The 101,626-nt window shown below is 38.8% G+C and overlaps 3 protein-coding genes across 5 annotated transcripts; 1 reads left to right on the top strand and 2 right to left on the bottom strand.

Annotated features, from left to right (window-relative positions):
* Nucleotides 1-1,658: 1,658 nt before the first annotated feature.
* On the bottom strand, nucleotides 1,659-21,989 carry DRC5 (dynein regulatory complex subunit 5). 2 transcript variants are annotated; one of them, XM_087952524.1, is made up of 5 exons: nucleotides 21,886-21,989; nucleotides 8,371-8,586; nucleotides 7,194-7,762; nucleotides 5,680-6,129; nucleotides 1,659-2,522 (listed from the first exon to the last, which is right to left on the bottom strand). In XM_087952524.1, exons 2-5 carry the CDS (start codon nucleotides 8,552-8,554, stop codon nucleotides 2,355-2,357), a joined length of 1,371 nt encoding a protein of 456 aa, XP_087808650.1. In that variant the 5' UTR covers nucleotides 8,555-8,586; nucleotides 21,886-21,989; the 3' UTR covers nucleotides 1,659-2,354. The 2 variants fall into 2 exon arrangements, with proteins under 2 accessions (XP_087808650.1, XP_087808653.1); XM_087952527.1 differs by having other exon boundaries at nucleotides 2,350-2,522; nucleotides 5,676-6,129.
* A 14,339-nt stretch (nucleotides 21,990-36,328) lies between these two features.
* On the top strand, nucleotides 36,329-72,659 carry LOC113420038 (uncharacterized). Its single transcript, XM_087965658.1, has 20 exons — nucleotides 36,329-36,452; nucleotides 42,973-43,049; nucleotides 44,880-45,064; nucleotides 45,668-45,894; nucleotides 48,108-48,260; nucleotides 49,195-49,291; nucleotides 50,926-51,073; nucleotides 51,606-51,766; nucleotides 54,899-54,944; nucleotides 55,593-55,732; nucleotides 56,246-56,389; nucleotides 57,911-58,051; nucleotides 58,256-58,413; nucleotides 59,087-59,255; nucleotides 61,112-61,192; nucleotides 62,013-62,967; nucleotides 65,402-65,591; nucleotides 67,186-67,349; nucleotides 67,889-68,008; nucleotides 71,894-72,659. The coding sequence occupies exons 1-19, from the start codon at nucleotides 36,407-36,409 to the stop codon at nucleotides 67,988-67,990; spliced, it is 3,384 nt and encodes a 1,127-aa protein (XP_087821784.1). The 5' UTR covers nucleotides 36,329-36,406; the 3' UTR covers nucleotides 67,991-68,008; nucleotides 71,894-72,659.
* AARS2 (alanyl-tRNA synthetase 2, mitochondrial) lies at nucleotides 65,477-97,945 on the bottom strand. Of its 2 annotated transcripts, XR_015749555.1 has the most exons (23): nucleotides 97,682-97,945; nucleotides 96,216-96,404; nucleotides 95,157-95,302; nucleotides 93,185-93,379; nucleotides 91,963-92,107; nucleotides 90,110-90,255; nucleotides 89,023-89,131; nucleotides 88,295-88,333; nucleotides 87,223-87,334; nucleotides 86,738-86,865; nucleotides 86,001-86,151; nucleotides 83,928-84,097; nucleotides 83,415-83,528; nucleotides 81,132-81,272; nucleotides 79,941-80,078; nucleotides 77,547-77,656; nucleotides 76,520-76,628; nucleotides 74,608-74,730; nucleotides 73,612-73,722; nucleotides 72,464-72,547; nucleotides 71,933-72,043; nucleotides 69,514-69,925; nucleotides 65,477-65,615 (listed from the first exon to the last, which is right to left on the bottom strand). XR_015749555.1 is itself a non-coding variant. In XM_087965669.1 (22 exons), the coding sequence occupies exons 1-22, from the start codon at nucleotides 97,907-97,909 to the stop codon at nucleotides 69,761-69,763; spliced, it is 2,964 nt and encodes a 987-aa protein (XP_087821795.1). In that variant the 5' UTR covers nucleotides 97,910-97,945; the 3' UTR covers nucleotides 69,426-69,760. The 2 variants fall into 2 exon arrangements, 1 of the variants encoding a protein (XP_087821795.1); XM_087965669.1 differs by lacking the exon at nucleotides 65,477-65,615 and having other exon boundaries at nucleotides 69,426-69,925.
* Nucleotides 97,946-101,626: the final 3,681 nt, after the last annotated feature.

Genomic DNA, 101,626 nt, shown 5'->3' with positions numbered 1-101,626 from the left:
TACCTGGAACTAAGGAGAAATTTTCTGACAGTGAGAGCAATTAACCAATGAAACAGCTTGCCTCCTGCAGGTATGGATGTTCATTGCTGAAGGTTGTCAAGAAAAGATTGGACATTCCACTTGTCCAGGATGATATAAGGAATCCTGCTTTGGATGGCGGGGGGGGGGCACGTTGGACTAGAAGACCTCCAGGGTCCTTCCAGCCCTATGATTCTATATTTTGAACAAACTATCTGCTTCCATTGTTATATTTTAATCATGGGAGTCATTACAGCTGTGTGCAGTTCCAAAGGTGTCTTTAAAATCTGATGTTTTGTCAAAATGCCCAAAGCAATATCACATTGCAACATGAAAGTCCTTTACATTCTTGTGACTTCACAATACATACCAAAGATTCAGAGCTTCTGACACAATAGCACGTTTTCAATATTTGACCCCAACAGATGATGATTTACTATTTCCCCTTTCTCTACTTGAAATATTAAGTGCACCTTGTTAATTTTGCATTTCAAGAAACAAAAGCCACTAACTTTATAAGTCAGTGCTGTAATTTTTGATTGATTGCTTTAATGGACTGCAGTACATATTCTTCCAGTATAGTTTTGTATCTGAGGACCTTATCTTTAGGATTTTCATTTAGAAACTCCAAAAATTTCAATTTAAAGTTCTCCTAATAATTTTTGTCACACTTCAGCCAAACATATTTTACTGATTCTTTTGAAGTATGACCTATTTAATGCTAGCAGTCTATCATTTAAATATGATGATCTCCGACATCAAATGTTCTTGTCAACGTTATTTCTGTGGCTAGTTATTCAGATGAAATACTCTTCTTCACTTTCTGCTCTGCTTCCCTGAACTGGAAGGGTGGACTAAAATATTGTCTGAACCTCAACTTCCAAGATGTTAAATTGCATCAGAATGCAGTTGTAGCTATTCTTTATGTGACATTTCTCTCAGTTGGATTAGCAAGATAATTATTAACCAATTTCATAAGCCTTTATGATTTTTAGTACTTATGCTTGGCATACAGCATCTACTGTAAGCTGATAGGTCCAATTGGGATATATTTCAGTTCCACTTGATAATATATCAGTAATTCCCACAGTTATCTCTTTGCAGCTATATTCTCTCTGCTCTTCAGCCTCCTGTTTCAGTGGCTCTTTTTTCATTCTTTGAAGGCTCAAGATTGGTTTCTTCTTTGCGGACCTGAAAACTCTTTTTGTGATCCAGTAATGTAGAATATCTTCTACTTCTCATACTTCTGGCAGCCACTGTAATCTTTTGGTCTTGCTCTTTTGTCTGATTATCTCCTTTATGTCAGTTTCTGGAGTAGTCCCTGCTTTTTCTGATCCAATACTTCATTGTCTCTCAGCAGCTGAAACTGACTATCTGCTGCTCCAATCCTTATTTAAACTGCTAAAAGGTTATCCTGGCTTCAGATATGTGCTAAAATGTTTTCAGGCAATGATTAAGAAGCATATTATCATGTGTATAATACATTTCTCTGCCCAAGTTTGAGTAAAAATAGAAATTTGATATCACTAGCTAAAGCTGATACATATTTGTATATTATGTAATTACAGAATTATGTAATACTGTAATTCAAGGACACTTGTTGGATTAAATTTTAGGCTGTACCTAGAAGACTGATATAGAATTAAAAAGCCCAGAGGCAAAGATTCAAGGACATAGTTCTTGATAAGACAGCTTTATTACAGATACTAATAAAGCTATTAGTATCAAATAAACCAACTCCATGACTCATACCAATAGTGTCACATCTAGTACAGCCAAGATTCAAATCTTATGCCTCTTCTTCCTACTTGTGTGCCAGAATAATTGACTGAGGGCAATGTACTGTATTTATAATAGCAGAATTTTGATTTAGGCCTTTTGTTTCTGGTCTTGCAATTTCTAATTCTCACATTAAGCATCATTCATTGTGAGCTCAAATTGAAACTTTCCTTGCATTAATGCTGATAGTTATTAAGAATGAAAGCAGACTGAAAACAGAACAGCGCCTGGACTGAGCCTTGTGCTATCAATTCCTTAGAAGGTGAGGTGGTTTAAAATAAAGCCTAGGGGAAGCTGAATCTTTTTACTTTTTTTTTAAAAATCTGTTTTACTACTTATTTTATCATATCCTCATTTAGTAGAAAAAACTTTGAATAAAAAGGGGAGAGGAGAAATACATAAAAGGGAGATAGGAAGTAAATGAAGAATAGGAAAACAGTTAAGTTCTATCAAATTAACATTTTTAAAAAAATAGATGCTTCAACAAATGTAAGTGAACAGGCAACATCAAAACTATACTACACAGGATATTTTTCCTCAGTAGTTTTTGGTCCATGTTATGTGGTGGAATGGTGCAGGTTTCTGAGACGGGCTAATTCCTGATTGGCCTTTATAGTCTGATTAATAAGATATTCACTCTCTTGTCCCACCTCTGCCAGTCTGAGATCAAATTCCACTACCGTCTTGTTATCAGACATGCCTTCCAGCAATTGCTTCCCTCCATCCTGAAACCAATAAAGAGACTTAAGATGAAGACCAAAATAGCCTTTCACAACCTAAACGTTACTTCAAAATCTACAAAAGTAGCCTGAAGAGCTACTTGAGATATTGTAAAATGTGCACATATTTTCCCCCAATCCATAACTCATTTTCACCTAATGCCTCTAAGAAGTTTCTATAACTGAACTCTTTTCCAGGTATGTCATGCTGAAAAAAATGGGTTTGGCTTCATTCTAGCTCAGTTCCAGTGTTCCTCTGAACTTTCAGGGCACTCAAATTCTTTCCCAAAACCAAGACTGAAATTATGTCCTTCCTCTGGGGGTGGTTGGGCTTTCAACTCTGTTGTATGGAGAATCAGAGCAGCCTAGAATATTTCTCAGGAAGACTCAGCTGCACTGAATAGTTTTTAAGATCAAGAACAGAGTAAAAGGTAGTTTGGGTATTTTTTTATTTTGAGTTACTGTGATCCCAAATCTGTGTCCATGACACCACCCTTTTAAATTGCTGCAACTTAAAGATAACTGCTGACATAATGGATTATGGATTATGCTCTCAGTCATAAAGATGCAACGACAGCTAAATATTCCTATTGCTTCATTATGTTGTCAGGAGATAATAAAGGATTTACTTAGAAAATACTAGGTGGTTATGGTAGGCAATTTTTCAAAGCTTTGACATGCAAGAAGAGAGAATAAAAATCCATTAATTCCTTCAATTCTAATGCACCTATGCAGGTCCATAAAAACAATATTGGCATAATGAGAATTATCAAATGACACCAAGACACATGTGCTACTAGATAGGTGACAAAGAAGTCAGGAATATTATTGAAATTGAGGAATGAAATCAAGCCAGTGATCCTTTGACAGGAGCTGATGTGTCTTCATTAATTCCCTATTCTGAATTCTATTACTATTATTAATGCTATGCTTTTAAAATGAAGACATCAATCACAAAATTAGATTAATGGTTATATATACCGGTAATAGTCATCTGGAAACTGAGAATACTTCTCATTTGTATTTTTTACATGAAATCTTTTCGGTTATCAAAAGATGTATTGCCATTTCTTGAAAACTTATTCAACTGCATAGTCACAAAGAAGGTATCTTATTGATATTTTAGTTGTATTCTGAAATTATATTAATGTTATAACGAATGTGTGTATTAAGTATTTGGTGTATAAGCTACTGGAATGCTAATAGTCTAAATCAGTCTAAATAGTCTAAATAGACTAGTACTGGTCCGTGGCATGCTAGCAACTGGGCTGTGCAAGCAACCGAAGCTCCACCTATGGGATGTAGGCAGTATGTGAAACCACACTCTCTCTGATCCACAGAAAAACCTCTCTCCATGGAATCGATCCCCGGGGCCCAAAAAGTTGGAGGCTACTGGTCTACATACTAGTTTGACTGTCAAAATAGGGAAGAGACGTAAACTAAGAATCAAGCAATGTCTGAAATCCAAGGAAAGCAACAAAATGCTTCTGTGAAAAGCCAAGCTTGGCAAATGCATGCAACTTAATGTTACAATGAAAACATTATGGAAGTAAGGAAAATACATATTTTAATCAAAGTAAAATGGTGTTTAATGCTGAATTGCAAAAGTATGTATTTACAGAAGTAAACCAGACTGATTTGTTCACTGATTTGATTCCTGCAACAAAGATTACTTCTGCAGTACTATAAGTTTAGCCTATAAGCCTAGAACTACCAGGTCAGAACATTTTTTTTTATCGTGTCTAGTTCTCAGAGACTCCTTGGAAAAGTCGTGCAGTTTTCTTGGAAAAGTTTTTTAGAAGTGGTTTGCCATTGCCTCTTTCCTAGGACCGAGAGAAAGTGACTGGCCCGAAGTCACCCAATTGGCATCATGCCCAGGTCTGGGAGTAGAACTAGGTCACCTGATTTTCAACCTGATGCCTTCATTATTACACCAAACTTGCTCTCTGGGTCAATATTTAATCTGCCACAGAATGATAAAGAAATTTACTACGTCTGAATAGAATATATTGTATTATAGTATTTTAATCTGCAGATACAATTGCAAGTCGAGTAGACTATTTTCTCAAAACAAAAGCCAACTTTAGATCAAAAGGACTCCTTATTGTGTCACATAGTTCTCAAATAGTTCTCCATTGAGTTCTCAAATGAGATAGTTCTCAAATATAGTTCTCAATTGAGAGCAATAATGCGGAGTCACCTTGCTCCTCACATTTCTGGTTTTCCAGCACAGAGGCATTTTTTGCTTTGCTGCCTATTTTGGGCCTGAGCCACATTTTTAATTTATTTTATCTGGTTTGTCAATTGCTTACAAGATAATAGGTATAAGTAAAAACATAGTTATGAATACATGGATACATATAAGAAAAATAAAAGGAACAATAGGACAGGGACGGTAGGCACGTTGGTACGCTTATGCACGCCCCCTATTTATTTATTTATTTATTTATTTATTTATTTATTTATTTATTTATTTATTATTTACTATTTATTTATTTATTTACCTATTTATTTACCTTAGCAAATAACTAACATAGAAAGGGATCTTTTAGAGCAGCGGCCCCCTATCTTTTGGGCACCAGGGACCAGTTTCATGGAGAGAGGTTTTTCCACAGACCGGAGAGGGCATGGTTTTGAAGGCTGCCTGCATCCCAAGGATGGGGCTTCGCTTGATTGTGCAGCCCTGTTTCTGGCATGCTGCGACCTGGTACTGGTCCACGGACCAGAGGTTGGGGACCCATTTTAGAGGTCCTTGCCAAGAAATGCTCAAGGACTGCGGGAATAAAATAATCTACCTTCCTTTTTTCTTTATCAGCATAACTTTATCGATATTCCTATTTGTCAGGGTCTCCAATTGGCAGATGTTGCATAAAAATCCTGCATTTTTTTTAAGATAGCCAAAGACTGAGGAAAATAAGGTGAAGTTTTATCTACCGGCCTTGTTTTCTACAGGAAGAAAAGTCAACTGCTCTCTGCTAAGAACCTGTCTCTGTAATGCCTTTTATGTCTGGGAATTCTGAATGTCTAAGCCAGACCAATATTATGTCCCAGTTTTATCCTCCAGATCTAATTTCCTGACAAAATTGTAAGACAATACTTAAAAAAAAAAAAATCTAAGCACTGCGTAAGAAGCATATACTCCCATTTCAGAAAGGTTACCTACTAGTCCAATGTGATTGCAGGAGAGGTTGATATGAGACAAAGCAGTGTTCTGAGCCAAGACTTGAGAGAAAAGGGTGGCTGTTGGCTCTGACAATTCATTGCTACCCAAGTGAAGATTCGTCAGTGTGCTGTTAAGCAGCAGGGCATGGCAAATGGCTTGGCCTCCTTCATCCTCAATGCAGTTGAGGCGGAAATTGAGGGACGTCAAAACAGCATTCTTTGACAGCGCATGAGCTATAGCCTGGGCTCCTTGAGCCCGAATCCTGTTATCACAGATGTTAAGTGTTACCATCTTACTGTGGTTAATTAGCTTGCCAATAGCTCGTGCTCCTCTGTCTGAAATCAAATTGTGGGATAAGTTTAATTCTAACAATGAAGGGTGGTTTAATAGGTGCTGGATCAGGATCCTAGCTTTATCGTCATCCACTTTGCTCCGGGTCAGCTTGAACACCTGCAAAAACACAATCAGGTCACATGCATGTAATAAAGATATTAACATATTTCCAGTAAGACACTTTCCCCCCCCACTCTAGATGCCTAAAACAAGGGTGGGCAGGGTACTTGATGGCTAAGGGCAAAACTTATTATTTTTGGAACAGTTGAGGACCAGGTCAAGTACACCTGTGAGAAGGGGTGGATTTGGAGGACGAGGGAATGGATCTCGCCCCTCCCCAGTGATATACTTATTTATAAAGTGGCAAAACTGGTGAGAAACTGTGGAATAAATTTTAAAAAAATTATGGTTCAAGGGCTGGACATTGGGCCAAAAAATGAGGATTTGAATCCCACAGAGTTTTGAGTCTGATGGAGTCTATCTTGTCCTAGAAAATTATTTGTTTCTATTTCATTCCATTACCCATATTTTGTGGGAGGAGGGAAATCACATTATCAGTTATGCAACAGCATCAGAACAGCAGGGTTTATATTGGCATTTAAATAACCAATAAAGAAAATGTGATTGTGCCTTAGATACTCAAAGCAACTGGCATCCACATAATATTACTTGAATGTTACTGGCATGTAGGCAGTTATGTAATTTCCTTTGCCTTTTCACCCTCCCCGAGCCTCCGCGCGGGCCCTGCACTTACTTGGCATCAAAACGGGCCATGTGGGGACTCCTGGAAGGGGTGGGGGTGGGGCAGGCAGGGCCAGCCAGGGGTGAGATTTGCCAGTTTGCCAAACTGGCCATAAAACTAGCTATGGGTTTTCCCGAACCAGTAGCAACCCACCCCTGATCACAGAGAGGTGTTACTTTCCCACCGAAGTGATACCTATTTATGTATTCACATTTGCATGCTTTTGAATTGCTAGGTTGGCAGGAGCTGGGGCGAGGTCTGTAACTCACCCCATCGCGCAATGCTCAGGTCTTAAACCTGGGATTTAGGCTTTCCAGCCGACAAGCCCAGCATCTTACCATGGAAGAACTGGGTCAGACCATGATTCAGGCTAGTTTACAATTTTGAGAAATTCTCATTTTATGTTTAAGATTACATAAGACTGCATTAGAAAAATTACTTTTAGAGTTGGGCATTTCTTAATAGCATTGGCCAGTGAGCAACAATCTCGATAAGTGAATTCAAAAAGATTCCATTCAAAATTCATGCCACAGTCTTTAACACCGTATGAAAGATGCAGTTCCTCAAGATGAGGGAGTACAGGAACAAGCAGGCTCAAGTCAAAATGGTCCATAGAAGGTTCGTCTATTCCAGCATCACTTTCAGTATCAGAGACATCTTCCTCTTCCTTTTTTTGATCTAGCTTCACTGGTGGAAGGAACTGGTCAATCTCTAGTTTTTTTACGTATTCCTTGCAGAGTGGAATGAGGTCGAGAACTTCATTGGGATTAGTAGCATCTGGAATGTAAAACTTCAAAATGTTTTCCACATGGCGTTCAAAAAACATCCGTTTCCAACTGTTTCCATAGGCGGATACATCGCAAACTGTCCATCTTCCAGTACAGCACCGTTTCCAGTAGCCTTCATCGCTGATCAAATTTGCAGTCACCTTAAGGGGTAGGCTTGTAGAAATCTTTTCTAGCACTTTCTTTTGGTGATCAGGAAGTAGCCTTTCCAAGATAGGATTGTCTGGTTGGAAAGAAATTTCAAGGGATTATAGAGAGCTTTTGACCAATTTATCTGTATGTCACTTAGAGTAGGCTTAGAGCAGGGGTGTCCAACCTTGGCAACTTTAAGACTTGTGGACTTCAACTCCCAGAATTCCTCAGCCAGCAAAGCTGGCTGAGGAACTCTGGGAGTTGAAGTCCACAAGTCTTAAAGTTGCCAAGGTTGGACACCCCTGGCTTAGAGTATGATGTTTTAGTATGTCTTCCATCAAAAAAAAAAAATCTTCCCAGTTTGGTGAGTATGATGAGAACATTATTTAGAATATTTAGTTGTCTTCACAAAACTACCATTCTCAGGCAGAGGAATAACTTAAATCATTAGGGTTCATTTACCATGTTACAGCAGAGATGGCAATTATTCAAATTAAGCAAAATTATGAATTAAATGAGTTGACTAAGCAATGTTAGCAGGGATTTGGTTTGTGGTACAACTGTTTAACAGATTTTAAAAAGTCATTCCATCTAATTTCCTTTTTCCTCAATTGACACTCAATAATAGATATTTCCAAGCTGTATTAAATGACACTTCTTCAGCAACTTAAATTTATATCGAAAAGCTATGTGACTTACTTTCAAAATTGTTGATTATGTGCTGGATGCAGAGCTCTGTGAGCTGTGGAACTATGGCTAGATTCCATTCAGGATCTTCAGCAATAAGCCGTCTCATTCGTCGGGGATTAGCTGCAGGATTTTTTATTGTTACATGACTTGGAGGAGGGACGGTACTGACTTCTGTAGGTACGTTTTCCTGCATCCTGCTGGGGTGCTGTAATGTTTCTCTGTCCTCTAATTAAAATGGAAGAAAGTTCTGTGCAAACTGGATAGACAATAACGTTCTACAGCTACTACACCTTGAAGAAATATTTACAAAAAAGAACCAAAAGTCAAAATAGACATGACTATTGTGGTCATAAATCAAGGATAACCTGTAATTGCTGGTTATATTGGGTAACTACTAAAGACCCAAGTTAAAAAATAATATGCAAACAAATAAGTATGTGCTTTATTGATTATAGAAAAGCCTTGATAATGTCATCATGTCAAGTTGTGGAATGACCTTGAAGAACCACTGGGAATCCCAGAACCACTGGGATGCAAAATCCATATATGCAAAATCCATACATGGGACAGAAAGCCACAGCCTGGACAGAATATAGCAAAGCAGAGTAGCCTAAGAGTAAGACAAGGCTGTATACACATTCCTTAGTCCTTGGCTTCTCCTGTTTATTTTACTTATGTGCTGAATACTGTATATATTGAAGGAAGTTGGAGTGGAAGAAGAGAAATGTGGTATCAAAAGTGGAGAAAGAAACATCAATAACCTACATTATGCCGATGATACTTCTCTGATATCTGAAAATGCAAATGATCTGGATGGAAGATCTGCACACAAAACTGGACAGAATGCTTCTATTAATGTAGCTTCAGGTTTTACTGCCATTTTAAGCTGCTGCATCACTCTGCTTGCTGATGTCCAGCTGTTAGTTCACTAGAAGCTCTAAATTCTTTTCTCCCGTGTATTTTTTTCCTAACCTTTTTGAATAATTGGTCATATTAACCAATCCCCTTTGCTTGGCATCATCCAGATTAAAAATGCATCCCTTTCATTTCATTCTTTCAGTTTCTTGTAAAGATAGCAAACAGCAAAAGCCAAATATAGAGTTTTGGGAGACTATACTTTTCTCCAGATCAGTGCAGAACCATTTATTAAAACCCTTTAGGTTCAGTTGTTCAACCATTTGTAAAACTATTAATATGTAGTACTTTTTATGTTATATTTATTTATCATATCCACAATAATATGACAGACTTTGGCAAATATTTCACAGATCAATTTTTACTATATCCTTATCATTTCCTTGATATATTAAACTAGTTACTCTGTCATAAAAAGACCTCTTTTAGACATCCTTATGCTGACCAAGGAAACGTCAGAAATTCTTTTCTAGTCACAAACATTAACCATCTGTTCTAATACTTACTCAGGAGACAGTAAACTAGTCGGTAATTTTCTGGACAGTAAACTAGTCAGTAATTTTGTTCTTCAGGAGACAGTAAACTAGTTGGTAATTTCCCTTTGTTTCATACTATGACTATATTTGCTCCTTTTCAGTCCTCTACACCAGAGGTCTTGAACCTTGGCCACTTTAAGACTTGTGGACTTCAACTCCCAGAATTCTCCAGCCAGCATAGCTGGCTGGAGAATTCTGGGAGTTGAAGTCCACAAATTTTAAAGTGGCCAAGGTTGGAGATCTCTGCTCTACACCCTCTCCAAGATTTTCAAAGACTACAATCAACATTTCTGAAATCAGTTCTCCAGCTTAATGTCTATGGAGATTCTCAGTCATCCAGGTCATGGTTGTCCTAAAGGTGCTTTTTCAAGAGGCAACTGGACTTTCCGGACCAGAAAATCCAGTTGCCTCTTGAAAAAGCACCTTTGGGAGTTCTCCTGCTTGCTCCCTATCTGAAACAAATGAGCTAGAATTTTCCTGAATTCTGATTGCCTGAACACTGCCCTTTCTCTCAGCCCTAGGAAGAGGGCAATTTTCATGTGCTTTTGATTCTATGCCTCTGTTTATACAACCAAGGATTGTATTCACTTTTTTTTTGGCTGCTGCTGCACACTTTTGGCTCATGTTTAAGTGATCGTTCACAAGGACTCTAAGATTCCTGTCACAGTTACTGTTTTTGAGCCAGGTTTTATCTACTCTGTACTTGTGCCTTTGGTTTTTCCTGCCTAGGTAAAATCTTGCCAAGAGCTAGTACAAGCAGTCACTAAAAGCCAAGACTAACTAGAAGGCATCAAAGAAAACAAAAACAAAAATAAATGTGAAGAATGGAAATCTAAAAAAAGCTATCTCCTGCCCCTTGCTAAAAATAACGAAGAAAATATTCTTACTTCACTACTGATAATGGTATTACAAAGACTTCCTTGATCACATTCCTAGCACATAGTAGGTGTTGTAGCAAAGTAATGAAATATGATGGTAATTTTTAACTCGCAGGCATCTGGCGGAGGGGAAGCCTGGAGCCTCCTCCAAGCAGCCTGCCTGCGGGCCTGCCAGGCTTTCCCTCCGCCGTGCGGCTTGGGGCCAGGTGTGAGCGCCCGCGAGGAAAAGGAAGCCGCAAGTTGCTGGGAAGTTGCTTGGGTTTCCGGGGCTTCCAGGCTTAAACTTTGCACAGGCAAAGTTTGCAGGCGGGAGCGTCTTCCCGCCGAGGAGCGGGAAGTGTTCCGCCCAGCAGGCGGGCTGCTTGGAGGAGGTGACCGGCGGCGCTCCAGGTTTCCCCTCCGCACGGCTCGGGGCCAGGCGCGAGCACCCGCGAGAAAAAGGAAGCCGAAAGTTGCTGGGAAGTTGCTCGGTGCTGGGAGCAGGCTTTTAAAGTGCCGCCCGAGCAAAGTTTAAGCAGCCCGCCCGCCCGCCGGGCGGAACCCTTCCTGCTCCTCGGCGGGAAGACGCTCCAGCCTGCAAACTTTGCCTTTGCAAAGTTTAAGCCTGGAAGCCCCGGGAAAAAAAGGGGATCGGCGGGGACTCACCTTCGGAGAGGTCGCACTCGAAGGTGATTTCAAACTCCCAGCCGAGGCCTTTGCAAAGTTCTTTTCTTTCCTACCCCGAGAGCGCTCTGCACTGTTTTGCAGCTTTGGGGGCCACGCGGCACAGGGCAATATGCCACACCCAGCGATTTTTTTTCAGGGGCGGGCCGGATTGGACAGACCAACGGGCCGGATGTGGCCCGCGGGCCGTAGTTTCCCCACCCCTGGTCTAAGGTTAAAGTTTTTGGGGTTTGGGGAAGAAACTACAGAGTCGGGTAGAGTATTCCAGACATTGACCACTCTATTGCTGAAGTCGTATTTCCTGCAATCAAGTTTGGTGCGGTTTACTTTGAGTTTGTATCTATTGTGTACTCTTGTGTTGTTATGGTTGAAGCTGAAGTATTCACTGACAGGTAGGACATTGCAATGTATGATTTTATATACCATGCTTAAGTCAGACCGAAGACGGCGTAATTCAAGGTTTTCTAGTTCTAGAATTTCAAGTCTGGTGGCATAAGGAATTCTACAACGAGTAGAGGAGTGGAGAACTCTTCTTGTGAAATATTTCTGGACTTTCTCAATTGTGCTAATATCAGATACGTAATGTGGATTCCAGACTGATGAACTGTATTCGAGTATTGGTCTAGCAAATGTTTTGTATGCTCTGGTTAGTAGTGTGATATTACCAGAGAAAAAGCTACGTAGGATTAGGTTAACATCTCTTAATGCCTTTTTGGCTATGTAGTTGCAGTGGGCTCTAGCACTTAGATCATTAGAGGTGAGTATTCCAAGGTCCTTTACAGAGCTTGGGTCATCAACAAGTTCTTGATTATTCAGCTTGTATTTTATTTTCTGATTTTTTTGCCAATATGTAAGACAGCATTTATTTGTTGAGATTTGAAGTTGCCATTTGTTTGACCATTCTGATACATAGTCAAGATCTTTTTTGTAGGGTAGCAGTATTGTCTGTGGTATTGAACAGCTTTACGTCATCAGCGAAGAGAACGCAATTGCTCTTAATATGATCACAGAGGTCGTTTATGTAGAGTATGAAGAGAGTTGGTCCTAGAACACTGCCTTGGGGGACACCACTATTGACAGGTACTGGATTTGATAGGACGCTTCCGATTTTGACCATTTGTTGTCTGTTTGACAGGAATGCTTCTATCCAGTTATTCAGTTGTCCAGAGATACCATAGGATTTTATTTTTAGGAGTAGTTTATCGTGTACCACTGAATCAAAGGCTTTACAGAAGTCTATGTAGATTGCGTCTATTGCTTTGCCCTGGTCGAGTTGTGTTGTCCATATGTTTTTGCAGTGTAAGAGTTGTAGATTACAGGATAGTTTTTTTCTGAAACCAAATTGTTTATTGGAGAGTAGGTTATTTGTCTCTAAGTGGAGGATGATGGATTGGTTAATAATTGATTCCATGACTTTACAGGTGACGCAGCATAAGGAGATTGGCCTGTAATTTTCAACTAGGCTTGGGTCTCCCTTTTTGAAGATGGGGATGACTGTGGCTTGTGACCATAGGTTAGGCAAGGAGCTGGTCCTGAAAGATTTTTCAAAGATTATGCTTAGAGGTTTGGCTATTGCAGTGGATAGCTTTCTTAAGAAGTAGGCACATATTCCATCCGGTCCAATAGATAGAGATGGTTTTAGATTGCGTAGTGATTTTTCGACATTGTCTTCTGTGAAATCGATATGTATTAGATCATTATTGTTATCTGTGGTACGGCTAGGAAATACTGGGCATGATCCATTGCTGTTTACAAATACTGAGCCGAAGAATGTGTTAAAGATGTTGGCTTTAATGGTGTCGTGGTTGCAGTCTTTACCATCAGGTCCTAACAAGGGAGGGATGGACCTTGAGTCTTTTAGTTTGTTGTTTACAAAATTGTAAAAAGCACGGGTGGAATTGGTGCTTAGAAGGTTTTCCTCTTGTTTAATGTGATAATTGATGCATTCGGTCTTTATCTGGTGGCATAAATTTTTGTATCGGTTTTTGAAATTGGCAACGTGACCAGTTTTGTTTTTCCTCCAGAGTGATCTCTTTTGGATTGAAGTTTCCTTATTGATATGGGTAATCTGCTTTTTGTTTTGTTTTGGGAGTTGTTGTTGGTACATATAGTTTGATGACTCTTTTGACTTCAAGTAAAAATATGTTGTAATGGTCTTCAACAGTATTGCATCCAGTGAATAGAGATTGCCAATCCAGGGATGAGAGATCGTTGTCTATAAGATCATAGTTGCCTTTTTGAAGTTACAATTGGGGATTACATCATTGTGGTGATTTTTGTGTGGACGTATGTTGAGACAAAAGTCAATCATATTGTGGTCACTACTGGAAAAGGGTTCTTTAGTTTGTATTCCGTAAATTAAATTCAAACTATTGCAGAAGATGAGATCGAGGCAGTTGTTTAGTCTAGTGTTGTTGGTTACTAGTTGTTCCAGTCCCAGATTTGTAATAGCATTGTAGAAGGTTGTGTGTATGATTTCAGTTGTACAATCATTTAGGGTCCAATCAATATGAGGTAGATTGAAATCACCAAGAAAGATAAAAGGGTATGGGCAGGATGCAGCCCATGTTAGTAATGTATTTAGCTTGTTTACATGTTCGATGTCATAATCAGGTGCTCTGTAACATAGTAAGAATCGAATTGTGATATTTAAGGATAGTTCACAGATGATGGTCTCAGGAAGAGCAAGCTCCTGGGTAACTTGGATATTTTTAGATGTAAGGATTTTTATAGAATATAGCAACACCACCTCCTCGACGATTTTCACGATCTGATCGGTAAACATGATAGTCTCTTACTGTGGTAATGGAGTCGGGAGAGATGCATTGAGCCATGTTTCACAGACAAATATAATGTCGAAGTTAGCCATATTTAGGAGGATGAGAAATTCAGGTATTTTATTCACGAGGCTTCTTGCATTGAGTAGTTTGCATTTAAGGCCGGCAGTAGTTGGAATTGAGGTAGTTGGGGGCGTGCGTGCCTAGTCTTGGGTGATGGTGGATCGGTTGAGGTAGGGTTGTGGTTGAGGGTAGAAGCTGAGTATTGGGTTGCGTGGCTTACTTTTGATACAGTCAGCATGGTAGTCAATGTACAGGTCCTTCTCTCCATTGTCTAGACGGTTTTTGAGTTCAATGCGGAGTGCACGGGAGGCGGGCACGTTGCTGTATGGTTAGGTCAGGGCAGCAACGAAGGTTCTTATGGTTGGTGTTGGTTTTGGCGAGTGAGTTTATGGTATAAATGAATTTACGTTTGCTTGATTCATTTTTGCAAATGACCCTGCACAAGCGTGGGGCCACAGAGCCGTCTCTATTTTTGAGCTCTTGGTCGATGCGGGAAATGTCAAGTATTTCATCAGCGGAGATGGTTGATGCTTGATAATCTCTGATGATGTTTCGGACAGTTGTGATGTCATCATTGACATTGATGTCCTCTAGACAAAATAAGATGGCGTTTGGACGTTTCCGTTCACGCTCAACGGCTTCTCTGAATGTAGCTTCAGGTTTTACTGCCATTTTAAGCTGCTGCATCACTCTGCTTGCTGATGTCCAGCTGTTAGTTCACTAGAAGCTCTAAATTCTTTTCTCCCGTGTATTTTTTTCCTAACCTTTTTGAATAATTGGTCATATTAACCAATCCCCTTTGCTTGGCATCATCCAGATTAAAAATGCATCCCTTTCATTTCATTCTTTCAGTTTCTTGTAAAGATAGCAAACAGCAAAAGCCAAATATAGAGTTTTGGGAGACTATACTTTTCTCCAGATCAGTGCAGAACCATTTATTAAAAACCCTTTAGGTTCAGTTGTTCAATCATTTGTAAAACTATTAATATGTAGTACTTTTTATGTTATATTTATTTATCATATCCACAATAATATGATGAGAGACTTTGGCAAATATTTCACAGATCAATTTTTACTATATCCTTATCATTTCCTTGATATATTAAACTAGTTACTCTGTCATAAAAAGACCTCTTTTAGACATCCTTATGCTGACCAAGGAAATGTCAGAAATTCTTTTCTTGTCACAAACATTAACCATCTGTTCTAATACTTACTCAGGAGACAGTAAACTAGTCGGTAATTTTCTGGACAGTAAACTAGTCAGTAATTTTGTTCTTCAGGAGACAGTAAACTACTTGGTAATTTCCCTTTGTTTCATACTATGACTATATTTGCTCCTTTTCAGTCCTCTACACCCTCTCCAAGATTTTCAAAGACTACAATCAACATTTCTGAAATCAGTTCTCCAGCTTAATGTCTATGGAGATTCTCAGTCATCCAGGTCATGGTTGTCCTAAAGATGCTTTTTCAAGAGGCAACTGGACTTTCTGGACCAGAAAATCCAGTTGCCTCTTGAAAAAGCACCTTTGGGAGTTTTCCTGCTTGCTCCCTATCTGAAGCAAATGAGCTAGAATTTTCCTGAATTCTGATTGCCTGAACACTGCCCTTTCTCTCAGCCCTAGGAAGAGGGCAATTTTCATGTGCTTTTGATTCTATGCCTCTGTTTATACAACCAAGGATTGTATTCACTTTTTTTTTGGCGGCTGCTGCACACTTTTGGCTCATGTTTAAGTGATCGTTCACAAGGACTCTAAGATTCCTGTCACAGTTACTGTTTTTGAGCCAGGTTTTATCTACTCTGTACTTGTGCCTTTGGTTTTTCCTGCCTAGGTAAAATCTTGCCAAGAGCTAGTACAAGCAGTCACTAAGAGTCAAGACTAACTAGAAGGCATCAAAGAAAACAAAAACAAAAATAAATGTGAAGAATGGAAATCTAAAAAAATGCTATCTCCTGCCCCCTTGCTAAAAATAACGAAGAAAATATTCTTACTTCACTACTGATAATGGTATTACAAAGACTTCCTTGATCACATTCCTAGCACATAGTAGGTGTTGTAGCAAAGTAATGAAATATGATGGTAATTGAAGGCATCTGAGGGGACATGTCACAAAAATCATAATGATCATGACATCACAATTTAAACTCTGACCCACATGCTTAGAATATCAAGATATATTATACACAAACAGTAGGGGCTTCAATACCATTGCTGCATTGCCACATTAACTTTTTGAAAACTTCTAACCAGGGGTGGGATTCTACCAGTTTGCACCTATTCGCTAGAACTAGTTGTTAACATTCTAAGCAGTTTTGAGAACCGGTTGTTAGAAGAAATTACTGGCCTAATCCTGTAAGGAAGGCAGGAAGGAAACATTCTGGTGTTGCTTACAGAAACTGCCTCTCCGTTAACCCTTATTACATTCTTGGCAGGACTAGACTTCCTGTCTCTGGAACTTCTCTGGAGTTTTTTTCCCTTCCTTTGTTGGTACTTTACTTGTGTGGAGTGACCATTCAAAGTTACAATGGCACACTTACGACTGTTGCAACATCCCCACAGTCATGAGAGGCTAGGTGAAGAGATGCGTGCCTCGATGTGAGTGATGTTGAGTTGCCCATACCCAGCCAATAACATGACCATGTCCACCCAGTGACATGACCACCAAGCCACACCCACCACCTAAGCCATGCCCACAGAAGCGGTTGTTAAAAAAATTGAATCCCACCCCTGCTTCTAACCCCTAAAGTCTAACTCAACTACACATTTTTATTGCTTCCACTTATCTGGCCACTGTGATCAGCATTACACTAGTGACATTTTGTTGCTCTTATCTCATTGGTATGGATGGCCAGATAAGTTGAGTACAGCTAGTACTTATATAAAGATTTGAGAAGCAAAATCCATGTAAGTTACTAGATAAAAGAGAAAAAAAAACCCTCTATCTGCTAGCAGTTTTATGAAAGGCAAGAATGTAGAAATTATTTAAATTAAAATTAAATAATTAAATTATGTATAAATTAAAACGTGAACAATACAACAATGTAGGTTTATGATGGAAAGGTATAGTATACAGAATTATTTCACAAGAAATAATTTGTCATATTTCACATGATTTTAATTCTATGCTTCTGTTTATACTACCAAATATTGTATTAGCATTTTTGGCTGCTGCTGCACACTGCTGGTTCATGTTTAAGTGATCATCCACTAGGATTCCAGGGTCCCTTTCACAGTTACTGTTTTTGAACCAGGTTTCATTTAATCTGTACTTGTACCTTTGTTTTTTCCTGCTTAGATGTTTTGCACATTAAATTTCATGTTGTTGGTCCATTGTTAAAGTCTGTCAAGGTCCTTTTGGATCCTGAGCTTGCCTTCTGAGGTGTTAGCTATTCCTGCCAACTTAGTATCATCTGCAAATTTGATGAGTTCCTCTTCTATTCCCTCATTAAGTCATTTATGAAGATATTGAAGAATACTGGGCCTAAGACAGAACCTTATGGTACCTCACTGCTTACTTTCCTCCATATGGATGTAGTACCATTAAGGAGTACTTGTTAAGTAAGGTTTGTCAGTCAATTACAAATCCATCCAGTGGTGATGCGCTGTCTATCACACATTTTTCTAGTTTACCAAGAAGTAAATTGTACTCTACTTTGTTGAATGCCTTGCTGAAGTCTATACGATGTCGACAGCATTTCGCTGGTCTACAAATTTTGTAAAAGAATGAAATAAGATTGGTTTGGCGGGGTCTGTTTCTAACAAACCCGTGCTGGCTACTAGTTATAACTTTGTTTCTATATGTTCACAGATCTGTTTTTTGATTATTTTTCCAGTATCTCCCCAGGTATTGATATTAGGCTGATTGGTCTGCAGATTCCTGAGTCTGTTTCCCTCCTTTTTTTGTTTTTAAATGGGAACCACATCAGGTCCTTTCCAATCCTCTGGTAGTTCCTTGGTGCTCTAGGATTTTAAAAAAGATTTGGTACAATGGTTCTGAAATACCATTTGCCAGCTCCTTCAGAACCCTGGGATGCAATCCATCATACTAATTAATGTGTAAGTTTAAATTTCTGATTCAATGATTTCCTCTGAATTTTAAATCTCCAGTCATTGCAGTGGGAGCTACTTTTATATATACAGTACACACACACACACACACACACACAATTATATATCTCACTGTACACAATTTGCAGCATATGCTGTAATTATAAATTCTATTCATTCTGCAATTTTATAAACTCTTTCTCCTCCCCAATTCATATTGACAGCCTTTGCAAATAAAGGTAATTCTTGCAACATTCCAGCAGAACCTTATCAGTGGAAAACAAATGTCTCTAGTATTTCACCTCATAACTTGCTGTTATCGTGGACTGCTTACAAATGAATTTAAATAGAGCTACAATTGTGGAGTCCTTTGTGTTCTCTGAGCTTGGTTGTGTGCTTGCAGACATGTGGATACCAGACTAGGTAACATCACTGTTGTAATACAACACTTTTTCAACAACATACACCAAGCTCAGATGCTGCACATACACTTATCCAATATTATCAAAGACCTTCTACACACAATATTATTTGGTTCCAAGTTCCAGAGGATGGGGGACAGAGGACTGTGAGAACTGGGAACCAATAATAATAATAAAAAAATCAATATGCAATCCAAATAGTACAATATCCAGCTATTTGAGCCAGTCTGGTGTAGTGGTTAAAGGTGCTGGATTAGGAGCAGGGACATCAGGGTTTTATTCCCCCATGACACAAAGGCCATTGGATGACTTGGAATTTGGAAACAATCTTGTTCTCTTATCCCTAAGAAGGTATTGGTGAACCATTCTGAAAATGTTGCCAAAAAAACCACATGGACCTATCTATGTAAAATCCAGGAGTCAAGATAACTAAAGGGACTATAACAATAACTACAACAATATAGTATTGCATTGGAATGCTTCTTTGCTTGGAATCAGTTAAAAAACAAATAAATATGGATAAATGGATTTTAAAATTAGATTAAAACCCTACACACCTTGCCTCCAGAAGTTGTAAATGCTGTAACACTGGAAGTGTTGAAGAATATATTAGATAACTATTTGTCTGAAGTGGTGTAGGGTTTCCTGCCTAAGCAGAGGGTTGGACTAGAAGACCTCCATGGTCCCTTCCAACTCTGTTATTCTATTCTATTCTAACATAAAATGGGTACTGTAAATTCCCTTGCTTCAATGATCTGAAACAATTTGGTCTGTAGATACCTGAATGTTCATTGATGATCCTGCTAAATAATTAGTCAAAAGAGAGTAAGGCATGTATATTTCATGAAACAAACACACGTTTTCCTGTTTTCTGTTTGTGATACCCTCCAATTTGGCAATCTGAGTCAGGCACTGAAGAATTTTCTTTCATTAAATGTACCTTCCACTCTTAGGATTATTATTATTTTTTGCTCCACAACATAGATTTGAATAGCCAAGAAGAAAATCAGTTGTCATAAAAATATAACAGTGTTGAGCAAGAGAGCATCTGTCCTTGTCAGGAAGATGTCATGGTAAAGGCAAGTAGGGGCTTTTTCCTACATTACTGCCATATTGAGTTTATGTCAGAGTTTGAAAGACAGGAAAGCAGGAGATTTGAATTGCTATTGTGTGGATCATACACAAGGGACATACAGTTCTGACAAAAAGCAGAATTTGTAAAAGAGCTTACTAGAATATTCTGTTAAACAAATATTGTGCATTCATTTGAGGATCAACATTAAAAATATCATTTCATAATTTGTGGGCCTGCTGTGGCTACATTAAAATTTAAAACTAAAAGAAAATATAGCTGTGTCAAAAACTCATTAAAAATTTCAGAGAACCAATGATTTGAGTAGACAGTAAAATCATAGAGCTATTGAAATTTAGGATTACAGAGTTCTAAAATGTATTTTTGTTTTTAGAAATCACATATGTCTCATTCTATCCTGAGAAAATATTCAGTGTGATCATAAATATAACAGAACAAAGTTACTGTTGCTTGAATCAATTCTATGATCAAATGTTGAGGGAACTGAAATTGTGGTGAATCATTTATGATGCTGAACTAATTCACAGAATTTCAGAATGTGGCAATTATATATTATCACCTGAGTTCTATTTCTTTGTTTCCATATTATTTAAATAGGGAAGTAAATACTTTTGCACTTTTCTTTGGTTCAAATTCATCTACATTCATAAATAGAAAAGTATGTACTGATTCCATGCTGCGCATAGACTATGGTCCTGCCAAAGTGTGGAAAAAGTGATAACAGAATAACCCTGTTATTCCAGTCTTTAGTTTCAGGTATGGAAATGCAGAAAAATATTCTTATATCTTTCAAAGGTTAATAGAGTTGAACAGCAATCAGCTACAACCCCTCCACATTATATTTCTATTTAATAAATAGCCTAGCATAAGTACAGTCAGGGTCTCAAAATGATTGTGCTGTGATAGACAGTAAACAAACACATATATTGTTGATTTCATAATTAACAAAAAAATTAAACTTCTACATGTCAGGACAATTTTCCTGAAGAATTTCATCCAGTAGCTTTAGAGACAACTTCAGAAAAGAAGCCAGAAATCCATTAGAATTAATCCACAACATAGTTTGGAGAATTTCATCTATCTTATGAAACAGCATCAAAATAATAGTTTTCAGAAGTGTAATGAGAGACAATAAATTTTGTTTCTAAGTAATAGATCCCTGCGCTAGACAGGATGTTGGACTAGATCAGTGTTTTTAAAACTTGGCCACTTTAAGATGTGTGGATTTCAACTTCCAAAATTCTGCTAGCTGGGGAATTTTGGAAATTGAAGTCCACAGATCTTAACAGTAGCCAAAAACAGTGGACTAGATGAATTCCAAGGCCCCTTAACAGTCAGTAACTGCATGGTTTTACTTGAACTTATTCATGGTACACATCACGACACTATGTAGTGGCTGTCCCACAAAGCAAATACAAGTCGTGTTTGACATATAAGGGGTAAGTTTATGTTTTGTGACAGCTGATGGGTCAGCATCATTCAATCAGGCTAAGGAAGAGTAGACTCAGAGGGGAAGTTTAAGGATCTAGTTAGGGGCTTTCTGATGATTCAGCCACAATTCCAGCACTAAATGCACATTGCAAAAAAGCACCACACTAAAAGTAATTCTGAAGTAGGATATTATCTGACACTTTTCAGTTAAGCTATTTATACATATAAGCATCCCTCCATATTAAGAAACCAAATGAACTCCTGGGCTTCAAATGAATGCTTGCTTCTAAGAAGGTGCCTCAACCTGTAATAATTGTGAGTACAAACCATTTCAGAAGTTGGTGATTGTCATCCAAACTTCTGGTGATAATGTTGCTATGAGTCACAACCACAAAATAGCCAGCCATACTTTAGCTTAACATGTGGTTTGAGATGTATGAGTTTATGGAGGGAGTAATAATTCCTAACATGGTGTTAATTCAGTAAATTCAGGGGTGGGTACATAGCTACTGGCTGCAAAGTTTTGATCTTGTGTCTGTGCTAAAAGAATCGTCTTATGATCTAAAAAGAAGAACCAAAATTCTTAATAGTAATAAAAACGTTTCCAATGTCTTCCGGCTACCTATTGCATCCTATTCAGTTATAAACCTCTATTTCCCTTTCATGGGTGGTGACCTAAATTTCAAAGATTTCTTACAACCGAACACTCGTCAAGGGCCCCAAATCGCAAAGCTCCTTCTCTCCGAGCAGGCCGATCCTGATGCCTCCGGCTGCACCAACCAACGGGGTTGCAGGGTTGCCGAGCCGGTTGCTATGATAACAAGAAGCGTTGCTACGGGATCGAAGGAACACTCCGGAGGGCAGGATTTGATCCTGGTTTCTTCTCAGCTGATAGGAGCCTCCTTTTCCCGGTAGAAAAGGGGCGGGGCTTACGCAGTCGCTGGGATCTCTTGTCTTATCTCGGGCTCCTTTGATTCTTCCTCAAAATAGAGAGTTAGCGATCTCTTCCACTGAAATTGTCAGAATTACGTACCCAGCTTTTTCTTTTAAACCCCGTATGCTTCAAGCTAACATTTACATTCATTTTACAATGCATTTTATAGCCAGTGTCATGGTACTTCCCCGTTCAATAATCCACGTTATAAACAAGAAACACTACACATTAATCCGTTTCCCCCCCTATCGGAGTGCAAAGTGCAAGATAGATCCAAGATTGGTATGACTGTTCTTTTTTTGGGGGGATATGCTTAAAAGTTGTGTCTCACAAGTGACCGACTCATTGGTAAGTTGTCACATTCTAGATTTTACCATGCTTACATATGAATTCAGGACACTTAACTGACATATTTAGGTTGTTATATCCCCCCCCCCCCCAATTTGGTCCCTCGTATTGGCTGATGGGAACTATGGGTCAGTGCATCTAGAAAACGGTTGAAGAAACCAGGCCTGTATGATGCAGTCTAGTGAAAGGATCCAAAATGCACATTTAACTCTGGCTCACTGAGACATAATTTATATCAATAAAATGATTTGGCTAGTTAAATTCAGCAAGAACGTTACAGTTGCATGTCTGAATTCCATCACATACAAACACACTTTTTATTCCCAGTTTCTTAAGTGCTGCTTCTTTCTCTTTTGTCACTTTTAGTGTCGAGAGAGAAGTGAAGAGAGCAGTTTCAATTAATAAGATATGCAATGCAATTTTAAAAAAATTATGAAAGAGGGGAAAAAAGGAAATTGGGGGGTGGGGGGTGGGGGAGAAGTCTTAAAAAGACAGAGTGCTTGGAAAATATAAAACACGTAATTTTTGGCCAGGTTGCTTTGATAAGTTCTCCTTTAAGAACATATTTTTTATGTATTGAAATGTATAGGCAACTTTAACTATTCCTTCTGAAAATAATGTTATGACATCAATAGCTGTTTCTGAATCCCTATGGGAATTTATATTGGTCTTTTTTTAAAAAAAACCATGAAGCTGCATAGTTAAGAAAACAAGTATAAAAAAAGCTTAATACCAAATTGGATCTTGGGAAGAGAAAAATATGGATTAGACTGATGAAGCTTGTCCCAGCACTGTTTAAAAGCCATCACAGGCACCAATCTGTCTTGGCATTTATGCAGTCAAACCTTTTACACGCTGCTTAGATGCCAGCGGGGTATGTATGTCACCTGATGACTATTAATGAAGAAGAAACTAGAATCTCTTAACAGTTCCTGAGGATGAATAGTCATTACCTTTAATTAGGTTGGACTTGGTTCCACCTCTCTCTGTCTGTTTAGCAAACCAGTGAGATGACAGCAGAAAAACAAACCATTTCCTCTGCTTCCAATAATGAGTCTACATATAATGAGGTTTTCTAGCTCAGGAAGGGGTTTAATCTCACTGGGACCGCTTGCTGGCACTTCTAATTACACCAGAGGAGGTGTCAAGGTGCCCTTTAAATGTTCAACAGCAATAGGAGGTGAAATGCAGAGAAACCAGCAAGAATGAGCTTTGGAAGTAGAGGTCACACAATGGCAATTCACACACCTCTCAGAATCCAGAAAGGTTTACTGCCAAAATAGTGCTAACCGTTAATTGAGTAGAGTTCTGTTTCAGAGGTGTGAGTAGTAATAAATCAGTTTAATTGGAACTTCACATGTGGTCTTTGTCTTTTGCATCTGACAGCTAGAGTCTTGTGGGTGATACTCACTTCCTCAGATACGGGGAGAGATGTGGCCAGTTTGACTGGAAATTGGAGAGGGAAAGAAAAGAAGAGAAGGGGGAAAGTTTGTGCACAGAGTGAACAGAATAGCTAGAGAAGTGTGTGTGGTTGTTGTCAGTTCCAGTTGTAAGTTCCTGGTCAGAAAGGGAGAAGATCCAGGGGTGGCTTCCTTGGAGAAGCAGACCTGCACCAAATGCAACTCATACAGCAGAGGTGTTACATGTTCCATTCTTTGGGAAGCCAAGATTGCCTGCATATTTTGTATCAACTGAAGCTTCCAGATACTTTTCAAGGGTAGTCTCATGTAGAGCACATTGCAATAGTTCAAACAGGCAATGACCAGGGCATGAATGACTAAATAAAGAGCCTCTCCTTCCAGGAAAGGATCTAATTGTTGCACAACACAAAGTTAAGCAAAGGCTCTCCTAGCCATGACTATCAGTTGCTCTTCAAGCAAGAATGTTGTTTATGAGAATCCCCAGATTATGTACTGGGTCTGCCTGGGGTAGTGCAACCCCATCCAAGACTAAAGATGATAAACTTCCAAATGCAAAGGGGCCCCTTACCCACAGTCACTCCAGGGTTCATTTGAAGTTTGTTGTCCTCCATCATCCACAGCCTCCATGTCAACAGCATCACTCACTTCACCCAGAATAGAGATGTATAAATGGGTATTATCGGCATTCTGGTGCTACTTCATCCTATACCTCATCCCATGGTGATGGACCATCTCACTCAGCAGTTTTATGTAGATGTTAAAAAGGAGCAGATCAACACTGTAGATCACTCCCTATCAACACTGAATGGGATCAACTTCAGGTGAAGGAAGTGAACCAGCACAGAACTCTGACACCCAGCTCCAGCTCCCTAAAGGTTGGCCAAAAGTATACCATGATCATGGTATCAAAAACCACTGAGAGATCAAGAAGAGCAATGATATATGGATTGCTACCCTTGTAAAACAAGTCATCTCCAGTTTAAAAAGAAACACATAAAAATATTCATCACTGTAGCAAGTGGAATCCTCAATCTCCCCCAAAATACCGGCTGATGAATCCCGTTGAAGGATTTATTTATATATCAGTATGGTTAAAGTACATGGTCTGAACAAACATAGCCACATCTTTCTTGTAGCCTAAATTACATGTATATTATATAGGAGTTCCTTTCAAGGCTAAGTGTAAGAAATACAAGTGTAGAGAGTTAGGAACATACAATATATTTTCCAGAACTGCTTTGGTTATTTCAGACATTTAGAGATAAACTCCTCATTACCAGGCTTGAAAAAAAATACTGTTTGATCAAAACACTGGTTTTTAAAATGAAGATTTAAACACATGCTTATTTCATATTGCTGAAAACCTGAGAAGATGGAGAAATGACTATAAGCTAACTTGAATATTAGGCACAGAACAAAGAAAGTCTGGGATGGGAAGTGTTTAGAAGATATACTTAATAGAAACTGTCTGAAAAGAAATCATTAGGGGTAAGTAGCAGAGCTAAAATGAAAGAATTTTCAAGGAGAAAAACACAACATGGGTTACAGTGTAATTAATATAGCTGCAATAACAATTACCTCCATTTCTCTTCCATCCAGTTCTATTCTAAAGAGTGGTGTTCAATATCTCTACAAGTAAATATGCAGAGGAAGATGGTACCATGATTTTGTCATTAAGATTTTGGCATTGCATATAGTGGTTAGAAAGAACACTAAAAAGTCCAGATTCATGCTGGTAGCTATGATACCTACTAGCTGATCTTACATTCATCCCATTCCTGTCCTGCCTTGTAGTGACCTAGAATAATGCTCTTAGTGAATTATTATAAATTTATTGCTACCAATATTGATCTAAATCCACCACACTCCTGCACAGTGGAAAGGCCCTTCCGTTCCAACGTCCATCAATTTTGTTAACTGGGTTTATAATAAAAGGAGGATTATAAATTTGGGGGTGTTTTCATTCAGCCCTATCAAAATCTATCCTGTACCTATTCCCAAACAGAATGTTTGTCGGGTGAAATATCCAGTTTTCTGCTTGGGATTGAATATTTATTCCAACAATAATGTAAAGGAAAATTGATTTTCCTATTTACATTTTGACTATTATATTATTTCAAGGCAAAATATGTGAAAGGATATCAATGCCTTATTTTGCTTCAGTTCCAGACAATTCTGGTGTTTCAAGCTGATAGAGAAGTTAATATAATCTATCAGATGTCTCATTACCACGGAGTCTTCTTGACTTAGATTGGTGAATGGTTAGAGTATATCTTGAATGTACTCTCTGTGTAGAATTGCAATATATCCTTGAGGTTATTTCTCCATTGACTAACAGTAGCCTAGCTCAATACAACATGAACTATTTATTTCTCAGATAAAGAAATGTCAAGTCTCAAATCCATTAGACATCATCTTTGGAAAAAGAAGACTTATCCAGTGATAAATATATATGCACATCATTTGGAGAAATATAGTTTCAGGGACATTAAAAATAGTTATCACCTCTTGTATATCTGTAAGAACAAGTTATAGTTTCAGAAGTAACTGATTTTTAGATATCTACTTTCTGCAGAAAGAGAAGGCAGTTTAGTGGATTTTCCTCTGCATGCTGCTAACTATATTTGCTTCAGTCCATGACCTTCCCAATCAGCTGACTTAATTATGAAATAGATAAGAAACAACAGCTTGTAAATTTATACAAAGAGGATTGCTAGGTTGACCTGTCCTTTGGTGTCCTTTCACCCATAATAGTCAGCAATAGTAAAGAATGATGATCCCTACAACCTCTAACTATTATCATGACAAAGTGACTCATTCTGATGGATACATTTTCTGCAGCAGTTTTAACCTGATCTCTGCTTCTGCCCTTTGCAGAGCCAATGGTTAGGCAATAACGCTAGCAATGGTGTAGGTCTAGGAGGCTTGAATACAGCAGAAGCCCTCATTAGAGGATATACTCTAGAACATAAGGAGAGTAAAAATAGTTATAATTGTCCTAGATGCAGTACATGAGTTTAGCTCAGCTATCAGTTAATTCTGAAGCAAAATGCATGTATTTTATTTATTTATTTCTACTCTGCCTTTATTAATTTTATAAATAACTCAAGTTGGTGAACATATCCAACAAACTTTCCTTTTCCTATTTTCTCCACAACAACAACCCTGTGAGGTGAGTTTGGCTGAGAGTGACTAGCCCAAGATCACTCAATTGGCTTTCATGGCTAATGTGAGACTACAACCCACATTTTTCTTGCTTTTTAGCCTGGTGGAAGGCTGAGTCATCTTGTGCCAGTGAGAATCAAACTGCTGGCAATCAGCAGAATTAGCCTGCAATAGTACTGCATTCTAACCACCGCACCACCATGGCTCATATAGGATAGATGTAAAGACCTTCTCCCTTTTCTGTCTCACTAGACATTTGATCCAAGGTCAAAACAGTTTATATGGGCAGAGAAATAGTGCAATCTCCAACAAAGGAAATAAGCCCTGAAAAAAACTCATCTTTTTGAGGATAGGCAAAATGAAAGAAAAAAATAAAATCAGGACGGTGGTATTACAAATTATTCACCTTTTGATAAGTATTGGATAGTAAATTCAACTGTACATGTGAATGGAGTTTAGCTTGGGCATGTCAGGTGCAAAAAGCATAGGATTGAAATCCTATCTCTAAATACAGCTGACTTGGCAAGACAGCCTTCTTTCCATCTCTCCCTGAGGCGACATGATAGCAGTGTTCCAATATCTAAGGGGCTGCCACAAAGAAGAGGGAGTCAACCTATTTTCCAAAGCACCTGAAGGCAAGACAAGAAGCAGTAGATAGAAACTGTTCTATATTAGCATTCTCCAAACCTCACAATCCGATTGGTCCACACGGGCCGCAATTCGATTGGTCAACTGAGCGGCCATGATTGGTGCGCTAAGAACCTCCCGCGATTGGCCGAGCCAATCGCGGGAGATTCAAAGCCCTGTCATTGGCCGCCGAGCCGCCGGCCGGCTCTATAAGAAAAGCCGCGCTGAGCGTAGGTTTTGTACCTAACTGTATATTCAATAAAGAGCTGAATGTGCACTTTGAGTCTCGCGTCTCAATGCGACCCGATCTACCTGGGACCGATCTACCCGGGGCCGATCTCCCAGACATAACAGAAACTAATCAAGGAGGAATCAACCTAGAATTAAGGAGAAATTTCCCGACAATTAGAACAATTAATCATTGGAATGATTTGCCTCCAGAATGTTTAGCTACTCCAACACTGAGGGTTTTTAAGAAGAAATTGGACAACCATTGAAATGGTATCGGGTTTCCTGCTTGAGTAGGCAGGTTGGACTAGAAGACCCCCAATGTCCCTTCCAATTCTGTTATTTCATCTAATGCCCTCAAATGGGATGTTCTTTAACTCATATCATTCTGACCTGACTTGATTATGGAAGCTGAATTTTAATATGTCTACATTCTGCATATTTGCTTTACATTAACATTCCTACTCCGCCCCCCTTTTTTTTTCTTGGCAGGCAACTTGGAATGTTTTGTTAAGGATTCAAAATCTTTAGAAAGTCTGCCCAGATATTGAGGGCAGCCCAAGATGCAAATCAGTATTATTCACCCATCCGTCGCCCCTTAATCTTACATCCTTAGGCAAACAAGAGGCAGTAAGTGTCGTGGTCATCTTCAAGCCTTCCTTTTCCAAGGCTTTGCAAAGCTGTTTTGATAATTCATGTAATGTTCAGTGAACTGGTTTCCATTCCCTTGAGCACGTTCTTATTATGATATCATCACCGGGCTTGTTATTTGCTTCAGCCTCTCTAGAGCCTTGTTGCTGCTGCTTGTGGCTCTCATGAAAGATGGTCAGAAGATCAGAAGCAATGTCTCTGCTTCCGAAGAGGTTGATGAGATAATTCTTTCTTTTACACCCATAAATTTCCTTGACTGCTTTGGCAGAAAAGTGATATTGAGTAGACCAAGAGATAGACAGATTTGTTACAAGTGTTTTCTGAAAATGTCCTATGAAAATTATTATGACCCATCAGTGTGCAAGAATACTGAATGGCTCCTAAGGAGTGAATTCAGGGGCATTTCCTGCAGTGAACGATTTCAAAGCTTTGCCTGTTATTCCATAAAATGGATTTCATGTAAAGTATATGTCGGTATTAGATTCAATTTATAGAATCAGAATGAGCAGCACTTGGTATTAAATGTATTTCACAGAATTGGAAATACCCAGCTAAGTCAGAGAGGAATACAGTGTATAGCAATATATTTTTCTGCAGCAGGGCTCCAGAAAGAATGCTGAACTTTTAACCTGTTTGTTCAATGTTCTGAAGAAGGTGGGTCAGTGAGCCACAGAGAATAAGTTGCACTCCAGTACGATTATGGATGACTTCTTGATTTATTCCAGGCTGTTGATTCTAATGTTCCTTACAAGTCAAAGGGAGAAAATTAAATGCTTTGCTAACCCAAATAAGCATCTTAAGATGGGGAAATGTCAGGGACCACATCAAGAGATATGCATGCAGGCAGTCTCTCAATTATTGATGAAGTTTATAAATAAATGCAGGGACAGAGAAAAGGGTTACAGAGTAGGGTGAGGGAGAAAGCCAAGGAAGGGAATCTGAGTGCTTGCCTGTTCTAAAGTTCAAGGAGCTCCCCAGTCTCCCTTCCTTTTTTTTTTTTTTTTTTGTAAGATTCAATGATATTTGAGTTGATGAGTTAGCTGTTGGGATCCCAAGTGAATGGTCTGAGAGAAGAGAAGGGGGAGAAAAGGCCATTTGAAATGTGAGGAAATTGGCAATTGAAGCAACATATTTAGTGGAAAGCATTTGTAAGCCTGGTGGAAATAATGCATATATATGAGATCTGTGTAACCTTAAATATAACCACCAGCCCTGGGTCTCAGATATATTTTGATGCTAAAAGGCTTGAAATGGCACATGAGCTGAAAGAATCCCAAAGAATCTTCTAGGCTTTATCCTTACTTACAAATAACAATTATTACCCAGTTGTTTATTCTCCTAAAGTTAGTTTCTCATCACCTTACCTAACTTACTTTTTAACCAATCAGGTGGAGCTGCATGAAATCATTGCTAAAATTGCTATTAAGAGGTTTTGAAGATCTGTCCAAAAGACATTTTATCTTTGCAAACAAGAGGGAAAATAGCTTGGCAAGTTCTGATCTTAGATGGTTCCCAGCCTTCGTTTTTCATAAAGAATTTGTAGATCTCCTAATGCCATATTCTATATTCTTATCATCTGGAGTCATGTGAGCTAGGCAATATATAAGTATTGTAAAACTTATGTGAAACCAGTGGGGGCACAGTGGTTAGAACACTGTATTGTAGGCAAACTGCCCACTCCCAAGACTTCGATCCTGACTGGCTCAAGGTTGACTCAGCCTTTCCATCCTTCCGAGGTCAGTGAAATGAATACGAAATTGTTGGTTTACAATATGCTAATATTGTAAACCACTCAGAGAGTACTATAAAGCACTATGGAATGGTATATAAGTGCTATTGCTATTGCTATTGTAAAACAAATGTCAGACCTTGTTGAAGCAGAGAACTTAAGACATGTAGTACCCTTCATAATGCAGTTACTATGTATGATACACTGATGGAACTTGCATCGTACACCGTGGGTTGTTAATCATAGTTTATTGAAAACCCCCAATTTGCTAGAATGACAAAATATACTAAAGCGTAAAGCATAACTGAGCATAAAGTGCAAATTATCAGATTGTTAGAAGAGATGAAGAATTTTGGGATATGCAAATTAATGGTATCTAATTATGTAAGTTACAATGTTGGTATACATAGTGCATAATCTGGTGAAAAATAGGGAACTATGTTTGTTTTGCTAATTACCCTTCTTGAGTAAAATACAACCTTAATTTCTAACACCAAATACATGTGTCTTTTGTTCTTCTTACTATATTGTTAAATCCATTTTCCTGTCTGAAATTCTTAAGAAATTTTTTATCCTAGGAATATGACATTCACATATTTAATTTATTGTGGAAGCATCAAAATACGTGGGATACAATTTATGTCATTACTTTTTCTGTTTGAGCTTTCTTGTATTTCAGGTAAAGATTGTCCAAAGATACTTTTTCAAGAGGTGACTGGACTTTCTGGATTTTCTTTGAAGATATGTCACTTCTCATCCAAGAAGCTTCAGAGCTGAAGAAGCTTCTTGAATGAGAAGCAAAACATCTTCAAAGAAAATCCAGAAAGTCCAGTCGCCTTTTGAAAAAGCATCTTTGGGACAACCATGGCCTGGTCTCCATAGACATTTAAGTAAAGATTATTTTGAATCAATTTTGATTTCAGTATAATTTGGCAGAAATGTGATAAGAAATGTATCAATTTTGTTATTTAACTGGATTTGTTTTTAGTTGAAACAACTGGTTTCTCTATGGAAAACTGAAACATGGAATATAAAGGAAGTAAATTAGAAATAGCATGAATTAACCAATGAAATAAAAAAAATAATTATGTTGTGGGAAGGCGGAGCCTCCTCGCTGACGGATGGTAGATCGCAACTCTCTGCGGCTATCGTCCGTGCTCTTTCGGAGAGCCCCAATTATTATGATTAGGGGCTGAAACTGCCTTGGAGGGGCAGCGGAGTAAGGGGAAGCAGCAAGCCAGATTGTGGGGAGCCGCATCTCCCCCCTTGGGCTTGTTTTTTTTTTCCCCCCGAAGACGACTGCAGCGGTGGTCTAAAATGGCCACCCCGAAGAGGACGACTCAACTGGATTAAGCTTTGTGCAGGAGGGAAGAAAGAGGTGGATAACATCTGAACCGGGACAACTGGGCAATACAACTAAACCCCTGTGATTAAGGTAACATAGAATTTTTAAGAAAAGAAAAGTGAGCAGCGAAATTACAAAGGGACAGAGAGAAAAAAAAGAAAATATTTTTGACAGCTAAGCAGGGCTTTGAACCGGGAAAGGAAGAAGCTGGAATTAAAGATTTAACGAAATTGGACTAAAATATTTTGGGAATAAACAGGCATAAAATAAAGCTGGACTTAAGATTGTTAAAGAATAATAATAACAAAGTTTACAAATTGGAGACTGGACTGTGCTGGAATATTAAGGTTCGAAAAACCTTAAATAAAAAAATAGGGGAAAAAGGTGAAGACTTTGTATAATGGAAAGTGTCACCTCTTGACAAAAATTTGGCTCAAATAAAAGGGAAAGCATCCTATTTTTGAATGAACTTGTGTGGATATAACATTACAGAAATATTGAAACAAAGTAAGAATTCTAGAAAGTGAAAGCAGAACCAGAAAAAAGCAAAAAGCAAGGAAAGACTGTTTGTGGGACTGCCTGGTGTTTTTGGTATAAACTCTGGACTGGAATAACTGAGAACCTTAGAAAACTGAAAGAAAAAGAAGGAAAGTAAAAGTGGTTTTTTGTGTGTGTGGACTTTAACAATTATAAAATACAGGAGCGTGTAATGATGATATCTCTTCTGGAATTAAAAATGGAACTTAAAAATATGAGAGAATTACTACAGGAAAGAGGCGAATCACTTTGCTCTATCCTAGAAAAAATGGAAATGGCGATTGAAGAACAAGAAGAAAGAGCTTCAGAGGAGGAGGAGTCGATTCAAGAAGACGACATTTTAAATAGACAATTAAAACCAAGAACGCTACAAAGAAGTGGGGAAAGAAGGAAGGTTAAAAAGTTGAGATTTAAGAAGGCAATTAAAAGAGGGAATACTTGTGAAGTCAGGAGAGGCAGAAAGACCCAGCAGAAAAGGGGAAAGGAAGATATTAAGAAAGAGAGGGATATAAATTGTTTTTTCAGAGATAATGGTTGATGAATTAAAAAGAGGATTCTGCAGGGTGACAAGGGGTAATAAGAATATTTCTGCAACTAAAAATATTTAGAAAATAGGGTAATATAGATACTGATAACTCTTATTAAAAATAAAGGGGGGAAAATATGCTGCGGAATCCAATTGAAAAGATGTAATGATTAATGGTTCACTGGGAATTAAGATGAGGGAATAAAGGTATATTCTAATCATTAAGGTGTTACACTCAAAATAGTAAAAAGGGGGGAACCTATACTTGTTGTGTGTGTGTGTGTGTGTGTGTGTGTGTTATTAATTTAGAATCTATAAAAAAATGTGTAATGGAAAGGGAATATGACAGACTAAAGAACCAGCTAAATTAATAAGTTAATATAGACTATTAAAAACAAAGAGAGACATTGGTAACTTTATTATTACTATTATTAGGCAAATACATATTGTTTATTTTTATTTTTAAAATAAATATTAAGGGATTGTATTTGAAATAATTGAAATGAAACAAAAAGATGCTTCGATTGAGATTAATGAAAGGGGTTAGAATTAATGTGTTTATTTCTCTCCTTATTGAAAATTTGGAATGGAAAAGGTAATAATAGAATTAAGTATCCATATATGAATGTACAATTGCTGTCATATTTGTATGTAAAGGTGAAGACCCGGAAATACATTGTCCACTAAAAGGAGATTTTTGTTCTTAAACTGAAAAACTGAATAAAATTTTTTAAAAGGGGAAAGGAAGATATTAAGAAAGAGAGGGATATAAACTGGAATGAGAAAAGATATAGGGAAAAGAGGGGGAGGAGAAGTAGTAAGAAACAGGCATATGAAAGAAAGAAATACAGAAATAGTAAAATGTTGAAAAGAAATTGTTTTTTCAGAGATAATGGTTGATGAATTAAAAAGAGGATCCTGCAGGGTGACAAGGGGTAATAAGAATATTTTTGTAATTAAAAATATTTAGAAAATAGGGTAATATAGATACTGATAACTCTTATTAAAAATTAAGGGGGAAAATATGCTGCGGAATTCAATTGAAAAGATGTAATGATTAATGGTCTATTGGGAATTAAGATGAGGGAATAAAGGTACATTCTAATAATTAAGGTGCCACATTCAAAATAGTAAAAGGGGGGAAACCTATATTTGTTTTTTTTTCTTTTTGTGTCTGTGTGTGAGTGTTATTAATTTAGAATCCATAAAAAAAAGTGTAATGGAAAGGGAATATGACAGACTAAAGAACCAGCTAAATTAATAAGTTAATATAGACTATTAAAAGCAAGGAGAGACATTGGTAACTTTATTATTACTATTATTAGGCAAATACATATTGTTTATTTTTATTTTTAAAATAAATATTAAAGAATTATATTTGAAATAATTGAAATGAAACAAAAAGATGTTTTGATTGAGATTAATGAAAGAGGCTAGAATTAATGTGTTTGTTTCTCTCCTTACTGAAAATTTGGAATGGAAAAGGTAATAATAGAATTAAGTATGAATATATGAATGTATAATTGCTGTCATATTTGTATGTAAAGGTGATGACCCGGAAATATGTTGTCCACTAAAAAGAGATTTTTGTTTTCAAACTGAAAAACTGAATAAAATTTGTTTAAAAAATAATAAAAATAATAATTTTGTTGGGTGTATGTAAAATTAAGCTTAAAAAAGAATGTAAAAACAAAGGTGATCATTTTGGGGAGTTGATGAATACATTCAGAAATTGAAGGAGTAATTATGAACATGAAGGCTAAAATATATGTTACATCTTATTTAGACAGTTGTGGATGCGTATGAAAATAGGAAATTCAGTTTGGTGATGGTTGCATGCTATGATGTAGTCATTGGTCCAAGTGATAGCCATTTCACAATTCAAGAATGGATGAGAAAGATGATATGCTTAGAAAAAACATGTATGTTTTGATTAAACATGGTTTATGCATATGACAATAAATCCAAAATATTATTGGTTTAGGATAAAATATTCAGAGAATTGATGGATACAAGGATAATGAGAAATTCCTAATATAATCTTGAGGAAAAAATGGACCTGGAAAAAAGAATGTAACTGACACATCACACATTAGTTTTTGTAGATTGACATCAAAAGCCATTTTTAAAACCGAATAATCAACTAAAATGAGCATCTTTAGACTATTCCTTGCATTTGAGTCACATTGAAATACAGCTTTCAGTGACAGGGACAGTGAGGCATTGTGGACTGTGCCCAAAGCTTCAGGAAACTGCCTGTTTGAAAATCAATATTACCTATCAAATTGTAATATTCAGGATAAAAAGGCACTTTTAAAGCGAGTTTGTAAATTAATAAATGACGTGATAAGAGAAAACCTTACACTGAGAATTCAAGAATGCCACCTACTGGTGATGTTTCAATATGTGTTTCCCCAAAGCAGAATAAGGAGATGTTTCTTATAATAAATAGATAGATAATTTAACTCTGGAGTAAAATCCTTCTTTTATAAGGATAGGATAACAAAACTGTTTCTTTAAGCTAGTAAAAATAACACAATAGCATTATTATGCTTCTTCTATAGCTAATGTAAAAATTAAATTTAGTAGTTATTTTACTGGAGTCTGCAGTAGGTGAAATTTCCTGGAAGAACAGCCATTTATGGACAAAATTTACTACATGCAAACAGCGGTACCTTTGATAAACAGAATGTCTGGTGTTTCTTTGTCTTGCCCTTTTCTTTCTTACTAGTCCAAAGAAGATTATCTAGTGAGGTTAGCTGCCTTTTGAAAGTTCCTACAACAATATTATGTTTGTAATATTACACAATATGGCTTGACTGGTTTTTAAAAAAATAAAATTGTTATTTTATTTCCAAACTTAAACTACAAAATCCAAAAGAAAAAAAGAAGAAAAAAAGAGGGTTGGCTGGTTTTGAGTTAGTATATGCAGCATATTCAGCTGTGAAACAATCAAATAGTATCAGATGAGAATAAAGTTATCTGGCAGTGGGAACTGGTTCCAAGGATGCATTTCAAAAGTTTAATGCCTCATGCCCTGAGAAGACAAAGACATTTCCTAAATTATAATCCTATATTCATATAGGGATGCTCCCCAAAATAACTTAATAGTTGTTCCACAAGGAAGTCATAATTCTGAAAAGCTGCTTTGATATGGCTGATAAAAAATGTCCTTACAAATGTTTGCCAAGACACTCTATTAACTGGCTCTAAAGATAAAAACTGTCAAGAACACAGCATTCAATACAGTTGTTATTGTGGAAACAACTGCACCACATCCAACAAGCTTACATAAAGGTATTCTAGGCAACAAACTTAGAAACTCTAGTTACCATGAGCAATATTGATGACCTCTGTTTGAAATGCAAGCAGATTACCTTTCTGTGTAGATCTGGCTAGAATCACTGTACTCTTAAAGAGTATTTTGTAGACTTGTTAAACAATACCCAGAAGCAAAAAGTAAGTGGAGCTCTGCAATCCATTAAGCTGTCACTTAGTTTACAATTGCTGTTTGATAGGAGGTGGAACTTATTCTCTACCTGGGGACAAATAAGTGCCAGGTGAGATTGAGAAACTTCGTTTGCCCCACCCAGTGACTCAGTTGTGGCCAACTGTATATACTTAGTAAACTAAGCTTCTGTTAGGAGTACAGAAGGAAACAGGAGAAGAAACACGGTTAAGAAATTGCGGATACCATCCTTCTGGAAATGCACGAAACAGAAGGAAGTTCCAGAGCAAAGTCTCCAGGGACAGGTTAGCATAATTTTGTCTCAATAATGTACTTACAGATCTTCAAAATGCAAGACAGAAGAGCTGTAGCCCAAAGGAATCTGTTGCACTTTCTCTTTTTAGTTCTGTTTGGTATAACAGTAAAGAGCTTAACTCCTATATCTACATCGACATATCCATGTTCTTTCCTTGGCAGCAATATGGAATTGCTGCCTGCCTTTTGTGACTTTCCTTTTGCCTTTCCAATTTAGCTAACAGCTTTGAGTTGTCCTGGTGGTCCAAGTATTAGTTGACTCTGCTTAGCCTCACAGAGATCAGCCAAGATTGGCTGGTTGTTGCTAGAAGTGTAGACATCTTCCAATATACTCTAATTTTGGAAACCCAACAGGGATGCCCTTTGGGGAAAAAGTCAATCCTAGGGAGTAGCAGTGGATAGCTGTTGAGCAATTGTCCATGTTATTTCCCTTTTAAAAGCGTAGGGAAAGCAACTGACTTGGCAGCTACATCTTCTGATATATTGTACAGTATGCTTCATCTCTCTCCCCATCTTTTTTTTTTTTGCAAACTTCTGACTGCTACAAAATGGGAGAGGAGGTGAAATATTGAAAACTATTGGCAGTTTCCTGCCATTATGAGATGAAATCAGAGGAAAATCATAACTAATGAGAAGCCTGACCACAGTTTAATAACAAAGAACATAAGTTTCCACCTAATTTTTTTTATAAAAGGAAAATACCACAGGGTCCACAGGTATAATGGGGGCCTTATCTACTTGGCCTGCATCTTCAGATATTTTTGCCTCAAAAATGATGTGCTGCTCCAGGGCACCAAAAGGTTGCCTGCTTCTAGATGAAAATAAATAAGGGTGCACTTGAATAAAGAGTAACAAAAAATATTACAAAATTCTGTATTCTATTTTGTGTCATTGAATATTAGTTACATAATGGTCAAAGTATTATAATTACTTCATTGTTGTCATTCAACTCAGTGGATTCATTCATGCAATTTTCTTGGCAACAATAAAGGTAGTCCTTGAATTACAATTGTAATGAAGCCAGAAATTTCCATCATTAAGTCATGATGGTCAAGGCACTTTCTCACATAGAAATAAATTCTGTTCACATTCTAAACTTCTATATATGGTACTTTCTCTGTTCAATAAGATCAATCATATTTTTTCAGTTATGGCACACAAATCCTTGCCATAATTTGAGCTCTTACATGATTTTTCTCCTGTGTGAGTTCCCTTATAAGCAACATGTTCCATCTAAAGCTATATCTACACTGCAAGCATCCAGTGTGGCTTCCCTAAATAAAACTGCAGATGAATTCTGAGCTCTGCCACAATCTGTTTCCCATTCTGAGCACTCATATGGTCTCTCACTCTGACTTCCTTGATGCCTAGCAAGTATTGTGCTCTGACTGAAATTGTCTCTTCCATGCATTTAAGTGGTCTCTTATGTCTCAGTTCTGTGATGCATGATCCTTCCATATTCCAGGTGCTTGTATGAATTTTCTTTTCTGAGTTTTTTTGTTTAAGGTTCCCCATTATTTCAGTCTGAATGCGTATGAATTCTTTGATGTTTTGCAACAAGATTATTTCTGACTGAAAATCTTTCCAGATTCTAAGCATTTCTACATTCTACAACTCTATCACATTTGTCTATGGTGTGAGATTTCCAACATGCATTATTTTACTTTCCATGTAAAATGTTCTCCATAGAACTGTGTACCTGATCTTGGTCTTGGTTTTATTTGTTTTTTTCTTGGATTCAGATTTTATGGAAGCCATTGTCTTGAAAAGAAACTGATTTCTACTTATTAGTTTTGTTTTTATCAGCTCTTCTTCTCTATTCCCTCTTTACATTTGGATTTTTCCAGCAACATTGTACAAATTTTTATTTTCCCCACATATTTAGAAAATTAGAGGATTTCTAATTTCTGAGGAATTAGAAAAGAAGCAAAAATGAAACTTGAAAATAAAGGAACATACTGGTAACAGCTAGGTATTCTGCTGAATGACTGTCATGCTTATTGTGGCAGCCATTTTATGAACGTACTCAATGGATGGTCTCAACATTCAAAAAATGATTACTGATTTGAAAAGAATTAGCAATTCCTGTGTTAGATTAGCTGACTTAATTTAAAGTCATTGCATAGAGCAAGGGTCTTCAAACTTAGCAAGTTTAAGACTTGTGGACTTCAACTCCCAGAATTCCTGAGCTAACATGACTGGAGGAGGAATTCTGGGAATTGAAGTCCACAAGTCTTAAAGCTGTCAAGTTTGAAGACCCTGGCATAGAGGGTTGAACACTGACTTCAACAACACAACTGTACAAAATAGGTGCTTATGTCAGTCAAGGCCACAAAGGGATCCCATTCCAGAAAGAGTTCATGTTGTACCAAGATTCTCTAATGGAAAGCTATTTGGTGAGACTCTAAAAGAATGAATTCCTGTTCAGTGAAATACACAACCACCTCCTCAAATGACAGCAAAAGGTGAAAAAACAACAACCCACTTCCTCTTCTAGATCATGGAATGTTTCTTCAGCTTTCAGCACAATCCAAAAGTGTATGTAGGTATCATCCTGCAGGATTTGTACTGTCGCAAATAGTGTTCATAACTTACCTGTACAACATTTTGCCAAATGGCTTAAAAATGTTTGTCTGATTTGCCATAGTATGCAAACTTCTGCTTCAGATACCAACTACAAAATGATATCTGTTCCATATTCCCCAACCTAGTTAACGTTTAATGGCAAATTAGCTGAGTACTTGCTTCCGTAACACCAGCAGAATTTGATGTTTATATATTGCTCCTGGCAGCAAAGGCGATGAAATCAACTGCAAACCTCCTGGGAACTCTCTGCTCCTGATAGCCAAATAACTAAAATACTGGCACTAAATATCTGAGCTGACAATGTCCTCTGCAGCCAGAATAATATGAATTGCTTCTTTGTTACATCTGCTATCATTCACAGCCTCAGGTCTTTTTCCTATTTCAGGGTCAGTTGAATCTTGCTTTCCTTTTCTTTAGCCCAGGGAAGATTTTCTTGCTCTACTTCCAATTTTAATGACTGCTGAAGTCGGGGTACTAAGTCAGTCAATGAACTATCACATTCTTGAACTGCAAAACTCTAAGGCAGTGAATCTACAAAAAATGGCTATTTTTCCAGGCAACAACTGATCTTTTCCTCTTAAAAAGAGCAAGCAATTGTTCTGAAGCTTTCACCTGAATTAAAAACAAAGCCCATAGTCCAATAACAAAACAACCACTAATATTTCACTTTTTGTTTCTTAATGTCACAAACCAGGGATAGGCAATGTGCTGTCCAGCCAGTGATTCAGGATACAGAACAGGCAACCTTATTAAAGTTGCAGCTGCTGTTTATGAGTGGACTACCGAGAGCTGTAAGAGGTGTACTGGTGTGGTAAAATCATGAGTTGACATGATTCCCTGTTTTCTATTGAAGCAAGGGATTATTTCTATACTTGGAAAAAAATATGATAAGCTGTGGAAAAATTGGACTGCTTTAATATATGGTAAGGGCAATGTGCAAAGTCCAAAGCACCTTTTTCAATTATTTTTGGAGTGTGCCTGAACTTAATCCCTGCTTCACTGATCTGTCACTCTTTTTTCTCACATATACATATTACATTGAAACATTTATTTGCAACTATCAGTTTTAGCAAAATTCATATAAAATTAAAGCAATCCATATCGGTTCAAGACATCCTGTGTAATATTAACAGCAGTCACTGGGTGGATTTAAGAATGCTGTGGAATGTCATCCCTACCATAAATTCTGGTTTACATATTAGATCCAGGATTGTTTATATTAAGGTTAAACCAAACAAACCACATTCTGCTTTTACTATGTGTGAAATTTGTCTACGGTTGAGCACTCCTGTCAAAGCTTCTCTGTTTTTACTATCTCTGTTTTTACTACAGCATCACTCTCTCTTTTATCTATCATGCTCTTTCATACTCTTCTTGAAATCACTCCCACAGTTCTTACCATAGAGAAAAACACAGGAATGGATCCTTAATGAACTCCATAAGTATGCACTTTCAGCCTGATTTGTGTGATCTGATACGAACATTTCTTGAACTTCAACCATTCACTCATACATGCTTGCCTATCATCTTTTTGGGGGCTCATCCACGTGTCCTGCTTGCTCTGGTGCAAGGACAGCCCACTAACTATTTCTCAAGACCAGAGTATATGATGTTGTCTTCAACTTGCCTCAGTCTATCCTGAACAGAGTCTCCATCTGAATGGTGTAAAGCTGCTATATTTGATTGTTGTTTACAAGTTCATCAATGAACCCTGACACTTGGATCTTTCTTTTTAACCAGGCGAACTTGAAAAAACCTGCCTGTTTCCCTTTGTAGTTCAAGTTAAAGGAAGAAAATAAAACTGTTCCTTATTTCTAAGACCAAAAACTAACGCATAACAATGCACATGCCACTGATCAGGTTTCAGGGCATTACAGCTGAAATCTCTCTGAATTGTTTTGTTTTCACATTGGCTGTATTTGTGCATCCTGCTTGGCCACTGAATTATAAACTAAATACAGGAGAATGGTTCACACAATACATCAAACAAAGTTGTCCCATCTCTCTTGAACTTCCCTTATTTATTCTTTAACTCTAAATGCAAACTTGCGGAGATTGGCATGCTCCAGGTCCTTGTCCCACCTGTTCTTTCTGCCTAACAAAAAGATTCAGGTCTTCTTTTTTGACCTGTCTGAGTTGGAACTCCCTCTGACTTTACATTTATTCCCTGGATGGGCAGGGGATCGGGTATATTTACAGAGAATCAGAGTTGGAAGGGTCCTTGTAGGTCATCTAGTCCACCCCCACCATACACCATTTCTGTCAAATGGCAGTCCAATCTCTTCTTGAAAGTCTCAAGTGCACAAGAAATTCCTTGTGAAAGGGACTCTGGTTTGTAAATGTATAAGCACTCGAATTGGGTTCTGGCGGGTGTGGGGGGAAGGGGGTTGACTTTGAAGAAAACTAGGGAAATCCAAAAGGAAAAGCGCTCTCTTCTAAATCCCTGGAAATAGTTCTGTGGCGAATTCCTCGATTCGCTGGGGGGGCAGGAGACCCCAGATTGCTATTACTCCTCCCCCTCCATTCCTTTGCATTGCAAGGCAACAGCCAAACCCTTTCCCTCCGCTACGTTCTTAGAGGCTCCGCGGCGTCTTCATCCGGGGTCTTTGCGCCCTCCCCTCACCTGCGGGCCCTTGACTACCAAAGCGCGTCGGCGGGGTTCGCCCTCGACCGGCGTCTTCGCCTGGCGGTCTGGAAAGGCGACCTTCGCTCCAGGCGGGAGACGGAGAGCGGGGACGATTCTCGAGTTGCGCGGGAAAAGAACGGAGAGAAGACCCAAGTCGGAAAAAAAAAATCTCCCCAACTTTTTCGACCGTAGCTAGATTCTCTCTCTCGGTTTATTTAAACCCTGCGGACCAAAGGTGGAATCCAGGCAAATGGGAGGAATTGCCCCGTCTTCAAGTGTGCGTTAAAGTGAACCAGCGCGGTCAGCTGGTTAGATGCGGGAAAAGTTTTCTTTTTGAATCTTGGCCCAGGCATGAAATTCAGTGAATAACTTTGGACGAGGGAAGGCACGAAACAAACGCCCGGCCGAATCCTCCTCCCTGCTATTTGAAAGCGAATAAATTCTGTTGCTATAGAGAAGAATCGGCTCGCTTTCCCCGTGCATTGCTGCAAGTGCTTGTTACTATTTACTGGATTTTCTTTTGCTTAGTGAGACGGATGGGTTGCTCTATTCTCACTTTCCTCCTGGGAGTATTCAAAATGTTTAGCTCAATTTTTTTTTTCAAAAAGATTTCTCTCGCTTTTTTTGAAGTTACTCTATTAAAACCTCTTAATGAATAATAGAACCTCTTGAAATATTGGAAAGACGTGTAATGTGCCTAAAATGTAATTTTAACCACACACAGTCGCCAACTTTATGCGCTTGGTGGTGGTGCTTGAACAAAATCCTCATGTCCAGATTCTTCCGTTCCTGCAGGAAGGTCATTCTAGTTGGCCCCAGAAGGCAGCAAAGAGGTTATTTATTCTATGTAATGCCTGCAAACTTCTTGATTTTCAAAACAGATCACACATACTTCTGTCTACATTTTAAACTACTGTAGTAGTCAGTTCATGTGGTTAATTTATGCCTCAGTGTTGTGTGAACCAAAATAATTGGGTTAACTTAACTGTAAGTTAGGGTTGAGTTGATTCTGGATAGATGGATCCTACAAACAGCCATCAATCCTTCCAAGTAGTTTTTGTCATTTAAAACTGATAAATACTTAATTTGTTTCTGCAATTTTATATTAGAGAAAGCTTTATGTTTAGGTTTAAAGTTCCCTGAACGTTGGCTAGAGCCAACTTGGATTAAATTATCTCTATAACCTTTGAGGTGGGATATTTCTTATGGATGTCAATAATACTTGCAAAGTAGAGGAAATATTTGCGGACTGTCAACTTAAATTTTCTGTTCATATGACTTTGATTTGTTTGTTTTAGGATATGAGCTTCTAGAAGAACTGTTGACTTATGATGACATCTTTTTGGATTTTTTTAATGCTTTCCTGGCTCTGCCTGTGAGTAGAATTCACTACTTTGCCTGATGCTCTCTGGGCTTAGAATATTGTTTTTGGTCAAAAAAAACACCTGAGCTAGGTAGGAAATATCTTTATTAGAATTAATCAAAATATCCTCTAACAGTGAACAAATCTCTGTGGTTGGGCTCTGTGTTACATAATAGAAATAGACAAGAAAAAGGGAAATATATCTATTGATTCTTTTATTTTTAAAATAATGACATCCCCCCTGAAAAAACAATAACAATACATACACTGACAAAGAAAGAAAAGACACATAATGCTTTTTAAAAAGTGAAAAAATACAACAAAAGAGAAAAAAGTATTAAATCATTGTAATAGGAGTTGTATCTATACCTGATTGTCTAATACGATTATTAGCAATAAGTTTTCAATCTGTTGGGTAAATGGGGCCAGACATCTACTTTTCCAATGTTGCAGTATTGTTTGTTTGCTTGCTTTGGCCATAATGGCACAGAGGGTCCATTTATGTTGTCCAGATGTCAAATTCGAAATGCTAGGAATATAGTTCAAAAAAGATTATCATCTGACTATTTTATTTTTTGTTGTACAATTATATTTATTGCACTTTGTCGCAAAACCTAGTAAGTGTAAGAATTGTAAAAATATGTTTTAAGGAAGCGTTATCCTCATTACATCTCTAACAAAATGCTGTTTTTTACAGTCCATTTCTATACAAGTGTAACAGTGTTGAATAAACTATAAATATTTTTTTTGTATAAGCCATAATTTAAAATCCATCGATATTGTTTCTATAGAAGTTAGAATACTTTCCCATTGCCTCTAGGCATTATGGGAACTTCTAATTCTTCCACTCATTTTGTTTGTTTTTTTATAAAATTAATTGGCTGTCCATCTTACCTCAGGGTATTTCTTAGTATCTGCATATTCAATTGATTTATTGATAACATTGATTAAAAAATGAATAGTAGATTGTTTTAGTTTTAAAGAATTTTTCAAGTTTTTCTAATATCTCAGGTGTCTCAGAAGTTGAAAATGCTGTTTGTCCAAGCAAAGTTGTTAACAAATTTTGTGACTGTAAATATTGCCATTAGGTTATATCTAATAGAAGATATTATCTTTTAACACAGAGCATTGTTTACAATTCATCTTTTTCATCTCCCTTATTAATTGCATATTTGTGAAGACATTCTCGGAAACAAAGAACAGAAATTTTCTAAACAAAGAAATTATTTTCTGAAAACATTTTCCAGCTATATAAACTGGAATTCCTCTCAAACTATAAATTAATCTAGGAATAATACTCATTTTGAGACCTGTTCACCTTTCAAGGAAAAACCTTATTTAATGATGTAGGCACGATGTTAGAACAGTTGTGGCAACATTGACATCTTTTTTCTCGCCCTCTTCTCCTCTACCCATTTTGTGATAAATGATTGGGCTTAATAAGGGCACTGAATGCTGTGAATTGTTGGAATAGATATGTAATTTTTAAAACATTCATTTTATTATTAATTTGCCACCCATCAGAGATGACTCTGAGAGTAATATTGGCTAGACTAGAAATGATGTTATCATTAATGTTCTCTTGATTAGGAATTATCCAGAGTTCGGTATAAGATGGGCGGCTATATAAATGTTTTAAATAAATAAATAATATAGCACTACTGTGAAAGCCAGATTTATTCTTCCATTGAATGACCCATGGTATTGCTTTAAAAACAGCTGTGACTATATTCTCATTTGTCCTTGTCTTAGAACAGATAGCAGAATACTTTTTTTTCTACCGATCTTTGTTATCTGAAATTTGCCTTTCAGACTAATTTTTTAAAACTGTGTTTTACATAGGCTTTTCCTCTTAGACTGCAGTATGACCGACTTACAGGAAGGCTGCAGGAGCTAGATGGCTTCCTCTTGGAATCTCCCAGTCATTTGGCAGACGAAGCAAGTTCATCATGTTATGGAGCAACTGATGCAGAGAGAGAAAGGGCCCTAAGCTGGTTAGCTCAGGAGCGCTTTCTCCCGTTTCAAAGGTTGAGTACTAAACCTTTACACATGTCTTAGACTTCTGGGTCAGAGTCTCTGTTACTGACTTTCCATTGAGTTCTTAAGTCTCAGAGTGTTTGTGGATTAGTTGAAGTACCCTTTGTGTATGAGGACAAGTCTTTGCATACAACAAAAATGGAGTGAATAAGAAACCTTGAGATTGTTAAATATTATCGGGTAGGTAATCTACTTATTTTACTGATCAGTTGCTTCTCAGGAAAACAACAATGGCAGCTATTTATTTAGCCATAGCTTATTCAGAGCTTGAACAATAAAAATGACTGTAGTGTTGAAACTGAACACTCACTTAATGGGCAGCATTATTGGTTTCAGAAAAGTATTAAGACATTGCAACTCAAATCTTCGTTATAATTATTTATGCTATCTGAACATGACTAATCACAAGTTTCTCTGAAGCATCTGGGATGGAAAGGGAGGGAGCACAGTTGAATTTGAATAGAAATTCTCAGGACTACCTAAAATGCAGTCTGAATTTTGTAAAAGAGGACTTAGAAGGATGCCTCAGGACCCAGACTTTGCTTTGAATTGCTCTCTGTTTGAAACTTTCTTCACTGCCCATTTCTTGTTAGGACTGTCTATTATTTGGAATACAAATTAGCAAAGTTGCTAGTATGTCCTCTGGATGAGAACTACCCAGTGAATCGCTATGCCATTCGTGGTTACAGTCGTCAGTCTGATAGTACCGCCATTTCCAGCATCCCCAGCTTTCCATCAACAAATCAGGCATCACCTGGTATACGGAGGGATGACTTGCTCAGATGTCCTAGTCAAACACGTAGCACCCCAGCCTATCTAGGTAAGTCAACCTGTAAATTAACCCTATATCATCTATAGGGGATCTCGCCAACTTATCTAAATTACTTCCTAGGTTCTTTGCATGCATAGCACTATGGATAGCTTTGGACTAAAGATGCCTGATTGTCACACTCAGTGTTGTAGTCTGCCGGCTTGTGGAGCTGGCAGCAGAGTTGGACAGTGGGGAGGAACATGGGCCAGTTCTGGAGTCTGGGGAGGGCTCAGATGAGGGATCTGCATCCAACACAGAGATGGCTCCAGAGCCATCTGAGAGTTATGTGCTGACTCTGGAGCCACCAGAATCTGACATCAGTGAGGCAGAGGAACAGAGGGAGCCTGTTCCCAGTGCGCATTTGCGCAGAGCTGCTAGAAGGCAAGAACAGTTAAGACAAAAGGGGTGACTCGGGAGTAAGGCTTGGAGATGATTGGCTCTTCCCATAAGACATAAAGGAGGAGGAAAGGGAAATGAGCCTTTGCAGGAAGCAACTTTGTTTGTTCTGGTCAATTTAAAATCTGAAGCTCTGTGTTGACTTTGTGCTCCGTTTGGCCTTGTATAGCTAATTGGCAATTTAGTCATTGGCAGCATTTCAAGGGAGATAAAGGTGGGTGCTTATCAGCCTTATCCTGAAAGACTGTGGCAGACTTCTGTTGGACTATTCATAAACTGTTTGGGACTCATTACGGGTTGTGAATGCATATAATTCATAGCTGTTGAAATAAAAACAAAGGGTTTTTGGGAACAGCGTATGATTGTTACTGTCTCAGGAAGCCTTGGGCAGAACATTCAGCACTTAGGGTGTTTTTTTTTGTCCAAGCTTTCAGGCATATAAAATCAAACTTTAACCTTTTATTTATTTTCTCACTTTCTAAAAGCCACTTCTCTCATACTTACATACTCATACATATTTTCCTAACTGAAAGTGTAGATGGCCATGCTGTGTTTGAATTCCAAAAGAAAGGTGGGGAAAAGTCCACATGGAATGCTTTATTCCACATGAAGGGGGCCAGTTCCTAGCCACATTTATACTCTCCAAAAAGGTATAGCCAACACCCAAACTTCACTGGTCCTACCTTGGTCCTTTCTCTGCTGGTCAGACCTTGGTACTTTTTAGTACTTCAGTGTCATTGCTTCATTCACTTCATATGGGAAGATCAATTCTTTGGGAAACTACAGCCTTTGACTTTGAAATCTTTATAGTGATACTTTTCCACATGCTGCATACACAGAAGTCTTCCTGAGCAAGCATCTTTGACCTGAGCTGAGAGAATTCAACTCTCTCTTACTCCATCTTTCATACATGTCCATTCACAGACACAGTTATGATTATGGCATTATGTACTAATTAAAAATATACATGTGTGTGTGTGTTTGTTTGCATGCATGCATGCATGCCAAGGCACACAGAATGGTGTTGCTTTCCCACTGAAGTGGTACCTATTTATCTACCAGTACTTGCATTTGCATGCATTCGAACTGCCAGGTAGGCAGAAGCTGGGGCAAGTTACAGGAGCTCACCCCATCATATGATTCTTAGGACTTGAACATCCAACCTTCTGGTTGACAAGTCTGGCATCTTAACCGCTAGGTCATTGTACCCCCAATTAAAATGTATTGTTCTTATTGTACTGATACCTGGTTAATTAATAAATGTTAACATTCTAATATGAATACCACTTTTTCGGAGTAGGAATGATTGTATCATGTGTCAGAACACCAAGTTAACTGAAGCCAATGGGGTGATAATGTGCTTTCAACCTTATTGTTTGTAGTAGCTCAAATCCTGAAGAAACTGGAAAATGGAGAAAATGATGCAGTAGAGGCTGGGGGCTATTTAGTTTATTGTTGATAGTTCATAACTAGTTAAAGAGTTGGACAATGAGTTGCGAAATGGCTTATTCTAATTAAAAACTAAAAGTTATACTTCAGCTAGTTCAAGATATTTTGCTAAAATGTAATGGGAATCTATTAAGTAAGCAAAGTTTCCTTAATACAAGAAGAATGCAGATTTCTTCACTATTACTTTCAATGCAAAATATGATTTAAGTAATTGTAAGACATTCCAAAACATATTTTGGGAGAACATGGAAAGCTGCAAGTTTCAACTTTTCTACCATCTCATTCATTTATTACATTCCTTTCTAATTTATACAAGTTATCCAATAATTTACTGTTAAAGGAATTTGGAGACTCTGATCCTTTATCCTTTCCTGCAGGCCGTTTTACAAAATCATCTGGCGAAATGTCCCTTGATGTTTTCTTGGAGCTCTCTGATATTTTGAGCTTTGGCCAATCCCAATTTGAAGAACATCCAAGCAGATTCCAGCACTCAAGACTCAGACCAGACACCGGTATAGAAAAGAGAAATGGTGAGAATTCTATAGCAAGTTTGAAAGTATTGGGGGCTCTTCTTAAAACAGAGACCATGTTGCCATGGAAAATGGGCAGCCAGATGCTATTGTGTTCACAGCCAGATTATGGGCTTCCCATTTAGAGGAAAAGAATACAGATCTAGATAACTCTCAAGTCTGATTCAGTAAGTTTATTCTCATTTTATTAAGGTCCAGAATTGAGTGCTCCCAGAATGCAGTAATAATATGTTCTAAAGAAAGCAGTTATCGTGATAGGATTTGTATTTTGAGGTATTGCTGATACCTCAATGTGTTTTCCTGAGAGACACTGAGGAATCAGCAGTCTTTCAAACAATTGTACATTACAATAGTAAGTTATTCCTATGAAAGAAATATATTAAGAATGTTTGGTCAAATAGAATGAATTAGGATCAAATACCAAAATAAATCCATGAAGGAAGTTAATGACTGTAAAGAAAGTCATGGTTGGATGAAGTTGTTGATGAAATCCTCCAAAACAGAGAGGTGAGAAGTTTAAAGAACAAAAGACAATGTATGATTTGGACTTAATAGAATAAAGGATGGACTGGAAGTATAGGAGGAGAGAGATTTAGTGAATTGTGTTGGGGTAAATTAGTTTTAGTTTTGTTTTTCTAATCCCATGCCTTTAATTTGTTTGTCTTACTGTTTCTTATTGCTGTGGTGTTCATTGCAGTCTTATCCTTAGAACATAAAGGGCATTATATGTATATATGCTTCCAAATACATAAGCATAACGTTGTGGGAGGGCCAATGTATTGCTTGACATCATAACTCCCAAAGTCTGCAAAGTCATTTTCAATTGTATAAAAATCAGGCTGATCTTCTACCTCTTTGTAAAGAACGGGGGTTTCTTTTTCCTTTTTGTAGCTCAAATATTTGATCTTGGTTTTAATATGTGTCTGTATTGTAGGAAGTAGTTGGACAAATGCTGGTGAACAAGTGATATCTTCAGTTCATCTGTGCAAAACTGAACCTAATCAAGAGGCCATTGAGGTTCATAACACTTGGTGAGTCTGATTGCTAAGGATGCCATGATAACATACTTACATTTTCTTATCTCATGATTGCTACTTAAAATTTAATAAATGTGAATGTGGTCATGATAAATAGTTCTACGACTCATCTTTTTTAAGACTGCTAAATGATTTTAAAAGTATTGATTTTGCTATGTAACTAGAAATAACAGACTGCTACCTTTTGGTTTATGTTTATATTTGGTTTATATTTATCTAACTTTACTAATATGCTCTCAAAATCGATGTAATTGGTGACTTTGATGGGAGACAATGTTCAGCCTTTTTCAGCATCAGTATCATGGGTCTAGAATAATATTCTGTTGAGAATATTATTTTCTCAGGCTAAGCATCAATTTTCTGTTTTGTAGGAAATTATCTCTGCCTATCTATCATCTGTCTGCCTGCCTGCCTGCCTGCCTATCTCTCTCTGATCTATCTATATCTATCTATCTATCTATCTATCTATCTATCTATCTATCTATCTATCTATCATCTATCTATCTATCTATCTATCTATCTATCTATCTATCTATCTATCTATCTATCTATCTATCTATCTATCTCTATCTCCAGATCTATCTATCTATCTGTCTGTCTGTCTGTCTGTCTATCTGTCTATCTATCTCATTTATTAATTGCCCATGTTGGAAAACATAGCTACCCATCTTTGAGACAAGATTGGATGGCTCCCAATAAAATCATTTTAAAAACCATAAAACATAATTAAAACATAAAACATTATAAAACAATAAAAACAAACACCTGGCACCAATCCATGCAAACGTATCATTGTCTAATGTACCAACTCTTGGGGGAAGTCCGTAAGGCTTTACCAAAGGATAAAAAAGTGGAGGAGTGATGAACTTCAGGGGGCAGGATGTTCCATTGGGCAGAGGCTGTCACGGAAAAGGCACACTTCCTAGCCCTCATTAGATGAAAATATTTGGAAGAGGGAACTAGGAGTGTGCCCATCCTATCTTCCCTGGTAGGACAGGTAGATGTCCTTAGGGAAAGGTTGCCCCACAAGTGGCCTGACTCTGAGCCATATAGAGCTTTTTAAAATCATGACCAGTACTTTGGACTACACCCAGAAATTAACTGGAAGCCCATGCAGCTCCGGCAACAGCAGCGTTACATGAGGTGTTGCCATTACTATGTGTGCACTCACTCCCACATTCTGGAACCGTTGAAATTTCCAGATGGTCTTCGAAGGCAGCCCCAGATAGAGCATGTTGCAGTCATCCAAGGGAGATGACCAAGGCCTGAGTGACTGTGAGCATGCCCTCCCAATCCATCAAAGGGTACAACTGGTGCACCAGATGAATCTGAGCAAAGGACCCCCTAAGCTATGGCTGTTACCTGCTCCTAGAGCAGAAGCTATGAATCCAGGAGCATGCTCAAATTGTTCAGGGAAGTGCCACCAAAGAGAAAAAAACAATAATAATTTGGTCCTGAGTGGGGGAGGGGGGCAAAGAACCTTAGCCACTCCATTGCGCCAGAGTTGAATCATGACGTCGTGCTGCTGGTCCATAGAAACAGTGATAGGTCATAATTATAATCTGCAAAAAAAAGGTTATCCCTGTCAGTTATGTATTTTTGCCTTCCTGATTCATATTTTCCTCTAGTAATTATAAGAAGCCACCCTCAGGACGCCGGCAGGTTTTGCAATTTGACCTGACAGAAACAAGTATTTCAAAAGAAGAGCAACAGTGTTTTCCTTCTGGTTCTGGAAGTGCTGCTTTGCAGCAACTTAAAGAAGACGTCCTAGGAACTGTGGGTAATATTGTTTTCTGCTGAAACACTTAACTGAATAGACTTTTACTTTAAATGTTTTCTGTGCTTTTGAGAGTTCTTTACTTTCCAGGGAGTGGACATAACACCTTGTAGCAGATAACTGTATACAATGCTTTATTGTGGCACACATCTTTCCTAACAACAGGCAATTGCTCTGGATTAACTCCAACCTCCTAGGCCTTGAAAGTTGATGTATCCATATGAATACGTCTTTAATACTCAGTTTTTAAAGCATTCTTGGTCCAATCCACCTCATGAAGTTGTTGTTCTGTGGAAAATAGGAGGAGGAAACAGTATTACATATTTTTGCCACCTTGAGTTATTTATAAAAACTAATAAAAGGTAGGATAAAAATAAATAAATAACAGCACCAAAAGAGGTTTTTAAAAGCATGTTTAAGCTATTCTGCCTATCTTCAGTTACGTACTGTAGCAGTTGAGATTTCCTTTCTTCAGGTACTTCCATTCACATTGGGGTTTTTTTATCCCTTCCTCTATTTTTTACAATGCAGAGAGCTGGCATGGAGGACTTTATGGAATTCCTCCATAACACATTAGGAAGCCACCTGTTAAACTTCTGGATTGATTGTGAAGATATCATGGATTGCACCAGGCACTTGGAGGCCACAGTTTCACTACAGGAAACACAGCTGTTCTTCTCCAGTGCCTTTCGGTGAGAATGCCATTCTAGTATATTTCTCAAACTAATAGTGATGGCTAATGTTAATCACGGACGTAAGGAAAGATCTATTAGTGGCAGCAGAAATATCAGTTATGTCAACGATCAATAATCACTTAAGGCCATCCACACGTGGTTGGAAAAAATGATAAAAAAGCATATAGACTTGAAACCAGAGATATTTTTATTGGGAATTTTACCTGAAATATATAGTAAAGAATTGAAATATATAGTAAAGAATTGAAATACCTGATTGTAAATGTATTAACAGCGGCTAGGATTGTATTTGCCAAAAACTGGAAAAATGAGAAAAAATGAGAAAATACCATTACAGGAGGAAATTATTAAGAAAATATTGGAATGTGCTGAAATAAGTAGATTGACATTTGAAATCAGAGAACAAGATGATAAACAATTTTATAAAATTTGGGATCTATTCTATCAATGGTTAGACAATAAAACGTAATGAAATATGTAGATTCTTAGAAAATATAAAGATGTATTCTTTTATTATTATATCTACAAAATGATTGTAGGATAGATTTGAGATGATAATATGAACTGTCATAAAACAAATTAAGTAAAATATGGATTATTTTGTAAAACATGAATGAATAAAAGTATAGTCAAATGATTGATTAGCAATGATATTAATGTATTTAATATTTGATTGAAAATATGAGAATATATACAATGTAATTGTAATTGAAGACTACGAAATGGAAGCACAAAACAATTTGTAAATCAACCAACACACTGTATGTATATATATGGAAGATGGCTTGATGTTTTTATGTTTTGTTTGTCTATGTTTGTCTATGCTTATTGGTTTGTCTTAAAAACCAATAAAAATTATATATATATATATATATATATATATATATATATATATATATATATATATATATATATATATATATATATATATATATATATATATAGTATTCGGCTTGGTTCGGTATTTTCCCACGCATTGTAGTTCTTTTAAAGTTGTAGCAACGTTTCAGCAGAATCTCATCTGCCATCATCAGGCTATATATATATATATATATATATATATATATATATATATATATATATATATGTATGTATGTATATGTATATGTATATGTATATGTATATGTATATGTATGTATGTATGTATATGTATATGTATATGTATATATATATGTATATGTATATTATATTATATGTATATGTACACACACACACACTAAATAAAGAAAAAAAAATCACTTAAGGCCATGAAATGTGAGTGAAGATTCCTTTGAAATGTGAGAAGGGTGATGAAAAGCAGCAATAGCCTTAAACTGCCATGGATAAAAAAGAGAATTGTACCCTATATTGACAGAAGGAAACCTGTGGCTTAACAATTCCATTCTAACTGCAGTAAAGGTTCTTATTTAGCTGCAGTATCTCTCATGCTTGGGAGACTTTAGCTAAATCTGAGCCTAGCTTCCTAATTAAGCTATGCAAAGTAATGGGCTGAGATTTATTACTGGCTCCTAGTTTGGAGTGGTGGTGTTATGTGATAGCTCTTTTGATTTGAAATAAAGCGAAATAAGATCCCCATTAACTTTAGACACGTTTTATCTGATCAGAAATAGTAGATTAATGAGGGGAGTATTTAAATCATTTGAATTACTTCCAAAGATGCTAATGGAATGTTGGGGAGAGCGAGAGAGTGAAGGCATCATGGATCACACCTGTAGTTTTTCCGCAGAGCTAATTAAAGCTCATGGAGTTATAGTAATCACATAGATATGTATTTCTTGTAGTTTGCATATAATATATATTAATAGCATTTTTAAAAATGTCATTGTAATTGTAGTATTTTAAAGCATAATGAAATGGAATAAATAACTTAATTGAAAGCAATCTGTTTAATTTCCAACACTGGAATACTGCAACCAATTTTGATCACCATACTTCAAAAAAGATGCTGAGACTTTGGAAAAAGTTCAAAGAAGAGCAACTAAGATGATCAAAGGCCTGGAGACTAAAAATATGAAGAACTGCTGCAGGATCTGGATTTGGCTAGTCTAAGAAAAGAAGCATTAGGGGTGACGTGATAACAATATTCCAGTATTTGAGGGGCTGCCACAAAGAAAAAGGAGTCAAATTATTCTACAAAGTACCAGCGGGCAGGACAAGAAACAATGCTTGGAAATTAATCAAAGAGAGAAGCAACGTAGAATTAAGGAAAAGCTTCCTAAAAGTGAGAACAATTAACCAATGGAACAGCCTGCCTTCAGCTTGTGGGTGCTCCATCCATCACTGGAGGTTTTTAAGAAGAGACTAGACAGTCACTTATCTGAAATAGTATAGGTTCTCCTGCTTGAGCAGGGGGCTGGACTAGAAGACCTCCAAGGTCCCTTCCAACTCTATTCTACTCTAAGACATCTTTCTCAGTTCTCCTCAGGGATTACTTTTATCATGATAAAACTAATTAATTGACTAAAAACAAGAACCATGGGTTTTTATAAGCACTTGTTCTAGTTTCTACACAGAGGCCAGCACTATGAGTATCAATTAATTAATGCCTCCACCATTACTCTATTACTCCATTCTGGCCTTGCTGCAGCTCCTGGTTGTTGTGAAATAGCGAGAAGGCACAACGAGAAGAAATATTATTCCTTATCTCGGGTTCTATTGGTTTGAGCTTCTAAGAAGAGGATAGCCACAATCTGCATAATCTGGAGCTTACCTTTATATATATAATACAAAACATACAGCTTGTTTCTTTTATTCCTTGGGATATTTGAGAAGCCTGAAATATAGGGACAAATAATTTGGAGGAAATGGTGGAGGGTGAGGTGCTCTAACTGATCTTCATGACAACTACAGGACTTGTGGGATGTGAGGTTGTGGCAGATTCTTACCTTCTTTTAAGAGTAGAGGGAATAATCTTACAGGCTGTGCTATATATCAGAATGTAATGTGCAGTGCTAGTATCATGTATTAAATACTACCCATCCTCTTTATATATATATATATATATATATATATATATATATATATTTATATTTATATTTATATTTATATTTATATTTATATTTATACAGTAGCAAGCAGGGAAATATTCCAGTGCAAGTGGAGTTTATACTGCCCCTCTTCTTTTGGCAGGGATATTCAAGCCAAGTATAGGCTGGCCGTCCCTCCTGCTTTTCAAGTGAGTAATACAGCTGGAATGCAAGTCCCTTTGTCCAGGTTTTAGCTTAGGTAATCAGAAATCTAGCTAAGCCAGCTAAGAAAACAGAGCTCAGGGGTTTGTTCTTTACCTTCCTGCAGCCTTCCTGTGCAGAAATGTCTTGCATAATTGAATTGTAGGTTCCGTCCTGGGAGATTTTCTCCATGAATCGGAATAATCATGAAATCCTTCTATTGCCTAAGTTTCTTGGGAACGTCTTCCATCCTAGTACTTTGCTATATGGATATCAAAGGACTTGCTTTTCACTTTATAGGGACTCCTGACAATTATTAAAGGATTACAGTGGGAATCAATTTAATAGAGTGTTTAGAAGATAGTTAACAAGGTGTAGCTACTGTTTTCATTTTCTTTTTAATCTGGCATATTTAAGAAGATAAATATTAATCCCATGTTGTACTGTAATAGTAGATTAGGCTTACTTTTTAAATAGGTGAGGGTCCATCCAGGTTGTTCTGGATTCTTCTTTTTACAAAGTCGTATGTGCAGGATATTTTACTGCAGTAATTTCAAAAGTGGCAGCAATCACAACTCTGTGTGTGTGTCTGTGTGTAAAAAAATGGAACTTAGATTCTATTGTATGCATACTATATGTTTTCTCTTTGTCTCCAGGAACAGCTTGAGGAAAGTGTAGGGGAAGAGGAGACAGCTTTTGCTTCCTTGAGCAGGAAACAATATGATGCCTTAAGACGATTGCGTTCTTACTGGGTTCCCCGATTCCTAATTCACTATCAGAGAATCAGGCAGTTAAGGTTTGTGCTTGGATGGATCACTGTGCTTTTGGAGTTGGGCGATAGGCATAGATAAATAATATTGTTATGTCCTAAGTATAACATTTTAAAATGGCCTTAAATCATTGACTGTATAATACAGTGATCCCCAACCTTTTTTATGCCGCGGCCCGGTACCAGCATCAGCTGGGCGCCGCGGCCCGGTACCGGCGTCAGCTGGGCACCGCCATCTTTTTTTGATGAAAAAGTGCTTCCGGTGAGCTTTCTACCCGGAAAAGCTCACCGGAAGCACTTTTTCATCAAAAAAAGATGGCGGCGCCCAGCAAACCAGCGGCCCGGTAGGACTTGTTCCACGGACCGGTGGTTGGGGACCCCTGGTATAATACACAGTTGGTCCCATGTTTTGTTCTTGCTTACTCTGTGGTGGAATTTAGTAAAGATCCACCACCTCACTTGATTTTCTTCATTCAACCAAAATTATAAATATCGATTTTATCTAAAATACCTTGTCAGTTCAATTGAGTACTTTTACAGGTTTGAACCCTGTTCAGAGGTGCCTATTGAAGAGGAGCTTTCCTGGAGTGGCGGTTTCCCATTTTCTTTGCCTGTGCTTCCTGCTGTGGGTGACCAAAAGGACACGGTGAACTACATGAAAAGAAACAAAGACTGGAAAATGAGGTGAGCACCCGTCCATAAAGCAGAATTGCTATTTTGTTTTATTTTTGATACTGATGGTTATTTTATTGTAATCATGCATCCTAATGGCTTTCTTCCTCTTGAAGCTTAATCAATTAATTTATTATATTATTGTATATTAAATTTAAATTAGAGCCAGGGTGGCACAGTGGTTAGAACGCAGTACTGCAGGCTACTTCTGCTGACTGCCAGCTAATAGCAGATTGGCAGTTCGAATATCACCAGCTCTAAGTTGACTCAGACTTCCATCCTTCTGAGGTTGGTAAAATGAGGACCCAGATTGTTGGGGGAAATATGCTGACTCTGTAAACCACTTAGAAAGGGCTGTAAAGCACTGTGAAGTGGTATATAAATGCTATTGTAAACTGCCCTGAGAAGGCTGTAAAGCACCATGGGGCAGTATATAAGTCTAAATGCTATTGCTAAAAGAAAGAATCAACTAATTGCCCTTAACTGCTCAGAATCTGTAGTTAGTGTCTATATTTGTGTGTTTATTAAAATGATTTGGCGGTGGGGGTGTGCACATTACAAAGCTTTTGTTGTAAAATGATGCAGTTTATCCTTAAACATACTTCCCTGACGAAGTTCACTTGCTAATTTTGCACTGATCATTATTTCTTAGTGAAGCCTGCCTCACAAGGCTGATGCTGTGCAAAAAAACCCCAAAACACAGAGGGAGAAGTGCTATCTATGCTGCTTTGGGCAAATTTGGAATGTAAATATAATGAATACATAATAATGCTCAGTGCAAATGAAAATAATATCACAATGGCCAAATTCTTGGCAGAAAAACTTAACAGTATTCGGTAACTGACAAATGAAGAGCCTGCTCTGTCCTCTCCAATTGTTAGTAGAAATGCAGAGAGGAGGCTTTATAAACACTGTTTAAATTTATTTTACAATGCTGTGGCAGCTGTCAAGAAAATTTATGTTTCCCTAAACTTTGACAGTGGCATGATAGTTTCACTTGTAGCTGTTTCTTGTCAACCATTTCTCCCGGAGGAAAGTCAGTGTAGAAATAAACCAAGAAAGAAAGACTCTAGAGCAGGGGTATCTATCCTTGGCAACTTTAATTCTTGCAGAATTCAAGTCCTGTGCTGGCTGGGGAATTCTGGGAGTTGAAGTCCACAAATCTTTAAAGTTGTCAAGATTGGACATACCTGCTCAAGCAAGAGTGTCAAATTCGCGTTGTCATGGTGCTGTCACGTGACACATCATGACTTCCCCTTCCCTTTGCTAAACTAGGGGTGGGCATAGATGGTGTGTGATACATCCGGGCCCGTGGGCCACAAGTTTGACAGCCCTGCACTAGAGGATCAAGGTTGCTTCTATTGGGGAATGATAGCAAACTTTTTGGTTTTGACGAACCAGACTGGTAATTCTGCTTTACTCTAAAAAAAAAACAGGTTTTAGAATAGTTTAGGAAAATCTGGATGCTGTTCTGATCTCGTGTCCTCTATAGCAGAAACATCCTGGAAATTCAGTTTTGGTTTCATCATTTAGGAAAAGCAGAAAAGGAACTGGGTCAAACCGAACGTTGAGGTCCCTTAATGACTCCTTTGAAACCCTGACAACCATCCAGTTTCTTGAGGCATTGATGTGCGACCTGGGAGATGGGGATGGTTTCCTTCACTACTTGACTCGGTGAGTTTCCCAGCTGCTTTCAGTGTCCCACATTTCATTATGTTTTATTTACAACCCATAGGTGGATATTTTATTGTGAAAATCTTCTGAGAAAAGCATGATGCTTATGCTGATCAGCTGGCTTTTACACACCTTTTTTGTTTAGGCAGAAGTCCTACAGTTCACCTTATGCTGAAGTAGATATCCTTTATGTTACCTACCCAGGTTTGAAGATCCACAGAAGATTAATCATTTGTTGCTGTGGAAGAAGCTAAAATGTTATGAAAATGCCCAGGAGAACCAAGCAAGCCAATCTGAAGTACAAAATATAGCCTGGCAGATTTTTCATATGTTTCTCGCCACTTATACAGAATGCAATTCAGGTGAGCTATATTTAAAGTGCAAGTATGAAAGAATCCGATTTAATCAAATCAGCCCCTCATTGCAAAAAAGCCAACCAACCTGGAAAGAATCACTACCCAGAATGTAGGTGCTTGAATATGGGGGCAGATGTCTTTAGAATGTGAAATCTATGTTCTTAATGCCATGTCATCTAGTATTTTTGAAGTTGAGACAGAAAGAGAAACAGATAGATAGGCAACGTTGACTTAAACATGTGGTTCCTACAGTAGATTACAATAAAAAAATGAGTTTCAGTGATAGTGTGAGTGTTTTATGATTGGAGAAAGTAAGAGATATAATTCATTGTTGGAAGGATCTTTCTGTAGGTTAGTTACAGGATATCTTGGCAGTAGGGACTGATATTAGTTCTACAGTAATCGACTGTTATTCTTGGTAACCTTAATTCTGTCCCACTGATTAAATAGATTGTTAAGTGTTTGGAAACACCATTAAAGCCTACTGGGTAAACTGCTATAGTGTGAACCATACTATAGACATTGGTATCCTATTTAATAACAAACATTTTGCTCCCTTTTTTATTTTCAGCCTTTAATCAGATTTATTCATTTACTAAATATTTGTGGGCATTTGGCCTATGAACAAATTCTTTTGAAGGTGGAATCATCCTGTGCTCTGATTCTCCTTTGTCTACAGAGCTTAGTTCTAGTATGCTAGACTACATCCAGCATCTTGAGAGAATACTTTCCACTGGCAGTGGAGACTTGACATTTTCTGCTTTTCAACCCATGATTCAATATGTGCTGCCTATTCTGGGTGAGGCATGGCTCCATTACGTTCGCCATGAAGTCACAACTTTCCTTGAGTGAGTGCCAAGATGTCCTATTCTGAATTTTCTGAAAATTGTATGTATTTTGTGATGGTAGAAATTTCAAAGATTATGCACCTGCAACATTATACATTGAGTCTTTATGTAACATTGTGCAGACAATGGCCAAGTCCAAATGTTGTTTTTGCTATGTTAATGGAGATTTTAAGAGTTCTTTAATCGAACAAATTACATGAGACATGAAAAGAAAACTCATTACAAATAATTTGTGAACACTCCAATAACAACTTAAATACACTGTTCAAAAAAATAAAGGGAACACAAAAATAAGACATCCTAGATCTGAATGAATGAAATATTCTTATTAAATACTTTGTTCATTACATAGTTGAATGTGCTGACAACAAAATCACACAAAAATTATCAATGGAAATCAAATTTAGCAACCCATGGAGGTCTGGATTTGGAGTTACACTCAAAATTAAAGTGGAAAAAAACATTATAGGCTGATCCAACTTTGATGTAATGTCCTTAAAACAAGTCAAAATGAGGCTCAGTAGTGTGTGTGGCCTCCACGTGCCTGTATGACCTCCCTACAATGCCTGGGCATGCTCCTGATGAGATGGCAGATGGTCTCCTGAGGGATCTCCTCCCACACCTGGACTAAAGCTTCCCCAACTCCTGGACAGTCTGTGGTGCAACGTGGCATTGGTGAATGGAGCAAGACATGATGTCCCAGATGTGCTCAATTGGATTCAGGTCTGGGAAATGGGCGGGCCAGTCCATAGCATCAATGCCTTCGTCTTGCAGGAACTGCTGACACACTCCAGCCACATGAGGTCTAGCATGTGTCGTGTATTAGGAGGAACCCAGGGCCAACCGCACCAGCATATGGTCTCACAAGGGGTCTGAGGAGCTCATCTTGGTACCTAATGGCAGTCAGGCTACCTCTGGCGAGCACATGGAGGGCTGTGTGGCCCCCTAAAGAAATGCCACCCCACACCATTACTGACTCACTGCCAAACCGGTCATGCTGGAGGATGTTGCAGGCAGCAGAACATTCTCCACGGCGTCTCCAGACCCTGTCATGTCTGTCACATGTGCTCAGTGTGAACCTGCTTTCATCTGTGAAGAGCACAGGGCGCCAGTGGCGAATTTGCCAATCTTGGTGTTCTCTGGCAAATGCCAAATGTCCTGCACAGTGTTGGGCTGTAAGCACAACCCCCACCTGTGGACGTCGGGCCCTCATACCACCCTCATGGAGACTGTTTCTGACCGTTTGAGCAGCCACATGCACATTTGTGGCCCACTGGAAGTTATTTTGCAGGGCTCTGGCAGTGCTCCTCCTGTCCCTCCTTGCACAAAGGCCGAGGTAGAGGTCCTGATGCTGGGTTGTTGCCCTCCTACGGCCTCCTCCACGTCTCCTGATGTACTGGCCTGTCTCGTGGTAGCACCTCCATGCTCTGGACACTACGCTGACAGACACATCAGCTCGCATTGATGTGCTATCCTGGATGAGCTGCACTACCTGAGCCACTTGTGTGGGTTGTAGACTCCGTCTCAGGCTACCACTGGAGTGAAAGCACCTCCAGCATTCAAGTGACCAAACCATCAGCCAGAAAGCATAGGAACTGAGAAGTGGTCTGTGGTTACCACCTGCAGGACCACTCCTTTATTGGGGATGTCTTGCTAACTGCCTATGCTTTCCACCTGTTGCCTATTCCATTTGCACAACAGCTTGTGAAATTGATTGTCAATCAGTGTTGCTACCTAAGTGGACAGTTTGATTTCACAGAAGTGTGATTGACTTGGAGTTACATTGTGTTGTTTAAGTGTTCCCTTTATTTTTTTGAGCAGTGTATATTCTTAGCTATTTTTTTTCTTTCTTACAGATACTGTGTACCAATATCTCATTTGGATGTCCAAAATCCTGAAAGCAAAGACCATAGAAGCAATCAGGAAAGAACTGGGAGGTATTCAAAACCTTTGTGGAAATGAAAGGTTACTTTGGTAGCCGGGAGCCCATATGGTGGCATATCTTCAAATTATACTAAAGTTTTTAAATAGATTTTATATATTCTGGTTTATTGTATAGACTTACTTGAACATGTAATTTAACTCAGGAGGATTTCTATGGAGATGACCATAAGATTGTACTGTTACCTCAAAAGTACATCAGTTGTTGGAATTAATTTCTAAAGTATGAATAAGATGTTGAAGGAAGTGGACAGTTAGCAGTTAGATCCAAGTTTTGGAAGTTCAGGGGTTTGTTCTTTGCAATAACTCAATTATTACTACCTACAAAGTAGAAACTAAAGTACAAGAAACTATTATCATAATCCAGAATTTAATTTAATCCAGTTTTGACATGAGTTTTAATTTCTAACCCTCATGATTGTGGAGGAAAGGAATCTGCTAATGAAATTGGTTTTGACCTTGACTTCCAGAGTTGAAAGAATAGGGGTTACATACACCCCAGCTTCTGCCTCTGTGCCCAGACTGATTTCTCAGCCATGTTCTTTTTCGTCCTTTGCCTTCTGCTGCTCTTTTACCCTTTGCCAAATAATAAGTGACATTTAAAAGTTTTGAAGCCAGAATTCATTTTGCAGATTAAGTCATTGCATTTAGGACATTTGTATTATTTATTCTTAAACATGAATGTTTTCTTTGTACATCAATAATATTGTTTCATTCAGTGGCAATATTTTAACTGAATATTTGTATCTTTCTGTAAGAGGAAATTCTGTGAGAAGTGGTGTACTAGCCTGCCTTTATATCCCATTCTGCCTGCAGGATAAAGAAGCAGAAACCAAACACCTATGTTCATGGCTCAAAAGAAAGAGGGTTACACAGGAAAAGGGGTAAAAAGAAGGTGGTTTCCAAATCTCCCACAGGGGTGATTTCCAAATCTCCCAGCGTAAGCAGTACAGACCAGGGAAGTGGAGAAAAATCACTAGATCTTCAGGACTCACCCACCCCTCATAATGTGCCAGATTTTCTTAGCAACCCAGTTATCTTAAACGTGTACAAAAAGGCAGCTTGTAAAATGCAGAATATAGAGCTTCAGATGGTTTTAGGACTGCTACAGGAAGCGGAGGCCTGCTGGGAACTCCCAGAACATGAAAAACACCTGAATTGTGCAGTCAAATTTCTAGATATGTGGAACAAGCTGGGGGTTTTGAGATCCAGTATCCCCTTCCCCAAAGAACTGAAGAAAAAAATAAAGGAAGAAGTGGCCCAGGGAGAAATTACTGACGTCACCTGGAATGAAATCCAGATCTTATTACGTTCCCTGGTTGTTCCTACTTTTGAGCAGTTTTGGGATGAGATGAGTGAAGGGTTGAAGAAATATGGACTGGTGCCTTCTCAGATTCCAGAAGAACGCTGGTGCAAGCTAGAACCATTCCTAAATGTGATAGCTGGAAAAGTAGCTCTTAGACATATGAGGAACAGGGAAGCACAAGATGCATCAGCAGCCACAGCAAAACCTACAAGGGAAGACAAAGACTCTTTTTGGCAGTCTCTAGAAGAGGCTGCAGAAGGCTGGCCCACTGTGGAGATGCTCCATTTCATTAAACACCTCCAGGTATATGGCACACCTGTGCTGGAGAGTGGTTTGCATTTTCTACTGGAAGTGCAGAAATTTAAAAATGCTCATCACGACTGGCCTGACATGACTCTTCTGAAGAAAAAGGTTCTTGTCATACGTGACTGTTTCCTTGCTTCTCAGGTTGAGCCTCGGCTACAGGTAAGAGCTCACAACATCAGTGGTATTTTTATTCCCCAGGTGGTCTATTTAACAGGTTAGTTGGTCAGAATTGATTAGTAAAAATACAGGGAAACAAATTTAAAATAGTTTCTTTGTATTTTTGCTAATCATTTCTTATCACCAACCTGATATATGTATATAATTATCTCACTTCCATGTAAAAGTGTTCATACTATCTATGGCACGGGTGTCAAACTCATGGCGTCACGTTGCGATCACATGATGTTTAGTGATGTTTTCCCCATTTGCAGAGCTGGGAAGGGCCAGTTTAGTCCGCTGGCCGCCAGTTTGACACCCCTGATCTATGGTAAAGGACAAATTGTCTTGATTGCTACACTGTCAGTGTTAAAGAGAAATAACCATGGATGAACATTACGATCTTTAAAACATTCCACCAAGTTTGTTGGCAGAGAATATTTTCTTCAAAGGGTTCCAAAAGAAAATAAAGTTCTCCCAACAATTTCTTAAGAGCAGAGAATATTGTACGCCGATATAGAAAATACTTCATTGGAAAACAGATTTTATCATATCTTCCTTGGTATTTAATTGAAACAGGGGAAGCTATCCTAGAATTTAGGGTTGGCCTTAAAACAGATGTATTTACTAGACCTGTTAATGTTTGATATATTATACTTAACTGTTGGCTTGCAGGCTGCTCTGAGCAGTTAAAGCAGGGGTGGGCAAACTTTTTGGCTCGGGGCCGCATGGACTTTTAAAATTTGACAGACGGGCCGGGTCAGCACAAGATTTTTGGGAATCGCCCCCACCCTTTCTCCCCCTCTTCTCCTCCTTCCCCTCCCCTCGGAGGCCCCTGAGTCAGGAGTTGCTACAGCCGGCGCGGCTCCGCACGGCTCCAGTCCCGCATTGCCTTGGGAAGGGAAAGGCAAAAAGGAAGAGCCGCGGCGGTGCTTTGCAACAGCAGCAGCGGCACCGGAGGCTCAGGCTCAGCGGCTCTAGTTTTGCCTTTTCCTTCCCAAGGCAACGGGACTGGAGCCGCGCGAGGCTGCGCCGGCGCTAGCAACTCCTGACAGCCCCAGCTGGACACCTGAGCAGAGCCCGGGCGGAACTGCCTGTTGCTGCTGCCGGAGCACCACCGGGTCGCCTCCTCCAAGCAGCCCGCCCACTGGCTGGGCTTCCCCTCCGCCGTGCGGCTCAGGGCCAGGCGCGAGCACCCGCGAGTTAAAAGGAAGCCAAAAGTTGCTGGGAAGTTGCTCGGGTTTCCGGGGCTTCCAGGCTTAAACTTTGCACAGGCAAAGATTGCAGTCGGGAGCGTCTTCCCGCCGAGGAGCGGGAAGGGTTCCAGCGGGCGGCGGGCTGCTTGGAGGAGCGACCCGGCGGTGCTCGGGTTTCCCCTCCGCCCGCGCGGCTCGGGGCCAGGCGCGGCGCCCGAGAAAAAGGAAGCCGCAAGTTGCTGGGAAGTTGCTCGGGTGCTGGGAGCAGGCTTTTAAAGTTCCGCCCGAGCAGGACCGCCGAGCCGGAAACGGGGCACCAAGGCAGGGCAAGGCTCCACCAGCAGCGGCCTAGCTTTAGGTGGCTCCAAGCAGCCCGCTCCAAGCAGCCCGCCCGCCCGCCAGGCGGAACCCTCCCACTCCTCGGCCGGAAGACGCTCCCGCCTGCAAACTTTGCCTTTGCAAAGTTTAAGCCTGGAAGCCCCGGAAAAAAGGGGGGATCGGCGGGGACTCACCTTTGGAGAGGTCGCACTCGAAGGTGATTTCGAACTCCCAGCCGAGGCCTTTGCAAAGTTCTTCTTTTCTTTCCTACCCGAGAGCGCTCCGCACTGTTTTGCAGCTTTGGGGGCCACATGGTGCAGGGAAATACGCCACGGCCAGCGATTTTTTTTCAGGGGCGGGCGGATTGGACAGACCAACGGGCGGATGTGGCCCGCGGGCGTGTTTGCCCACCCCTGAGTTAAAGGAATGGAGGTAATATACTTTTTACAAATAACTGATAATCACATAAGTATCTGTGAAAGAAATTAGTATCACCGATATTGCCCAGGAGTCTGTAACAAAGCCAAAAGGGACAAGGAGTCAAAACAATAGCACCAAAAATTTCAGAGAAAATATACCAAGATGCACTGAGAAGCCTAACAATCTTACAATCAGTATTCCTGGAATTACCAAAGAAGCAATTCCAGAAATGCCACCATCTACCTCCCATCAGCTAAATTTAATTCAGCTTTTTATTTAGAGAATGTCCTGGCTGATCATTTACTGCTGCTTTTGTAATTCTAGCAGTGAAACCAGATTCCATCCCAACAGAGGGCAAAATTGCAGGAAAATAATAGACCATACAGTTGACCTCCAAATAATTATGTCTGTGTCTTACTGTGCGACTGGAGAGGGAAAGGAGCTATAGTTCCAGGAATAATCTTGTCATGAAGAATGCTAAATGTCTGTGGCTTGCCCTGCAGGTGGCTGTGGATAATAAGAGGCTGGGCAGAGCTATCCGGGCAGCTGAGCACGCCCTCCAGAAGGAGATTCCACCTCCAAGTTTATTTGACAGCCTGAAGGATTCAGTCTCCAGCATGCTAATGCCATATTGGGCTGCCTTTCAAAAACACTGGCTCAAGAGATCTGTGGCCAGTGCACAAAGAGTTCCAGGTAGGTCTGTTGTCATGTGGAAATCTAAGAAAAAAACATAAACACATAGGATTGTGCTGTCCCCTTTCTGAATAAACCATATTACAGTATGTTTAATTTAGTATTTGTCTCCCCATTTTCCTGCCAAAACTAAAGCATCACATTAACTTTAAAAACCATTATCGCGTATAACACGCACAGGCGTATAACACGCATCTTCATTTTAAGAGGAAATTTCAGGAAAAAAATTAAATTTCTAAATAAAAACTTTGAAGCAAAATAAGGGTAGCTCAGAACTTTTTTTTTATTAATATTATTACCACTTATAAGGTAAATCAGTGGTCCCCAACCTTTTTGTACCAGGGACCGGTTTCAAGCAGAAAATTTTTGCAAGGAGGGGGGGGGGGGAAGAGAAGAGAAGGAGGCTTCGCTCTCTCGGCTGCTCCACCATCCAAGGAAGAAACTGCTTCATAAGCGGGGGGGGGCTTTTCCTGTCGCCATAAGCTGCTCTGTCCTGTTGCCGTTTCACCCCACTCCCAGCTACATAAACGCTGCAGTGTCATTAGCTAATTCAGGCCAATTCAATTTTCCTCATTGTTTGGGAACAGGCATGATAATAACTAGTCGCTCTGAAAAAAGCAATCTGTTCCGATTCAACCAGAGACCCCGGCAGGCGCAGCAGAGCGGGCACTGCCTTTCCCTCGAGTGAGGGCCGGGCGGGGGTGGGGGAGAAACGGGCGCTTCAGGGAAGCTGCGGTGACGGAGGCTGGCTCTTTGGCAGGCCCAGCTCCCTTCCTGCAATTGGAGGAGCGAGAAGGCGACTGAGAGCTCACCACCAGAAGAGGGCTCAGACTTGGTATGCGGCCTGCCTGCCTTCTTTCATTTGTGTCCTTGATCCCCGATCCCAGCAGCAGCATTCACGAAGGCTTCTTAGCGTTATATCGGGTATAACAGGCAGTACCATGATTTGCCCCTATTTTCAGGGGAAAAAGTGCGTGTATCATACGCAGCTCGGCTAACTTTAAAAATCATTGTCCTTCTTGAATTGTAGAAGCTAACATTCAGTGCAAATCAGTGTGATACTTAACTTTACCTGCAAGTAAGAATACACATATATTTACATCCCCAACCAACATATCTATCTTCGCCACAAGTATTCCTTACATATCCATAAATATACTGAACAATGAAGGAGGCAATGCTGAACAATTCATTAGGAGTGGCATTTATTCTCACATACGCTTTATTTCCTTCATAAGCTGCTCTGTCCTGTTGTAGCACCCCAGCTACATAAACGTGCAAAGTATTGCATAATTCAATTTTCCTCATACTTTCTCTAAATCAAGAAATACCCATTAATTTGCTTATATTTACATTTCTCAATTACCTGCCAAAGAGCAAAAATCTAGTTTCCACATCCCTTGTATGGGATAAAGCTATATTGCACTTTCCAACTTTTATCCGTGATCACTTCCTTTTAGCATTTCCATCAGCATTCTGATGGTATATTTCAGGTCCCTTCCATGAATCTTGGCGCAACATGGGTACAATGCTTTCCACGTAGGTTTAAAAAACAAACAAACATCTTTGTAACCGATATTTTTATTATCTCTAGTGCTGAGAAATCAGTTGCTGCTGCAGAAGAGACAGGCCAGGCTCAATGAATCGCCCTGCTCCCTTCGGCTGCCACCACTCCAGCAGCCCAAAGACGGCAATGGAAGCAAGTTGCAGGATGGTTTTATATACTCTTTCTCCGTCAGTGAAGGACTTATAGTACAGGTGTGTATGTGGCATTGTACGCTTTGCTCCTACGTGGAATTAAATAATTTAGAATCGGCGGTGGAGCTTTAAAACAGATTTGTTTATTTATTTAAAATATTTATATAGCTGCCCATCTTATATAAATTTCTGGCTGACATTAGGTTATGGAATGTTGTTATTATTAGATTTCATAAAAGCCTTTAAAAAGTGTGAAATAATATACTTTTAAAAATGATGTAAAGGATTTCTAATACTAATAGTAATTTCTTGAAATTCTGGGTCGTGATTTAATTGAGAAATCAGCAAAACACTGACATGCTGTTTAACTGGAACATAGAGAATGTGATTAAGCTAGTATTTTGGCTTATAAATGTGCATCTAAAGTGGTGCACATGAGCCATTTAATTACAGGATGGGCAGCAAATGCATTCAATAAATAGGGATATAATACGGTAGACATGACAGATACAGCTTTTATATGAAAATTGTTTTTTTTTAGTAGTATCATATTGATGACACTGATGTGGAAGATTACACTAATTTTTTCTTCTTCTCAGAATCCAAACAAAGAAGTCCTGAACATTAGCTCTGCTGTTTTCAGAAGCATGGGAAAACCCAATGGGTTTGAGTTTCCTTCACTTCCAATGTACCAGTGCTGATTGAAGCAAGGAAGAAAGGTGCTTTCATAGAGTTCCCAAGACTCTACATTGTAAAACATTCTGTATGTTTGCTAGTTAACCATGTATTGGGACAGTGCTTGATTGTAATTAAGAACACACACACACATACACACAAAATGTATTTTCGTTCTCTGTTGTTGATAGTGGTGTATTTAACAGGAATATACCATTTAGTTAAGAACACTCAAAATCCTCTTGATTGCCAAAATATTATCTGGAACATTTTTAGGAAGATTGGAATCTGAAAATAAGAGGCTGTGCTTTTTCCAGGAAAGATTCATTAATTCCTATTATGAATTTCCAGCAATAGTCTTTTCTTACAAAAAAACATTTCATGGCTAGACCCTGAGTTTATGGGAAAGTTTCAGCCGATATTTTCCATCAAATGGCAAGAGAGTAGTTCTGCAATTAAGGCTTAAAAGGGTCTCATGCAGGGGTGGGATTCAAATTTTTTAACAACTGGTTCTGTGGGCTTGTCTTAGGTGGTGGGCGTGGCTTGGTGGTCATGTGACTGGGTAGACATGGGTTAGTGGTCATGTTATTGGCTGGGTGTGGCCAACTCCATATCACTCACATCAAGGCATGCATCTCCTCGCCTGGCCTCTCATGACTGGGGATGCTGCAACAGTCGTAAGTGTGAAAAACGGTCATAAGTCACTTTTTTCAGTGCCATTGTAACTTGGAATGGTCACTCCACACAAGCAAAGAACCAGCAAAGGAGGGGGAAAAAACTCCAGAGACGTTCCTGAGACAGGAAGTCTCGTCCTGCCAAGAATGTAATAAGGGTTAACAGAGAGGCAGTTTCTGTAAGCAACACCAGAATGTTTCCTTGCTGCCTTCCTTACAGGATTAGGCCAGTAATTTCTTCTAACAACCGGTTCTCCGAACTGCTTAGAATGTTAACAACCGGTTCTGGTGAATAGGTGCAAACTGGTAGAATTTCACCCCTGGTCTCATGCTATGAGACTTCATGAAGCAGGAGCTCAAATTTGCTATTTTTGTTCATCAATTGATCTGCTACAAGTGTTTTTCTGAAAACCACAAGTTCTCCATCCTCTGCTCCTCAAAAAGTTATTGTAAGGTTAGCAAATCATCATGATTTTGGAGCAATATAAAAAGGATAAGGATGGGATAAAAAAATTGAGTTGAAAAAATGGTAAATGTGACCCATTTAAAATTATTCCATGATTAGCAAACCCTGGAGAGTGGTTTGCACCAGAATCATTGTTTGTGTGAAGCACTGTCAACAGCAAAAGCTCCCTTCAAGTAATACCCATCTGCAAAATTTGTACAGCCAGCCAGAGAAAGACTAGATAGCATACTTTCCTGGAAATAATTTGTTCCATTGCAGAAAAAATGGTTCTAATGAGACAGCATACTAACTTTTTGTTCCACTGAATAAAAAACATGATCCTGCAGCCAACAAACTTACATCTTTTATTGTCAAAGAAACATAGTTATTTCTTTCTTTGAGGCTATTCTGAAAGGCTGATTATATTTACCTGTATGGTTGACTTGCCTTGTCCTTATGTGACTGGTCAAAGGATGATCTCTGTTGTTCTTTCTTGACATCATGTGCAAATTGTATTTCATGAAAGAAGTTATTTATATACATTGGCTAGCCAAAGCAGCACATTCTACCAGTCCAATAATCCAGAAGAATCCAAAGGGTTGCAGCACCATAATGTACAAATCTTGTTAGGATTCACAGTCATTCAAGTGAACATCCAGATTCCTTACAACCAAGCATCAAAATACATTCTTTGCATATTCCCGTGCTGCCGCCAGTACCATCTGTACATCATCGGTCTTCGCCATGCCTTTCGCTACAACTCCAGAACCTTCTGCTTTGCCTCCCATTTGAGTACAGACAGCGAGAGCCCAGTCAGCTGCAGAAGCCTTTGATAATGAACTCTGGGAAGGGGAACAAATGAACAGAACACAGATGAACTGCCAAGAATGAAGACCGGAGTTTTGGCTCTGCAGCAGGTAATTGAGAAATGTATTCATGTGAAGAAAAAAAAAGAACGGCATTGTGCATTAACTGGTTTAGAGAAAGTGTATGATAATGTGAATAGTCCTGAACTATGGACTGCATGTACTTTGGTATATAGATGGTATTTTGTTGTTAGTTGAGAGCCTACATGATTTCTCATGTACATTAGGTTGTATGAAGCAACAAGGAATAAAGGTCTGAAAATTAAAGTAATAGAAACCAAAATAGAGTTGTTAGTCAGAAATATGGAAAAATGGAGTGAATAATTGCAAATTATATCTACATGGTAAAAAAGTAGAGGAAGTAGATGTGTGACTGGAAATCTGAATATTTGGGCCAGTTACTCTCTCTCAGCCTTAGGCAGGATATAGATATATTAGGCAGAATATATATATATTAGGCAAGATAGATAGGCTATCTATCTATCTATCATCTATCTATCTATCTATCTATCTATCTATCTATCTATCTATCTATCTATCTATCTATATCTATCTATCTATCTATCTATCTATCTATATCTATCTATCTATCTATCTATCTATCTATCTATCTATCTATCTATCTATCTATCTATCTATCTATCTATCTATCTATCTATCATTCAGCCATCCCGCCTAATATATAAATTAAAGGTAGTCCTCAGCTTACATCCACATTTGGGAATGGAATTTCTGTTGCTAAGTGAGGAGGTCACTGAGTCACATTGATTTTATTTTTTTTGCCATGGTTATTAATCGTGGGGTCATTAAGCAAATTCGGCTTTCCCCATTGACTATGTTGGAAGCCCCCTAGGAAGACCAAAAATGATGATCATGTGACCCTGGGATGCTGCAATCTTTGTAAATACATGCTAATTGCAAATGCATGAATTTGATCATGTGACCACAAGGATGCTATGATTGTCATAACTTGCTTCTTTCAGCACTGTTGTACCTTCAAACAGTTGCTAAACAAATGGAGTAAGTCAAGGACTTTTGGTAAATTAAGGCAATTTAATTAATCCCTAAGGGAAAACACTGATATAAATCATCCAGCACTCATATTTTTTCACATATTAGTGTGCCAAAGATCAGATTTCACATATTTCTGAAAGCAGTACAAATTGATAACTAAAATATTGTAAATAAGGTTGTTTAAAACAGCAAAGGACATTCTTTGGATAATATATTTTAGATGAGCAAAAGACAAGCTACTTAAGAAATAATTCATTACCTATAGTTGCAGTGACGGCATTCTGAGAGTGGCCACCATTCCTTTATTATCAGTCATTTCTTCTGATCTTTTCTTATGTTAGCCCTATGTTAAATTAGCATCTCTGACTTGTTTGGCTGAATTCCATCACCATGTAAGTGCAAAACAATCATCTCCAACGTGTGATTTTCTACATGTAACTAAAAATGAAAGTCTGAAATGCAATGAAAAGCTGAAATGTTTGTCTACCATATAACCTTGTATATGAATGTTGCAGACCCACTAATTCATTGTTATAAAATTGCTTAGGCATGATAGTGATGAAATTCTACTGTAAGGATGTTATTTTGTTCAAGAGAGAGAAAAATGTCCTATTTTTACTGTGTTTATGTACCTTCGAGTCAGGTCATTCACCTGTCTTTGTGCTTAGGGCAAGACTAGAACACAGTCTAATGGTTTCTAGCCTGATGTGTTAACCTCCACACCAAACAAGCATTCTAGTACTTTACTGGGGCCATTTTAAAAATGAAAATCAAAATTTTCTCTTAATGTCATGATTTTGACTGACTCTAATTATTAGTAAAAACAATTATATTAAGGGAAAATTAAAACAAAAAATTCTAATGAAAAAACACATTTCAAAATTTTGTTCTCATTCAAAGAATGTGACGATTTTGCTTCTATCTTTTCAGAATAATGGAAACTGAAGAATCACAGGGAATCCCACCTACCTTGGACACCTGACAAGCGCAAAACACTTGGCCTGCTGCTTGTGAGCTAAGCAACATCACAGAAGCCCCTGGTACTTTGTTACACAGTTGCTTGACTGCTTTCATCAAGATCTAGGACAGAATCGAGAGAGAAAAATAAAACTCCAGCTTCAAAATATTATTCGTTTCAATCAAGGAATTTAAGAAGCAGAAGAAATCTTCAACATTTTAAACTGTATCATGTTATAAAGCAGTGCAATATATTCTGGACTGAGAAGGAGAAATGAACAACAGTTAGGTGGACAGTTGGTGCAAAAGGAAGATTTTCAGTTTATATAACACAAGAATTGTAAAAGTAGGAGGAAACTCTAATCGTTAAAAGGTTCAGAACGAACTAGGCTCCTCACACTATTTGAGCAGTTCAGATGTGAGCCTTCCCCTGCTCTAAGCTGCTTAACATTTGAGGAAGACAATTTAATCTGCTGATTGTCAAAATAATTTTAGCATGGTAGGCTGCTTTCTAAGAGAAATCCATTGTTGGTTAAAACTCACATAGGGTGTCTCAGCAGGAATAGTATCAATGATGACTGGCTCATTGGAATACTTTGTCAGCAAGCCTTGCACCTTCTCTGCTGCCTAGGGAAAGAATGTACAAAATGTAATAACAGTGGTTGGGTAAAAGACATAAAATGTATACCAGGTGATACCATCAATGAAACATCACAGTGGCATCTGTATTAATTACTTTAAAAGTAGCAAATATAAAGCAAACAGGAAACCCCATTGCAAGAGCATAAGCCCCTGGACTACGATGGTTGCTATAAAACACCCATGTTTTCTGGTTTTTATATACATATACGCGTTGTGTATACAGATATGTGTGTGTGTATATGTATGTGTGTGTGTACGTATGTATGTATAAAATTAACAGTAGGAAGTTCATATTACACCAGACTAGTAGTGCAGCAGTGATCTATTTCCTCACTTAATATTTTTCAAGTCAGATAATCATGGAAAGCTTGTAGCTTTTTGCTTTGCAAACTAATCATGAAATGAAGTATGAAAAAAAGGAATCTTCATCTCTAAAGTTAAGGATGCTTTATTAAAAAAACTATTAATCTGTTTTTGAGTTTTGTTTCTCACAAAACTATCACAAGCTGAACATCCTGATAACCAGGCTCAGAATTTGTTTTATTAGATTACTCACCTTTCCCCACACAACATTTCTCATCAACATTGTTTCCTTCTGTTTCTATATAGCAGCCGAAGCTACCTATTGATTAACTGAAAGTCTCAGAAATTCCAGCCAACATGACCAATGGTGGAGAATGCTTTGAATTCTGCATTGGAATTTCTCTTGGATCAGTCCCCTTAGTTATTCAAAGTATAACAGTTTATATATCATGGAAGGAAGTGATTCATTTGGGAATGGTACCACTTACTACATATATTTATATATTCATTTATTAAAAATGTATTTCTATACATATATGTAATTAATTACAATATTTGTCATTCTGAAGTCAACATAATAAATCTCCAGCTCAGCATTCATCGCAATCAGGTTTAACAGTCATTCAGTTTTTATTCAGCATATCAGGTCCCATAGTTGATTATGGCTCCTTTGCTTATTTAAATTTTTGTAGCTTGTTATGAAATTCTGTCATGCCTGCCAAAATGAAGAATTGCTAAATCCTTACCAGTCTGACCTCCATTTTCCTATGGGCACTGTTGGCTGCTTGCTGTAGTGTTTTGAGAGTAGCCTGCAATTTCCTTTTCTGCCACTGTGGCATCTTGGTAGTATCCACTCTCTGCAAAACAAATCAATTCCATGATGCCTTTCCACTTTGCAGATTCTTTTTCAGATGGGAGAAGGAAAGAATTTTCCAGCAGTGCAACTGAAGGCAGAATATTTTTTTTAAAAAATTATGTAGTTAAAAGGACAGAACTTGTTTCAGTGAGTGAACCTTAATTTTACTCTTAAACAAAGATATTTCAGCATGAAGCATTGATATAAAAAACAAATGTCAGTCTTTAGTGGGTCCTATAAAGCGGTCAGTTTTTCATGCCAGATATCTCCCATGTTGGTCTATGCATATGTTACTGGCCAGTCATTTTACTGAAATCAAAGGAAGGGAAATAGGATGATGGTCAGTTAAGAGAGAAAAATGAAGCCATTGAGGCAAGTTAGCAATAACATTTACACTTTATTCCGCCTCGTAGCACTTTACAGCGCTCTTTTGGGCGATTTACAATGTAAGTGTTATTTGATTACCACCAACAATGTAGGTCTTCATTTTACTGACCTTGGAAGGATGGAAAGCTGAGTCAACCTTGAGCCCTGTCAGGATTGAACTTCAGGCTGTGGGTAGAATTTGGTTGCAGTGCTGCACTGTCACCACTGTACCACCAGGGCTCCTCCAGGTGAATGATATCTATGCTGAATATACTGACTCATATAGGGGTGGAGGTGGGGGAAGGGCAATTTTCAATAAACATTTAAATTATCAAAGAATCCAGACATAAAATCAGATATCCTACTCATATAACAAACTAATATTTCCATTCATTCAATGTATCAGATAGTATAAGCTTATTTGATGACTATGAGCTTAATGTGAGAATGAGGTCATGTGACAGGATTAAAAAAACCCAAAAACCTCCCATAAATTCTTTTGAAGGCAGGCACTACTTACATCAGTCAGATGACCAGCTTCCTTGGAGATTCGCCATGCTTCATTAACTGAGGCTCCTCCCAATTTCACTTGGGTAGCAAGTGAATCCACTTCTTTAGCCAAGAACTGGCCAATATTCTGAGCCTATAAAAACAGAGGTATCAACGGTGCCTTATTTGTTCACTGGACCCCTGGAAAAAGGGCTGCTGTTCATGAGAGCATAAAGTTGGATGCTGGTGATGACAAAAAAGCCAGAAATCTCATTAATAGTTAAGATGCATTCTAAGGAAAGAGGAGGTGAAATGAATGAGATGAGGAAAGAAGATTGCTCTTACGAGGAAGGTATGTGGGTGGGACAGTTATAGTGAAACTAAGCACTTGCATAGACTAAAAGCCTCCGGAGTTGTGGATAAAGCTGAATGGGAGAGATGACAACTGAAGAAAAGAGTCTTTATTATTAAAAGCCACTGTCTTGCCTAATTTCTACCTTCTCTTATATAAAAATCTATGACGCGGACAAAATGGGCAGGAGATGTTCCTTGTACAGCTTCATTCACTTTCATGTGTATTTTGTTCTTCCCCTGCTTGGAGAAAGTCAAAATGTAGAGGAACTGATCCTAACAATTATGCTATCTGCACAGAACGGCTATGATGACATCAGTATCGTATTGAGAAATCTTATCCCATCCTGAATTTGAAACAAATCTAATTAGATTTTTCCAACACCAATTGCAGGTTACCCAGTAGATTACAAGAGAGCAGCAGAGGACAAATCAAATCAGGTCATGGGTGTGGAGTTTAATTAGTTCAACTGCAACATTGCTAGCTGGAATTGGGTTGCATGTGCATTATAAACATCATGTTGGAGATTCGCAAACTGTTTTGACTCTCAGTCCATCTTGTACCCCTACGCCATTTGTCCTGCTTGGGTGGGCGGGTTGGACTAGATGACCTATAAGATCCCTTCCAACTCTGATTATCTGTTATCTGTTAAAATACCGGTTTATAATGTGGAACCTTTGCTAACTTGGAAAGAGACGCCCATAAGGATTATCTGCCTACACACAGTATGTCCCTACTTTAGCCTTTACATCTTCCTTTGATCTTATGTGGATGAAGTGTTGAGGGAAAGTTTACAACAAGCTATGGAAAGTTAGAGACTTCTCCTGGTAGTTTCCTTGATATTAGCTTTGATTTAATTGGGTGCTGTCAAGTCAGTGCTGACTATTAGCAATCACACAAATGGACCTTCTCAGGGGATGATTTATCCCAAGCCTGCTCTTCCAGTCAATTCACCTTGCAATTCCACCTTTCTGCATTTGAAGAAAGGGAATGGAATTGTTGAGGATTTGCAGAGAGGTCTCGTCGGTCAAATGCAGAAGCCTCAGGAATAATTCTGGCTAAGGGACTGCTCACCCTCGGGTTAAATTGAAGGACTCAGGCTAAGCCATTGTTAGAATGAGATATTTTCAATCAAACATATAAAAAGCAGCAGAAAGAAAGCAATTGAAAAATTGTTACACACCGACAACTTCTATTATCTATATGGAGTCTATACGGAAATCCCAATGATTAGGCAGCAGGTTTTTCCCTTGCTTCCATCTTCCCTATTTCCGAACAGAGTGATATCTCGTTTTTTTCAGAATCATAGACTTTGACAGAACAAAGAACTATGTGACAGGGATCAATTGCTTTAGTGATTCTGAATTGCAAAATCTGAACAGAGGTGGAAAGGGAAGAGCATAGCATTTGCTTCTAGTCTAAGACTGAAAGCAACAGGTGAGTAGATACTATCGAAAGGGCCTCTCTACAGACAATACAAATGTTTCAGGTCAAAGGGAGACAGGAGGACAGCAGATCCTGGGGCCTGTTTAAACAGCATTATCATCTCTATCTTTGTAAAAATCCAGCACCTATTTCACTGAGCTCTTACTTGTCTGGCTTGCTCTCCTGTCACTGCAACAATATGGCTGATTCCTTTAACCGCCTGCCTCTCTGAGATGATGGTGAAATCTTGTACATCTCCTGCTTGCAGAAGGTGTCTGGAGAGGAGAGAAAGAGCAGCAAACATACATTTTTTGGGAAGGAGTCATACATGACACTATTGATACACATACTTCCAATCTTATGCAGGAGAAAACCCGAATAACCAAAGATCCATATATATATATATATATATATATATATATAAAATATAATACATAATATAATATAATATAATATAATATAATATAATATAATATAATATAATATAATATAATATAATATAATATAATATAATTATATATATAATTATATATATATATATATATATATATATATATATATATATATATATATATATATATAATTATATTATATATTATATTATATTATATTATATTATATTATATTATATTTATTATATTATATTATATTTATTATATTATATATTATATATATATATTATATATATATATATATCCTTGGTATAAGCCTATTAAAGAAACAGTAAATGGCAGAGACAAGACAGCCTCATGCGAGGCATGGCTAAAAGAAGGGTATCTCCCAACTTCTAAAGCCAAACCACCCAATCAGATTTGGTCAATAAATAGTTCATCTGAGCTGAACTTCAAGTGCTTGCAATAAATAAATAACCAAGAAGCAAAACTAAAACTAAAACCTGTATTTTGACAGTATTTTTAAACTACCTGTCTCTTTGGCAGTAAGTTACAATGTATCAATTTATATTGCTAATGAAGGTTCCCCCAGGTAAGAGTCTCAAGGGAGCTGCCAACTAAAGACCCCTGGCAGTTTATAGTGAAACAGACAGCGCTGTGGCAGACTGCAGAAATGATTGAAACCTTGGTTTTCCCGCTGAAACTGGGAAGCGGACTGGAATTTTCGAGGAAACCCACTTTGCACTGTCAAGGCATGTACAAAACATCCTGATTTAAAAGAAACAGGACAAAAATACTCACACTCCACAGCACAGTTCCACCGAGGTATTCATTGCATGCTTAGAATCCTCAGCCAAGACCTTTTCAACTGGGATACCTACGGACACTACACGAACCAGATCGGGATACACCTGAAAGGTTTCAGAGAAGACTACATGACATGGCAAGTATTGGCTGTGCACCTGGTGAGCTGCAACTATTACATGGACATAATTATGTGGAAGATCGCAGCGCCCTTGAGAATGTGCCAAAGACCAATCTGTGAGGTCTGCACGCACTATCTCCACTCATTTGCCCATATTTCTTAAAGGTGGCAGTACAGCAGCACAATCCAAGCCTTGCTACCTTTCTTTATGTCAGCATCACATGCATATATAAAAGGACAGGGTTTAGATCACGTGCTATGGCCATTAACACTCCTGAACAATTGCTGCTGGATGGGAAAGATATTACCGTATTTGCCGGTGTATAAGACGACTGGGCGTATAAGACGACCCCCCCAACATTTCCACTCAAAATATAGAGTTTGTTATATACTCGCCGTATAAGACTACCCCTCTTCCGCACACTTTCCACTTTTGCACTTTTTTTTTTTGAGGCACTTTGTGCACCGTGGAACGAATCCCATGAAGCCGAAAGAAGCAGCCAGCCTTCAGGCCGATGTGGCGGGCCTCCTTCTCCCAGCTCCCAAGGAAGCAGAGTTCAGCGGCCTCGCTCGCACCGCCCGGGCTCCGCCGCACGCCGGAGCTCCGCTCAGGTAGGCTCCGGCTGGGGCTGTCAGGAGTTGTTACCGCTGGCACGGCTCGCGTCGCGGCTCCAGTCCCGCGTTGCCTCGGGAAGGGAAAGGCAAAAAGGAAGAGCTTTGCAACGGCAGCAGCGGCTCCTGGTTTTGCCTTTCCCTTCCCGAGGCAACGCGGGACTGGAGCTGCGCGGAGCCGCGCCAGCGGTAATAACTCCTGACAGCCCCAGCCAGATACCTGAGCGGAGGCCGGGCGGTGCAGCGGAGGCCGGGCAGTGCGGGCGGAGGCCGGGCGGTGCGAGCGGAGGCCGGGCGGAGGCCGGGCGGTGCGAGCGGAGGCCAGGCGGTGCGAGCGGAGGCCGGGCGGTGCGGCGGAGGCCAGGCGGTGGCGGAGGCCGGGCGGTGCGAGCGGAGGCCGCTGAGTGCCTCATTTCCTTGGGAGCTGGGAGGAGGCCTGCCTACATCGGCCTGAAGGCTGGCTGCTCCTTCGGCTTCACGGGATTCGTTCCCACGGTGCGCAAAGTGCCTCGCTCGGGCAGCCGCAGTGCTTCCCAATTACTATTTGCCGGCGATAAGACGACCCGGCGTATAAGATGACCCCCCACTTGGAGACATGTTTTTCAGGGCAAAAAAGTCGTCTTATACGCCGGCAAATACGGTATTAACAAGTGGAAAATGATTAAACCCAATATATTTTCAATAACAGTCAGCCAAATGCTTGGCTACCAGTTTCTGAGATTCTCAAATTCTATGAATTTCAAAGGTTTCATTTTTCAGAATGCTCAATATTTTGTGGCTGGGAACTAAACCAACGAGGGAAAGAACAAGTATTAGATGGAAATGGGATCCAGAAGCAGGAACCAGGTGGCATAACTAACTATACAGAAAGCATAAATACACAATATTGGCTATTTCAGGTGTTTTTAGTTCCAATATTTTTTGAAATTTAAACAATTATACATTATTTTGCAGGCCCATTTGGGAGTTATAGACTAACAGGCATAGAGGGGTCACATATGCTTCTCCCAACTTTGCATAAGAAGACAATGAATGTGTTTAGCTGAAAACAGATACAGGCAAGGCATAAATGGGAATTCTGCACAACTGCAAGTCTTGATCATGCAGGAAATATAACTTCAGATGAATATGATTATATTCTTTGTACAAACTTAGTTCAATCATTAAAGAGCATGATATAATGCTCTAAAATGTATTCCATGTTTTCCTATGTTTTTTATTAACATTTTCTTTCAAATGTACAAAAAATTAATCACAAACATTCACAGACACATCCTTTGATCGATCTATCCTGAGGTTAAAAAAAGCCTCATTAAATTAGAGATAAAAACCATCTAACAATTCTTTTTAGGTCAGAATTTTAATTTCAAAGGACCATCCACAGTAGAATTCAGTAAAACATTCTTGGAAAAATTATATGCATCAAAATGCAAAGCAAATGGGGTATCATTTTGTAATTTTGGACTCACTTTTAAAATGCATAATATTTATAATTGCTGGACATTTTGATTAAAAATACATTCAAGAACATGAATATTTACCCAGAAATGACTCCAAATGTCTCCAGAACAAAATACCTACACTGGCTGAAGTCACTTTGGTTCTGCTTTTAGCTATTTAAGACTTTTTCCTTTAGCCATTGCCATCCCCCAAATTACCGTATCCAGTTTCCGGAGTCCTAGAACATCACTGGTCTGATTGAGGGGAGCATTTCCTGTATAGACAGTTTCATTCCTTTTGATCATCTCTTGCACCACACTTTCTACCTCTTGCAGGTTCTCTGTTTTTATGGGGACCTGGTGAAGAAAAATATACTTCATCATAAAGATGCAATATTACATGAAGATTAGTGTATTGTAGAATCCAAAAGAGTGGATGATTAGTTTCCCAGATTCAGTTTCAGGTGTTAACACTTACTAGATTTTTAAGCCTCAGAGTGCTCAACCCAAAACTGGAATCAATAGTTCTTGAACCAAACTATGTATAAGGTTTGTTTGCCCATGTAACACAAATTCTGTGTAAGAGAATGCTAACAAAACTTACATTATTAGGTTTTTAGTGTGAAAACACCAAGTATTCACCATAGCAATTAGGATTAAATGGCAACTGATGAGTTGTTTTGTGCATGTTACACATAAGACATTACAGTTAAATGCTCCAAAACTAAATTGCCTCCATCACTCATCCTCCATTCCCTCCAACTGTTATTTTAGGGCCTTTCCTCAATGCTGGGTACTATCCATCTGTGAACTGGCAAAAATCTGTATTACAAGACATTCATTCTTCCCACTGCTGATCCTATCTCTCCTTTATGTCTATATATCAAATTACTAATTAACCAAATTTTCCTCCAAGGTAAAGAATGACAAAATCCAACAGAATTTATATGCCCTGTGGCAGTCCTTAGTTTTGTTAGAGGAATAAGGAGAATACTTGTGTTGAGATGACCAGCAAACAAATATAACAAATAAAAATAAAAAATATTGTTTCAATACCAGGACTGCTAACATTGACGGAAGTCCAAAGGCTGTCTCACTCATATGTTAGGACAGCGATTCCCAACCTTTTCAGCTTGGTGGACTGGTGGTGAGAGAGAGAGAGGGGATTGTTCCGTGTGAGTGTGCACATATGTGCACCCGCTGCTCATACAAATGGAGCTTTGTGTGCGCGCTTTCGCCACTTGTACGGCCCAGTTCTGAATGGGCTGCAGCCCGGGGGGTTGGGGACCGCTGTGTTAGGGGACAAGATAGCAGATGTTGAATGAACTTTTGCAGCTCATCTCTAGATGTGTTCCAAGTTTTCTTATCCTCCCTGCTCTAAATGTGGTGTACTTTGGGGATACCAGGCACCTTGGTGTTGACAAAAAATCGCAGATGTTCAGCAGTCACACTGGATCCCTGTTGCTCTGTGCAGTCTCCCAAGACTTGGCGGAGTGCAAAGTTTAACAAGTGGGTAGCTGTGTGGTTCCTCATGGAGGCTAGCCTCTGGGCCTGAAAGCAAAGGCAAAGCACTGGATAAGGGGGGTGCTGGTATTATTGCAAAACATTATAATGAAGATGAAAATACCAGCAATAAAAATGAGAGTTCTGAATGCATAATGAAATCTTTCTGAACACATACAAAGCTATGCCGAATTTATCTATCAAAGCACCACCAGTCTAAGAATATTCTCAGCAGAGGTTTTTTTTCCCCTCCAGCTTTGTTATCCAAGATCTGTTGCCCCTGGAGATACCACAGATTAAAACAAATTAAGTGTGTCTTTATAATTTCCATGTTTATAAGTTCTACAGCCCTTCCTTCTCTAATATTCTTGAATTAATTCATCAAGAACTTCTGGCCCTACAGCTGCTGCTGAGCTACAAGCCCTACCAGCTCCAATTAAAAGGGCAATGAAGAATGCTGAGACCAGTAGTTCAAGCAATACCTGAAGATTCCAGGTTACCTTTAATAATGTCCAAAGAAACATACTGTATATACTCGAGTATAAGCCTAGTTTTTCAGCCCAATTTTTGTGCTGAAAAATCCCCCGCTTATACTCGAGTCAGATCCCTCTGAAAAAAAAAATGGTGTGGAGTCACGGCCTCTGGCGGCAGCGACTCCCAACAGCCCAGCCGGGAAGGGAAGGCAAAAGCGCTTTGCCTTTCCCTTCCCGAGCGGCGGGACTGGGGCCGCCGGCGGTAGTGACTCCTGACTCAGGGGGCCTCCGAGGAGGGGAAGAGAGAGTGACTCCTGCCTCCCGCTGTCATCATCATCTTCTTTTTTGGGTTAGTGAATCAATTAAACCTTTCATGATAGTGAGATCGTTTCCCAAATTAATTATTTTATTTTTGAAATTTACCAGTAGCTGCTGCATTTCCCACCTCGGCTTATACTCGAGTCAATAAGTTTTCCCAGTTTTTGTGTGTAAAATTAGGTGCCTCGGCTTATATTCGGAGTCGACTTATATACCGAGTATACGGTATTTGTTTGTCAGTTCTTTGAGATAGATCAGATCAATAAACAGACACTGCAAGGATTCCAGGAATGCTACTCTATTATAGGGCATATTGACAGAATCTTGAATGCCTATTAGTTTTGGTCTGTCTGTTTTTCCTATACCAAACAGAATCAAGGCATGGTTATTTTTAGTTTCTTTCTTATGCCCTTCACCTTCTTAGGAATGAATTGCCATTTTTTCTCCCTTAACGGCTCATCCATTCCTTCTTCAATATAATCTCTACATTCCTTTACATTTGTTACTAGAATACCAACTTCTTAGCTCTCTCTTCTCATCCAAGAGATCGTACATTTATTCTTGTATAAATTTTCCTGTATCTGAAAGTCACCATACTTGTTTTTCTAAGATATTCACTGCAGGATAGCGATTAAACTTCTTGATACTCCAAATACTGCTTCTAATAATTAAACAACTATTCAATAATTAAATTAAAAGAGAAGTGGAAATCTTGTCTTAAATCATTCTATGTGATGAATGTACTGATGTGGCAGTTTTTCCCCCCTGTGATTGATTTACTAGCACATGCAATTTGCAACACCATAAAGTTCCTCTTAATGGCTTAATTAGAACTATGCATCTCATTAAAAACTGAGCATCTCTCACACTGGCTCACCAGCCCATTTTGAAGCATGAGCTGCTTATGAGTAGAATGCTTGAGTAATAATTCAAAACTACAGCAACTTTGCTTGAAATAAATTTTGTTGAGGCCTCTCAAAGAACTGCCTAAGCAGCCAAAATGATGGAATTTGCCTTACTATAACAAAGTTAGTCCGCTAAAAAAACCTCTATTTGCATATCTTAGCTTCGCTTATTTCAATGGTCATGTAGTTGAGAATTGTTAGGAAATCTGCAGGGTTTTCTTTTCTCTGTATCTTGAATGTAAGATGCTGTCTTGGCGCTAAGCTGCATCATCTGTGTTTGTTAATCTTTGTGAGTTGGTTGAAAGGAAAACAGTTAGGGCACAATCAAGAAAGGTAAAGACTAACATAGAATATCCTATACCTTACTCCTTTGAAATGTTTGTCATGGCCAGAGTGCAATATGTTTTCCTAACTGCTCACCCAATAAAAACTGTTAGTATGGCATGTTCATAAACACACTGTTGACCCAGGAATTGCCCAGCACAGATTGTTACCTCATCCACAAAGAGGTGTACTTGGTCCCCAACCTTCAGGGTTTCTGAAATGAAGACTTCATGGATTACATAGCCACCAAATACTTGTACTGATTCAACAGGGAAAAGTACATCCTCAAAAGTAGGAAAAAGACAAAATTGTTAACACAGACACTTTGCAATTTTTGTGGAGCAGGTTCTTCTATTCTTCTACAGGACATTCAAGTATCTTAATCATTAACAAATGCTATTTATCAATCAACTAAGCTCCTGAATTAACATTGGGAGAAGTATAGATTAAGATCGGTAGAGGTAAACCTTCTGTATTTAGTGCAAATGCTACAGTGGTCAGTTTTTCCCTTCCCGTTTCCTTATATTTGCTATAGTGAAAGACTAAAAGAGAAGCAAGAAGATGTGGATAAGGAATAAACTGATGCCATAGCTTGGAGACTGCAACCAACCAATGCATTTCAAGGAAGCTCATGCCCAGGGACATCAGGGAATAATTTCATTTCTGACTGGGAAAAAGCTTACCTGCTGCCTGCCACACATCATATAGCCTTGATCAGATGCCTGACCACCCTGCTCAGCGTAGAAGCAAGTCCTGTCTAGCAGGACCCCACAGTGCTGTTTTCCTGAAACTTCCTCTTGAAGAGTCTGATCTCTATATAATGCTAAGACAGTGGCTTGGCATGGCTTGAACACTGCAAAGAGCAAGAAAAAGGTCATAGACTCCATTTCTACAAAGTGGTCTGTTCAGTGGAGCCACCTGGACAACAGGACAATTAGCCAATCATGTAGCACTGATCTGACCAATGCTCACCTACATTATTTCAAAGCCAAGTATTTTGGATAGTCACAGAGCACCAGTACTCTCAGTATCCAAGAACACAAATATATTAAAATTATATTGCTATATATGGGAGTAGTTCCTTCTCTTTGGGAAAACTCTAGGAGACAATGGAGGACAGATGGCTCTGGCATGTTGTGATCCATGGGGTCCTGAAGAGTCAAACACGACTTAGCAACTGAACAACAACAGTGCCTTCTCATGAAAGACCTTGCCAGTTTATGTAGTGTACTGCTGGAGCCTTAACAAAAATTTGCAGCTTCCACCAAATAGTTGAAGCTGGGTATGTGAAAAATCTAAGAAATACAAAGATTAATGGCTGTGGAGATATCACTCACAGTTCCCCACCTAGGTAATGACAAGGATATATTACTGGCTTTAACTGCATTAAATGGATTTAAATAGGCATCCATTCAATGCATGTGCTATGATAGATTTTCTTCCTTCAAGTTCAATTCCCCAGCTCCAAATTCAGGAAAGCTAAAGTCTCATTGCTCTACAAAAGAGGACAGCATATAAGAAACTACCTTACACTAATATGGGAATTACTGGATTATTTAGCCTAATTAGTCTATTATTTATATTATTTTGTCTATTCTGGTTGGCAATACTTCTTCAAGGTTTCTAGTTATGAATGATTTAGTGACATCATGGAACTTGCTAGATGTTGCTAAAAATAGGCTTCTTTCCTCTTGATACACTGGACTCCAATTGCCTCGTCCCTCCACCAGCCAACTCCCATGGTGATTGGTGAATATAACCTGATTAAAGATATTTTACTGTTTAAGTAAAAGGCTTCTCCTCTCTTCCCTCACAGAATCCTACAGGCAAAAAAACAACATGGAGGAAGGGGGCTAATATTCCCCATGCTTTCCAAAGGTAACAAGTGGGATTTGGATATATAGAGCTCACCTGGTTAGAGAGGAGGTGCTTCCTAATATGAGGAGTGGACAAATCAGAGCCTTCTACTGTCTTGACATCAACTGCTGGAAGCCAGTACCAAAATATAGAGTAGACTATGTGATTCTCTTGTACATGGATTACATAACCTATATCCATTTGGAGGCAGCCATTTGGAAGCAGGCAGGACCTTCTGAAGGCTTCTGAAGATGCTGCCTGCTTCCAAATGGTTTCCAATTTTTTGTCAGAGGGAGAGGTGACTTGGGCTCTTTTTTTCACTGTGAGACAGATTTCAGATGGAACACAGCTAGGAAGTCTTAGGGATGCAAATCATCCCCTTTTCCATCTTTAATACCTCACAAAACCAGAAAAGAATACTGAAATTAGCCTGAAAAACAATGACTCCCATGATTTGAGGTAGGTTTTAAGGGTGGAAATAGAATGATTTGTTTCCTTAAAGTCTGCTGCTGCCATTCTCCTACTTATATCACATCAATTGAGGAAAAAATAAATATTAAAAAATGTCTGTCTTGTTGTTTTGATGAAGTCACCATGACAACTGATGATCTACTGACCTCTGAAGTTCAGCAAGAGGAGATTCAGCCACCTGACCCCTCAAGGAGAATTTCCCCCTCCTCATTATCCAAGATCACTATACTTAGCTGAAGCTTGCAAGCATGCAGCATATAGATGCAGTAATAAAATAAGAAATGGCTGCCTGAGTGTGTTTTTGTAAAACTATGCTGCTATGGACTTTTCAAACCAGGTAATGAGTCCAATTATCCTACTCTAACAAAAACATTTATCTCCCTACTGGAAAATAAGTCTGGTCTTCACAAAGGATGGTTGATCCTTACCATATTTCCCATCTTGTCCACGTTTATAGTCATACTTGGGGGAATCATCAGTAATAGGCACATTACGCTGCTGCAAGTGAGCCAATGAAAGCACATCCAGCTGCTTCCTAGAACTCTGGGGTTGCTGTTGCTGTTGCATCTTAGCATTGTGCTGCAGAGATATGGAGATGGAAGGAAAGACGCAGAGAGAGAAAACACAAGAAAGAGAAGCATCAATTTAATACAACCTGTACACAGAATTCTGAAGACTGTAGCATTTTCATAAGACTATCCCAATTTAGGATCTTTGTTCCCTTTTAAATCAACTGTTGGGGAGGTGGAATTCAATGATTACTATGAAATTTAACTGCAATTTAGTTTGCCCCTGCACATCTTTTAGAGGAAAAAAAAATAAGACAACTATTAGCAAAAAACCCAGATCAAAATTAAAACAGATGTCAACAGCATACTTATCTATTTTTATGCATTATGGTTTCAAGCTAACAGAGGGGCTTCTTCAGTAAATGTCAAACTACTGGAGTGAACTCCTTGTAGTCTTCCCGATGTTGCTAAATCCCCAATATTCTTCACTGTTTACCACAGGGGCTGCTGGGAGCTCCTTTTAGCTATGGCTAGAAAGCCATGGGTTGCCTATTTTTGCCTTAGACTTCCCTAAAAGTAGCATTTTAAGGCATTGGTCAGAGGGGGAAAAAAAGCTCAATTAGGATGACTCATAAAAAGACATATGTCAGCCTTACTTCAGCATGTTCCTGAGCCAGACGATCAAAAGTAGCAATGTCTAGCTGTGCTCCTTTTTCTTCAAGCATCAACTTAATGAGATCCAGGGGGAATCCCAAATTTCTATAGAGAGACCAAGCTACCTCGCCTGCAGGCAAGAATACGAGCAACTTCAGCAACTTTCCTATGGTTAAGCATGTCATCCTAAAATGCAACATCTGCCATTTTTGATGCTTCCTAACTAAAATTTGAAATTGTAAAAAACAACAACAACTCAACCATAGGATAAACATTGACTGTGATTACAGAGATAAGACATAGGAAAGTTGCACATTAATTCCCATTAACCAGCCAGAATATCACTGTTTCATGCAAACATGGTAAAAGGAAGGGACAAGTCAAAGCTAGGCAGGTGGGCTGTACAAACAAGGCATCTATCTCATTACGCTACATGTTGTACTTTGGCATCTGGCAGTGGTTGGTTGTGGGGAAAGGAGGCCCTTGCCTGGGAAGACTTTGGAATGATTCAATTTCTGGAGAGTTCGGTTTATAACTCGGCGTCCTTGCAAGAGAGAAGAGAAAAATGCTGCCTCGTTTTCATTGATGATATTCATAATCTGCAGGGAGATAAAAAGGCAAATTGAAGAGGCACAGAAAATAAATAAACCTGTCGCTTAGAAAGCAATTTATTACAAGCGTTGAATAAAAGATGAAGAGGCAAATTAAAAATTTGAATAGCCAAGCTCTTCAAGATATCTCGCTCACTCAGATGTAATACAAGCATGATGCATGCTCCTCACTTTTGTAGAATTCTACTCTCCCTGCAATCCTATGATCCAGATGGAGAAAAGGGAAGAGTAAGAAATATGTAGAAGGAAAAAAAAGGCATCTGCTCTAGAAAATAAAATCCAGATTGCACACCCAGTTGCAAAAACCAGACATTGGTCTAGGTCAGGGGTAGGGAAACTTGGCTCTTTTATCACTTATGGACTTCAACTCCCAGAATTCCTGAGTGAGCCATAAAAGGTTCCCCATCCCTGGCCTACTGGTTTTTCAGTTGTGAGGGGAATCAATTTTTGACTTGAATGGGACTGTTTAATATACAATTGTAGGACATATGTAGCAGATTGGGCACACAAGGAATTTGTCTTGGTGCAAATGCTCTCTGTGTACATAAAAGATACATTCGTCAAGAGTCAAGAATCATCAGGTATAACACTTAATAATAGTCACAGGGTACAATAAAGCAATCAAATCATACTAGGAAACATTCCATATAAATCATAAGGATACAAGCGACAAAGTTACAGTCACACAGTCACAAGTGGGAGGGGATGGGTGATAAGGAGTGATGAGAAGATTAATAGTAATAGTAGCGCAGACTTTGTAAATAGTTGGACAGTGTTGAGGGAATTATTTGTTTAGCAGAATGATGGCGTTTGGGAAAAAACTGTTCTTGTGTCTAGCTGTATGCTCATTAAGAGGGAATGGCTAAGGAAATAATTCCACTATTTCAGGCAATGTGTAATAATTAGAGATCAATACAAATTTTGAGTGCAGCAGCGGTAGCTGCTTACCTTCTCTGGATCCTTCTTTAGTTCTGGATAAGCATCTCCCTGCAAAAGAAACATCAACTCATTACAAGTCATTACTAGTGCCACTCCCACTTTTCCCCATCCTTACTTTATATTATATGGAATTCTTTGCTTCAGAAATTAGGATTTTGTTTTGTTTTGTTAGTCTCATGTCAAGAATGATATAATATAGCAGATTATCCTCCCTCCACCCCCAATTCTATACAAAAATAAAATCTCTGTATAGGATTAACACGAGTGACAAACAGCATTAGATGTGTTGACTTAATACAAACATCACAAAAGATCTTTCAGGCCCTTCATACTATTGGACAGAAACACTTCCATAAGCGCTGACTTTCAGTCAAGAAACATGGAATTCTGCAAACGTAGCTCTTTCCCGATTCCAAGTCCTTTAATAATTCTGTTACTTCTGTACATTTTCTAGTTAGCAGAAGTGATGGGATATATGTCATTGGAATAGTACAACTGCTGCATTACGTACTATTTCTTCTAACAGTGAGACCACGTGTAGGACAATTAGGTAGTTTTAACACCTGCATTAAAAAACCCTGCTCTTTGACTTTGTTATATCTCCCACACTTCTAGCAACTAAGGGATTCCTTAACTGATATCACAAGGGAAACTATCTGATAAGGCAACAAATACAGCGTTAGAAAATAAAGCTAGCTCTGAGAAGTGTCTTGCCTAAGAAATCAATTCTAACTTACCAGAATTTCTCCTACAACAGGAACCAAACTCGCCAAGAACCCAGGTGGAGCATGGAGAACCTCTGAAGAAAATCGTACAGCCCTGCGTAAGATCTGACGCAGAACAAGCCTGCAGGGAAGAAATGTTTCAAAAAGAAATTAGCATTCTGAGTGAGTAGGGAATTTTACTTTTTCAGAAAACAGTCTTGAACACTTGCTAAAATTCCCACCAAGATTCTCTTAGTGTTTCTCTTGTTAGTTTTACAACTATATCCTTGGTATACTCCATGTGTTGTATACTTTATGCATGCATTTCATGTCTGCTGCAGTCACTCTCTCCTCCACTAATCTTTTGGAATTATTCAAAATTGTAGTTTCCATTTGTCCCACTCTGCTTCCTCTCTCTGTGTAACTTTCTCTCTCACAACATCAACACAACATCAATATTCTCTAATCACTCACGCCCTCTGATGACCCAGAGTGTACCACAAACGTAACAAAATCCAAAATGTAAATGTCCTTTAATGCCTCCAACTTGGCCCCACTGTTCAATAATACTCAGTTGGAGATAAAACGTACTCAAAAATAGTCTTCAAAAGAAAGCAATACAGTCTGAATTTAATGAGCAGATAGAGGTGAAATAAAAAACCAAACAAACTACAATGACAAAATTTCCACAAAGGAACAGAAGTATTTACCAAATTCAAGGAGATAACAAGGCACAGTCTGTTGCAAGGATGCCAACCAAGATAACTTCAGACCAAAATAAAACACGCTTTGTTTCCAGCGTTTGCCAGTACGCAGGTCCAAACTCTTATGCAGTTCTCACACCTGCAGCCCATGAAGAGGATCAAGGCCCTCTCCTCCTGAGTAGACCATGTCTCTCCCTTATCCTCTCCTTCCTGCGTGCCCTAGGATGGATAGGGGATGGGCCTGGGTCCCATCTGACTGCTCAGCCAGCCTCTGCCCTTCCCCAGCCTCCTCCACAACCTCCGGAGGGACACTTCCACTCCCAGTCGGCTGTTCCTCCTCTCCCTCAGAGTCGGTCTCCACCAGGGGCATGACACTCCCAACCTTTCTCCCCCTCATTATTGGACTTTTTCCTTACTCGGCACCAGCCATGCCTGGGAAAATCCCATCCGCAATGCACACAGACAAGGCACGCACATGATCTGCCACCACTCTGTATGCCATGTTCACTCCCCCCGGGTCAGTCTCGCCAACCAAGCCTTGGTAACCAGGTCCACCGCAGCCCTGAAAGATAATAGAAGACACTGAAAAAAGGCACACAAGAATACTGTATGTTCTATTACTCCAAGTTGCACCGCTTTTCGTTCTTTCTTCTCTTTCTTTACCCTTTTCTCCTTAAATGTTTAAATGGAATGTTGTTTAAATGTTTATAAGATTTTTTTTTTAAAGAAAGGGAAGACCAAAAATATTTCACCAAACTAAAATGGGCCCATTCCCCCATCTCCACACAACACCCAAAACATATTTGTGAAGTCTAATGCATTTGTAAGTTCATTCAACTGCTTCTGTGTCTTTTAACATTCTACCATCTATCTTCTGAAAAGATCCAAATAAAAGATTTTCCTGTTTTAATAGTTTACAGAGGGGGTGTTATGTTTGAACTTCTTTTAAATCAACTCTGAAACACTGCACACCAATAATGGCTAAGTTTCCTGAGGTTTAATGTTGCAGTTTTATGCCTTACCAAATTCAGTGGCACTTACTTCTGTGTAGACATGTAAATTACTACTGCAGAAAAGTAGAACTGATAGCTAAGGAAGGAAAGCTAACCCCAAATATAATAAGACCCATATCACAACTTGTTTTATACTTCTTGGAAGCTGCACTTTTTCACTCAGAAAAGAAGCATTCTAATGCTATCAGAGTTGGTCTCTCAGTTTGAACAGTCAACAAAAACTTAAGTCATTCAAGTGGCTCTTTTAAGGCTACTGCCAGAAAAGAAGATGCAGCAACTTTTGATCTCTTGACAAATAAGCATTCTAGCATATCCACAATATTCAGACTGATGAACCCTGGTGAGCCTCAAGATTTTGTTGAAATCTAAATCTCATAAATACCATCCAGTGATCACAGACATTACAATATAAAATCAAGTGGACCAGAGATTCCCGTTCTTACTCCAAGAAGATAGTGCTGTACCACTGTGATTCTGTCACATTAGTCTTTCTCTGACTTGAGGCGTACGATGGCAATTGGGACCAGAATGGCCATTGCTAAACAATATCATTGTAAAGGCCAATTGCATTGCTTTGTGATGGCAGTCCCAGTTGCTTTGTTTTGTCCCAGGACTGTTAGGTGAGGAAGCTTTCTGCTGGCTTCTCACAATCAAAGTCAGTGGGTAAACTGGCAGGAAGTTTTAAGTCCATGTTGATTGGCAGGTAATTGGTTGCTGTCAGGTGGGGTAGGCAACAAGAAAGTGTGTGAGACTGCAGAGGAGGATTGAGGATGAGATGTTGAGGTGTGGGACTGCATGGAAGAGTTGAGGATGAGATGTGAGGGGGTGCACAAGAGATGTAGTAGGGGTGTGCAAGAAGCACAGTGTGGGTCAGATGCGCAAGGAACACAACATGGCTCAGGAAGTGTGTACAGGCAGCATGGCACAGGTCAGGGAGGGTGCACAAGGGTGTGTGAGGGACATAGTGCAGATCAGGAAGAGTGGGCAGGTGCATTAGGTAGTTCTGGGCAGGTGCATTAGGTTGTGCAAGAGGCATAGAACAGATCTGGACAGGAGCACAACGGTGTTTGAGAGGCATGATCTGGGTTGGGAAAAGACTTGTGAAGTGGAGTAGCAAGGTCCATGAAGATGGTCTTTAGATACATTTCAAATCAATGTAAGTCAATGCAATCATAGTTCTTAACTGGAGACTACTAGGTAGACTGTATATACAAAACTTCAAAGTCTCGGTAGAACCACACCAGGCTCATCATCACCTTATGGATGGCATCCAGGATTGGGGTGAAGAGGTCAGTGTCATAATTGGAGCGTTTGTTCTGAAGAACTGTCATCAACCTTTCTAAGCCCATTCCGGTGTCCACATGATGCTGAGGCAGATGGCGTAAACTCCCGTTGGCCTCTCTAGAAATGTATCCGTTAACCAACCAAGGAAAAATGGTAAACATTAATTAGAGGCCAAGACTTGTTTTGCTGAAGGAAAAGGAATGGCAATGCTACAAACGATTAAACTGAAATTGGAGAAAGGCACCAGGAAAACTGATGAGGACAGACTAGATGACCAAGATTAGTGGGAGATTATTCAAAGGTTCTTATCAATCATAGATTAGGACAACCTTTTACTATCACTCTATAGAAATAATCTGTTAGGTAAGCAAAGGCAAAACCAGTAGCATGAGTAAATGAGTAAGGACATAATTTCCTATATGTAGTTTTTCCAATGCTTTATGCTACCCTTTTCTCTCTTAATTTCTTTTTTTTTTTGGTTTCTGACACTCTCTTCTCTCTCATCCAAGAAACAGGCTGCAGGAAAGGGACAGATTACTCTTGCTAGAGATATGGGCTGATCTACCATTGAAGGCTTTTGAAATCAGGACACAAGCTGTGATGGGGGCTTTGGGCTGAAGGTTGCAAGCTCTGACAGCATCAAAATATTAATGCAGAAAGTACACTCACCAGGGGCAGTACACAGAGTGGTAGGGTAAAACAAAGAAAAAGGCGTTTTAAATTATTTTGTAGATGATGGGGACATAATGGGCAAAATGGGTACTTGAAGACTGCAAAGATCTTGCCAATCCACATGAAATTAGTGCAGCCCTCCAGCTGATAAATGACAATATAATTGGGATAACAGGGAGGAGGGGAAATATATATTTAATATAAATAATTGGACTGATAAAACAATACAGATTAGTGTAAAACTTATGAATATTTATTTGTTTAAAAATTGTATAGCTGCCCAACTTAACAAACTGCATATTCTATGGCAGGGATCTTCAAACTTGACAGCTTTAAGACTTGTGGACTTCAACTCCTAGAATTCCTCCTCCAGTCATGTTAGCTCAGGAATTCTGGGAGTTGAAGTCCACAAGTCTTAAACTTGCCAAGTTTGAAGAGCCTTGTTCTATGGTATGCAAAATTGTGTTAGGAAGTCAAGTTATGGCATTTATATAAAACTCTAGCAGTAACATCATAACACACCTATTGTACTGTATGAAAACGAGGTTCCAGATCTCCACTACATCAGGACTTCCCTGATTCACGAGTACTGCTGCATTTCTTCCACCACCTATATGATCATAATGGATTTCTGTGCAGGGTCCACAGGGACCAGTGTCACCCATCTCCCAGAAGTTATCTTTCAGGTGAAAAGGAAGAACGTGGCTAGGGGGTACACTGAAAAACAAACGAAGAACAATAATAAGAAAGGAACAAGCAAACAAGCAGAGCAGTTGGTGAGTGGAAAGAGTAAACCCATATTTTCCTTCTTTTCTCCCAGTGCCTGGATCTATGAACTTCATGGGCTGGAACTCAGACATTTCAAAATGGGAAATCGGTTTCCAGGCTGCCACTTTGCTGGGGTGGGTGAACTCTAAGTGGTAACTTAGACATGGTTCATTCATTCTGCTAAATCACACGTCATCTCTACAAATCAGAGGCTGGTTTCCCAACACATGCTAAGTCAAATAAACCATTGTATGGCACAATATGATACATACAACCCATTCCTCCTCCACTTTACAATGATGGCCTGTACTGATGAATGCTACCGAACAAGATGAATAATATTATGGTATTCAGTTCATGCTTGCTGCATGCAGTGGTTTTGGTCTTCTTGGCATGTCTAAGGATCAGGATTATGCAATCCTTGAGCAAATTGGGGTAAAAATCAGATAAAACCATGTGAGACATAAAACAAGGCTATAAACTATTTCAGGCAATGCATTGACCAGTGCCTCTTTCCTAGCCCATTGTCCAGCTACCATATTATAAATGCTGCTGCCATTATTTCCATGCTGCAGTAGGTTTACAAATATGCCTCCAAGTCTTTTCACTCTATTATTCCAAAGAATTCCTGAGAATTAATTATTCAAAAATGAATACTTTAAGAGTCCTTCCAGATGGAACATTAAAGGAAGATTCACAGAGTAGGTTAAAACGTTGAAATATTGGGTGTCTGCTTTCAATCTTCTACCTACGGAACTAACAAAATATGAGAACTGAATACAAATTTCATAGTACATTTTTTCAATAATTATATGTGTACTCTGAAATGCTCATTACGTTGTCCCAGCAGTGATAAAATCTTTTAAGGCCAAAGTTTTGAGCCAGTTATTATATGGTACCCCGTTGCATTTACACAAATATATATTTAACCTAGGCTAAGAAAACAAAATTGTTGAAATCCTTATTCCTCATGAAGATATACCATAATTTCCCAATATTTGTATAGTGTGCATGCCTCACGTAAAAGACTCTTCACAATGATGCAAATTGATATTATCCATTAAGATGATAATGAGTATATATTCCTCCACCACCCGACCCCCATATGAATGCCATACAAGCTTATGTTTGAACTCAGAAACTGATTCTTATTTGTGTTACTTCACTGTCAATTGCATACTCACTGCTGTATACAATTAATAGCATTCATCAGGTCACTCTTTAGCTGCTTGCACTATTAATGATCCACCTGTTAATACTTCTAAAACATTGGCAAAATATCTGTCACAGAAACAGCTTTTAAAAGTCATCTAATTCCCACTTAAATGTAAATTATTGTTTATTTTATTTATATGACTTATATCATTTGAACATATATATCAGAGTTGGTGAACCTTTTTTGGCACTGAGTGCCAAAATGGGAGTGTGTGCATGCACGGGGGAGCACCAGAAACCAGAATAGCAGCTCCCCAGGTGGTCTTCCCATTTCTGGCGCACATGCTCACGCGAAGACCAGCTGGCCGGTGCACATGCGCGCGCCAGGACCCAGAAGAGCAAAGGGCGATGGCTACTGTGCCGAGAGAGCTGGATCTACGTGCCACTTCTGGCACGCATACCATAGGTTCACCATCACGGGTATATATTGTTGTTTGCTTTTGGACCATGATAAAATACCTTCAAAGTTTCTAAAATTTATTTACTTTCATTTTTTATAAAAAATACTTACCCAAACATAAGCCATATATCCCTACACTCTTCATCAGCATTTAGACCAAGTGAGGCATCACCTCCAAAATAAGTGACATAAAGCTGATCCTTTGGAATTTCATAGACTTGTGTCAGGAGCTCCCATGCCATCTTACATGCTTCCTCCTAAAATAAAGAAGTATGGAAGCAATGAAAAATAATAGTTAAATGTTTGGGTAAGAAAACAATTGCAGATGCTCCAGAGGGAACAGACTATAAAGAGTGATATTAGCTGCTTGTAGCACAAATCAAGGACAACCTGGTGAGCAAATAAAATGAAATACGGAATTAAAGTGATCTGGTGAGAGCTTTTCCCAGTCTCTTGCAACTGGATAGATAACCTCGGATAGATTACTCTCTTCTCTAAGCTATTGTGCAGGATACTCTAAATTATTTGAAGATACAATATAGACAGATAAACAATTAGTGTCATTAACAGCAGACTAGAATTCTATAAGGTCTTTTTGGCTGTTTATTTGTATACAGTTGTTTATATAATGTTTTCCCAGACCAGTGTCTTCTGGATGTGGTAGAGTACAACCCTCAGCATGTCTAATCAGCAAACCTATGGTATCTAAAAAAGATGGATGTTACACTCCAACACATTGCAATCCACAGGCTGAAGACAACTGGTTTAAAGTATTTAGATCAGAAGTGGGAGCACAGAAGTCTCATCAAGTCAATATGAGTGCAAACAGCAAAACCTATTCACTTTGCAATTAGACAGTTTCCTTGACTTGACTTATTCTTCATGTTTGCGTAAAGTGTCATGTTTGCATAAAGTGCACAAATCAGAATAGCCTGATCAACTAAGTTCTTTCTCAAAAAATATTATTTCCACATGCAGAAAATCCTTTGCACTGAGAAGCCATAGCAACTACAACGATTGTTTTACTGTTCCAATTTATGGTGCAGTTTAGAAACAAATATGTCACAAAGAAAAAAAGGTAACTCTGGATCATGTTTAGGTCACATTTAGTTACAAATTAAATTAACTACAAATGGACCATTTTTTAAAGCAAGTGTAACAATGCCTTACTTTGAAATAATCACCAAAGGACCAGTTCCCGAGCATTTCAAAGAAAGTATGATGATAAACATCTCGACCCACATCCTCCAAATCATTGTGCTTTCCACCTGCCCGCACACACTTTTGGGTGTTCACAATTCGGCGGTAACGTTTAAGCTCACTTTGAGGATCTGCTGTGCCCAGGAAGATTGGTTTGAACTGGAAATTCAAAAACAATTAGAAAGGAAATTTCACAAATGAGATATTTGGCTCACATAAAGAGAAGGATTGCTATAGTGGGAAGGCACATTCTCTTATCACTCAATAAACCAAACTTAGTACTAACCATGATTAAGGGAAACTAGCAAACATTTCTCAGTCAGTACAGCAAACCCAGCCAGCCACATTCTAACAGTTCTACTATTCCAGATACTTTTCCTTTTGTGGTATCTCTGATTTCCTGGAATCATGTTGTTACAATTTAAACAATGTTTGCAATGATCACATAAGAAACAGTCATCATGCATAGCATGTAAGAAGCTCACTCTTTTCCCAATCCCTTTCTTTCAAAATATTATTGTTATTCCAAACCCATGGATGCAGAAAATCAAATTGAAAGAGGCTGCTCTGTGTTTATTCTTCCACCCTACCACCCTACTTTTTTTAGAGCAGCAATGGCTCCTTATTTATAAATCCATCAATAGTTCAGATTTGGATATACACTGGGCCATTTGGTAAAGTTCTCAACCGTATTTCAGCCTATAGTATATGTTTGAATGACACTGCAAGCCAAAGTACAACATAACTTAATATGTCATGCAAGAATGTATTGTCAGTCTCACATATGCACACAGTGTGCTCAGAATATCTGAGAACAGGGCATTATTTTAATTTAACACTGATCTAATAAAATGGTGACTTGAAGCAGCAACTCTCTGGATCCAGTCCATTAACTTAGCTACCCATTATGCTGGTTCCAGTGATGCTCTTGAAAAGCAAATTTATATTAAATAATGTTAGATAAATGTGAATCACAACATAATGCATAATGGCATATGAAGCTTACTTTATTTTTATCTAAAACATTTTAAATCCAGTTCTCAAGAGAAAAGGTGCTAGAGAAAAGAACATAAGACATTCTTTCTGAAATATCCCAACTGCAGTTCTCAGTTGCATTATGACGCTTCTTATTCCGACTGCATATTTTCCTTCTGCTGAACATTTTTTCTCCTATTTACATTTCCAGAAAAAATATTCTAGAAGTCTAAAAAGTTGTAAAATGCAATGCAGCTTTATGAGCAAATACACATATTTTTTTTTTTAGCAGCGAGAAAGATGTAAAACGACGGCACCGTAGCAACAGCATTTACACCAGGAAAGAAAAGAAATTCCGAAAAAAAGGGAACGAGATATAGCATCCGATCAGAGCCGTCAAGGGCAACGGCGGAACCCTTCTGCGAAGCCTGTTCATTCCGCGCCCTGTTTTGGGAACGTACCTGGTTCATTCCCGCGTTCACGAATAGCAGCCCGGGATCGTTTCGAGGCCTCACAGAAGCCGAGGGAACGACTTGATGTCCGTGCCGCTCCTGGAAGTACTGGAGGAACATCTGGCGCACGTGTGCGGAGGACAAGGAGGCGGCCGAGCGAGCTTGGAAAGAGCTGCAATGCCAGTTGCGGGGCATCCGGAGAAAGCGTCTCACGCAGCCCTGCACTCCCGCCGCCATCTTAGCTGTGGGCGGAATTGTGGGAATCGGAGAAGGGGGCGAAGCTTGCGAAGTGACACCGTCGCTCTGTGTATGAATGCATGAGAGCTCCAGCTCCGTGTCGAGTGGAAGATGTGGAATTGCTGTCCCAATTTCTGAAATTACAGTGATCTCTTGGTAAAGCAGGGTTTCTGCATTGCCGCCCTTGGGGAGGTCAGACAGAGTCCACATTCAACCTTTTAGTTACATTGTTGCAATGAATCCACCTCTCCCAAAGTTTCCTTTGCATTGTGTTCATTTGTGTTCAAGTTGGTGTATATGGATTTTTAGGACAGGTACGTACGTTGAGGTTACACTGAGGGAAGGGCGATGGCAAGAAAGTTAAGAATCCCCGTTTTAAAGGGATTATAAACATATTCAATCAGATCCCTCCAATGCAAGGTTGTGGCTCATTTTGTTACCTGTCAATAGGTATGAGAAAATGGGCTTCTCTGGGGGAGTCCGGTTCTCAGGGCATGCACTGCCATAACCATGATGTGGCTCCTGAGTTCAAACAAGATGACATTGTTTAATAAAAGGGGATCAGCGCACGCCCTCTTCGTTAGATTTTGGCAGTGGGAGGAGGAGGGAGGTGGTCAGCAAAAACAGTGGAAGAGCAGCTGTTTGGGATCCTCAAATACACTCTGTGGGTGCACTATGGTAGTGATCAGCAAACATGCACAAATAAAAGCTTTCTGCAGAGTTGCATCAGTTCCCATCCTCGAAGTTTAGGAAAGTTATATGGAACCCCTCTCCTGTTCTGCTTTTTTTTTTTTTAAGTCCTTTGCTTTGGCTAAAAAGTTAAAGCACTCTTGATTCTTTGTCTTGGTTAGAACATACTCATTTTAGTCTTGAAATCCGATAGATAGAAACACTGTAGAAATGCAAAGAAACCACTAGGTTGCGCTGCTTCAAAGGTCTGTGTTGATTCTAAAGATAGAGGAACTGATTGAACAAAGCTTGTTCTGAGTGTGTGCTTCAGCCCATTTTCATTCTGATTTTAAAGCGGTCTCAGATTTTTTGAAGGTATATTAAAATGTAATTTCCTCAAATTGAGCAGATTCAAAAGCCAGACAGCGCCCGCGGGACTTGAACTGCTAGGAACTAGAGTTGAACACGAATTAACAAATTGTGAAGGAACCGCTAGACTAAGCTGGCTCGAGTCATGCTTTCTGTTCAGAAGATATATGAGATGACTCAGCAAAGTTTATGCAGAGATGATAGGTTAAAGAAGATTCATAAATGATTTAAAAGCTGGACCAGAAAATGTATTTTAGTGTATGCTCCAGCCCTTTTCCATTCTGATTTTTATTCTTTTTAGTTTTAGAAGGAATTTTCAAAAATGTGTTATAATCAAAAAGCCAGGCAGCGCCCGCGGGACTTGAACTGCTAAGGAGTAGCAGCTGAATTACAATTACTCAGATTGCGAAGAAACCGCTAGGCTAAGCTGGCTCAAGTGCTAGTTCCTGTTCAGAAAATATAAGAGACGACTCACCAAGATTGTAAACGTAACAGAGTAAAGAAGTAGAGATTCGCAAATGATGTAAAAGGAGGACTGGAAATTTTATTTTCAAAGCATGTGTTCCAGTCCTTTTCCATTCTGATTTTTAAATTCTTTCTTGTTTTAGGAAGCATTTCAAAAATGTGTTAGAATCAAAAAGCCAGACAGCGCCCGCAGGACTCGAACTACTAGGAACTAGCAGTTGAATGACAATTACTCAGATTGCGAAGAAACCGCTAGGCTAAGCTGGCTCAAGTGCTAGTTCCTGTTCAGAAAATATAAGAGACGACTCAACAAGGATTGTAAGCTAATAAAGATGTAGAGATTGATGTAAAAGCTGCCCTTTCCATTCTGATATTTATTCTTTTTCTGGTTTTAGGATATATTTTCAAAAATGTATTGCAATAAAAAGCCAGACAGCACCTGCAGGATTTGAACTGCTAAGAATTATCAATTCATAAAAAATTACCCATATTGCAAAGGAACCTGTAGGTTAAATTGACTCAGGCAATATTTAAAAGATATGACTTAGCAAGACTTAGATGACTTACAGACTATGGGATAAATATTCTCAGATGATGTAAGATCTTGATTGAAATATTTTTTAAAGTATATTTTTCTTGGTTTTAGGTTTCAGGAAATATTTTCAAAAATATTTTTTGATTAAGCCGAGCCTGTGGGACTCGAACTACTAAATTGTGAAAGCAATGGAATAAAGATTCTCAGATGATGTAAGAGACCGATTGGAAATTTTGATGTAAAGACATTTTTTTTTAAAATGTATATTCCAGTCTTTTTCTATGTTTTTACCCCTCCATGTTCAGTTTCAGGAGATATTTTCAAAAATATTTTCTAATCAAATTGAGCTGATGAGAAATATATGTTGAATGTTTCTTTCCACATATAAATAACAAGAAAAAAGGCAACAAAACAGTTGGTCCACTAAAGAGAGAAGATGGCAAGGATGTAACAGGCACTAGAGAGAAAGCAGAGCTACTTAACTGATTCTTTGCATCAGTCTCCACGCAACCCCCCTCCCTATAACCCAACCTATCAAACATAACTAAAACACAGACTAGAAATAAAAATTAAAATAAGCAAGAGAATGGTAAGAGAATATATATCTGATCTTGATTAATATAAATCACTGGGACCTGATGGATTACTTCCCAGAGTTCTGAAGGAGCTGGCAGATGTTATCTCAGAACCATTATACCAGAGGTGGTATTCAGCCAGTTCTGACAGGTTCTGGAGAACCGGTAGCGGAAATTTTGAGTTGTTTGGAGAACCAGCAAATACCACTTCTGATTGGCCCTGCCCCCATCTAGTCTCAGCCTCTCGGGTCTCAGCTGATCGGCTGGGTCTTCTTTTGTTGCCCTGCACAGGAGAACGGAGCTGGAAAGCAGGTTAGTGGGGTGGGGAGGGAATGAGGATTTTACAGTATCCTTCCCCTACCATGCTCACCAAGCTACGCCCAACAAGCCATGCCACACCCACCAAGCCACACCACTCCTACCAAGCCACACCCACAGAACCGGTAGTAAAAAAAAAAAAGAATACCACCACTGCATTATACCATATCTTTAAAAAATCCTGGAGCACCAGGGAATTATCAGAGGATTGGAAAAGAGCTGGTATGGTTTCCATCTTTTTTTTTTTTAAACAGACCTAGGAAACTACAGACCAATCAGCCTAACATCAATACCTGGGAAAATACTGGAAAAAATAATAATAAAAAAAACAGATATGTGAACATCTAGAATAGAAACAAATTTATAACTAGTAGCCAGCACAGGTTTGTTGAAAACAGATCATGTCAAACCAATCTGGTTTCATTCTTTGATAGCCACTAAATCATTGTGCATGCCAAAACAACTAGAGAGTTTTTTCCCTCGTGCTACCACTTTGTTGAATATTTCATTTCAAATTCCCAGAGGTTGGTGGGAGGAGCTGCTGGCTGTTTGTGAGGAGGCAGAGAGTGAGTACAAAGGAGAAAGGCAGTTTGAATTGCTTCCATTGCATTTCAGATTCCCAGAGGTTGGTGGGAGGAGCTGCTGGCTGCTTGTGAGGAGGCAGTGAGTGAGTACAAAGGAGAAAGGCAGTTTGAATTGCTTCCATTGCATTTCAAATTCCCAGAGGTTGTGGGAGGAGTTGCTGGCTGCTTGTGAAGGAAGCCAAGGGTGAGTAGAAAGGAGAAA

The sequence above is a fragment of the Notechis scutatus genome, chromosome 1 (genome assembly GCF_049901735.1).
Source record: "Notechis scutatus isolate UNSWTSFEM ecotype Mainland chromosome 1, rNotScu1.2, whole genome shotgun sequence".
NCBI classification, from domain to species: Eukaryota; Metazoa; Chordata; class Lepidosauria; order Squamata; family Elapidae; genus Notechis; species Notechis scutatus.
Note: the sequence above shows the minus strand (reverse complement) of the source record. Positions and strands in the feature narration are given on the sequence as shown.

What these genes read in the sequence shown, in the direction of transcription:
- DRC5 (XM_087952524.1), bottom strand. Translation starts at nt 8,554, where the DNA reads ATGCAGGAAAACGTACCTACAGAAGTCAGTACCGTCCCTCCTCCAAGT. An exon ending in CATAATCAACAATTTTGAAA is followed by an intron (nt 7,763 to 8,370) that starts GTAAGTCACATA and finishes CTTTCCAACCAG; the next exon opens with ACAATCCTATCTTGGAAAGG. An exon ending in AGAAATGCCCAACTCTAAAA is followed by an intron (nt 6,130 to 7,193) that starts GTAATTTTTCTA and finishes GTGTTTTTGCAG; the next exon opens with GTGTTCAAGCTGACCCGGAG.
- AARS2 (XM_087965669.1), bottom strand. Translation starts at nt 97,909, where the DNA reads ATGGCGGCGGGAGTGCAGGGCTGCGTGAGACGCTTTCTCCGGATGCCC. An exon ending in CCAGGCATGGCTGGTGCCGA is followed by an intron (nt 89,132 to 90,109) that starts GTAAGGAAAAAG and finishes TCTTCCCTGCAG; the next exon opens with GCTTGTTCTGCGTCAGATCT. An exon ending in AAGCTGGTCATCTGACTGAT is followed by an intron (nt 73,723 to 74,607) that starts GTAAGTAGTGCC and finishes TTTGTTTTGCAG; the next exon opens with AGAGTGGATACTACCAAGAT.
- LOC113420038 (XM_087965658.1), top strand. Translation starts at nt 36,407, where the DNA reads ATGCACGAAACAGAAGGAAGTTCCAGAGCAAAGTCTCCAGGGACAG. An exon ending in TTCTTCTCCAGTGCCTTTCG is followed by an intron (nt 51,767 to 54,898) that starts GTGAGAATGCCA and finishes TTCTTTTGGCAG; the next exon opens with GGATATTCAAGCCAAGTATA. An exon ending in AACAAAGACTGGAAAATGAG is followed by an intron (nt 56,390 to 57,910) that starts GTGAGCACCCGT and finishes TTCATCATTTAG; the next exon opens with GAAAAGCAGAAAAGGAACTG.